Source organism: Pimephales promelas, chromosome 16, assembly GCF_988280905.1.
Source record: "Pimephales promelas chromosome 16, fPimPro1.hap1.1, whole genome shotgun sequence".
Classification (NCBI taxonomy): Eukaryota; Metazoa; Chordata; class Actinopteri; order Cypriniformes; family Leuciscidae; genus Pimephales; species Pimephales promelas.
The window spans coordinates 24,477,537-24,583,482 of NC_142784.1; the positions used below are offsets into that span (position 1 = coordinate 24,477,537).

Below are 105,946 nucleotides of genomic sequence, written 5' to 3' on the forward strand. Positions count from 1 at the left end.
GTCCTGTTGTTTTGTTCAGTCACGTCTTCCGCTTGTCTCACGTGTGTTAGTTAATTATCATCATCTGTGTCACCTGTCTTCAGTTCATCATTCTCTGTAAGTTCCCTTCAGTTCAGTCAGTCCTTGTCGGTTGTTGATTATGTTTAGAGAGTGTTATCCTGTATGTACCAGTGAGTAAAAGAAAATCGTTTGAATTGGGGCCTTTGGACTTTGAATCTTCTTCAATCCACACCGAGACAATAACTAAAATAACAGAGAGGTGTATTGCAGTCTATCGTATTGCAAGTGTCGTGAAATAACGAAAATGCAGAAGTATTGACAACACTGACGTCAACATGACTTCGGCTACTCGCGGGTTTTTTATTGATTCTATCAATTATGATTAATAATCATGTCTTTGGTGCTTATCTTTAATTTTAGGGTGTATTATGTCTATGATCTATGTTGCGATATCTATGCATTTTGACTTGCATTATGGCTAAATCCACAATCAAAATGATCATATCAATAAAAAAACTTGATTGATCTGCTTTTTCGTTCTGTTCATAATACCCAAGTGATAATACATTTAAAAATCCTACATTTTATGTTGTGTTGAGTTTACCAAATACATTATTTAAATAATAAAAATTGCAATGTTTAATGTAACTGTTATTGAACCACATGGTGTTGTCGCAATAACAGAAAATAATCACGATTCAGACAAGCACTTCTAAGCATTCCTATCATGCAAAAACTCTTTTCCAATGAAGTTAAGCGAAAATAAACACAGTTAATATAGTAGAACTCAGTGTGAATGTAAAATACCTCTTGATGAGCAAGCTGTGCGACTTGGGAAAATACCCATTAATGTTGATATAAATATTAGTGTTAAATCAGTGATTTGACCTAATAAATGTTTTTGTTTCACATTTTCAGCCTATATTTGCATATGTTTAGAGAAGCAAATACCCATTTGCAATGTCCAATAATACAACATTAACAGTAAGGAAATGATACAGCCATGTCTCTCTGTGGATAAATAAGCCTGAGATAAACTGATAGTGAAATTGGGTTCGTCTCTGTGTTTTATTCTATGAACACAATAGCATCTTAAAATGTGACTGATGTGTGACTAAAGAGACATGCCAGGAAATATGTTTCTCTATGTTTCTGCCCACCCACACAGAAAGGACTTGGAAAGGATACATAATTCCATATAATTTTATAAAGGCTTATCCATAACACACAGTCGATATGAATAAAATATAGAATGCGAGCATTTGGAAATATACATTAACTGTAACCGCAGTCTGGCACAATAACTGATTGTAAGGCTCAGGGAAGGAAAAGGCAGGAACTGGAGAACATTCAACAAAATTTTAAGAATAACATAAACCTAAATGACAACTACAAAAAAAGCAGTAGCCCCTCACACATTTGTGCCGCATAAACTAAAGCCAAAAACAACAACATCCAGGTCTGGTCCTCTCTCATCTTCCACCGTCATCAATCTTCCCTTTATCCTAACAGAGCTCCTCCGTGAGACTCGAGACCAGTGTGGCTAACATTTCCGTTATCCATTTTTTATCAAATATTACTTACAAATGTCTCTGAAGTGAGATTGCATTTCTGGTATCAAATTCAGTGCCCTCCATGTTGATATTGGAAGCATATTACTATATGGCGTTAGTGCTATCATTTCAAATAATTGCAGGTCTGCCCTTTCGAGAAAACGAATGGGAAAATTGCTTGGGAAGATTCTTGGAGATCTGAGTAAGATAAACGTCTGTATAGTAGGCCTATATGTGATAAAAAAGGGGTCAGTTGAGGTCAGACCAGAATGCTACTACTTCTTAGTGACGTTAGGACAAAATGAAACCAAAAGCACAAGTGCTGCACACCTTTTCCTGCTACGTGTTTTGACTAATAAGAATAGCAGGTGATGTTTATTTAGTTAAGCTGAAAGCAAAACTGCAATACACTTAATCATTGAACGTAATTCAATCATCACTGGGTGTCAATTAACTGGAAATTTTGGCTGACTATTGAACTTAACCCAGAATATCATCCTTTCCTCTCTATGCAGGATTTTCAAACATGCAGCATCTGTCAAATCCTTATGCGTTGACTCATCACTCCCGAAGAAGTGACATCACTCAAACCATTCAGAGAATCCCCCTCAATTCTTTTGAAATGTTCTATTATTATGTGTAATCTTGATATCTTGAGATTTAATGCGGAGAAAAATCCTTAGGAAAATAAACAGGAAGTAAAGTAATTTTGAAGGCTTGTTTTGGCATTACTTCACTAAAATAATTTGGCTTATTAGAGCTCTTTTGCATCTGATAGTGCAGGAATAACAGAAACCAGCATAAAGATACTGGAAATTCCCCCTCAAACCTACAGTGGATTTTCGTTAATGTTTTTTTTTCACATAAACAAAACAATACACTAGGGATGCCTAGAAAACCGCGAGCTTCAAGTTGTTTCAAACGTTTCCCCTGCCCTGCATGACAAAAGAAAAGAAACCCTGGAATTTTAATGAAAGGAAACAAGTGACTGGTTTGAGCCAGTAAGCACACAAAGCAGGCACTTGCCATAAAGTTTCATGATTTTGAACATATTAAAACAAAGAAACTAAGGCAATATTAATAAAAAAACATTTTCGCTATTTCGCTATTGCATAAGTTACTATACAAAAGTAATGAATTACTAATTACTCTCTGTAAAAAGTATTGCATTATTTATTACTAATTACTTTCTGAATCCCATATAAACTCCCACTGGAACTTGTCTGAAGTATAAAATCATTGGTTACCCGTAAGGCAATCACATAAAGCAATCACGTCTCTCTCCAACTTAAACATCACCTCCATTCAAAATTTTGAACAAGAATGTTTTTTTGTTTTTTTTTTGTTCTGGCTTCAGTTTGCAAATGCCGGGAATATTCTCCACAACAGACCGAATTGCATTCTGTATCTCCATATCCGTGGTCGTTTACCTAAAATACAATCTTAAACTAGGCGCTTAGCGTTTACGTCACGGCTCTTAGCCCGCCCTCTTTTTGTTGATTGCCCGGCTGTTTTCAGGCCGGAGGAAAACTGAGAGATAGGTCACTATCTCAGAATGAGTACAGAAGCGAACTGAAATTGAGCGGAAGGACGAAATCTGACGTTCAAGCTGGCCGTTATTAAGCCTCTCATTAAGAAACCACAACTAGATCCTAATGAACTGTCAAATTACAGACCCATTTCAAATCTTCGATTTATGACAGGATTCAGGCCCCCCTCATAGCTCAGAAACTGCATGTTAAAATTACAAACGACTTACTTCTAGCTTCTGATCAATGCAGCATCTATAGTTTATTGCTAGTGCTGTATTAAACACGCATTAATTCTCTTCTATAAGACTGATTACTAATTCGTCCAAAAACCTGTACAGAATCTCTTAGAACACAATTTGCATCTAGGAGGATCTACTGCTATCATATCTCATGTTACAAAAACAGCTTTTTCCTCAGAAAAATTGCTATGCAACAGAACATGTTTTTTTCTGATGCAGAAAAGCTAGTTCATGGATTCATGATCTCTAACCAAGTGAGAAAGTGAAACACAGCGGTGGTCTACTATACATCATATTAAACAGCATTTAAGTGATGAAAGTTAAAATGTTATTCTATGTGTTCGTTTGTTGGCTATATGAGCAGTAAGCTAGATCAACATTAGAATAACATACAGACATCGCCACAGTAACCCTCATTTAAGCAACATTTAAGAAAAAAAAATATGTGAAAAAAATTCCACACTAATTCTGTGTTGTGTTTTTGCTGGTAATAAAATGAAACCATAAAACACAAATTTTATCATTTATCATAAACTTTCGGTACAATAACGTGCTGCACAATGAGCTTTACTGTTAAAATTAGAACATGGATTATTCCTTAAATTCAGTTTTGTTTAAAAAAAACATAATTTATTTACGTTAGATTAGTGCTAGTGTATTATTACATTAGGACATATCTAAATTCTACTGTACAACGGTAATATATTTCTGTCAAGTTAAACCGAACTTTTATTTTGACGGGTTGCCGCGAAGACCTGCTTTTGAGTTTCTGTCTGTGTGTTTGTCACATAGACTGTAAAAAAAGTTTGTCATGATATAGTTTCTCAAATGAAGCGGTTAAATGATCACAAAAAGTGACTTTCAGAGTGGATCTTGGGCCTGGACAAGAAAGTTCATGCATGTCTGTCTTTATATATAGCGCAAAACAGCGCACGCGCCAGTGTCTACAGTGTGTGTGTGTGTGTGATTAATGAAACTGCGTCGGCTGCACCATTCATTAATATGGAACAAGTCAAGCAAGATTGTTTAAATAGTCTTTGTGGTTTAATATTTACACACACTAGTCTACATCGATTTGATTTCAAGTGTACTGAACCGTTTTCTATTCCTCGAAAATATAGACAGTAAATTCCTTTTTTATGACTGGAGGCTGACGAAATGTCAGCCTCCCTCAAAATTGTAACGTTAGTGAAAACACTGGGGTATGAAACAAAATGTGTTTTATGCCCTCTTAAACATGTAATATGTCATTGTGTACCTAGAAAGGCGTCCGCTAAATAAAATATTATTATTACAGATCATATTGTACCATTTCATCATGTTGAGCTCTTAAGCTATAATACATTGATTCGTTTTATGTAGCAGCTAGGCCTACATTTACTCACCTGTCAATTCGTGAAGCTCAAGTCTGTCACGGACGTGGCCAGCTCTCGGCATCTTCAAATTTTCATGATCCTCGTTTTATTTCTCATTTTGGCCCAAAGTCTTCTTGCCGTGGTCCATAATGTTTGAACGAAACAACAACAGCGTGCCGCTTGGCATTAGCTACGCACTACGCAGTTGTCCACGTCTGTCGCCATGGTTACTGTGGCAGTACAAGCGGAAATCAGGGATAACGCGGATATTACGAAATTGACAGAATTTACAAATTCTTGGAAACATTGGGATAATGTAAGTACACAATTGGCTTTATGCACAGCTGAACTTAGGCCAGCTCCTTGTTTCCTGTCTGCCAATATTGGACAAATTGATTAATCCAGGTGTGCCTGACGTCAGTAGTCACGGCAACGATAATCAGACACACCTGAATTAATCAAGTTCGGCCAATAATGGCAGACAGGATGGAAATAAGGAGCTGGCTGAACTTCAGGAAGTAGTGCAGCTGTGCATAAAGCCAATTGAAAGAAATACATAACACTGTGCAAATGGTTTTTGGATATTTTGATACAAACTTCTTATATTGTACATTTAATGAGCTTATTGCTTCTGCCTAAATTAATACATGATGTTATATCTGCATGATTTGTATTATCTTAGAACTGTACATTTATGACATATGGACGTTATTTTGACAGATTACTCACAATTGTTATGTAGAAATATTTATTTGTTTTGAAACAAAATGTATTGTGAAAAGCGTTAATTAAAAACGCTTTCATTTAAAAACGCTTTTTAAAGTGTAAAAGCACAAATAAATGTGAATTGAATTTAACTTTATTGAAATCAACCTGGACCAATTGAACAATATTAGGATAGACATGGAACTGCTCTTTTAAATCTTTCAAATAATATACAATTTAAGAGATTATTCTTGAACCAACCAAAGTATTTAAATGGAGAAGGTTACATTAAAAGAGATTACATTTTGATGTTAAACACACTATTTTTTTTTAGTAAATACATATAAAATACATTATTATTATTACTTTTTTTTTTTTTTGCTCTATAGTATATATACAGTATTTAATGCAATTCAACCAGAAGTTACTAATTAAATGACAGGGGGAAAAAATTCCAAGGAAAAAGTAATTCAACTCTTTACAGATTACATATTTCCTTTCTTCCACTGAAGCTCAACATCCACTTTGGATCATTTATAAATCCTGCAGGAGAACATGAACCAAAATGTCAACATGTAAACAGAAATAAAGTGAAGGCACAGAGGTCTAGTTGTCATATTGCTCAGAAGTTACTGCCCTGGGAAAGAAACAGTTTTTATGTCAGGATTTTCATGTTTTGACAGCTCTGAAAAACAAGGCGGAGATTGATCTGATTAATACATTGAGATATGATTAATATTAGATAACTAAATATAAAAAAAATATATCAATCAATCAATCCTACATTGTAAAAAATGATCGAAGTTGTAACAGTAAATAAAACAAAGATTTGTCATGATCTCAGCCTGTGTTCCCCTGTCTTGTGTGAGTATACTTTTGTGCTATTACTTCCTGTCTTATGCCATATGTTGAAGATCTTCAGTGTTTCTCCCAGGTGTGGCTTGTTAGTTCCCTTGGTTATCCTTGTGCGTTCCCATGAATATTAGCCATTCTGTTATCAATGTTTACATTGTTATCTTGTTAACCTTATTCACTTTGTTATCTTGTTAACCTTATTCACAGTGTTTCTCTTTAGCGTTGCCAATATATGGTTGTATCGTGTGCGTTTGTTGTAGCTTCTTGTTCATGTCCCTGGATTTATCTTGTTCCTTATTTGGTATCATTTCGGTTGTCCTGTTTCAATAAATGTTTACTGTACTTGGATCCAACGCCTCTTGTCTGCATAAGATTATTGGAGAACATCTTACAAGTCTTTCTACCACAGAATTTCATGTTGAATTAAATGTGCTACTTTGTGTTTCTTTGTGAAATTTACTTGCAATTTCTTGAGGGAATTTTTTTTCCACACCAAATTATTTTCCGCACAGTAAAACAAAGCATGTAAATCCCCTCCCCTATTCATGCTTTTGAGAGAAGGGAAATAAGATAAGCCATTTTCCCAAATGTTTAATCATTGGAAGCTGTTTTGCTCCCTGCCAATGATTTTCGTGATTACACGAGTCAGAGGGAAAAGGCATTTGCACGCTAACTTTATCACAACAAAAGTTGAAATCATAATGTAAAATTCTAAGATGGCCAGTTGTTTATATCATAATTATAGATGTAAATATTCTTCTTCTTATTATGTGTCACAATAAAGTTCACATTTGGTCCCTTTCTTGACAGAGTCACTTTTTTCTTGAGTCACATGAACAGGACACACACACAGGCCTTCAGTAATTTCAGCAATTAGAGCCCTGTCCCGTCAACCTGTTCTGCACTAATGAGACGCTGGTTGTTTTCCAGTTTTTCCGGGCACATTCTCCACACCGCAATCTGTTGAAAATATACTACAGCATTTTTTTTTTCACGGTGCCTCTTTTTTCTATTTTCTAATTGGATTGGAGAACAATTTGAACATTTGTGCTTTTTAACATCTCCATTCTCCACACACCTCTGCCTTATTTAGTTTCAGTTTTGCATTTGCCGATGCCTAATATTTGTCACCTGTCTGGTTTCACTAAGGTCATTAGATGAGGAAATTGTGAAATTATTGTTAAGGTAAACATCACATGCAGTTGAACCTGTCGAGCAACAGATGAGTGCCTTTTTCATTCACTGATTACATCCTATTCCTCTTTTATTAGGGATGAGAGGGGCCTTTTTACCTTTAATGGACAGAATAATGGAGGAGAGAGGGGATCAAGACCAGGAAAATATTTTTATTGTTGGTTTAACTTATAAAATGAAGTAACCTGGCTAAGTAACCGTAAAATTTTAAGTTCATTGAAATGGAAAAATTGAGTTGATACAATGAAGGAGATTGATTTTTATCATCAGAAACTCAAAATATTATGTTATCTGAACCACGTAAATAATTTAAGTTGATTTGACAAAATAAAAAAATGTGATTACAAATCATATTTTTTTTTACAGTTTGTGTCTTTTATATCTCCATAGATTTTAACCTTATTTTGCAATGCAAGTGCAATATTTTCTTTGAATGCACAAGACTTCTGATTCATTATTTGCTATACGTAAATAGCTAAAACAAAGTGCAGTAAACTGTAAAGCTATTTGTGATACAAACCAGTGTGTTTATTATTATTATTACGGTATAAATGAATACAATAATTATCAGTTTACAATGGAAGACAGCATAAAGGACTGGATTTGTACAGGTAAAATAACTGGAAGTGAAATGATAAGGTGAGTAATTAACTGGAAGGAAAATGACACCGGAAGCCTTTTCACACTTCACCCACTCTTTTACGTTAAAAATAAGATGGATTTATTCTCAGAACATTGGCAAAATACCCAGGTAGACCAAAATGAGTTTGTCATTGTGACTCGACAGGTTCACCTTCAACACCTCACAAAATCCCCTTGAGTGTGGGATCGGTTAGATCAAATGTTAAAACTTAGGGGTTTGACAATGGCATTGTGTTTTGTTTGAGCTTGGAATATCCCAAGAAAACAAAAACATTTGCACAAAAGACCTTTGACATAATTTCTGCATTCCAACATAGTTGTTAATGTCCGGAAGACAGGAAATATGTCCTTTCCCTTTGGCCTGGTGCTTATACCTATATAACACGCTTTCACTTTCACAATTTTAACGATTTTATTTAAAGCACATTCTTTTTGTGTTAATAATTCGCTAAAATGGGAATTGTAGAATGTAGGTTGGTGTTTTCTTAGTCTCCTTTCTCTGTATTTACCGCCTACCATGTATTGTTTTATGATGACCTTTGTGGTGTGAACTCCAAAAGATGTCATGTTTAGCACATATCAATCATCCAAACCACTTTCATTTCCAAGCGTAGGTGAAAACAGAAAGAGGTATGGGTTACAGGAATTAAACTGGATGGAAAGAACAGAAGAGTTTTCAACAGGTAAACTGTTGGTGGCTTTCCTAGTTCCAAACAATGGCTGATTCTTTGTGCCATTAGATTAAAGTTTCATTTCATGTTTTGCGGGCTGAACCAGTAGGTCTATGTTCAACAAGGCCATTGTAGTAGTTTCATTGAATTACTGAGTTGCTGTAAGGATACTCTCCATGAGGCAAATCCCTGTGTCATGAGTGAATTATTTACTGTGGGTTGTATGCATGACTCACATCTGGCTGAAAAGAGAATAATGTGATGTCAAGTTTAACAGTTTAAGGAAATGAGGATTGAGAGATCTAGAAAACAGGTTGTTAAATAATACTTTTGTAAAATATGGCTCCAGTAATACACAATAAGCATTTTTTAATCACACATAATAAGTGTGATTTTTCTATTGGTTTTCTATTAACCGCAAAATAGTATTTTGTGGTTTATTTAATAATACTAATTAAATGTTAGTATTAAATGTGATATTATAAACACATTTAAAACAAGCAAATAAAGAAAAATAAATATAGGCTAACAAAATAATCACGTCATTTTCCTTTTCATGCATAATCAGGGGAGTAACCTATGCTTAAATATAATAAAATAGTTCAATATAACATAATAAAATATAAAATACATTGTCCAGATGTTGCATTTAAAAACATTGTCAGGTTTTTGACAGAGACTTGAGTCACTGATAGCATAATGCAGTTATTAATGCAGTTAGTGAAAGATTGAAAGAGAGAGAAATTAAGAATTACCAGTAAACTTATCTGCTTTAAGAATAGTGCAGTTTTTACATTGCTAGTGAGAAATTTAATGTGGCTTTTAAGTTGCTTAACTATTTTCCTGATAAAATTTTAATAAAATGTAATTTTGTGGCAAAAAACATGGACATTTTTTGTCTTTTTATCCTTTTATTTACTATATATGTATGTATATATATATATATATATATATATATATATATATATATAATTGTTATAAATATATTAAATATATATTATAATAAATATAGTATATATATATATATATATATATATATATAAAATGATTTTTTACAATGAAATAATTTTGTGGCAAAAAACATGGAAATAATTTGTCTTTTTATCCTTTTATTTACTATATTTATTATAATATATATTTACTATTATAAAAATAATATATATATATATATATATATATATATATATATATATGCAATGATTTATATCTTAGTTTTCTCCTATATTATGGGACATTCCTGATGGTCATACTAATGACTCTTTGTCTGATTGTCTGACGCACCAAAAAAAAAACAGCCGCTTGACAAACTATTTCACATTCAAAACAGTTAGTTCGAGAATACGTCAGGATTAATGTAAACAAAGGATGTGATTTTAAGAGCATTGCTTTTCTTTCAGATAAATATCTGGAACAAGCAGTCTCTGAGCAATGCATCCTGGAAGCACTGTGTGGGTTTTGCCAGCATTTTCGATTATTTATATCCATGTTGTAAGAAAGACAGTTTTGTGTATATATGGCACAAGAGTTGAGTAGAATTTCAAGCCAAGGAAAATGGAGATTAATTGCTCATTTATGCCAATATAAGCAGTGTTTCAACCCTCATGCCATTCCAATCCAGACTTTCATTCATCTTTGGAACTCAAATTAAGATATTTTTTCATGAAATCTGTGAGATTTCTGGTCCTCCATTTACACTACCACTTTGATGGTTCTACAAAAGGTTCATAAAGAGATCATAAAACAAATCCATATGAATTGAGCAGTTTGGTCCAAATTTTCTGAAGAGACATCACTTTATATGATGAACAGATTGAATTTAGGCTTTTATTTGCACATTCACAGAATGACATAATTTTCACACAAACTATCCCTTTAAAATAAGGTTGTTAATGGGCATTAATTAATGGTACCATGAAGAACCTTGAATATACGTGTAACCAACAAGGTTCTGTTTGTTGCAACAAAAATGGTTCTTCAATGGCATCACTTCGAAAACCTCCTTTTGGAACCTTGATTTTTTTTTTTTTTTTATAAATGTAGCCTGTCTCAAGCCCCATGTGGATTGAGATTGCACATTTAAAGATGACAGGCAGAAATATACACTGAGTCAGATGAGGTTTTAATGGAGTTTCCAAAGCTAAACTCTTCTTTTGTTTGTGCTTTGAGAATAAACCATGTGAGGAAATTGCTCTACCCCAATGGTGAAATGTTTTTTTTTCTTTTTTTAAAGGAGTGCACAAACATTTATAGTATGCTCTTCTAATATGTCAATACAATTATGTTGACTTGGAAAAAGGGGCGCATTTTTGAGCCCCCCATGAGGGTATGATTTTTTTTTATAATAAAAAAAAGTGCTCACTAAAATGCTCAATATTAACCAGTTGCATTGCCATGCAAAGGCAAGGTTTTATAATGTGCTTAACCTGCATCACAAGGTCGGTGACATCATAGATGTTTCCCTCTGCAACCAGTGTATTTACAAATATTCCATTTGGCACCAAACCATCCTTGAATTAAACACATTTAATGAATGTTTGGAAAGAAGGATTTTCAATAAAATTAACCAAATCCTGTTTTAAAATCACCTAGGAACTGTTTTGTAATTTTAACTCTGTTATATAATGCAACATAATGATGAACAAATGGCATCTATGACTTGTGTCCTCATCATGAAAATATGCAAAAACATCATGAAAGTCCCTGCATCCCCATGCGGCGTAATATCCCAAGCACAAACTGGTCAGTTGACATTTTTTGACATGATGAAATTTTTCAGCAAGTGAATTGTTAACGTAAGATCCCCCAACACTTTTACTTTAGTAATATGTTCTAGAAGCAAGCAACTATAATGCAACATGAAATGTCATTGTTTGGAATTAAAATCTAAGTTTGCAAATTCCCTTTGCAAAACGTTCCAGGTGACAGTTACTTTAGTGTTTGTACAAGGGAATTATATAAGGCCTCTATTCATTGGTGATAATGATGGCTTCCAATGGGAATGTATTCATAATTAAGTCCACAGGGAATGAATAAGTTCAGTTCACAGAGAACTTTTCAGCTGCCAACTTCACAACTGTAAAACTGCATTTTACCTGAGGAAAGACAATTATGAATTTTTTATTAGAGCATATGGCTTTCACAAATGTAATAAAATGAATAGCTTTTAAATGATTAAGCTCCACAGCAGAATCCAGATCGAATATGAAAATAGCAAATGTATTCCTTTTAAGACATCACATCTAGCCTTGGTTTGCTTAAACCAACACCACATGTCAAAACTCATTATTAGAGCAAAAAAACATTCCTTATAAGCGCATGCAGTGAAAAGTGTGCCAAGAGGTAAAGTGTCTCTCTCATTCAGAAATTGCTATATGACAACTTTCCATAAGACAAAGCTTCTTCTGGCCTTTATTGTGTTTGTGTTCGAGGTCATCATTTTGTCCATTACTAGAAATTCTAGAAGGGCTTGTGTTTGAGCCTTTTTTTTAATTTGGTAAAAATGTTTCTCTCTCTCTCTCTCTCTCTCTCTCTCTCTCTCTCTCTCTCTCTCTCTCTCTCTCTCTCTCTCTCTCTCTCTCTCTCTCTCTCTCTCTCTCTCTCTCTCTCTCTCTCTCTCTCTCTCTCTCTCTCTCTCTCTCTCTCTCTCTCTCCTTTTGAGATATTTAACATGTTTTGATATTCAACATGTTACCATCTGGCAGTGATTGTGTTTTTATGTTCCAGTTTTGATTACATTTTGATACAATTTTGGATTTTTTAAAAAAAAAAAACAACATAAGCCTAGAATTAGCTGTTGTTTCATTCAATATTCCCACATGACGATGATCTTGTGCTGAACAAGTATCCTTTCGTCATCTGCAGCCTAGAGTTTCCCCAGTAATTTGCCTGTAAAGCAACTGGCCAGACCAAGCTCGCAGATCAGTCACACATTGTCAAGACATTCTTAATTTTGATAACTAACGCAAAGATGCAGAAGTACAAAGGCTCTGGCGCCATCCAGTGTATCAAAAAAGACTCTGTCGACATTCTGTAAAAGTGCCAGAGCCTTTTTGCCTTCAAATTGTTTATTATTAATTTGTGCTGAGACTGTGGGGAAATTTGTAAAAGCTGAACTTGGATTTTTTTGTTCATGTATGATATTTACAATTTTCTTATTGGAATACTTTAGGATTTTTGACAAGGGGGCTCCCTATTAAAAAGCTTAAATATTGCTGATTATTTACAAAGCATTAAATGGTTTAGCTCCCCAATAGCCTACTTCATCGAGCTCTTAACACATTATAGTCTATTGCAATCTCAAAGTTCCGGCTGCTGGCATCATATGAGACACACAATTAGATAAATTAATCTCAAAACTGATTTGACTAACAATTTTTCACAAATGTTGATATTCAGATGTAATGACAACATTAAAAAGTTGTATAGGTCCAAAAAAAAAGAAAAGAAAAAAAAGAAAGGTCGCGGCTTATATGACCACTGAAAATGTGGGCCCCATGGCCAAACCAGTTGAGAACCACTGTTCTACAAATTCGGGTCATGTCAGTTCCTGAACGCAATGAATTACGGGATACGCTTTAGCCTCTAATACCCCTCCGAAATGGTGCATTGTGTTGCGTGAGTAATAGCATATGGGTAGTAGTCATTCTATACCGTCTATGGTAGTAGTGTGTGTTGTACTCGCTTGAACTGCACTTCGCTTTACCATTTTAGACCTGGGACAATCTTGCACTAATTTCCTGTTGCGTGCACGCGTTTGTCAGTGACCAAGACCACATGTCGACGTGTGGGTATTTGGACAGGCCCACTGCTGTTTTTACGGTTTTAGTTTTATTTTCAAGAACATTTATTGTCACTTCCTGCATCTGAATTCACTTGTAAAAATCATGTATCTCTTAAACAAAAGCTAAAAATAATTGTTTTGTCAAGAAAAGTTTTTGCACGTTTAAATGTTGATAAAATATGAATACAGCCGAGCTGTACAATATGTACAACGAGCACACTCAGGCCTTAAAGAGAACAACCAGAAAAATGGAGCATAGCTGGAAGAAAACTAAACTAGAGGTATTTCAGATTTCGTGGAAGGAGAGCTCGATCGCATACAGAGAGGCCTTAAAATTGCTAGATACAACTAAATTCTGTAAAAACAGAGATTCTAGTTATTGGACAAAAAACTTCCACACGTAATAAAGAATACCGTGTAACAATTGATGGCTTCATCATCGGTTGGAACCTGGGTGTTCTCTTAATCTCGCATTTGAAAATTATGTCTATTATCTGTAAAACCGCATTTTTCCATATTGAAAATGTATCTAAATTACGCCATATGCTCTCATTGACAAATGCGGAAATATTACTGTAGTTCAAGGCTAAATTATTGTAATGCTCTACTAGGTGGACCCTCTATGGTGGACCTTCGCCTGGACCCATCCCAACTCATCCTTAAGTGTCAGCCTCATCAACACGTTAGCCATCGGCACTGATCCTCAACAACTCGTCTCCATACCGGCGTGAATACTTGGTCTTCCAAACAGATGGAAATAGATAAATACTCTAAATGTTCTGATCTAATCTGACTTGTAATGCTGCCCGAATCATACACTGTTCCTTTGTTGGCCAGAGGAGAACTGGCACCCTACTGATGGTTTCTCCCAAGGTTTTTTCTCCATTCTGTCACCTGATGGAGTTTTGGTTCCTTGCCACTGCCACTGTTGCTTTGGCTTTTGGCTTGCTTAGTTGGGTACATTTAATATTCATTATTGTTCTGCCTTAAGGTGGACATTGACGCAGTTTTCTTCTAGAAATAAACTTGTTTTATTATTTTCATGATATCACTGTGAAGCTGATTTGACAATCTGTATTGTAAAAAGCGCTATAAATAAAGGTGACTTGACTTGACAGTCAGGCCGTAAAAAATATTTTAATTACTTTTTATTAATAACATTTTTGGCATTTTGTTATTATATACAAGTCGAACACAAACGGTTCTCGGTTCAATCACTGTACTGATTCAGTCCAATTCATAAATGAATCATTCAACCGCTCAGACGTGGATTCATTGAAAAGATTCGACTCAAAAGAATCGAATTTCGTTTAGTGGGCGTTGTAATCTGTGTACAGAGGACAGAGCATGAATTATTCTGAGCGAGCAAGCACAAGAGACACCAGCGGCGCGTGCAAACATCCCGTTAACATTTAGCAACTTTTAAAATCAAATTTTTCATTTTTCATGTCGTGACTTCTTAGTTTTCATCCGTTTTTGCTCTCATTTATCTGGATATGGGATAAATATTTAAATGCTGTAGACATAACGAAATAAAATGGGTTCGTCGAGCTCCACCCTTTTAAAAATCCCGAACGTCGAGGAGTTGGTGCAAGAAACGGGCTGTGAGTTAACGTTACAGTTGTGTTTTAGCTATTACTTGCGTTTGGTTATTGTCGCGCTTGAACGATTAAGTTAAACAACGATATCAAATAAAAATTGTATCCCGCACATTTGTTGCCATTTGTACTAACATTCGGTTACATCTGTTCGATAAAAGTATCTCAAAGTTTGGGTAAACATTCGGGTGCATGTGCAAAGACTGTCCTAGATTGACCGTGACAGCTGTTTAGCTCATGAGATTTACTCACAGTTGCAAACCACCGATAAACAAATACACACTGGGTATTGCACAAATAGTGTGTATCGAGCAATCTAGAAATAAAAATGCACCAGTGAATGTCATGAAGTTTGTTTTAGAGGGGAATTGATTAAATGGTCAATTCAATTTGTATATGGTCCATTGGAATTGATTCACTTGTTTGTTATTTGTTGAGTCATGATGCTACAGGGCTTCAGTGAAACATAATTCATGATATGTGATTTCACTTTTTCAGTCTCGCCTACCCACATTATTCGTCTGTATGATCGCTTCAAAGTTCTGGATAAAGAAGGACGAGGTCATCTCTGGTGAGCCTGATGTTTAGACCGATGTCTTATCCAGGATGACACTACCTCAGTTAAGATTTCACTTATAACTAAAAAATATTTGCCCATTCCTCCTGTCTCGTTCTCACATAGCCCTCAGGATTTTGAAGCCATAAAGGAGCTGGCAATGAACCCCATAAGAGACAGAATAATTAGTGCCTTCTTCTCCCCAGGGTGAGTGAATCTTGGCATAAGGTACAAAGTAATATTTTAGAGGATATCAAATAATTGATGTGAACATCGAAGTCTTGAATGTTGGAATCTAACATTAAGCACTCTTAACTGTCTAACACAAGGCCCGAACTGTCTATTTAAGTATTTCTTTCATGCTGACCTATTACTGTGCTAGGCTATTATTTCAGATATCACCACCCTTAAACAACTTTTTAGTCAATTTGCCTTTTGTTTAGACTGTTAAATCTAGTTTGTTATCTGGAAATCAGTTCCGAAAGACGGCACGTATGCGTAAATACATTTCTAAAAAGCTCTTTTTCAGTTCATAAACAGTGACTGTATCTTGTTGATATAATAATTTTGTCATTCTCAGAGAGGAAACCGTGGACTTTAACACGTTTGTGAAGATCCTGGCGCATTTCCGGCCTGTTGACAAGGACCGACCCAAAGACCCCAATTCTCCTGAACCGATTAATAGCAGGATCAACAAACTCAGATGTATGCTTGCTTTCCCATTTTCCTGGTAGATTAACCACATCCTTTCAGGAATGGATCGGATGATGTTACTATAGAGATAATGTGCTCAGATGGTCAATAACAGAGAGATATATTGGAATGGTTTATTTTATGATAATGACCATCTGACAGTGCAATATCCTGCTAATTACATTGATGTTTACCAAATTAATTAATAAAAAAAAAAAATCGACGTGAAATATTGATTTGAGTTGAAATGACTTCTCATTGAAATGATTCATCTCACCTGGTTCTTCATTCCTGTAGTTGCGTTTCAGTTGTATGACCAGGACAAGGATGGCAAGATTTCCAGAGATGAGCTTTTAAAGGTCAGTGGTTTCTTCATTCTGCTGTCTTCTCACAAACTGGATATGACTGACAGCAGACTGATTGACAGGTTCTCCGGGACATGCTAGGGATGCAGGTGACAGAAGAGCAGCTGGAGAGCATAGCAGACCGCACTATTCAGGAGGCAGATCTAGACCGTGATGACGCAATATCTTTTGAGGAGTTTCGTAAGGTATCGGCTAAAATTCTGCATTGGTGGCTTTTGAAAGCGCCAGTGTAATGTGATTGCTAATAGTTGTGTTTCGACCTGTTTTTTATATTGTATCAGTCTTTGGAGAAGGTCAACATTGATCACAAGATGAGCATCCGCTTCTTGCGCTAGACTAGAGCATCATGGGAAAGCTTCTATACCAACTATGCATGCCTCTACATCCATGTCTCAGAAAATGGAAGGAATATGGGAAGACACTGGACAGCATGACGGGATAAGCCTTCGTATGTCTTACAGGACTTTAATGCACTGGTAATGTCTAAAAACTTCACATTGACAAATGATTTACACTACCTTTCAAAAGTTTGGATCAGTAATGTTATATGCTTTGCTAGGGACTGTAGGTGGCGCCAAGTGCTTATTGTTGTTTGTTCATGTCAGTGACGCGCCACTGTTCAAAAGTTTGGACTTTGAAAGAAATGTATACTTTTATTTAGCAGGGACACCTTAAATTGATCAGAAGTGACAGTTAAGATGTTACAAAAGATTTCTATTTGAAATAATGTAATTCTTTTTTTAATTTCTATTCACCAGAAAATCCAGAAAAAAATATTTGAATAGCAAATCAGATCATGTGACACTGAAGACTGGAGAAATGATCACAGGAATAAATGACGTTATCTATTTTAAAATATATTAAAATCGAAATCGTTACTTTAAATGCCAATAATATTTCACACTATTATTGTTCTACTGTATTTTTTAATTATATAAATGCAGCCGGCTTAGTGAGCATAAGAGACTTATTTAAAAAAAAAATTCAACAACTTAGTGACCACAGACTTTTGAATGGTAGTGTATATGTGCATTCTGAATTTTAAAAAATATTTACTGAATTGATTAGTTCATTTTGTTGTGTAATTATAACTTGCAGGCTTTCGTGCTGGTGAAAGAGTTCATAATAACTTTCATAATGCCCAGTGTTAAATTGTCAAACATTACAATTTGTGGAAAACAGTTGTGAGAGAGACGTATCCCTAAGATTTCACAAGTTTTGGATTATTAGAAGGGTTTGGATTTTATGAAGGATTAATAGACGCAAATGTTTTTATCTCAGAGATTTTTAGATTCCTTGTGGGATGATGATTTTATGCATTTTAAAAGTTCTGTCACTTTATCCTGAATCCTGATAAAAACTGGATTTGATTTTCTGATATTGAAATTTAAAAATATGTCTTAATTCTTCCAATGCTGCATGGATACCTCACCTTACTGCACTTATGCATGCTGTGCCAAAACCAGCAAAAAAGGGCTTTTTTCATCTCTGTATTAAATGTAACTAACTTTCTAAGAATGTTATTAAAGCAATTTGCATAATACCCAAAGTATTGTTTGATATTTTTGGACAGAAGCTTTAAAAAAATGGTGAGCTTTTCTTGTGGCACATACACAATTTGTTTGTTGAACATTTTTTTCATATAGAAATGTGTTAAGTTATGGCATAACATTTTTAAAATATATCTGAACAACACTAACCTTATATAAAAGTCAAGTTAAAAGTTCAGCCATATTTTGCTAGGGACTGTAGGTGGCGCCAAGTGCTTATTGTTGATTCGTGTCAGTGATGCACCACTGTTCAAATGTTTGGATTTTGAAAGATATTACTTTTACTCAGCAAGGACACATTCAGTTGATCAAAACTGACAGTAAAAACATTTAAAGAATCCTGAAAAAACGTATCGCAACTTTCACAAAAAATATTGGTCACACTTTATAAATACCAAAATAGTTTTCAACATCGATAATAATAATGTTTCTTGACCAGTAAATCAGCCTATTAGAATGATTTCTGAAGGATCATGACTCTGAAGACTGGAGAAAATGGATTTTAACAGAAAATAGATTTTTAATTGTAATAATATTTGGCAATATTTCTGTTTTTACTGTATTTTTTGATCAAATGAATGCAGTCTTGGTGAGCATAAAGGACCCCTTAAAAAGACAATTACTTATTTAAAAAAAATTACAAAATCTTACAAAACACACACCTCAAACTTTTGACCGGTAGTGCATACTGTAGTGACCAAACACTATACCCAATGATAGAGACCCATTTGTAGGATTTAACACATACATCTTTCATATATGTGCTTTAATGTTCAAGGTATTTGAAATGAAATGGATTTGTACAGCGTCATGTAGCTTTAAAGTTATTATGCTTTACTCTTGGGGAAAGAGGCAAACAGCAACCAGTAAAAGGAAAAGCCAGTGCCTAAACAGAATCACAAAGAAAAAGGAGACTTATCTTAATACTGGTATGCACTTTATATGAACCTTTATATGAAGTTTTCATGATTGACCATCTACTGTGTATGGTTTTGTACCTGCTACTGTGATGGCCATCGTCAAACGGTACAGAAGGACGTCAGTGGTGCCTCCTTTAATGTGGATAGGCAGACCGTTATCCTCCTGTAAATATAATAAATATGTATCATTTGAAAAGAAGTAATCTTTGCAGACAGAAAAGTGTTTCTTCCAATCAGATATACTACTAAAATATTTTTAATTATTCGTAATGTATTTATTTTACCTTAACTTACTACATATTTCTTTTAGTCACTATTTGTGTAGTTATTACATAATGTTTACTAAAGATTAATAAATGTCTTAGCACTTTCCTAAGATGTTGTATAACTATATGTAGATGCTTCATGTTTTTGATGCTGACAGTATGAAAAACACTTGCAATATGGTTTATGCATACAGAGTAACCTTCAAAATTATACAGGACAGAGGCGTTTTTTTTTTTATTGCTGAGTTTATTGGATTCATGTCCATCTCTGTGCAAATTCACACTCCATCTGAACTGATTAATAGTTTATGTATAGGAGTGTATTTTGGACTAAACTTGTCTTACCAGAAAAACCTTCTGACTTTCCGGCACCTTGTTTTTCATTTGCCGGACTGTTGTGCTAAACGCCCGGGAGGCTAGACGTGGAAGAGTCTGAAAGAGTGAAGGAGAAATATACTTAAAAGGACCAACATTTGTATTTCAGCACGGACTTGCACAATTTAAGGATGTGAGGAACTGAATCATATTTAATGATCTTCCGTCAATCTGAGATGGACAGTTTTATGTTTAACATCTCAAAATCCTAGATAATGTACAGTGAAAGAATTTGGTTTCGAAACAAATTTCACTCAGAAATTTCTGGAAAAAAAAAAAAAACATTGAAGGAGAAAAACTGAAAAATCAATTTCTTGTAAAATTAGTTACAACTTTTATTTATTTTATTTTTTTTACAGTGTAAATGGTCCCACTTGATATTAAGTGTCTTTAACTATGTACCAACATTTCAATTAATCATTTTATACAATGCACTTATTGTGTACATACTGTATATGTTTGATATTTATATTCAAAAAGCTTCTAATCTAACCAAAATCTGTCCCACCACACCTCTATCTCCTCAATAGCAGCACAAGTGTTTTATAATACACCATGAGTGTAGATAATAGTGAGACCAAAATAATAATAGTAATTTACTTCAGAAATAGCAATAGGCCTATTTTAAAAGTTCCCTTCATTTTCCATTCAAGTAATGCAATTTTTTTCTTTCCCTGCCATTGTCAGAATTGTCCAGCAATCCATACTTTCATTGTTATAGGAGCCATTATTAGGCATTTTCTGAAAGAGTACACAATCTCTGTTATCACAGAATTATTAAAAATAAGCGAATAAGAAGCAGAAACGAGTTATTGATCGAAGCATTGCTAACGCACATGTAAACTAACGTCATCAATCATTAAACCAAATCATATAAATCAAATTGAATATTTTGCTTCAAATTTGTGAAAAGCATATACTTGTCTCATATGTTTGACATATTTCATGCGTTAAAGGGATGGTTCTCCCCAAAAAAATAAAATTCTGTCATCATTTACTGAATTTCTTTCTTCTGCTGAACATAAAAGAAGATATCTATAACTATAACTATAACAATAGTCGTAACCATAGTTGAACTAATTTGAAAGTCAATGGCTACCGTAAACTATTTGGTTACCCATATTCTTCAAAATCTTCTTTTGTGTTCAGCAGAAGACAGAAACTCATACAGGGTTGGATCAAATTGACAGTGAATAAATGACAGAACATTTTTGACTGAACTATCCTTTTAAGGACGAAACATGTGGAAGGAATGTAACATTTTATGGTTCTGAAGGTCGAGCTCAGTTCACGTGGGGCAGTTGTGTGTTGTGGTTTTAGCCAATTGCTGCTCACCACCAGCACCTGGAACAAACCAATCAAAGCGTAATACACACTGAGGGAGGGCTGAGAATGTCCCTCCTTCTGTACTTCTCTCTCCACCAGTGTGTGTGTTTGGCTGCATGTAGGCATGCTAAATGTGGAGAGACTAATGGTGACACAACCTCCTGACTATCCATAAAGATAAAAAATAAACAGTTGTGTTCATTTCAAATGAGTACACGTTTAAAGCAGAAACTGAAGACGACGAGTTTACAAGCAAACCTCTGACTGCTTTAATGCCATGTAGAGTATTCGTTTTTTTTTTTATAAAAAGATAAAGATTAGTTTAAAAAAAAAAAAAAAGATACAATCAACTTTGAAATAAAAGTAGTATCAGGCAATCGTTGATCGAGTCTTTACTTTAGAGGTCGTTTACGGCTATCAGTTATTCAACAGCCACCAAAAAATGCCAGAGTTACAATCTTCAACAACAAATTACAAAATGTGTTCGTATAAAAAATTAGACTACCTCCGAACAAGGCCTGCCGTACAATGGTCAGAGTATCAATCTGTGGCATAGTTCCTGTTTCACAAGTATTTTCGGAGTAGATTCTTCCTGATCACACATCTACAGCTGTCGGGGTTGTTAACCGTGGAGGAATTAAGAAGAACAGCAGTGTATTTACCAGTAAATGCCTCATGTCCGACGCTGCTCTCTGTTAAGCTTGTTGATTCTTGTGTAGTCTGGGCCCTTACAAGGACACACACATATTGCAGAGTTTTTGAACTGGAGCCAGGTGCGATCTCACTCGGTCAGGTGGAAAGACAACCCTGAACAGTCAAGAAACCAGCCGATTCAATACATACAGTACAACACTAAACTGATTTGTGCAAAATCAAAAATGTACAAAATCACAATTAGCCAAAAATGTATTCATTTCAACAATGCAATACTTAAAATATTTATGGATTTTGGTTGGACTTAACAATTTTGGCTATTCTACAACTATTTTGCAACTTCACCATATTAATTATTAGAATATATAATGTAATGTAATAAAAGAAAACAATTTGCATTTAATTTGTCACAACAATTTTGCAACTTCACTTACCTTAAAATAGAAAATAATAAAATAATAGCTATCAGAAAATAAGCACAGAATTTTTTTCTTTCCTATTACATTGTCATTATGGTTTACATCTATCAAAGGAAATTTTAAGTGAAATTTTTCTCTGTAAAATAATATCATGTATATTTTGTATTATGGTGGAATATGCACATTTAATAAAAGAATGTTTAATTTAAAGACATCATTTGGGACAGTCAACTATATCAAATTATTGTTTTATGTACTGTAAAAAAAATTGGCTGCCTTAAATTTTCAAGTACAATCAACTTGGATGTAACTTAAATTACTCAAATTACTAATGAAAAATTGGTTCATAAAATTAGTTAGTTAAATTACTTCTGAACTGAGTTTAAAATTATTTTAATTTTGAATAACGTTTTAAGTTAATTAAATTAGTTAGTTAAATTAGTTAATTAAATTAGTTAGTTAAATTACTTTTGAACTGAGTTTAAAAATTATTTTAATTTTGTATAATGTTTTATTTATTATTTTTTTTGTGTATTTTGGATTCATTTTGTGTATTTTGACTTATATTGATTAATTAAAAGGCAATGTAAAACCATATGTTGTCATAACTTATTGATAGGATAACTTTTTCATGTGAGAAACAGACGAGAGATATTTACTTTCTCAAATTCTCCCCAGTCTCTTACTTGTAATGTGTCGCAGTATTGGTTCCTTTTCTCAGGCATGCAAACAGAGCATCCTCTAGTCAAGATTGTGGTGTGTATCGCTTCTGCATTATCAGGGAAAGGAAACTGAAGCTGGCACTCTGTCACAGGCTTTCAAAACGGCTGGACCAACATGAGCTATGGTAAGCATTTTCTGTTGTTTACAAGAGCTATATTTAACCTTAGACTCTATTGTTTTGAATTCTATACTTAAACTGTATTGTTTCAGATAAACACATCCTCTGGGCCTGCACCACTGCTCTGTTCACTTGTTTGGTACTGGCGTATGATAACGGGCATTGCTCTGGGATTGTCACGAAGCAGTAAGACACAATTATTCAAACATTTATCTGTCAGGAAAGCAGACTGGTTAAAGAGTCATATGGCACTGCTTTGTCATTTTCAGCTTATGCAACTGGACTTGTATGCAACTCACTCTTCAATGGCCTGGGAGTTTCTGTATAGTATGTCTTTATATTATATATATATCACAACAGTGCTAGCAAAACTTTACACAACACTACATTGCAATCCACCTGAAATCATGTGAATCTTTTAACTCACATTGATATTGAAAACTAACTGTCTGCCGTTCATGTTGCACATGCTATCACTTCTACTTAACACGATAATTCATATTTTTCCATCTTCCCACAGGATCTTAACAACAAAACCATTTGCAAAATACCTGAGACTGTTCGCAACTGGACCATCCATGGCCTATGGTGAGAAATTCAGTGGATGTTCCCACTTCTGCTGTATTTTTTATTGTTTCTCTAACATTATTCATTTCTTTATTTTGAAATCTGAGATTTATTCTGATGACAAAAAAAAAACAACAACAAAAAAAAAAAAAAAACATTGGACATCCACTGGAATTAAAAACATTATTACAAGCTTACCGTTTTGAATCGAGCTATGGCAAGCAGATAGTTTTGAACACTTGCTGGTTATGTATTTTCTCAAATATGTATTTTGAATCATTTTTAACCCTAAAAAAGCTATAGACTTCAGCTTTAACTGTTTTTCCAATGACTCTTAGGCCTATGCGTACAGGTCACTGCTGTGACTGCTGGCCGGTATTTCATTCCCATCTTCAAGTAAACATGTCTCAATCCTCTGTTTGTTTTTTTATTATTTTAAAAAGTAAAATATACAATTTGATCGATCATGTTTATGTTCAGGAAATCGAGCCTGAACTCACTCAGCTCTGGCCATCATTAATCAAAGGAAAACACTTCTTCTTCTTCTGGTAAACAAGTCTTATCATCTTTTCATGTTTTATTATATGTGCTTTGTTAAATATGGGGTTGTTCTAGACTACTTAGATTAGTTAAATCAGTATTCATTTTGTGGAATACTGAATCTGTTTTTGTGCAGGTGAGATGAGTAGACGTGTTTACAGGCGTCAGGGCGGGACAACCCGTCACTCACATGAGATTCACCAATAGCAAACCACAACCATCTAATCAATTCCCCATGGAGAAAATAAGCCCCGCTCTACACTCTTTTTCTTGTTCGATAAGCCGTTTCATGCCTATAGGCTATCACAATAGGAAAGAAAAGACTCAACTTTTTTTTTCATTCTGACTTTAAAGTTATGTTGATTTAAGTTTACAAGGGTACAGGAATTTAAAAAATATATATAGTATATTTGCACGGGCAAATCCTTTCTCCTTTACAATGAACAGAGCATCTAAAACGTTGTGTCTGATAGCAGCTCAGCTGTATTGAGAAGTGATAGTGATTGATTTAATTGGCAGGAAGGAGGAATGGATTAAACACGGGACGTGTGCAGGCTGCGATGAGACCATGGGTTCACCACTTCTATATTTCCAAGCTGCAGTCAAGCTTCGGAAACTCTTTGACATTGATAGGTGGGTGTTATTAGTACATATAGCATGATATCTTATCATGAGCTCATCTATTTGTCCCTTCTATTTTTTGTAGTGTCTTGGAAAGCTCTGGAATCAAAACCTCATGTAATGTGTCATATAAGGTAGGTTTCTGGATTCGCCATGAATCACGATGTATCATATTTAATACAATTATGAAACAACGCTTCATTAATCTTTCCATTATGTGATCTGCAGCATGACGACATTCGTGGCGCCCTGACCCCGCTGTTTGGAAACAACTTTGATTTGCAATGTGTGACAGACAGCGATGTGAGATGAAATGTTAAATTGAATTAATATGAGTCAGTAAACAAATACATTGAGTTGGGTTAAAGGGATAGTTCACTTTGAAATTAATTTTTGATATGTTTTAGCTTACCTCAAGGGCATCCAAAGTGTCTTTGTTTCCACAGCATTTTCAATTTTTACATTTTTCGGTCAAAACGGCGTTGTCTGTTAGTTTTAGGGGGTCCACCTCAAAGAGCATGCACAGAGAAGTCAAAATTAAACATGATTTAATGACTCGTGAATGTAAGTACACACTGGCGTTCTCAGTCAATCGTTCTCTGAGTTTTGTTTTCATGATAATCTAATGTATAGAGTTTTATCTCTAAAAACTGTTTAGCGTATATAATGCTAGTAATGGGGGCATTGACTAAGTAAAAAGAAATCGCTAGTTTTACACCACTAACAAGGCTCAAAATAGCCCCAGACTAACACAGTAACATAATGAGGCTCCACACATGCAAAACGAAGCATTGAGAACTTTGTAAGTGTACAGACCATTTAATAAGAAGATACTTTATGAAGACAGTTCACTTCGCGTATACAGACAGGAGCCATCTTAAAAAATAGTCTCGATAAGTCAATCCCCGAACGCCGTTCATTCAGTTCAGAAGTTCGCTGAACTTCATACAGTTCAGATGACTCAGCACGACGTTCGTGGTTTGACTTATCGAGACTATTTTTTAAGATGGCTCCTGTCTGTATACACGAAGTGAACTGTCTTCATAAAGTATCTTCTTATTAAACGGTCTGTACACTTACAAAGTTCTCAATGCTTCGTTTTGCATGTATGGAGCCTCATGAGCCTTGTTAGTGGTATAAACTAGCGATTTCTTTTTACTTAGTCAATGCCCCCATTACTAGCATTATACGCTAAACAGTTTTTAGAGATAAAACACTTTACATTCGATTATCATGAAAACAAATCTCAAAGAACGATTGACTATGTACCGATGTTTTATTAGACCGGTTCATTGTTCGCCGGAGTCCTCCTTTAAGATACGAAACGAGCGGTTTGTGTGAGAAAACGAACAGTATTTATATAGTTTTTACCTCTTGTTAACAGCCGTCGAATTGATCTGAATCAGATGTTCAACTGAACCGAACCGTCTCCAAAGTTTTACGCCGGAAGTGATCTCCCAGACAGCAAACTGACATTGAATCAATGTGGAAACGACGTCTCTCATGACATTGAAACAACGTTGATTTGCTCATCGAATTAACGTTGAACCAACGTCAGACGCGGCATTCTTCAAAGCTAAATGAAATCGAAAATTAGTTTGCTTTCATAACGTTGAAACAACGCGTTGATTTCAAGTTGATTTTCCGTTAGTTTTGAAAGAATGACGCATCTGACGTTGGTTCAACGTTAATTCGATGAGCAAAACAATGTCAGATCAACGTTGTTTCGATGTCATATTTCCACGTCGATTCAATGTCAGTTTGCTATCTGGGTCTTTCGCGGGTCTACATCACGCATTAACACGGAAATTTCGGAAGTTTTACCTTTCACTAAACAAATTTAGATATACGGGAAATCGCAAGACGATTTCGACATATCTAAATATGTTTAGTGAAAGGTAAAACTTCCGACATCTCCGTGTAAACAATGCATGACCTAGACGCGCGAGAGATAACTTCCGGCGTAACTTTGGAGATGGTTCAGTTGAACATCTGATTCTAATCAGTTCGACGGCTGTTAACAAGAGGTAAAAACTATATACTGTTCGTTTTCTCACACAAACCGCACGTTTTATGTCTTAGGCCATCAGTGTGTACTTACATTTACGAGTCATTAAATCATATTTAATTTGGACTTCTCTGTGCATGCTCTTTTAGGAGATCCACGTAGACCTGCATTAAATGACCGACAGACAACAATGGTTTGACCAAAAAATGTCAAAATTGAAAATGCTGTGGAAACAAAGACACCTACATCTTGGATACCCTTGAAGTAAGCTAAAACATATCAAAAATTAATTTCAAAGTGAACTATCCCTTTAACAAATCAGCCAAAATCATGAATGAATAATAAAAAAAGTTACAATCAGTACTAATCCCAAAAGCATAATAGTCATTTCCATATTTTCAGGGCCGTGAAGCATGGATTCAGCTGAAGATCCATCTCTTCAGGAACCAAACCCTTGGATGCTCCAAACAAGAACAAGAGGAAGTGTTCAATACATTAGCGTCGTTTAACAGCCCAGGACATCCCTGTCCGAAGAACACCACCATTTTTTATGTTCCAATTAACTATGAGAAGCCTCATAAGCCCTGTAACTAATAGAAATTGTAGCTATAGACTTTCACTGTTCTCACGTTTGACTGTCCTCTTTCAGTCCTCAGACCTGATTCACTTAAAGAAAAATGCTACAGTGCATAATTCCTAAAGTATTCAAACTTGGGGTATTTTTCCCTCTCAATAAATATGCAAGTTACAAGGGTTAAAGTGTTTTTAAAGACCTTTAATGTACTCAGAATATACACCAATTGTCAATGACATTAAAGGTTCAGAATGTAATGGAATATGATGTTGAATTAAGTTTGGTGGTGGAAGGACACAGTGGTTGAACTACTGGAGCTCAAATCACTCATAAGTGAAAACAAAATTTGATTTCCTTTTTATGGTTGATGTTCCGAATATTGGCAGGCAGTAAAATGGTTTAAAACGAACAGCCAAAAGCAATTAAATATTTCATGCGAACACTCAGGATGGATGGATTTAGGAACTCGGTTCACATTTTATTTGACATGGAATCAATTTGCCAAAAAGTACGATTCTACATCACAGATGAAACAAAAAACAGACTAATCACTAAAATCTTCGACCAATAAAAAAACAAAAAAAAAAAAACAGCTCACTGAAACCGACTAATCTGCAGCATCTGCAAAAAGTATTCAATACTTAAATGTGTGGGTTTCTTCACACTTCCAATTTGCCAAGGAAGCGGAGATTGAGAATCTTCAGTTGCTCATCCAGTTCCATTCTAACAATGCCGTCTTCGCCATCAATACTGAGCAGGACTCCTGTGGCCTCCCTGTCCTCTCCCAGAATCACTTTCACCTGAAGAAGAGCACACGTTTTCATTTCAGAGAAACTTTTTTTCAAATGTCAACGATTATGACACATACACACAATCACAAGGGTCTTAAGTTGAGTGAGTCTGCATTTCCGGTTAATTTAGCGTGCGCGGTTCAGCAGGAGGAGCGACGTGCTTAAATTTAAGCGATATTCTGTGTGGTTGCTTCATTTCTTAAACTCCTCACGCCTTATCTGCCAATATAGCTGCAACGATGAGGAAAACACAACGGAGACAAGCAAAAATTGGGCTGGTTGAGTCTCTTTACCTCAGTGTCTGTGGCATGGATTTAATTCATGAGTGATTTCAGACTGCATAAAAGGTGAATATATGCTTCATTGCTTCTTGCAGCTATTACTTTCATGGTTATGGTTTTGCAGTTCTTTAAATAAAAATAATAAAAAATACTAAAAAAATAAATAATATAATAAAATGAATTATAAACATTTAAATGGTCGCTCTCGTAAAAACTTATATTTATTTAAACATGCATTAAATATTACAGAACATATAATATAATGAATATGTATTGGTGCATATATTTAGCAAAATGCTCCTCTCAAGAGTTAATTTTTCAAGCGGACTAATGAGTTTATGGTCACTGGATATGAGTTTTCTGAGGTAAATGTGACGTTACATGACGCCCCAGCTATCAATATGCGGGAGACTTGGGATTGTAAACTGTGGCTTTTTTGAAGAGTGAACGGTGTCAACTCGCTGGAAATCCGAAAAACGTCCACACCTGCGACTTAAATGATCAGTTGCCATGCTATATTCTAGAGGAGATTGACCATAGACTCACAGCACTTTTTTTTTTCGCTTGGCACGCCGACCGGACAGGGCAGCATTGACCATTCCATTTTTTAATACGAAGTTCGAGATTGTGACTTAATTTCGGTGAATTTCGATTTGACACCCTTAGTAAGTAATCAACTGAGGAAGTTTCATGGTGATATCTAATATTTTAAAAGTTTACCCTATTCACCTGTAGTGTCTCACCTTAAAGGGTTAGTTCACCCAAAAATGAAAATTCTGTCAGTATTTACTCACCCTCATGTTGTTCCAAACCTATCAAATATCTTCCTTCGTGTTCAGCAGAACAAATAAACACATAGAGGTTTGGAACAACATGAGGGTGAGTAAATACTGACAGAATTTTCATTTTTGGGTGAACTAACCCTGTAAGGGAAAAGAAACGTTTAAAAAAGCATTTTTTTAATAAGGTTAAGTGCTCATGGCTCATTTTGTTCATTTGTAAGTACAAAATATATACTGGATCATAATTTTCTTGCCATGATATTTAGTAGATTGGGAAATGGTTCCATAAGTTCAGCAGTACCTTGTTGTTTTTGGTTGGTGTTACAGGTTCCAGGTGTTCACTTGAAATACTAACAACCTTCTCTATGTCTTGCAGGAAAACCGAGCACATCCCCCCCTTTGTGAAAGAGAGAAAAAAAAAAGGCTTCCATGAACTTTTTTCCCCACAAACAAAACATGATATTTCAAATCGTTATCTCTCAACAAACAATCATGTTATGAATGATAAAATTTAATGGGGAATAACATATCACAACATGGACAAACATAATTATCAAAATCAGCTCCGGGCATCTCAACCCAACAGAGAGAATGTAAATCCCCAACCCACATGCTTCTGCTTGTAGAATCTTTCTGACAGTCTCAGCACATTTACTTTTCAAAAAAAAAAAAAAAACTCGACTCACAGTCACGCTTCGGATGATACCGGTCTGATTGATGACGCCTCCATCCAGGAATGTGTCTTTCACACGCACCATGATATCTGTGGTGACCCAGTCATTGGAGGCTTGGTCGATGTTAGATCCAGGGGTGTGAGGGTTGTATCCTCCCGGAGATGGAGCTCCAGGAGTCATGGGACTGTACCCTACCGGACTGGGACTCGGACTGGCCTGAGGAGCACAATTTAATACCGATTCATTCAAATAAAGACTCCCTTATTGCTCTAAGCTCGAGATGCACTGTAATTGCGGCTGATTTTCGGCTGAGACAACAAAAAATAGTTTCCAGTCTATTTAATTTGCTTTTCTCTAGTTTTGACTGAATCAGTGTCAATCTGACTATCGCCTAGTCGATAATACGTGAAAGATTAGATACATTTCTATTGAATGTGCAGGTAGGCAGACAGCAATTATGTGTGTGACCATGAACTCACACAAATGCGACATCATCAAATTTTAGCTCTTACTTTTTCTCAGATATTTTTAACTTACTTTTTTAGCTGCCAAAATGTTACCTGGTAGGCCATTGGTGATGGGGTGGGGTGGTAGCTGGCGGGCGAGTGCGTGTTTTGGTACCCCACTGGGCTTGGGGCCACTTGGTGGTAACTCTGAGGGCTGGGGCTGGGCTGGTAAGATCCCTGTGGAGAGGGCGCTGCATACGGGGAGAACTGGTCGGTGTTGTACCTACGGTGCAAAAATGAACTCAGTTGAAGATGATCGAGCCAGGTAACAAGCATCTGAGCATCTGAATAAACACTCACATGGCAGGAGTCCCAGGAGTCTGAGGGTTATACTGAGGGTTGACCTGTGGAGAGGGTACTTCTGGGTAGCCAGGAGTCTGAGGGTTGGGTGTACCACCATAGCCTTGAGGAGATGGAGAGGGCTCGTCATCATAAGCAAACTCATATTCTTCATCGGGCCTGAAAACAGAGGGAAAATAAGTTGAAGTTGGTGTGTATGCGAGATTGTTTGTTTGCACTGATCATCTCACTTGGCTTCTTACCGTGATGGTGTGTTTGGATTGTTGGGGTCCCATGCACCGCTCTGACCTGGCGTCCTGCTGCCATCATGCAGAGGAGTCTGAGAGCCATAGTGAGGAGTTCGGCTTCCTGTGAGCAATGAAAGACTTAATAAAAAAAACTAAATGTGTTACATAACATCAAGATCTATAAAAATATATTGTTTCTTACCATCATGGAGGGGTGTCTGGCTACCATACATGGGAGTACGTGAGGCAGTTCCATAAATGGGCGTCTGGGAACCATACATTGGGGTTCGTAAATGGGTGGAAGACTTTCCTTGCCTTTCTTTACCACCCCTGGTTCAAAGAGAGCAAAAAGGTTGAAAGAAGATATTCAGGGAAACAAAGTTCACAGAAGAAACTTGTTTTACAAGACAGTCAAGTAATAAAACCTACACAACAATTCAAAAGTTTAGAGACAGTAAGAATTTTTTTCCCCCAAAAGATTCACCAAAAAAAGATATTCAGCAAATTGCTAATTAATTGACCAAAATTGATAGCTTTGCCATGAAAGGACAAAAATACATTTTAAAATGTATTAAAATGTATTATAGTACTTTTGATCAAGTTAATGCAGCCTTGGTGAAAATGAAACCTTTCAAAAAAATTTTTTTACATGTTTAAATGGTAGTGTCACACAGATATCAGATGTCAACACACTAAAAGTAACTATCTACTCAGGAATCTCTGAGGTATGCTATTTGCAAAGCTTGTTCCAGCATTATCGATCCCTTTGCTGTCAGAGAACTCCTACAGTTGGACATGAACTATCAGTGATATGAGGCAGAAGTGTCAAACAACAGTTGTGGATCTCTGCTGCTTATATATTTATATTTTCTGTGTGGGAAACAGGGGTGGACCAAGAGAATTATTTAAAGGGTGACATCAGGACTGTGAGGGGTGGCAACACCAAAGCAAATAAGCCTTCAATTATCTATACTACATAATGCTATAATTACATACAAAATACAGCTTCAAGCGGCAATCATCAGTGTCCATGCAACGCTTACATTTTTATTTTATACTGGGAAAAATCTGGGGTGGCAATTTTTTTCTTAGTTTGTCAGATGCCATCCCATGCCACGCAGGTAGATCCGCCCCGGTGGCAAAACGTGATGTAAATGTGTTAAAGCAGAGCTGAGAGTAATGCACTTTCAATGGTAGCTTGAAGTTGTGTCATAAATATGGAATAAAAAAAAAAATGTAGAACAGGAAGGAGTTTTTCCTAAAAACTGCAGACAGATGACTGATAACATACACAGTTGTAAGACGCTGGCGGTCCACAGAAATGGTCTGGCAAGTTGAGTGGAGCTCTACCCTAGCGGTTGATTCTGTGGCATCCTTCACAACTCCGATGTAGCCTGTGGAATTGAATAAAGGTGATGAAAAACTTGTGGCTTTGGCACTTAAGTCACACTTACCATGTATACATTTCATGGCATTCTATATCAAAATACCAAACCAAAGCAAATAGAGTTGGTTAGAAATAACAAAAAGTTGGTTTCAAATAATTTAACCTTTGTAAGGTCCCTGGGATATACGGACAGTCTGTCCAATTAGATCATTGTCTCGTCGACCGCGCCCCCGACCCATGCCGCCACCACCACCTCCTCCACCTCTCTGCTGCTGACCTGGAGGGAAGACCACAACAGATAATGCCCAGTTAAAAACAGAGGCTTCTATTAATACGATTCAAATGCTCAAAAGGCAACCAGAAGTTGCCATTTGCAAGTGTTTAAATGCATAATAAAATCTTGTAGTATTTGAGCAAGCAAACTTTTTATTTAAAACCCCCCAATCCTTCAACTACTGTGACACAACCCTTTCAGTTAAATAAACACGCTTACCACCTCCACCAGGGTGCATTGGACTGCTGATGCGTGGACTCATAGGAGCAAAGCCCCCCACTGTAAAATTGGTCACATCTCTGGGCTTTGGGAACAAAGGACAAGGACTGTTTAGGATAGGGAAGTTGGGAAAAACATAAGATTTGTCCACAGGTGTAGAACAGACCTACCTTTGAGCCACCCGCCAGAACGAGGTGACGTGCCTTACAGACAAACATGCCTCCATTTTCAACCAGCTTCTTGCAGTGAAGAAAAGCAAAGCCTCTGAAGATGTGGCGAATTTCACCTTCCCGGCCCTGACAAATTATATAAAAGAATATTAACTTCCTTTCGGTTACACAGTAAATGTCAAAAATCTTTGGCCCAGGTCTCTGGTAGGTACCGAATGAGGTCCATCGATGACTTTTACAATATCCTTCACATGGATGTTGTTTTGCTCAGAGTCGAGAGCGACAGCAAAGCGGTTGTCCTTCCGTCTGTTCACTGCCTGGTGTCGTACGGTTAAAACTTTCCCGTGCATGTTCAGAACCTAGAAACAAATCATTGTGAAAGAAAATTTGATCAAATAAATGCAGACTTGTTGAGGATAAGGGACTTTTTGCCAAAAACATTTTAAAAAATCTTATCAAACATTTGAACAGTAGTGTGCCATAGTTACTCTTTTACTTTTTCACATAACTCTTTACTGGATAGAGTAAATGAGGTTGTGGATGACGCATGATTTTCTTAAAGCAGGCATACAAAAAAGCAGTGTGGAAACATTGGAATTACTTCCAGTGCAAACACAAACATGATCAAAGCTTTTCACAGATCCCTAATATCACTGTTATCAGATGTAAATTCTGTCTTGACATGTTAATGCATTACAAGCTTAGGGGCAATACTTAAACTACAATGCTTGTGATGTTTAGAAACATTGCCAAGATGGTGACAGAGTGAACTGACTTAACCCCCAGAGGTTTAAGGTGTTTTGGGGTCCTTGAGAGGTTTTGACTTGCCCAGACATTTGTGCTTTGTTCAGTTGCTCATAAACAAAGGTGTCATTCCACTCTATTTAGCACAAACAGGGCTACCATAATATGTGAGCAACCTGTATGTACATGTTTGTATTTTGGAGAGAATAATGTTTATGCATGGTTATTGAAAAAAAAAATGAAGTAAAAATAAAGTTTCTGAAATAAGGCCACAAAACACAATGTGTCAACAAGACTTTTGACTAATGGATGTTGTCGACTAGTTTTTGCTTCAAAATGATCTGAAAATCATCTTGCCTAATCATTCACATAAAACAATACTTTGATATAAATTTTGTAAGGCACTTTTAGAAGGGCAATATGATCACAAATAATAAGTGGTTGACACCTGAGAAGACAATGACCTGAGCATTTCAGTCAGGTGAGTCACAGAGGGAACCACAAGAAAGAATGCAAGGACAAAAGAAATATATACATATTTATTAGTGCTGCACGATTAATATCGGAATCACGATGTCAAGCCTATGTGATTATATGATCGCTCATTTTTAAAAGCAAAGTTTTATAAGCTCTTTTTTTAAGTTTTATGAGCATTTGAGCTTATAAAACTTAAACTTAGTTATTTTCTTTTAAAAATGAGCGATCGTTTCACTTGATGAGACCCTTATTCAGTGTCTGGAATCGTTTAAAGCCCTTTGAACAGTTTGCAATTTGTACTGAAAGGGTCTTTTGGACCTTGAACCATTTGGTTACCAGTAAAGTGCGTTATATGGAGAAAAATGCTGGAATGTTTTCATCAAAAACCTTAATTTATTTTTATTTTGACTGAAGAAAGAATGACATGGACATCTTGGATGACATGGGGTAAGTAAATTATCAACAAAAGTTTTTTGAAAAGTGAACTACTCCTTTAAGCCATTTTTAATTTTTAAAGATGTATCTGTGAAGAAAGGCTAGTTAATGCATTGTGAACGATATGAAGACAAAATATTTTATTAACTAACATTAACAAAGGCTATTGCTTTCTGTTAATTAATGCATTAACAAATGAGACACTTATTGTAAAGTGTTACCAAAAAATATATTGCCTAACAAAAAATTTAACCTAACCTAAAATACCCAAATATGATATGACAGTACCAATCATAGCTTTTAATGTTTTGCATTGCTGTTTGAGCGCATGTGCTGAAGCTGAAGACGCGCTCGTTATGCTGAAACACTGGCGAAAATGAATTCACAACATTCTTTTACAGTCGTGTTGTTGTTATAATGTTATCAAGCCTATGTGACCGATTTGTGCTGCACATGTTGCACTGTATCTTCCTTTTGCACAGGCACGTTTGCCAACCCCAAAGGGTTACAGGAACTATGGTGAAAAGTGTGCTGCTGCTGTGAAGAAACACAACCAGCAAGGATTTTGCTCACATCACACTTGAATTCCTCTGTTACTCCTGGAATTTACCTGGAAGGTCTCTCTCTCCAGCCTGACAATGACACCTACAGTTTGGGGGTCTAACTGTACCAGCTCTCCCCACTCATGCTGGCCTCCTGCATCCACACCTGATGCAGTCTCAGAGCACAGCTGCAAGTCCCGGGGCAAGACCTTCAACTGGAGCAAAAAGAGACATCACTTTAAACGAAGAACACACAACATTGACAACTGTATAGTCTGTGTTTTTCTGAATGGGGAATTCCATAGCTTACTAGTGAAACCTACCTCATGCATGGTGAGATCCGAGAACAGAATGACAAAGTTCTCCTCCACACGGACTATGAGGCCCGTGTCACCTTCAAAACGCCCTGCGATAACCTTCACGTGGTCACCCATACGGAAGTACTTCCTCAACTCATGAGCTGGAAACTCAAGAGGGTCCTAAATAAAACAAGGACAAGACAGTGAAGCAATAATCATAGTGCAAAAAAGGGACACAGATACTTTATTAATCCTTACCTGCGGTCATTCAGAACATTTAAACTATTTCTTTCTCTTTTTATTGGCTATTGTTCACGAGGGGAGTATTTGTGCTAAATCGGTGCAGATTTGGCTTCATTGTCTACCAAAGAAAAGTGAGTAATCATAGTAACACTCGCATTTGAAAGGTTGGTCAGGTGTTCATTTCAAACCCTGCCTATAATATATTAACTAAAAAAACATGCTATATCCTATAATAATAATATAAAACAAATAAACAAACTAAATTAAAGGCACAACATGCAGGAATCTTTCGCCACCAGGGGTCGCTAAACTCTTATAATAACAAAGGCGTATAATGAAGTATATTCCGCATTAAGCACAAGTATGGATCTTGTCGTCAAGCTGACGGATCTTTTATGGATGAGTGAATACAGTGATGTTTTTAACATGACTAAATACCTGGGGATGATAATAGACCATAAACTCACATTCGAAAGTAACTGTGAAGTGGTGTGTAAAAAAGGGCATCAGCGCCTGTCTTGTTTGAGGAAATTGAGCAAATTCCAGGTTGACAAATCTATCATGACCTTATTTTATCATGCGTTTATTGAGTCAGTTCTATCATTTGCACTCGCAGCCTGGTTTGGAAATCTCACTTTGAAAAATAAAAACTCACTCAACCAAGTAGTAAAGTGGTCTAGTAGGCTGATTGGTGAGCAACAGCCTAACGTGGAGACCTTATACACAAAACAGGTACAGCGCATAACTAGATCAATTTTATGACAGTTCTCATGCACTGCACACAGAGTTCCAGCTTTTACCCTCTGGGCGTAGGTTTATGATCCCCAGGTGTAAAACAAAAAGGTATAAAAATAGTTTTGTTCCTGCAGCAATTACTCTGACGAACAAGATATAACTATATTTTGCACAATTGTTCATTCTCCTCCAGTTTTTATACCCGTCTATTTTTCAAACGAATTGTACTTCTGTATTTAAAACCTTTTTACCTGTATCTTACATAAAATGTTTTTTACATATGTTCATGTATTTTATTTTTGTTTTTGACCATGTGTGGTAATGTGATGATGTGTGAAATGTGATGTGTGACTCTACTGCAAACAAAATCTACCTTCAGGTATAAATAAAGTAAAGTAAAGTAACTTTTGTGTGAAGCAGGGCACGATTGCTAGACGTATACCAGCGCCACACGCAATGTGAGTCCCGTGGATATCAAGAAATAGGGACATTTCATTCTACCAAACTACAAGTGCTGAATTACTACTTGCACAGGTCAGTTTATTAGAGGAATGAAACTTAAGGTAACAGCGCTGCTTCACTTGCTCTAACAATTACACTATCACACTAAACGGCATTTGAGTGTGTTGAATGTTGTCATTTAGGTTGTTTGTTGGCTGTGTGAAACTAGATCAACATTAGAATAACATAGATCAAAATCTAAAATTGCATCATGTTGACCTAAATAACATTGATTAGTTTTATGTACATTTGCTCACCTGTCTAATAAAGTACACTCAACACTCGGTCAAGTCGAAGTTAGTCGCGGACGTAGAGCTCTCGGCATCTCGAAAGATTTTGATCTTCGTTTTAGTCCTCTTTTTGTCTCAAAGTCTGCTTGTCATGGTCCATAATGTTTAAACAAAACAACAACAGCGTGAGCATCTTGCTATGCATAACGGCAATAACCCGGTCTGTCGCCATGATTCCTATTGCACTGCAAACCTAGTGGAAACCGGGGCTAACAAGGATATGACGCCATTGACTGGCGACTCCTCACCCCTGCTCACATGCCCCGTTTCCTTGGTTAAAATCGCAATTCTCACGATTTACAAATAGTTGGAAACATTTGGGATATTGTAAGTAATCAACTAAACAAAATATATAACATTGGCCTGGTGGTTTTTGGATATTTTACTGCAAAAATCCTGCATATTGTACCTTTAACTAAAGCATACATCCCCTATTTTAATACTAAGAACATAGATAAAATGATGTCATGGTGGAATCACCCAGCCACTAAACGTGCTCAGCCGAAACACCTCTAGACACTGCAGAATCGGATTTATGACATTTGAACTCTCGCAATGCAAAGCTTTCGCAACTCCATTTGTGTTGATTTGTTCACCTTGAGGTCTTCATGTTTGGGCATGATGGTGATCTTGTTGCCATCCACACTCAGGATTTTGCCCTGAAGGTTGATCAACTCTCCCTCACACACCTCCACATTGTCTCCAGCCTGAAGGTTGTGCTCTCGCTCCTTACCTATTAATAGTATAAATAATAAATATTCTAATATAAATAATACCTATATTATAGGGGTGGCACGGTACATGAAAAAACACCCGAACCGTTCGGTTCGCTTGTCTCGGTTCGGAGCGTGTGTGCGTCTCACGGTTCGATGCATGCGCAATGTAACCCGTTTTCTTTTCGCGCGACATAAGCTTGTTCGACTGCACAGAGCGACCGGTGAATAACATCAAACTAGTGCGAGAGCGATGGCTCCGTATGCTTTTCAATCAGCCGGTTCAAGTTAGTAAACAAGCCAATAAAAGTGGAGTATGGAGCGCTGCAGGTCACGGCACGTGGAGAAATGGCAAGTGGGAGAGATGAGGGAGTTGGAGCATGCGCCAGCGTCGTATAAGTCTATGGTATAAGTCCAGTGTGCGGGAACATTTTGGATTTCATGTTATGATATTTTAATATAACGCTACAGTGGCACTTTATGTTTAGATAAGAGCTTCATTCAAATGTTTCCAAATGCTGCACTTTAATTTCAAGTGAAAAAAAAGTACCCTCACTCTCTGGGAATAGAAGCATTGTTGATACTGTCTTTTGTGTTGAGGTTGAACTTATGTTTCACTTTATGTTTATGGCCTTTGCTATTGCTATAGCTAATTATAGGCAATGAGGTTTCATGTATATTGACTTATTCATAAAAGAGCTACAAAAGTTGGCAGTTGATAAATGCAAGTTAATTTCTTTGTGTAAATAAGATTTGTGTGATAAAAATGCACAAGTTCTTGTAGACATAGTGATACACATTCTCCTTTTTTTGGCAAATAAACAAAAAGCATGTCAATGTCTTCTCTCTTGCTGTGTCAAAATCTCACCTAGCTTTCCTCTGAGATAGTCCCAAAATGTGCTTAAAGTCAAAGAGTCAAATTCAGTTTGTGCATGATTGCATGAATATAATATATATATTTTTAATACTGTATCCTAAAGTGTGGATAATTAAGCTATATATCACATGCTGAAGTACATTTCTGGAGTGTTAAAGATTAAAAGAAAAAAATAACAAGAGCCGTACAGAACCGAAAACCGTGACCCTAAAACCTTGATACAAACCGACACCGTCGGTTTCGTGAACCGTGCCACCCCTACTATATTAATATATATACATAAATACAGACAGTTTATGCACATTTTACATGCTATCATTTTTTTCTGGTTTTGATAGACTGTTGCAGAGATCTGCAGTTGTCTGGTTGTCTACCTGTTGTCTCTGTGACTACTTCAAGGTCAATACCCTCTGGCTGGTCCTCAAACTTCTCCAGCTCTGACAGAGTGGGTTTGACCCCATCTGTGATCTGTGCAAAAAGAGACATGGGATGACCCAGTGAACCAATAATGAGCGATTAGAACTAGAATGAGGGTGAAGGCTCTTACCACAGCTGACATGGCAAAGCTTTTAAACAGGAAGCCTTTGCGGCTGTAGCGATTGGCTTCAAATATCATGAAGTCACCGTCATGGCTGACCTCACCACCAAGAGACCTGTGGATCAGAGAACATGTGTCAGTGGGGCCGACATGTTTCAGTGGGTTGTGATTATGACAGACTCAAAATCAAAAAAAGTGCTTTTACCTGATCTTTTCAGCATCAAATAGCCTCTGAGGTGGCCTCTTAAACTTCTTTCTCTTCGCAAACCAATCTTTCTGTGAAATGAACAATAATGTCGGGATCAGGTCACTAAAATGTCACAGTGGATATACACTACCTTTAAAAAGTTTTTGAATGTCTCTTAAAGGGTTAGTTCACCCAAAAATGAAAATTCTGTCGGTTTTTACTCACCCTCGTGTAGTTTTAAACCTCTACCATGTAGTCAATGGGGAATGAGATCTGTTTGATTAAAACATTCTTCCAAATATCTTCCTTTGTGTTCAGCAGAACAAATAAACACATAGAGATTTGGAACAACATGAGGGTGAGTAAATACTGACAGAATTTTCATTTTTGGGTGAACTAACCCTTTAAGCTCACCAAAGCTGCATTTACTTGATTAAAGTATAGTAAAAACAGCAATATTATAATTCTATTACAATATATTTTAAAATGTAATTTATTCCCATAATGGCAAAGGTGAATTATCAGCAGCCATTACTCCAGTGTCAAATGATAATTCAGAAATCATTCTAATATGCCGATTTGGTGCACAAGAGACTTTTATTTTAATCAATGTTGAAAACATGAATATATATTGACATAACCCACCATACTCATCCTCGCTTTGATGCGATCCAAATCAATACGAGGAATCATTTTCAGTGAGATCGTATTCTGGCTCGGTTCAACGTAGTCCACCTGACAAAGGCAAATTTTCAGATTAAAAAAAAAACACTGTAGTTTATTTATGACCATATAGCCAAGTATTATGGTGTACCCACCTGAGCAATGTCATCTTTATAAAGGCCTCTCTTAAGACGAACCCAGGATTTAGGTTTAAGGTTAGTCACTTCCTTAACCACTTTCAGCACATCAGTCATCTCTTTAATGGGCACCATCTGCTGATTCCAAAAGCCCATGCGCAGGTTTCCAACACCCTCAATGGCAGCCTTGACGTGGGTCTGCTTGTACGCCTCAACATAGATATAACCTTTTACATGCTCAGGGGCCACCACTGATTTGATTTGAAGTGGCTGTGCAGAGAAACAAAGCACAACATTTTAGAACAACACACCTTCAAGCAAACATTGTTACACTAAATGTACTGTCTGCACTGCAGTTTTCTTCTCTCTTGGCCTACAATTTGAAAAACAAACAAAGAAAATTGACAGAGAAATCTATTTCAAGAAAAACATCAAGGTGGACGGAAAGGTTTTACACAATGCATCTAAGTTTATGTTCATAAAGTTCTGCGCCTATGGCAAACTTACCGTGTCGGTGCACTGGTAAGCAATGAATTTTCGCATCAAGGCGATGGCAGTAGCTCTCTCCTCTCCAATCTACAGAGAAACAAAAAAATTAAACGGTGCTCATATTGCAGCCTCATCACCCGTAAACCACATGTTAGATATGTCCAGAACTAACCTTACACTTAACGGTCCACAAGTTAGGATCCCTGCAAGAGAACAATCTCTTAACACAAGCTCAGTGGTCTCATATGTATATATATTTAATTCAGCTCATCTAATGAGCAATAAATTGATTTTTTTTTTTTCATACTTGACCCCAGGAAGCAACTGCTGCTGGGTGATGTCATCAGAAAGATCTTCAGAGCCGCCATAGAAACTGAAGTAAACAACAACAGAACAATAACGTTTAGCTAAAATCAAAAAGGTTAAACATTCTTTTAATTGCAAAACTGGCAAGTGCTGAAGTCAGTCATGCATTTCATTAAAGTACCATACACAGATGAACTCTAGTTGACTTACTGCTCGCCCCCTGAGGACTTGGCATATTTCCTCATGTAATACTCCCCCAGAGCTTCCTCACGTGAATCCCTGTAGAGAAACAGGCATTTAAAATGATCTCCATTCTTCAGAATCAGCCAAGTATAAGTGTTTAGTGCAGTTGTCAAACCTCCAGAGATTCTGCAACCTCCTTGAACCGGAGTGATCCTCATCTAAAACTGTTTGGTCAATGTTGGACACTAATGGATGAAAACAGAATAACTAAATGTCAATAAGAAAAAAATATATTACGGCTAGAAAAAAAAAAAGAGAAATTCAAAAACTGCTAGTAGCTATGTTTATATGAAGTGTAATAATCCATTAATAATTCAACCACTAGTGCCTCAAGCTGAATATACCGATTAATCTCGATCCAAGTAAAATTTCTAAAGAATTGAAAGAGGTGGTGGAGAACTTAAAGGGATAGTACACCCAAAAATGACTACGGTACTTCAGTACTACTACTTGTGTCATCATTTACTCACTCTCAAGTTGTTCCAAACCTGTATGAATTTCTTTCTTCTGCTGAACACAAAGGAAGATATTTTGAAGAATATGGGTAACCAAATAGTCGATGAGCCCCATTGACTTCCATAGTAATTTTTTTCTGTATACTTTGGAAGTCAATGGGGCTCATACAGGTTTGGAACAACTTGATGGTGAGTAATTTATGAAAATTTTCATTTTTGGGGCGAACTAGCCCATTCATAGATTTTTTTTAAAACATTGTTTGCAAGACAACATCATGTCAGAAAAAAGTACACTACCATTCAAAGATTTGGGGTCAGTAAGGTTATTTAATGTTTTTAAAAGAAGTCCATTATGCTCACCAAGGTTACGTTTAGTTGAGCATATGTAAATATGTAAAAAAAAAAAAAAAACAGTAATTTGTTGAAATATGATTACAATTTAAAATCTAATTTTTTATTTGAATATATTTCAAAATGTTATTTCTGTGATGCTGAAATTTCAGAATCATTAGTCCAGTCTTCAGTCACATGATCCTTCAGAAATCATTCTAATATGCGGCTCAAGAAACATTTCTTTTTATCTCACTAAATATTTGTGCTGCTTATTATGGAAACTCTGATGCCTATTTTAAGAATTCTTTGATAAATAGGAAGTTCAGACAGAATTTATTTGCAATATAAACCTTTGCAATATTATAAATACATTTACTGTCACTAATCATTGCTAAAAATCTTACTGGCCTGAATGGTAGTGTACATTCAGAATCTGCAATGGGCTGAACTTATTCAGATTTACCTAAAGCAGTGCAATTGAACACATGGTTGATGCATAATAAAAGAGAATATCCATGCACACCAGATGATTTATGCACATACCTTCAGCCTCTTCTGATCAAATCCAGAGTTGAGGGAGGAAGAGAGGAACATGAGCCATAATACAAAGTCATGTGTACACAGCAATTTCAGGCAAGGCCATAAACAGGATCAGGTAAATGGACAAAAAAAAAAAAGAATGGAAATTACCACTGATGAGCAGGCATAGACACGTGATATATATTTAAAGATGGAAACTACGTGATAATGATGTCATGTCACTGTTAGATTATGCAATACAATAAGCACAATTGAATACTATCAAAATAAGGAATTGGGTTTTCTTTTTTGTTCAAAGGAGCATTTTCAGGCAAATGACCATATATGGTTCCCTTTCAGAACTCAGTCAGTCCCCACTACACAGACCCCTGTTAAACAAATGGTGTATTTTATAATGATCCCCTTCATTAACTTTACCCTTACTGAATATGTTGATGACAAAAAATGTATTTGCCATCCATGCTCCTTGTTTAGAAATATTAACAAATTAAACATTTGCCAAACAGCTTTAAAACATCACAAACAGATGTTAGAGGGGTGCAGATTATGGGAATGGATTTTACCGAATGTGAAAATGATTTGAAATTAATCATTCAATTAGACAGAAAAAAAAAAAAAAACAGAGAAATCTGGAGTTGGTTTACCGTTAACTGAAGGAGGCATGCACAAGAAATAAAGAATCAATGAGAGCAAGAAATACATTCAAATTAGCGGCATCAGTTTAAACAACATTTAATTTACAGTCTGTTGTTATTTCCCCTTAAAATGCCTCCATTTCTTCTTTTTTTTAAGCTATGGATATAATATAAAGCATACAGCACATACTGGCAACACAAATATCAACAGAGATTTTAACTCCACCTGCAAGTTTATATTAGGCATATAGTGTGTGTGTGTGTGTGTGTGTGTGTGTATATATATATATATATATAAAATTACTATAAAATAAACTTAATTGTATATAAGTAATTAAGTCATTTCAGCAAAACATTCAGAAATAATTAAAAGAAATGTCACACCTTTTTCTAAAATGTCTTCAGCACCATCCTCCCATGGATCTTCGTCATCATACTCATCATCAACATCTAGTCAAACAGAGATGCATCTTTATACATATACTTTTCAGTTATGCAGAAAAGGCCAAATGTTATAAATTAGTTTAATATAAGAACTATATGTTGGTGAGGGTTTTTTCAAACCTGCTTCATCCAAGATGAAACCACCATGCCGAGGTTTTTTCCTGGGCCTGTCCTCATCCTCTTCCTCCTCTTCATCATATTCCTCCTCATCCTCCAAATCTTCTCCCTCCTCCTCAGCAGCCTTGTCACTGCCAGTTATACTGCCCTGATTGTGAAGGAGATTGTGATGTAAGGGATGTGCTTTTGACCATAGGCAAATCTTTATCAGTGCTCACAGTTATTGGATAAAATAAGCCTTAAAGTCCCCGTGAACCGGAAGTTGCAAACGAATTTTCTCCAGTGTTGTGACGCATTTCTGAGAGAAACGGAATACCAAATGAGGGAAAATAGTGGGCGTGGCTTTCTCTTCCAACTAGCACCTGATTGGATCTAGAAAAATGGGTGCTTCATTCTGAAATGGAGGATGACGCAAGTTTACACACGCTGTCAATCAATGCTCGCTCGGCGCTCGCAAACACACAGCAGCTGTCAGTTGGAGGGGCGTGGTTATGGATGTTAAGGAGACACCCAAACCGCAAAGCCTACGTCATCGGGCAAGGTCCTCCAATGCAGAGGGGAGGGGCATTTTCAAAATTTGATTAAAGATTATGAAGCCAAATTATTTTTTTGTGTGGATTGACTTGCATGTATGAATTGTTCACCACAAAACTTTCAAATTAGGCAAAAAAAAGTAAGTATGGTCAATTTTGATTTCATGGGGACTTGAATGGAAGAGACATGCAATGCCATCTGGCTAAGACTTTATCACCAATAAAATTATAAGTGTTGGAAAAAAAATAAGCAAATAGACTTAGGCTACGTTCACACTGCAGGCTGAAACGACCTAATTCCGATTTTTTTGCCCCTATGCGACCTGTATCTGATTTTTTCATGACAGTCTGAACGACACAGATCCGATCTTTTCAAATGCGACCCAGGCCACTTGGATATGTGGTCTAAATCCGATATGAATCTGATCTTTTGAAATGCGACTTCAATCTGAACGGCCAGGTCACATTTATCCGACCTGCACGTCATTGCACGCACCTGTAGCTAGCCAATACACGCTAACTCCAACGCGTTTCTGCACTGTTACGCGTCTCTTCCTCAGTGTTGAGCCTGAACGCGTTCATATACTGTATTACTGCCTGATGAACATTACTGTGAACACATTCATTCTGGTGTCTGTGAACGTGCGCTCTCTGTCAGTTTAACCTCGTACAGTAGGGTGCCAGATTGATTTCTATAGAGCCTTCCAGGCGAAAACCTGGCTAAAACACATGTAAACATGCCTTAAAATGCCTTAAAATGTAGCGAAAAAACACACAATCTGGCAACACCAGCCACCAGTGTCGCACCGCGGCCGCCGAGGACGCGCACTATCAATTAAACGGGTTTTATGACGAGGTCGGTGAGGATCAGAAAAATCTTACATTTATGGGCAAACTTTGCCCGTCGATAAAATAATTGTTGTCTGTGTTATGGGCTGTGGCAATAATAATAATAAAACAAAAGCTCGCAACAATATGGAAAAAAAGAACTATTCCGCAAACAACAAGTGACGTCGTTGACCGTTGATTACTCTTCTGCACATGCGGGTCACTTCTGGGTCATTTCACGTTCACACAGGAAATCACAAAAGGTCGCATTTAATTGGAAATGTGAACGGCCTTGCAAAAAAATCGAATTTTTTCAAAAAAATCGGAATTGAGCATTAAGCCCTGCAGTGTGAACGTAGCCTTAAATTAGTAATGAATACAAACTTTATATGTTACAAAAGACTACAAATACACACATACATAGCAAGGGTGTCAGTTGGGTATGGCGGCTAACATTCCTTCACTGGCTGGTCAGGTCAATGCAAGTAATATATTTTTATTGCAGGATTAACAGAGTTAAATTACTATGTATGTCTAAAATAATTTGTATTGCTATATAAAACAGAAAAGTAAGTAAATTTAAGCGATCAGGTTGTTATATTCATATCATGCGAGTTTAAGGCCACTGCCAAAGTGTACATTTACAACATGATTGTGCAGCATTACGTATGGTAGCATAAAAGCATAAAAAAAAATGTATGCTACCAAACACACTGCTGAAGTTTCATGAAGATCAGTTAATGTATACAGAAGTTATAACACACTTCCTGTTTCACATTTCTCGCCATTATTTCGTTTCCTCGCCACGGCCAAACAGCTCGAGATATCAAATCCCCAAAAGCAATTTTTCATCCTCAATGTCTTGACTTCACGCTGACCGAATTTCGTGGCATTTTAATTAATACTCTAGAAGTACTTTAAATTGTTTTTAATACTCTAGGAGAAGTACTTTTAAAAAAAATTATTAATTAGTCGTTTGGATTAGTCGACTAATCGAAAAACTAGTCGAAAGATTAGGCGTTAGAAAATTAGTCATTAGTGGCAGCACTATAATTGAAATTTTTGAAGATCAATGGTAAAGCACTCTTCTGGCAACCATACAAATATCCATATAGACTTCCAGCTGTTTTATGATAAACACATTGAAGGAGGAGCTGTTTGTCTCACCTCATTCTCTTCCACCTCCTCAGCTTCCTCGGCCTCGCTGCTGCCAGCACTCTGATTATCGGAAAAATCACTGTCTTCGCTGTCGGACATCTCTTTGTTTTCTTCTTTCCGTGTTATCCAGACGGGAATACCACTGGATAAACAACACAAATTACACGTAAAATGCAATTAATACATAACAAGGACAAATAAATGGAAGATTCGATCATGGACATCTCACATTATACATGCTAGGAGAATGTGCACAAAGCGAATGATGCGAGTCAAGACGTTTAGGCTGCGATATGATTAAACACAGTATGTTAGCTCTTTCCTAGCGTATATGCATAACTCGACTTGGATGTTTAAAACCACAGATAAACATTAATAGTCTTTCTTGGATTTTATTTGTTTACGATGATGTGATGAGCTCTAGCTAATGCTGCTAAATCCAGCCGATAAGGTATTAGCACATGAGCTGGATAACCTACACCTTATTTTACGAATAAAACTCCGTCGTTTAATTGCGACAGTCATGTCTTAATCCATCACAAAACCCATATACCGCTAAACATATTATTAAGGACGAGTAAAAGGTCTTCTTACACATAAACGGCTGTCTGGTTTTGCTTCTATCAGGTTCAGGTAGCGAAGGCCAATGTTGTTTTCTTTCCTTAAACTTCCGTAAGCAACACGCAGAGCGAGAGCTGCACTGCGCCCTCTCGTGGTTGGGAGGAAACCCATGGTGTCGCACACAAAGATTGTGGTGCAAGAACTTTATCTTGTATTTAGTTGCTGATTAACAATCAGTACCTGTTTAAACGTTTTTCTTCTGATAACGTCTTTTATAGCCAACAAAGATTGGTACAAAACAAACAAACAAACAAAAAAACTCTACACTAACATGCACTCAATGTAGGCTGCTGGAAATATGAAAGATTTTTACTACTTCACACAATTCCTTGTTGTTAAAAAGTTAAATATATACTAAAAATGTAGAAAATTACACAAACCTGTTACCACATGATTTTTCCTAATTTCTGCAAAAATAAATAAATAAAAAACATCTGCTTTAAATCCCTTTTGTTTTGAATTGTAAAAAAAATAAAATAAAAAAAATAAGGCCAAGAAATAACATGTTACCATACTTAATAATGCAAACATTATGCATGTGTGCTTTTTATATGCAAACATCTTCAGTATAGCACCAGTACACATTGCATAGCATTGCAGTTCACAAGATCCAGAGGGCAGAGATCCAGATCTAAGGGGTGGAGATGGGTAGGATTAGGGGTGGGGTTAAGGATCAGGGGTGGAGATGGGTAGGATTAGGGTGGGGTTAGGGATCAGGGGGTGAAGATGGGTAGGATTAGGGGTGGGGTTAGGGATCAGGGATGGAGATGGGTAGGATTAGGGGTGGGGTTAGGGATCAGGGGGTGGAGATGGGTAGGATTAGGGATCAAAGGTGGAGATGGGTAGGATTAGGGGTGGGGTTTGGGATCAGGGGGTGGAGATGGGTAGGATTATGGATCAAAGGTGGAGATGGGTAGGATTAAGGGTGGAGTTAGGGATCAGGGGGTGGAGATGGGTAGGTTTAGGTATATGTAAGGTGGGAGGAGTTCACCTTATCTGGAACAGGCCCTTTTGAGGCCTTTTAAATCCATCCATCCATCCATCCATCCACACACACACACACACACACACACACACACGAACATGGGGAACCACCCATAATAGGCAATAACGCAAAGCCATCAATTAGCCAATACTTTGAAATATTGTATTACTTAGTGGCTATTTATTGACAACATGGCATGTAACAAAAGGTCAACATTTGTTCAATAAACTCGTTGTATCATATTTTATGGCCCATACTCATGCTTTTCCAAAATAAATCTTCTATTAAGATGTATTAAACTTATTATAGTTAAGGCAACAGTCATTATTTTGGACAGAAGAATACTGATGTGAATTCTCAAACCAACCAATTGCATTAGCTTCCCAGCAATCATCTATAGTCAAATAAATAAATAACAAAAAAGTTCTGGATTCATGGATTTAGAGTTATTTTGTTGTCAAAGCAGACACTGTAGCAAATATTCCATAAAAGTAATTTATTTCAGAAAATAAATATTTTTGCATGTTTTAGATACAGATGGATATGTACTGTAGGTAGTAGCTTAGTATAATGGTGTCGGTTTCGCCACTCAGAAACTTCTCCAGAACCGCTTCAGGGATCCACAAAGCTGCTCCTTAAGGTCATGTTCTTCATGTTTTTTTTGTTTTTTTTTTACATCAAGTTCTCAAAATGTCTCTTAACCATCCTCGGAGCGCAACTTTTTTCAGCATTCATCATTTGTAAAAAGTTTTGTAATTCTTCCAAAAAAGTATCTGCTCTTTGTTCTTGATAGAGCTCACAGTCTGGGCATGACTTAATTTTGTCCTGTAACTTAATAGAGCAATATGTAATGAGGTTAGAGCACAGCAGAGGAAGTGTCTTAGCAGATAACTTAACATTTCCATAGACAATGTAATTCTAATTCACAAAATCATAAATGAATTTGTGTGAATCTCATGAAAACATTTCCAGATTGTTTTACACAATTTTTAATTACAATTAAGAAACCAGCCAGAACATCTGCATAGCAACACCCTAGCAACCAAACAGTAGAGCATTGACTTTACTTATACTGACAGAAAAGTGTAAGTATATTTGGCCTATACTCAATCTTTTGATCGAGATATACTTACAAGTATACATGGCTTGAGGTTGTGTTTACTCTTTTGTTTAAGTAACCTATTAAATACTTATTTCACATAGTCTTAAATCAAAATATTGATTTATAAAGAAACAGATATGTTCATAATCATAAGTATCTGGATTTTTGTGTAGGCTGGTCCAATGTATAGGACTTTACTTCAAATCTACTTTACTCTTTCCCCGCCATTAACTGAATTTTCTTGCTATCCATGTTTTCACTGTTATACGGAAGGGGGCGCTATTACAAATCTTCTGAAAGAGTACAGAATCTCCGGATCAAAACACAGGTGAAGAAGCAGGAACAAGTGATAGAAGATTGCTTACTCAAATGTAAAATAACATGATCATCAAAGATTGAACAGCATAAGTTCAAAACTGCCTAACGTTACCAAACGAAATGCCGAAAGGTTAACAACTGTGGGCCTAATTTTTTTCTGCCAGAAAACTCTGCTGAGCAAGACATCTAACCCTCAATCGCTCCCCGGATGCCTCATCAAATGGCTCCCCACTGCTCCTGTGTGCGTGTGTGTGTTCACTACTTACTGCTCCTCACTGTGTGTATGCCCTAACTTGGATGGGTTAAATGTAGAGGACAAATTCTGAGTATCGATTACCATATTTGGCATTCACGTCATCTCAAAGTCACGTAACTGTAGTTTACAACCGCTGCAAAGCATGCAAGCAGGGCAGGATTTTAGTAATTTTTTTGCCTATTCAGCAGTGGCGGTGTAATGCGCCACACATTATTATGTCTGCAGTACGAATAGTAGTACAACAGATAATTTTGCTTGATATTTCTATATCTATTTTATTTTTCACGGGTTCACACAAATAAGCCAGATAGAATGAATGGTATGGGTTTTTGGTGTGCTGTCAAAAGAGAGGGCTCCGAGCACGGTATAGAGTGCCGAAGTTACGACGTCACTCTGTAGGCCAAAACGCGGAAGTGAGTTAGCATTTTAGCACTACCGGTTACTTGCTCTAAAGTCTATGGGAATTTTGAATGAGTTTTTGCTAAATCGCCTGAAATAAGGTTTACAAAGCCTCTAAATATTTTCACGTTTTGATCTATGACACAGAACACACAGTTATAACCTGCTTGTGGTTTTTTAAACTTTATTGTGTCTGATTGTGTTTTTTTAAAAAAAACTTTATATAGGCTTCAAAATGTATACATTTTTAATTAACTTGTAAAGATTATCTTGATAGACAAAACATGTAAGGGTCACAACTCTTTGTTAAACACAGATCTTATTTTTTGCGATTTTCCAAAAGTCTATGGGGAAAATGCATTGCTTTTCGATCGAGGGAACCCAAGCCCCGCTAGCTTCTGAATTGTCCTACAAAGTGACGTCATAACTTCGGCACACTATTTGGCCCAAACCCAGAGTACTCCCCTGTATTCCTGGCTGTGGTAGGAACAAGTGGAGACGGAAGAGTCAGAGGAATGGCACTGGAAAAAGAAGGGTTGTGATCAAGTAAGAGCTTTCAGGCCAGGTTAGGCCTGCGGATTTACTTCAATCATATCTTTCTATCTCTTACAGTACTCATATATGTGGGCAAATTTTGCCCTCTCACTAATTTCTGCTATATGTATGCAGTAACTGGCTTTTTTTTTTTAATTTACAATTATTACTGCAAATACCATATTACCTTTTATGATACTGAAGGTTATCTTTAATGAACTAATATCTTGATTACAAAGCCACTAACAATTACATGAGCCACACAATCATACAGCCACTTCTCTAATAATAATGAGGTTCAAATTATTGGATTATCCTAAATGACTTGCAGATTTTGAACTCACCTTATATTTTAGATTATTGAGAACCCTTAGTAGTTTCTGAGACAACTTGGCCACACTCTGGATTTCAACAAACAAAACATTCAGTTCCAATGCAAAACACGCAAGCGTGGACCTGGAGCAGTTCTGCTAAAGGAGATGACAACAATTAATACCCTGTAGTAACGGTGATGCTTAAAGACTGCATGTTCAGACTGCAAAAACCTCAAAAGGGTCTATGAGAGCAGCATGGGCATAATTTAGAAAAAGCATGAAATTATTTATTACTGTGGCTGCCTACAAGCCGGCTTTGCTATTGATTGGATGAGCTCTCTAATGGACAACTAATGGACAATATTTGAAACATGAGCTCTCTAATGGACAACTAATGGACAATATTTGAAACAAGTGTTAAATATTGAAACAGATACATCATTAACAGCAATCTAACAGCACTTAGTCCATTGTGATTTATAGACCATTTCACAAGATGTAAACAACACTGGTCCAGAAGCACTTCCTGTTTCAGTTTTTTAACACTACAAAAAAGCTGGGATAAAATACAACCAACAGAACATTTAAAACTGAATCAAAAAGTTAAACAAACATCTTTAAGATGTTTTCTTTACATGTGAAATAAAGAAAACAGTTACAAACTGAAACAGGAAGTGTTTCTGGACCAGTCTTGTTTACATCTTGTGAAATGGTCTATAAGGCATTAAAAACAGCTTTAGTAGCAACACTGCAGACACACACAGATTACATGAATTAACATAAGTGTTAAGAGTGATATCTGTGTGTCCTTACTGTGAAATGCACTGAGTGACCTGTTTGTATTTTTTACAAACATATTACACAACCTCTTCAAACAAATTCTGAAATAAGCGACTGTTTACAAGACAAGTTTTCTACTGCAAATCTTGAGTAAACTAAGGTCCACAAAAGAATAAACAAAGGACAAAAATGTCCCAGCTTTCCCTCACAAAAATCTATGAGTCATGAAATTCAACATTGTTGCTTACATCAGTATGCAATATACATTTAGCCAATGCATATTTAAAAAAAATGGTAACACTTTATTTTGATGTTCCCTTTTGAACATTCTGTTGACTATAACTAACTCTCATTAGAGTATAATAGACTGTCAGCTTAATATCTGATCTCTTCATTGTGATGATCCTCCGACAAACATTCTGCTGACTATAAGTAACTTTGAACTACATGTCAACTTATTCTTACTCTAACCCAATCAGTCTACTAATAATCTACTAAAAGAGTCAGTAGACATGTAGGTGCAATGTTACTTACACACAATGTGTTAATGGGACCATCAAAATAAAGTGAAACCATTTTTGTATCATTCATGTGTCAAAAACACTATATCTTGACACCAATTCTAAAGCAATTAAATGATCAGTTATCTGATGAGTACTTATATCACAGGACAAAGATTCAAATGTCCCTTCAGTCAAATGCACAACAACCTAAGACCTAGAAAATATATTTTTGGCAGCATATTCAAAGTATACAGACAACTAATGATAGTGTGTAAAATCACATACCTCATAATCTGCTACAGATACAGTTGGTGTGTACAGCATGCAATCATTGTCCTGTCATAAGAGAAACCACACATTTAACAGAAGCAGAGTATGAACAGACTAGACAGGAAATTCTTCCATTAATAAAAAAATGATTAACTATGTACCACTTTGCTCAGCTCCACTGCAATCTTTTCCACCATCTCCACACTCTCTCTGCTGCATATTGATACACACTTGATCTGTCTTGTCAACATGATCAGCAGATACAGAAATAATGACGTGAAACACATGGAAAAGTGGAGTAAATCTGTCCTCATATCAAATATCCAGCTGCCCCTTAACACCGGATTTGTCATCAGGCCTAGAAAGAGATGGGCACTCTGAGTAGCTACCTACATTTCAACCTCCCTGGGGTTTGGCTTATTAGGTACACAATGACGCACATGGTTGAAGACACATGCTGCCTCTATTCTAGAGAAACAATAGAGAGAAAAACAAATACAGATTAATAGAATTAACATTATTTCTTTAAAAAATAATTATTAATTAAAAATGTAATTAAATTAATTATTTCTTAAAAAAAAGATGCAAAAAATATTTGTCACTTATTCATTACAACTGTCACTTATTAATTATTTTCTCCTATTTATTATTTTGTAGAATACATGCATGTTCCATTTCAACAAACTGCATTAGACTAATAAAATTGACAAAAAAAAATACTAAAATAAAAGCATGGTTACTTTTCGTAAACCTTTTTGAATTAGATAACCTGTACAAGCGACCTACCTCATCAAACATTTACTGAGTCAAAAGACGTCCATAGACAGAATTGCACAATCACGTATAATCATCATGTAGAATGGATAAGCTTGTTTTCATCTGCCACAACTCCAAGAAAAGTAAAACATTAGTCAAATGTTGAGATCCGTGTATACGGCTACTTGCTGCCGATATGACGTAGCATAACTTTATCCCTCTTCATGACTACAACAGCGTAGTATAATCTCGACTGAAGTGCAGTGAATTCGGTGCAGTGGAGTTTATATAGCGCCTCGTGATCGGGCTGGACTGTGAGATGCCGTCATTCAACGCTATGCATTCGGATGCACCATATGAAACTGAAAGGACTTTAGTAATCACGTGATTTGCCTTTCGTGGGTCATGCATGCCAAGATAGACAGGAGTGAAAATTAAATGTTCTTACAACAGCGCAACCTCAGTAGCCCAATTCTCGAACAAGTGGATTTCCATTTGTTCGTGAATAACTACTTAAGGCAAGGGTCCTTTAAGAAATCGAATCCCCTCCTGATATTATATGTCTGACTCTGTGCCCGGATTGTTTGACGAGCGGATTCTTTGACAACCCGGTTTCTTTCTTTTTTTCTTAGCCCGCTACACTTTTAAATGAAGAGGCTGCACTGCAGTCCTGGAGCCGGTAGATGTATGGCCCATAGATATATAAAGGCTAGATGTGTCACGGCGGAGTATTTATCGTCATCACCGGCGGCCATCTTGTCACAGACAGGCTTTCTGGCGGGCTCTGTGGTATCTGAAGTAAGAAGTAGACGAGTTACGAGTAGAGCTCGTTACTGGGGCGTTTTTTCACGTAAGCTATCATATTATTATACTTATTACAATATACATATTATATACTTATTAATACTTATTATATACTTATTACATACTTTTGGAGTTTTCGGTTAGAGTGTTCATCGCACGTCCATACATGAGAATGCAGATTATCACTATGTTTTATGAATGTCAAATGATTAAAACAATGAACAATGATCTCTGTATTAGTTATCTTGAGCCTGCTATAATGTTCCTATAAATATATTTTCTTTCAAACTGTTCCAATCTGAATGATAATAAATCTAGGTTAAATATTGTAATAACAGGTAGATCAAATAAACGTAGGTCTAACCGGAGCTTACGCTAATAACACTATACTGAGTTGAATCCTAACATGATATCAGAACACTCCTGTCCCAGCAAAATACCATTTGTTTTTATAAAAGTTGTGGTATCACAATGGCACAATCACTATGAAGGTTTTATTTAGGAACAAATAACTGAGGGCACATTACAATCATGTGACAATCATGTTTTTTTGTTTTGTTTTTTAAGTACAGAGAGCAGATGGAACATTTGTTTTCTTTACATAATGTGGCAGGCATGATGTGAAGCATTAAGGCCATAGATAAACAAATCTGAGATATACTGTATGTTTAATTGGCTTAAGTATTAATTCATTGTGAAAATCTCATTTAGAAATCAACAACGTATTACATTAAAAAACAGAATGTCCAAGAGTCCACTTGATCAGCATTACCTTGTCGTAGTCCACACCAAAGTACAGTTCTTAAGCATGATGGAATGCTTTTTTAATTGTAGAGCAAACATTTTCATCAATGCAAAATATCTGATCAGATGTTTTGATGTTTGCATTAACATCAATCAAGCAGCATGGTCCCTTGTTTTCAAATGTCTTAAGCAAATTTGTATAAAACACAACATACATGAGAAAGGTTTGTCTGAAATGCACTATTTTCCAGACACGTCTGGACCACATTCGATAAAAATGTGCAAAACAAAGAAACAAGAGTTAAGTGCCAGAAAACAATTATTTCATAAATAAGTTTTTTTATATATCACAGCCAACTAAAAGCCTTAAATGACAGAGCCTTTAGTAAAATTACATATAATGAATTTGCATATTACAGTCTTAAAAGCAATAAAATAAACACTGCCAAAAATAGCAAAACAGTCATTTTATCTGTTTTACTGGCATCTTGGCCAGGATTGAGGGTTAAAAAATAAAATAAAATCACTGACCATAGGTCCATCAACTGTCCATCAACTGGCTGACACCCGTATTTTATTGTCCATTAAAGGAGAACTCCGGCGCAAAATGAACCTTTGGTCTAATTACACATTGTTACCTAGTCAACCGTTATCTGAGATTTGTTTTCATGATTGCCGAGTATAAATAGTTTTATCTCTAAAAACAGTTTAGCCTATAATGCTAGTATAACGCTAGTATATAGGGCATAGAGTAATGACAAATAAAAATCGCTTGTTAATCGCTTGTTGCGCTGGTGAGATGTGAATAAGGTGATAAGGTGAGTGTGAACAGTAGGCTACGTACATACTGAAGAGCAGAAAATGGTGTTTGTGTTTCTTCCGAAAACAACGGACCATATGAGATTCTGCACAGTTCAGCGCACTTGGATCGGCATTCGCAGGTCGACTGGTAGAGACTATTTTTCAAAGATGGCTTCTACCTGTTTTCGCGAAGTTGACTGTATGTATAAAATATCTTCTTATTAAACTGTATGGAATGTAGGGACCCTTATTATGCTACCATGTTAGTGTGGGGCTATTTTGAGCCTTGTTAGTGGTAATAAGAAGTGATTTTTATTTGTCATTACTCTATGCCCTATATACTAGCGTTATACTAGCCTTATAGGCTAAACTGTTTTTAGAGATAAAACTATTTACATTCGGCAATCATGAAAACAAATCTCAGATAATGGTTGACAAGGTAACAATGTGTAATTAGACCAAACCTTCATTTTGCGCTGGAGTTCCTCTTTAATTTTTCCCCTCTGAGTGAAGTGGACTTGGATCTCTAAGCAGACTCCTCTTCTACATGCTAAAGTGCCAGATAAAGTGTCTTTGAAGAATGAGGCACCATACCAGACCTCAGGAGCACACCACTCAAAGCCTTTTGCAGTTCTGCATTGAGAAGTTGCAGCTATTGATGCTGACCCTTCTCCTGCCCTGGCTATCTGCTACAGGGGACAGTGTTTGAGTCAGGCTGACTTGTGCATTGCTAAAGGATGCTATCCTCCCACTTCCGGCAATCTGCAAGTTGACGGTGGTGGCATAACTTGTTTTTAATGTTGTTTTGGACCCTTGATTAATAACACTATCTTCTGTTTTGCCCTCATCTGGGCAATGAATGGGAGTCTCTCTGTCATTGGGGCTGACTGGAGCAACATAGGGACAGATCAGGGTGCTCCGACATGTAGATTCTGCAACATCTATGTCATCTAGCTCTGCCTCGCTGTAGGACAATGTGTTGGTTTCAGTATTGGGCTCTGTGTTGTATTTAATCAACTGATCATGTACATCCGGCCAGGCAATGTTTGTTAAATGTTTTCCATTATGACTGGTCCTTTCGGCTGTTAGTCTGACAGGTGAAAGAGGGCCAGGGCTGATAGAAGATGGGCTACCACTGTATGAACCCCCACGAGGACTTACTAACCCCAATTCTGAACCCACTGACCATCGTCCACTTTCTGCCCAAGACCTGCGTTCCTGTCTTTTTGGACTTGGTGGTCTATCCCCAAGAGCAACAAAGGGCAAACTGTTTCCTCGTAGCCTCCTCTGGCTCTGAGAGATGGTTGCTGAACATGGAGACATCCCCATTGGGGTAGGAGAGATTATTCTGGTGCCTTTTGGTGGAGAGTTTGTTTCCGCTTTTGTTGGAGAATATGTATTTGTTAATGAGGGATTCCTTGGCTGTGGATTAGCAAAGCCCCATACACTTGTAGGAATGCCAATAGGGGGAGGAGAGGTGATTCTGGGGCTCCCACAGGGAGATAGTGAACAAGCTGATGTTGATCTAGAGATGTCCAAAGATAGAGGGGTAAAAAAGCCACCTTGTCTGGGGGCTCTGGGATTTGGTGGCTTTGTTACCAGATTACTTGAATGGTTCGGGGTAGGTGGAGGGGAGCAGATTCGAGTAATTGGAGAAGGGGAAATAGAGGGGGACTGTACACGAGAGCTGGGCTCGGAAGACGGGAAGGGCCGAGCCACCCTATTGTGCAAGGTTGTTCGTTGAGGATCGTGGAAATGAGGGAGTCCACCCACATTTGAGTGTGGTGCTTTTTTGTGGTTAGTGGCCCACCCATTATTACTCAAACTGTTGTTATTGTTGTTGTTGTTATTACTATTTAAACTGGTGTAAGGAGGCTGTTCAAGAGCAGCAGAGCTTGGGCTGTTAGCAGATGGAGTTGAATGGAGGCTAACTGGAGGTGCAGGGGATATTGACCGCTGACTTCGAAAAGGAGGAGGAGTCTGAACTGTTGCTGGACTAGATCGAAGACTGTTTGATCTACATGGGGATGAAGAAGACCTTGGGGGCTGACCTTGGGGATTTCCTACCCCAGTACTGGATGTGCTTCTACAACCTGACTCCACACTTAAGTCCAAGGTGATGGATTTAGGTGATGGTGACCTAAGTCTAACTGAAGATGTGGGCAGAGAAGATGAGCTTACAGTTGGAGAAGCAGTCTGAAGATGTGCACCTCTCTTGGCCATGTTTTGAGAAATTGTCTGACTGATACAAGAGGCAGCAAGAGACTTTGCAAGAGCTGAGGCCGTTGAGGACGGTCTGGAGTTCTGGGCACCTCTAATTGGAGAGGGTGATCGCATTCGCAAGTTTGGACTAAAGGCAGAGGGTGGTTTTGCATCTAATGGACGTCCAAAACCAAAGGGAATGTTTAATGGCTTATCATTAACAGTATGGAATAAAGATTGTCTGTTATGAGAAAGGCCAAAATCAGAAGTACCCTGAATCTGCTCCTCAGTCCGCAATGAAGAATGTGGCACTCTGAAAAGCAAGATAAGACACAGATTAAAATTAAATGAAATACTTTAGTGATGTTATATAAACTACAACAGCATAACCTAAATTTCAACTGGATACACCCAATAACTACAGCTTAGTTTGTGATTTGCTCAGCAGACTACCTTTGATCGACGGAAGATGAATTCCAATTGGCAAAGGTACTCCTCTTTCCAGCAGTGGAGGGTAGATTAGAAGGTCTTTGGCTAGTAAACCTTGGAAGCTCATCAAACGAAGGTCCACCTAAAGGGGGTGTAGCTGGTGGGCTATAAGACTTTGAATTATTGCTCAGGTCTTCTTTGGATTTAACATCCAGAGGACTACACTTGCTGCATGTACTAAGTGTAGGGATAGTTGTATCCTCCTGCAACTGGGCCAAAGGGCATGACTGCTCTGACCTCTCGGAGATGATCAAAGTGTTTGAAACACAGTTTTTCAAGAAGTCTGCTTGCTGTAATGGGGGACATGCACCTACTTTGTTAACAGAGGTCGCTACAGGTGTCATTTTTTCTAAGCTAGTGGTTTCAGTATCATCTTGGACCTGCTTGGATTTCAAATGTCCTGTATGCATTTCATCTTGTTGACCATCTATGGTCAATATTCTTTCACAGTACTGTACAATTGAGGCACTTTTCTCATCCACACTGTGAGTCTCTTCTTCTAAATTTTTAATGACTAATGGGTCAGTAAAATGTTGACTTCTTGGACCAGAATTGCTCACAAAAGCAGGGTTTTCCTCTTGCAATATCTGACCTTCTTCAATCCCATTTATTGCAATGAATTTGTCCCCAACATTTGAATAGTTCTCCTGAATGGACTGAGATATGTTGTAAGCATGCTCATTTAAAGGAAATTCAGAGAGGTTGGATGGCATTTCTTGGACATGAGGTCCAGAAGTTGAAAGTAACAAGGATTGGGCTCCTTCGTGTTGTTTAGACTCAGATCTTTCTAAGGAGCTTTCTTTATGGTCTGATATCACAGAGACCTGTGATTCCATAATTGTTAATATTTCAACTGAAGTAGCAGAGGATTCAGCAGAAGAAAAAGACAATGAATCAGATCCAATTGTTGAGATCTCATCTGGAGGCCCAATGAGATTACAATCATTTTCTTGGTGATACATTGTTGACAGCTTCTCCCTTAAAATAATGTGACCAAAAGCCTCAGTAGATGTGGATACTGAAGATTCTTCTGCAACAAAACAATAGGCAACATTTTATTAAACATATTTAAAATAACATTTTTTTCAATCACACAAGATAATAATTAAACTATATTAAGAGCTCACCTGCGGGCTGACTTAGTATTCTCATATCCCCCCGATGAAGCTGCACTTTCTGTGACTTGGGTGAAGTGCTCCCTTTTCCTTCCACTAACCATGCTCCCCTACTCACTCGTGTTTTCTTCTGATGTAGTGGTACCTTCATGCTGCTTGCCTTGGCAGTGTACATGCGTGCAAGCATTTGTACTTTATTAAGAATCTTTTCTGAGTTCTCTACCAAGCATTGGTTGACTGGTCCACCCTCAAAAAAACCTAAATCTGGTACCTCTGCCATTCCTTCATAAAGGGTATGACTACATGTTACCACCTTGCCATGACGTGACCACCGGCCAACTTTAATCTGACTGGGAAGGCTGTCCAGGCTTCCATTAGAAGACATTCTAGATCTGGTTCTTCCTCCATATTGAAGAGATGTATCCGCTGTCTCTGTTATCTGCAGATTAGATGGTTCTGAAGTGTCTGATTGGCTTTGTGAACGTTCATTTTGCTTATGCTGTAGTAGGGGTGTTGAGCAATTAATAGACATCTTATTTTTTTCAGGAGCATCTGTGTGTTCAACACAGCTGTTCCCTCTTGAGAGAGGGACTTTCAAATTGTTTTGAGACTCTTGATCAATTCTTTCTTTCTCCTTCCACAGTTTCATACAGGGACTAAACTCTACAGAAGGATTTTCTGTAGAATGTAGAATTTCTACATCCTTTTGTTCTGCAGTTTTGCCGTCCAATTCTTCTTTTTGTTCTTGGATAATATCTGAATGTGAGAGAGCAGATTCTTGATGTTTGAAAGTCTGGTCAGACTCAATCGTCTGACCACACTGGTCAGCCTGGTCTGATATTGGAAGTAATGAAGATGCTGAGTCAGTTTCAACACAGTCTGAGTGGCCACTCTCAGACTCAACTAGACTGTCTTGGTGAACAAAAACATTGAATCGGGACACAGAATCCTTCACTAATCCTGTAGGAATATTTGAGAAGCTGTTCCTTCTTGCCATCTGACCCTCCTCGACACCTGCCTCTGCTGCCTCATAATAGCTGCGTATCTTCTCAATAATCTGCTTGTCACTTTTGGTCAGTTTTTGCTCAGGTTCTACTTTGGGGACAAGAGAGATGTCAGTTGTTGTCAATGTAGAGGCAATGTGAGCACAAGCTGAACTGGCCTCACATGCCGTGTCATCAGTTTTGTCCAAATTATCAGATAGATGAGGCTCTTCACTTTTACTAACAGAGTCCTCAGTATATTTTTCCCCCTTTTCACTTATGGTCTTCTCCATCTCTGGTTTGGATGATTCACTATGACTAGGCTCTGGTAATGTCAACTCTTCTGATTGATTCACTTCTTTGGAGATGTGCAATGGTGATGATGCTCTCTCAAGCTCCTCTAGTGAAGCAACATTTGCTTCGAAGGATGGATAGCTGTTCTCATCTTTGTCTGACCCATCCACCAGTTTATTGTCTGCCTCTGAAATGTTATTATCCATCTGATGTTTATTATCATCCACCTCAGATAGTAGTGGTTTAGATTCATCTGACTGTTGTGCCTCCAGTGGTTTGACTTCCAGGGATTCTGGAGTCAACTGGCACTATGGAAGACAAAAAAGTAAAATGCAGTTTTCTTGTAAATAGAAGCTTACAATAACAAATGAACAGCATTACTGCTACAAAATCAGTGATTTCAATATAAATACCAGTAGTAGAGAAACATTGTGGTGAGTTAATACAGCTATTACTTTTTCTGAATATTGTTTGAGGTGTCAAAATGTTTTTGTGCTATATGTACCACTTCAGAAGTTAACTCTGCCATGCCTTGTCGAGCACGGCTCTGGTTAATGAACTGCATGATTTCCTCAGTAATGGACAGTGTTGGTGGTGGAGAAAGTGGGGTCATGTCATCCTCATCCTGACATAAAACCAGATCATCACGGCCAGATTCAACTTCAATGACAGACGATGCCAGAGTACTGGTACTGCCTGAAGAGCCCATGCTATCAGCCTGTGGGCACAACTCCCCTTCACTGCCAGCCTGGGAACCCATTAATAGACAAAAGCGTAGATATATATACTGTTAGATATATATAACATTTTATCATGGCTGAGTAAACAAACCCTGCTGCTACAAGGTTGCGTTTTGTCATAAAATTGATATAATTAAGGCTGTGTATACAATATACAATGTTAAATAGAAGAAAATGATATTCACACCTTTAAAGACCCTGGATTCCATAAGCAGTGAAGCCATGGCAGATCAGAAAAAAAGAAAATTGGAAACGGAAAAATGGAAAAATTATTTTGCTTTCTTTTAAAAAAACAAAAACATTTCCATTCTTAAAATCTTTCCAATTATTTTAACCTTTTTTACAATCATTTTGAAAGACTCATCACTGACCAAATAAAAACAAGATAACACAACAAAATGAAATAACTTAAGTTTGAACTCACCACTTTGCTGGAATGCAGCTTCTATATCTTTGGCAGGGGCTTGATGCAAATAAAGATTAGATTTTAGACTTAGTTCAAAAGTACAAAAGAACAAGAACTGGTGACAGTATCAATATAACATGTCAAAAATACAATAAAAAAGATGAATTATTATGCAACTCTATTTATAAATAAAATTATTTTGAGAACAAAATCATTTTAGGCCTCTTTCAGCATATGAGATTAGATTCTATTCACCAGACTGCCTTCTCCCACGCTTGTATGGCAGGTTTCCCTCTAGGAGGAGTGGAAGGCATTTCCTGGCTTTCTCAGGGGTGTAGATGAACTCTGGTGGTTCTGTCAGAAGTTATGAACGTAATTTTTATGAGTATATGAGTCAGTGGCATTTTAAGCTAGTCTAATAAACACTATCTGCCAGACCTGATTGCCTTCTTCCTCTGTGGTAGTTATGAACATCATCCAGTCGTGGAGAGGGCATCGGCTTTCTTATTGGCTCCTGATCAAACTGTGGGGCTAAACAAAATACAAAACGTGAATAATCTACAGCATGTAAAACACTCAGTGTCACAAGCAATAGCTCAAGAATGACAAGCAGAGAACACTTACACTGACAGAAGTTGTCACCAAGAACCTGTCTTGCCTGGAAAACATATTAAGATATTTAACACTATAGTGTCCTTCTGTGAACTGTATATAACTGAACCAGACAGATCACATTATCCCTTACATAGTGATGGATAGGTTGACATATAAACAACTCTATTACTTTTTGGGGCAAGGATGCAGGGTGGTTCTCCACTATCATCCTCTTGAGGTAATGTAGCCACAGCCGCTTCTCCTCCTGATTTTTAGCCTACAGATAAAGTAAAGATATTATTTTAAGGTAAGGTTTTCAATGTACATTATAGAAAATGTCCTTTTATATATTTTTATTTGTATATATTATACCTGAACAATGTGTTGCTGTTTGGGGATTGTTTGGTCAGAAACCTTAAAACAGAGGGGATCCTTCATATTTTCCACTAAGAGCAGATTACAGCACTTGAAAGATGAGAGGGAGAAACAGAACAATATGAGGCCTGCATATCCCAAATTCTGTAAATACAATACTATACTCCTAGATTTAGGGTAGATTTGGAAAGAAAACTTAAATATGATGACAAATTATGATGACTTACAAATATGTGAGTACTGTATATGAAATGATCCAGCCTCTTCTTGGCAATGAGAAGCATTTTGTCAAAAAGAAAGAATGCTCTTTCCTTTTTCACACGCTGAACACGGAAGGAACCTTCAAGAACCAGTTCCCCAAAACCGCTGAGATCAGGACCAGTCCAGTTCAGCAACAAGCTCTCAATCTCCTACAATTTTTAGCATTTCACATTTGAAGTTGCAATAGAATTCAAAACACTGAAATCTCACACTTACAGAATATTTGATTTTTAAAAAGTCATAGGGAGCATTCAATGTCTGGGATCACCTGAAGTCTGACTGCATGTTCCTGTTTCCTCTTCATGTCATTGATGTACCATGCGACTGCTGTCATGGTTATAATGGCTTCTTCTACCACCTCATACCCTGGATCACTTTTATCAAAGTGTTTGGATAGTTCCTACCACAAGGGGGTGACAACATATCAGCTGTACAGTCTGGCAGGAGTTATACATTTCTTATACATTTCAAAGGGCCAGGGTTTGGTTGGCTTGCATGGCTCCATTTGTCCTGCAGGTAGATGCCAGGATCAGAGCTAAAATCGGCACTACTGTCACTGCATTGAACTCCACTGACCTGCAGTAGAAGGTGGTATTTAAGAATCCTTTGCACCGGTTTCAGCAGGTAGGTCTCCAGAGGCAACGAGTGGCACAGGGTGGCCTGCCTTTCCTGGAAGAAGCGCACCAGGCTCTCATTCTTCATGCAGTCCCGCAGGACGGTTACTGAGCTGGACGGAAACAGGGAGGAAGATATTTAAGCAGGGTGGTCTACTGGGAGACTCATCAGTTTGGCAGCTTTGCCTGACAGCACTTCATCTTATAAGGCCTGCAGTAATGCATTCAGTTGATGGGCCTGTAAACCTACAAATGTACTTATAAAACACTCAGACTCTTCGCATACAGTCTCTAAATGCTAAATTCAACTAATTCTTTAAAGGTGGATCAGAATCAGCTCTAATGGAACATATGTTGCTGTTGTACCAGAGGCTCATGGGAATAATAAGAGAGGGGCTGAAAAGTATTCCAAGTAGTCATCACCCAAGCATGTCTGCCTCTGATATGTCTAATTTTTCCACTAGACATATAGTTAACATTGACTAATTAAACCCACACGACATTCATCAAAAATTTCTTACATGATTATACATCATTGTGGTTGACATCTACATCACATGAATCGAATTATTTTTACTGAAAAAATGCCAGATACTTGTACAATTATGTAACAGCATTGATGAGTTTTCAGCGTATAAAGGTTTTAAACAGTTTAATCCATTTAAAATACTATATAATTAAATGTATATATACGTAATATACATTTATATATACATAAATATATATTTAAAGTAAATTTAAACTAAACTTGCACACTTGCAGTGTGCAATCATCTGCATATACTGTTAAAATATTTAGAGTAAGTTTTTTTCAATGTTTTTGACAGACTATTCATATATATTTTAAAATATATTATAAAATATCATTTATTCCTGTGATAGCAAAGCTGAATTTTCAGCATCATTACTCCAGTCTTCAGTGTCACACGATTCTTCAGAAATAATTTTTGCACAGGAAAATATTTCATATTATTATAAATGTTGAAACCATGATAAAAAGATTTGTCAGTCAAAAGACTAGCATTTATTTGCAATATAAATCTTTTGCAACATTGTACATGTCTTTACTGTCTTTTTATTTTATTTATAAAAATCTTGCTCCAAACTTTTGAACGGTACTGTAATGTACATAATATCAGAGAAATAGAAATATTCTTCACTTACTTGGGGTAATTCATGCAGTATATGGTGTAAATGTCAAAAGCTTCACTCTATAGAAAAAAAAATATTAATAATAATAATTAATTGATTTCAAAGACTTATTGACCTTTATTCTACCAACAAAAATACACTTAAAATTCTGGACATCACTTGCTGTTTAAAATAAAAAGAGTGTGGTGTTATGAAACCAAACAAAAATATAACAGACAGAAGAAAAAATGGCCAAATCTAGACTGGCATTCACTTGGCAGTATGGGAGATTTTTCCACTAAATGTTTGTGTTCCAAAAACAGAAGCAGTACCAGAACAACCCAATCAAGTGAACCCCGTCATCTGCTTTGGCAACGGCCACTATACCCAGATCTGACCAGATATGGGCAGCTCAGCTTCAGTTACAGTCACTGAACTACATCTTTACAAGCATGTAAACATCAAATATTTGCTCCATTCTGTTCTATGGGGCCTGCTATCTAGTCTAGAGGCATTGCTTTGATTTTGATTTGGAAGTTTGGGCTTTTTTGATGCTACTGAGACTCTGCTGCATTAGAGAAGGTTAAATTGAGCTAAATTGAGCTAAACCTCAAAATAACCCACCGGTAATGGGTTAATCAAATGTACTCTTTGCTTCCTAGGCCAGTGCTAATTGATCCGAACAGTAGCCTCTTCAGCAGGAGGTAAACATTGAGTCTTGGTGCTTGAGACACTGCCTCTGGCAACTGAAAGGTAAAGAACAATTTCCTTTTCTAAACCAAGAAACAAATCTTTGCAGAAATAAGAATGAGCACATTCAACCCCTCTACCACTCCAAACAATGATGTCCTTGTCTGGTTCCCATCCCAGTCTGGTCTGCTCATTGTTGTGTCATTGTGGTGTGGAGACAAGAGCACCAAAATTGTCTGCATATGCACTTAGCTGACGTGTGCATGTGTTAAAAGTTCAACACAGTTGCTGGTATGTTTAGGTTTCACAGAGTCCATCTGTTTTTCTGGCCCAGACATTTATTTGTGCTTCTCCCATAGTGCCAAGCGAAGGCCCCAACATAACACATTAACAAAACTGGATTTCCCCTAGACAACGGTCCTAGAATGACGTGCAATAAAGGGGTCATATAATGCCATTTTCATACAAGTTTGATACATTTGATTCTTTAGGGTCTAAATGAAAAGTTTATAATATACTTTAATTTAAAATTCTTAATGATGGTTACATGATTGTTGAGTACAGCCACTGCCAACACACATTTCGGTACAATCAACTTGAAAAAGTGCATGTACCATTATATGACCCCTTTAAAACAAACTCCTTGTCTTAAGATATATGTATTGTATGCCTTCTAATAAGGTGTCAAACAGGAAGAAATGTATTTTTTATTTGTTATGTGCTTACCCTCTCCACAAAGCATTCTGCTATGGCTGCGGCATGGGGGCTTCGTTCCAGATCTTCCAAAAGCTCACTACAAAAAAAAAAAAAAGATTCAATTCAGTTTTTCTTGCATGACAAAAGTATTTCTGCTCACATTTAAAGTATTTGCAAGCTGAAAAATCTATTGAGTGGCATTTAAAACTAGTTTTCTGACATGAGTCTATTTGTTTGTTTAAATATTGCTATTCCTTTTCTGAGGAAACATCTGGTACTGGACAGTCTTGACTGGAACAGTCTCAAACTCTGGCCTGCATTTCTAAACAGCATTTCTTTTTTATCATTTAGTAAACTCTTGTCTAAATGCACACAGATGGGAAGCTTTTTATTTTGGCTGGATTTCCTCCAAACATATCCCAATATCCACACAGTCACACTTGAAAACCTTTTTACACTATTAAAAATAAGGGTTCCAAAAAGGGGGTTTCACAGCAATGCCATTTCAGGTTCCCCAGAGAACCTTTCGGTCAAAAGTTCTAAAAAGAATGTTTTTTTCTCAGTGCAAAGAATGTTTAAATCTGAAGAAACATTTTTTCAATGGAAAGGTTCCATGGATGTTAAAGGTTCTTCATGGAACCATAGATGGCAAAAAAAAGCCTTTATTTTGAGAGTGTACACATATTTTCTACATTCTGCTGGTGGGGAAAAGCTAATTTGAGGTAAATTACTTACATTTTTTCAGTGAAAAAATAATAATTTTGCATTATATAGGCTGGTAACAGTGTCTGGAAAGCAATAAAGGAAGCTTAGTTTAGTAAACCAATCTCTATTGTGACTCAAACAGATGGAAACAAATGGATTTTCCCTCAGTTTTATGGAGTTGATATGAACTCTTGTGGTCAGTGGGACTTTTTCGACTGAGGATGAGTGGTTGTACATTCTCTGACTATGTTCTGAAGGGTTGAACGAAAGCTGTGTGAAGGCTTGCACGTTGTATTTCATTCAGTCCATTAGCAAAACTCTAATATTCATTCCCACAAGGCCCCCAAACCACCGTGCCGGTCAGTCTCGAGGGAACCCTCCTTGCATGTCGTGAAAGAAAACAACGTGACACTCTCTAAACACTATGGATTTTCCTTCATGTGGTTGAGGGGAAAAGTTTGGAAAGAAACCACAGAACTCCAGCCTTCACGATCCTTTCTTCCCCTCTGAAGACGAAACTCATTTAGTGGCTGACCTTTGTGGTGGGGGGACTTCATTGTGGTTATAAAGGAAATTGAATGAGTTTATGCATGCTTTCTTAGATTGTCCAAAGAGCTTGAAGTTGTAAGTGCCTGTAGGGATGGGATGTCCTTGACCGATGACTTGAATGTCTTGAAAAGGTGTGTCATGATAACAACAAATAGTTCTGTCATTTGTAATTGTAAAACAATAAAGATATTACTGTCGATTCAAAGCCACAAGTATCTGCTTTCTGGTCTGAACTGTAGTAGATAAGTTGGATTCAATTAGATCTTGGCAAATCTTGTGAGGTTTTGGCCCTTTCACTCAAATCCCAGGAAAGTGTTGGCGGACCAAAGGTTTGAGACTTGAAATATGTGTGTTACATTCATACTTAATACTTTCCCAGGTTCTTCTTTGCCAGACACAGTACATACAAAGAGATATTTGAGTGTTTAGGATCCCATTTGAGGTAAAATAAGAAATTTAATACATTTAGACACTTCTTTGAACGTGTCAGGATTGGCTAACAAACCTTGACTACAATGAAGAACAGCAAAAAAAGAAAATGTCTCACTTAGTTATGACCAAAGATAGGGAGTTAACTGAAAGAGGGCCTGAATTTAAAAAAAACTTAATTCCCTTTGTCCCATTCAGTCTTCACATCACCCTTTCCCTTTTTTATGATCTCTTCTCAACCCATAAGTTGTTGTCTTCTCTAGATTCATTCTCTCCTCATAGTCTTATCCCTTTCTTTTGTCTTACTCCCAGTCCCACCATTCATTCATTAACATGGTGTGTATAACTCAAACAGAAGTTCGCTGCATTACAGTTTCTTTTATCTAGCTCGTATTTCCCACAGCAGTCAAGCCTTTATTTTAGCTGGAGACGCAGCATCCTATGGAGGGGGAAATTCACACAGTCATTCTTCTTTTTTATGCATTATACAAATCCTCAGGACATATCTACACCCGTTATTTCTCCCGAATGTGATCAAAGCAGACGGTGAGACTGTGAGGAGACAAGAGAGCAGTGAAATGAATGCTTTGGGAAAAAAAAGATTTGTCTTTATTAAGGAAAGAACACTCCTTATTCTCAATGTTAAGGTTGAATCCAAAATGAAGTCAAAGCATGGTACACCGACAGACCGTGACCTCATGCAACCACACACAGGAGGTAAGGGTTGCTATCTCGCTTAACGGAGGGATGTGTCTAGGCAGTTAAGTGTCTCTCAATGGATCTGTCCCAAATTATACTTGATGTGTACGTTTTTAAGGAAGTCCCAGTAGTTTTAGTAAACAGAAAGAAATATGGTCATGTGAAAATCACATAGAATAATCATTAATTTTTCCATTATAAATATTATTTATATTAATAAAATATTATGAAAATTATTTGTGTAATTTTTCAAAAATTATGACTATCCTACAAATGTGATGTAATTTCCCCTTAAGTTAATTTTCCTTGATGCAAAAAGTGAAAGTCAGTAAGATTTTATTTATGTTTCTGAAAGAAATCTCTTATATTCACCCAGACTGCATTTATTTGATCAAACATTCCACAAACTAGTGATGTTTTAAAGTATTATAAGAATGTAAAATACTTGTTTTCAGTTCTTTCTTTCGATCAATCTAATGTGCTGAGTTGGTGATCAAAATATTTATTATATTAATGTTAAAAACAGTTGTATTGCTTAATGTTTTTATTTAAATTGTGACACTTTTTTCATGAATCTTTGATGAATAGTAAGTAACTCATTATAAATCTTTGGTCACATTATAAATGCATCCTTGCTAAATAAAAGTATCAGAAAAATAGTCTTACTGAGCCCAAAATTTCGAATGGTAGTATATTTGACCCTGATGTTTTTTTTAACACCCATTTAAGGGCACCAGAATGAGTAGCCAACAGAATGAACTAGAAAGATGTGATTGCACGTGCTAAAATAACCCAAGAACAATATGAACTGATGAGACGGTTTTAAAAGAACTATTGCAAAACACAGAAATGAGTCAGCAGTGGAATGTTTTCATCACTGCAAAATACAGAGGAGATTCCCAAGCCAGCAAAAACAGCCTGTTCTGTTGCAGTCGCTGCACAAGACAAATGCAGCATTCCAGTGCAAAGGCACAATTTACAATGCTTCACTATAACTGGACAGATGTCTGTGGGAACAAAATAAGTCCTGTCTGCTGTCCCAGTATGCACTGCTCGCTTGGCTGCACCCTCACTTTCAGACAGGTCATGTGTGGCTCGTTCACCACAGGGGCTGGATCTCTACCTTGGAGCCTGGCTGCTTTGGCTAAGAGGAAAAGGACATCTGTATGTGTCCTAAAGTTCTGACCGGTGCCAAAAAAGTAGACTCAACAGAATCAAGTCTGAATACAGGGGCTACATTCCACAGCGATGAGCAGAGGGCTTTTAAGAGTAAGAAAAGACAAAGAGAGAGCCTTTGTGTGTTTAAACTAAGACAGGGGGGGGAAAACAAGGTCAGTCAGTCCTTTTATTTAGCCTTAACATCTACAGAGGAATGCATGAGAGCTGATTTAAACGGATTGTTCACTTAAAAATTTAAGTTCTGTCATTTACGCACAGTCGTTGTCGTTCCAAACCCACATAATGTTATTCTTTCTCTGAACACAATCAGAGAAATATTGAATAATTTCCAACTCCCTGTTTTCCATAAACATAAAGCTTTAAGGGATGAACAGACCAAATTTCAGCCATTATTTACTTAAATTAATGTCTTGATTTGTGAGTGACCTAAATTTCAGTCTATCGTGTATCGTGTAATATGCAGCATATGGTTTCAGCCTAATTGGGATGTACTCCATACACTACTGTTCAAAGTTTGGTATGACTATTATTCAGATTTTTTTTTTGTTTTGCAAAGAAATTAAAGGAGTAGTTTAGTTTAAAATGAAAATTGCCCCATGATTTAATCACCCTCAAGCCATCCTAAATGTGTTTATGACTTCTTTCAGTCTTTATCAACCCACCAGAGCCGTTTGGAGTTCGTTTATGATGGATGGATGCACTTTTTTGAGCTTCAATCTGTTGGTTTCAATTCACTGCCACTATAAAGGAAGAGCCAGGACATTTATTAATATAACTCTGGTTGTATTTGTCTGAAAGAAGAATGTCAGATACACCTAGGATAGCTTGAGGGTGAGTGGGTTAATTTTCATTTTAAAGTGAACTACTTTTATTAAGCAAGGATCCATTAAATTGATTAAAAAAATGACAGTAAATATATTTATATGAAAACAATTAAAAGTATCACTGTTTCCATAAACATATTAAGAACCACAACAGTTTTCACATTGATAATAATAAATGATTCTTGAGATCCAAATCTGCATATTACATTAATTTCTGATGGATCATGTGACACAATTACATTGCATTTTAAAATGTGTAATAATATTTCATGTTACTTTAAAAAAAAGAAAAGAAAATTGGGCTCAAATCAATGTAACCTTGGTGGACATAAGACTTTAAAAAACATTTTTTTTAAATCTTACTGACCAAAAATTACAGACGTTTTATTTATGGGTAAACTTTCCCCTTAAGAATGGTTTTCTTAAAAAAACGAATTCATTCTGCTCCTTACATGCCAATATAATCTCAAGCAGAGGCCAAAAGCAGCTGTAATGGGAACAAATACTCTGCCATTTTATAACAGGAAATTTTATTAAATGAGGTTGTGAGGACACCCAAGAGTTTTTAAGATTTTCTGTTTTCAACAGCCAAGCTGATTTCCCACCAGAACTGGCAGTAAGGAGGTGGGCGCCATGTTCAATTTCAACACTGCCTAATGTCATTAGGGGCGATGTGGAGTGGAATGGACCAAGAAAGAAAATTATGTAAAAACAGGGTGTTTGAGTGGCAAGTAGCAGCGACCCACCAATTAAAAACCTCTGGGCTCAACCATGCGTACGAGTCTGAAATAAACACAGAGTGTCATTTGCAATAAACAGTGTGAAGCAGACACATAACAAGACTGCCTAAATTGTTCGGTGGACCATGCATGAACTCGCAATGTAATAAACCATATGCTGCACATCTTTTAAAAAGAGCTTAAGTTATGATGACGGCTGAGAAAACGTCTCATGAAGCGCATTCCAGAACAACTTCAGCAGTCCAGGGACAGTCTGCTGGAGTGTATCAGAAACGGACATCTGCACATAGTCCCTCACGGTGGGCCAGTCATTGTGTCGGAATACAATTCAGCAGACACCGCTATCGCCCAGACAGACATCTTGACCACCAGAGCTTTAAAAGGAAGAAGAAACCAACCTGTTAAACTCATAGATGTCCTCGATGTTACAGAAGAGGGTGCTGACCTCCTCTGGTTTGAGAGGCAAGTCTCCACAGTCAATAATGCAGCCTAGATAGTCCTGAAAGAAAGAAACCGAGAAATATTGAGTTTGATGACCTCATAGAAAGTATTTCCACACTTCAATTTGCTTTGCTTTTTTTTGCGATTCACAAAATTCCTGAGTCCTGTGAAATTAGTAAAATACCTCTATTTCATCACCTTTTCCACAGTAAACACTGAGTTGATTCATAATTCATAGACTACAAAGAGACTATAAATGGGTCCTTCACAGCAGGACATGACTCTCACCCCTGAATGATCACTCGACACCAAAAATCACTGTAACGTAATTACCGTGGATGCCACACTTGAGCCTCTCAATGATCTTCAGTGTAAACATACAAAGCGGTACTGAAAAGCAAAGCATGCAACTAATACAGTGGCCATAAGGAGCCCCTCTAACAATATTTATGTTTTCTCACTCTTTCAACTTTGACCTTAAAAAAGTCATAAGCTGGTCTCATGAGAAAACTGTCTCATCCGCATGCCATGTAAAACACCTCGCCTGCTGAGGAAAAGAGAAGCAGGGGGTCACCAAACGTTCTCGGTTTGGAGTGGTTGGTTTACACTGCTTTATAGTCAGGCAGTTTCACTGGATTAAACGCTAAGGAAGTCACAGTGAAGGACTTTCAACTCAAAGCTCAAATAATAAACATTTTAGAATTAATCTGAGTCCTTTTATAAAACTATGTTTTGTAATTCCGCTAAATCCTTCAAAAGGTGCTTCATCATGAAAAAAAAATGTATAAGAAAACAAGAGATTTGTTTTATTAACCCAGAATGATAACCCACAGCTTAATAATTAACTATCACTTCTACTAAACCAACAACCTTGTGGCAGTGAGGTTTCTGGCTTGAAGTGGTTTTCCAACACTATAATCATCATAATGGGGCTGTTATGAAGATACAGTGCATTCCTGCTTTAATGAGGAAAATGCATTTTGTATTAAATTAGAAAGTTAATCATATTTTACAACCTATTTTGTGTCCAACAGAGACCAAAAACCAAAACAGATCTGATGCCAATGGTCTCAGGAGTGGTTGGCTGTTACAGTAAGCTGGCAGAGTTAAACAGCGGTCTCTATCAACATTATATCAGTTATCAGTTTATAAGTGCTTGGCCTCATTAACCCTTAATTAGGAAGCCTTGGGAGCAAAACCAACAAACCATCATAGACAAACAAATTCCACCAGACTGCAACGGACTATAGTGCGGGAAAGTGCCAAGAGTGGCCCCTACAATCTCCCGAGAGAAACTACAGACTCTGGAGCCAAGAAAAGAAGGCCACCAGGCAAAACAAACTAAAAAAAGATTTTAACTGAAAGTTACAGCAAATAGCTACAAATAAACACACATTATGAGTATAGTGAGACAGTAGACTGACTTTACAAGGGGCTCTCTTTGTCACCCTCCCGTTTTCCTTGTGCCTCTGCATTCCTGGACTGTAAAACATGGGGTCTTTTTTTCCTTTTCTGTTTGTTTCCAGAGCCACAAGGTGTCTGGGAAAGCAAACATGCTGAAGTGGGGGCAACATAAACCAGAAAATAAGGGATTGGTGCATTCAGCACCTTTACAAGCCAAGGGGAACATGGACACTGTAATTACCCTGATTTACACACAGCAAAAGGCTGGAGTGAATTCCCCTGAACGAATGGAGCTCATGAGCGTGTCACTTGGCAAAACTGGAGCGCTAGATGAAGAGATGAGTGATGACACAGCTACTCGGGGAAGAGTGAAAATCCAGGAGGTGAGGGGAAATCTGAGGATTACATTGTGAGTTATGAAAGGAGAGTGTGTGAGACAAGCGGGACCGGCCACAGACAAAGGGACCATAAGTTATGAGCACATTTTCTTGGCAGATGCCGTCTTACTGAAATGACTTACTAGAGCGTACGTGAAGTGTGTTATGACAGTTAGTCTGGCAGAAAGAAAAACATAAATGTTCACATATGAGATATGGACCAGAAGGAGAGAAAACATGAAGAGAAGAGAAGAGAAGAGAAGAGAAGAGAAGAGAAGAGATGAGAAGATGGATGGATGGATGGATGGATGGATGGATGGATGGATGGATGGATGGATGGATGGATGGATGGATGGATGGATGGATGGATGGATGGATGGATGGATGGATGGATGGATGGATGGATGGATGGATGGATGGATGGATGGATGGATGGATGGATGGATGGATGGATGGATGGATGGATGGATGGATGGATGGATGGATGGATGGATGGATGGATGGATGGATGGATGGATGGATGGATGGATGGATGGATGGATGGATGGATGGATGGATGGATGGATGGATGGATGGATGGATGGATGGATGGATGGATGGATGGATGGATGGATGGATGGATGGATGGATGGATGGATGGATGGATGGATGGATGGATGGATGGATGGATGGATGGATGGATGGATGGATGGATGGATGGATGGATGGATGGATGGATGGATGGATGGATGGATGGATGGATGGATGGATGGATGGATGGATGGATGGATGGATGGATGGATAGATAGATAGATAGATAGATAGATAGATAGATAGATAGATAGATAGATAGATAGATAGATAGATAGATAGATAGATAGATAGATAGATAGATAGATAGATAGATAGATAGATAGATAGATAGATAGATAGATAGATAGATAGATAGATAGATAGGAGTAAAAATGGACAGACAGAGATGGAAATAAAAGAAAAGAAAAAGACAGACAGACAAACACAAAAGAAAAGCAAAGAAAGAAAGAAAGAAAGAAAGAAAGAAAGAAAGAAAGAAAGAAAGAAAGAAAGAAAGAAAGAAAGAAAGAAAGAAGTTATCTCAGAAAGGAAGTTTGGAAAGGTGGCAAACAATAGAGAGAGAGAGAGAGAGAGAGAGAGAGAGAGAGAGAGAGAGAGAGAGAGAGAGAGAGAGAGAGAGAGAGATTGTAACAGAAGTTAAACACACTCTCAGAGTCTTTGTCTGAGAAACTAGGTCAGTTTGGAGTTTGGAACAGGAGTTGGTCTCTCTCTCTCGTGAGCAGCCCCTCTCCATCTCTGCTTGTGCCCCAGAATGGGGGCTACAGCCAAACCCCCCTCGTCCCCCAATTTCCTGTCCTATTTGGCTGAAATTCAGCTAAAACAAAAAGGGAGAATCTCTCAGTCTTGCTCCCCTAAACGCTCCCCACATCAGCACACACAGAGCTGAACCCACTGCACCTGAATGTCACCAAGCGACACTTCACAAACGAATAATATAACCGACACAAACAACAGGCAAAACACTAAGACACAGCATAGTCGTGCACTTTGAGCTCGTTTCCAGCTAGCTTGACATCATTCTTTGTTACACTTTCTATCAAAACCAGACGGCTCTTACTAATAGAAGCAGAGCCTGGCTAAGTATGTCTCCAATCAGACATCATACACGCATATCCCAGAGTCAGCACTATGTCCTCGAAACCATCCACCACTCAGCCTCCATTTTGAGACCACAGATTGATAAAACAGCAGCATTCCTCGGCATGATCTGCGTCTTTCAGCAACCAATTTCTGGCTATTTGATCTGAAGGCATCTTTTCATAAAGCAGCATAAGCTTGCATGCCTTCTCTTTTTATTGGCTTATGAAAAGCTCCACTTCAAATAAACCATCAGCAAAAGGGAAAAGGAGATACATTTCAGGCATTCCCCAACCTCCAGCCTATGTACCCATGATCCTCTGCAATCAATCAGTCACAGATACAAAGGATAACAGACACATATTATACAGAATATACGCGCCCACCTGTTGATGGCCAGCACTGGAAAGATTCCCATGAGTTCAAAGGCTGTGTAGAGTTAGGGTAGACCACAAACACAATGACCCGTGACTCATGACAGACCAATTTCAACACTCTCTAGGCTCAAAGAAACATCAGCACAAATTAAACTAAACTCACTCACCCCCAGTTTTACAAACAAGGCTTAAGCCTAGTGCCAGATTAAAGAGCATGTTTGAGCTGTTTTAACTGAAAGCAACTTGCACTGACATATCTTTAAAGACTCACACCATTTTTTTTTTTCTGAGGCACTAAAAGCTACTAAAATACCCTAATTGAACTAATCTAAGGCAGCCCTGTCTGTAAAACTGGGCATTAGTGTGTTACTTTTTCCACTTACTTTTTACTTTTTGGTTTAAGTTGACAGTGTATCAATATTTTATTAAGTATTATTGGTAGAATCTGTGATTAATCTCAACATTTCTCAAATTCCAGAAAGCAAAATACTCTGTCCGGCCAAAAAAAATTGTTGTTTGGATTTAAATTGGCAAATACTTTAATTAGATCATTATTGCAGTGATTATTATGTTTCTAGCATGTTATATGTTTGGCAACAGTTCTTCTAAGCCTAATTGATGGAGTGTGTATATTTTCATTTCCTAAACAAACATGTAGGAAGACACATCGCGGCCATATTCCAGCATGACAATGCCAAGATTCATCAGACTCAAACTGTGAAAGAATGATTGGGAGGAAGTATGAAGAATAATTATTTTATCAAAAGGGGCATCAATGTTTGGTCAAGATCTTGTACTGACAATGCAAGAGTCAAGTCGACTCCAGCACATCCCAAATACTTTCAAAGAATTTAGAAAATATTCACTTTCAAGTCAAGTGGTGTGTTATCTATAAGCATTTTGAGCTATCCGCGTGTATGTCTACACCCTTAAATGTCCGAGTGATTCCGCGTGTATGTACACACTGTTAGATGTCAGAGCAAAACGAAGCAAAAGCAATATATTTTTTTTTTTCCTAGGATGGTAGGGGAAGACTCATAAATGCTATTAACCCCAGTGACGGGTAGGTTTAGCGACGGGGTTGGGGTAGGTCATATATTTATATATACAGTAATGTAACATGAAGTCAATGGCGTTCATAAACACACTGAAAAGCGATTATGCGTGTTGATAGCACGCCAAAAATGGAAATACGAATTGGCGTGTCATACATACGCCATTTCATGAGATCAGTCTGCAATGGGAGAGGTTAAATCTCTGCCAGAGTAAACGGGGCATAACATATTGGTGCTTATCAGTGACCCCTGCTGAAGGTCACAGTGGAGGCCTGTTCTTCCAGCAACCTGTGCATGGAAATATGATGAATGTGTTGAGAAGCGCCCACAAAGAGTCTCTTATATTTACAGCATACTCTGATTTGTGCGTGCATGCATTTGAAATGCTGAGCAACAGCCTTCTTATTGTCCCGGATCAGGGCTATGCATGCGGAAAGCAGCGCAGAGATGCGTTTGAACTGACAGTATGAATTTATTGTTGCTTTCATCCAGTGCCATGACCTCCTTTGCTCCACCTGAATGCGTGATGAATGGCACAACAGAATCTCACAATGATCACATTTTAAATCGCCATTGGCACAGAGAAAGGGCTCGGCTTTCTCTGCTGTCTGTTATATGAGTCCTGGATTACATACAGGGTGGGCGGCGGGTGAAGAGATGGTTGAAATGCTGATCTGGATGAGCTTCCATGACTGAGCAATGCCTAGCTCAAAAGAATGTACCACCACCTGGGTGGGTTCGGACCAGCAAAAGTAATACTATTCAGTGGGTCTTTTTCAAAGTCACCCTATATGTGTTTAACATTTAGATTTTATAATAACATTTGGGCATTTAAAATAATGGTTCTTGCCCATGTAAACCATCACCATGCTAGGGGCAACGTGGTTCTGGGTGGTTTCTAGACCATTGCTAGTTGCTCGCAGGAAGTGTTTTGGATGGTTCTAGACCGTTGCTACATACTCGTAAATTGTTCTGTGTGGTTTAGGGTGTTGCTAGATACTCTCTAGGGTGTTGGCTGGTTTCTAAGATGCTCGCTAGGTTGTTCTAGGTGGTTTCTAGGCCGTTAATAGATATTATAGTTTGTTCTGGGTGGTAATGGGTGTCTAGAAGCTTGCTATTGTTCTGTGTGGTTTCTAGGCCATTGATAGATGCTCACTAGGTTGTTCTAGGGTGGTTTGGGTGTTGCTAGATAGGTTGTTCTGTGTAGTTTCTAGGGTGTAGATGCTCACTGGTCCAGGGTGGTTTCTAGGCCATTGCAAGCTGTTTGCAGGGGGTGTTTTGGATGGTTTCTAGACCATTTGATAGATATTTACTAGGTTGTTCTGGATGGTTTCTAGGGTGTTGCTAGATGCTCGCTAGGTTGTTCTGGGTGGTTTCTAGGCTGTTGCTAAGTGTAGTGTTATTAGTGGGTTGCTATACAGTTTCTAGTTATCTCAGTGGTGACTTAATAGGCCATGTCAAAAGAGCACACCTCACCAAAAATGTAAATGGGTTGAAAACAGCATTGGACTTTCATTGTATGGACTCGTTTTTTTTCAAGAGTGTCTTCCAAATATATTCAGGTTTAGAACAGGATAATGATTAAATAATGACAAGCATGTAGGGGTATACTAGCCTTTTAAAAGGTTATAAAAAACATTATTTCAAATTTGTTTTAACATTAGCTTAAAGTTTATTTGGTTGCAAATTCCATTTTATACATATTTTCTTATAATATGAAACATGGTACATAGAGTGTCTGATCCTTACCTCCACAATGCTCTTGAGGTCCCTCACATAGGCCTGTTCAGTCTCCACTATCTCCAGCGCCACCCTCTCCAGGCGAGTGAGTTTGTGCAGTGGTGTTGAGGAGGCGGGGAGGGGACTGGCTCCCGTCAGCAGGGAGAGAGGGGTGAGGTCCAGGCTGATGTCTGAACCGTTTCGTTGTGGCCCAGGGTAAACCGGCATGGCTCCGTAGGGGAGTGATGAGGAGGAAGAAGATGAGTGTCCATCTTGCAGCGAGGCAGATGAGGCAGAGGAGCTGAGACTGGCACCGCGGTCACTGTCGGAGCACACCGTGTTAACAGAGGTGCAGCTCCCACGGGACGCACCGCCTGAGGAGGCCATGCGGCTCACAATCCCACTCAGCGAGGACACAGAGGAGGGGCGCTTGGCAGCTGCAGCAGAGAGAGACAGAAACCAGTTGCTGTGAGAATACTAGTGATCACTGCATAATACAGCATTTTTGGTGATTAAAAGTAAAAAAATGTACATTTTAAAACAGCAATGTAGAGCAAATGGAGACTTTGGCTATTCTAGAGTTTCAGAAGAGATCTCAAAACTCAAAATTGCCATGATACCAAAGTCTGTCCGTGAATCAGAGATTTTAATATAAACTCATTATCATTTTTCATCTACCAGTTCCCATTCCAATTATATTTACTTTTTTATGGTCTCATTTTTTTTATGGTCTCAAGTTTATATTTCTTATTTAAATGTCATTAATATAATATAATATAATTCTTCTCTGATCACTGCGATTGCCTCTATAATCCTGTACAGTAAAATAAATAAGGACGGAATTTGAGACTGAGCGTGATATGCGCGTTCACGCTCCTGGCTATGTCTGGCAGGTTTGTGTTTTCACCACCATTCTCCGTATAAGACAACTCGAGCAATAAAACTTGAGTTAACTTTCGACAAAAGTAGAAGATGGATTCAAAGAGACCGGCTTGTAGTTCATTCCAAACCCCAACGCAAACTCCACGTAAGACAAAGAAAATAAAACGTTTGTCTAGTGCCAGGCGTCGGAATAAGACGAGAGTCAACATCGGGAAGCTTTCAACAAATGGAGAGATCTCCGGTCTGCTCTAGGGCTCAAACGGGATCCTATTCACAGTGATAACTTATATTGTTCATGAACGTGTTTCCATAATAATATAATGATAAGTGGATACAGTAAGCACATAAAACAGTTCAACATGAAGATTTGGAGAACACAAAGTTTTCTTTATTTTTTGGCCCTGTGTTCCCCTTACCAGTGTTGTAGTACTCAAGACTCGGACTCGGTCTCGAGACCATATTTTAATGGTCTTGGTCTTGTCATGGACTCGTGTCCATTTGGACTCGGAATTGACTCGTACTCGAACATTTTTTTTTTAGGACTCGGAATTATTCCCGAGTCCACTCGAGTTCAATTAAAAATATTTTTCATGATTATTAATGTATGTTATATAATGTATATTTCTTTAAATTGATTGACACGCCCAGTGATTGGTGATTTTCTAGTGCGCAACTGCGCATGACAAATTGTAATAAAATTACTTTTAACACCACCTACTATGTGGCCTTTTTACCTTAAACTGATCATATTTTTTAAACTCTAAGTAAATTCAGTAAAAAAAAAAGTAAATTAGGTAATCAACCCTCACTGGTCTCTGTCTCGACTCGGACTCGACCGTCTCTGGTCTCGGACTCGACTCGGACTCGTCTCTCTATGGACTCGGTCTTGACTCGGACTCGTCTCTCTCTGGTCTCGGTGTCGACTCGGACTCGAGTGAGGTGGTCTCGACTACAACACTGCCCCTTACACATAATTTACTGAAATGCCTTTCCTTTCATATATTTAAAATGACTTGCAGATTTATAACTTCATTACCTCTGAAGACATTATGACTGTAACAAAAGATTTGTGCGGCTGATGCTCCTTTGGTTATGAACAGCTCTTGCATGCTTGCGTGTGCGTGTGGTCCATGAGCGTGCACATCTCTGGTTGCAGTTTCGCTTGTCGCCAGAGGGGGCATAGTTCGGCAAAAACTCAGAGACTTGCGCTATGCACCTTTAATATAATATAATAAAGTTTGATCATTTTATTTAAGAAAAATGAACAAAATGAACAGAAAATAAGTTGTATTTACATCTAAAATATAAATATATGTATTTCAAAAATATATGTATTTTTAAATTAAGTTCTATACAAACCAAGAGTAAAGCACAAGGACAAATTATAAGTGCCTACAATGGGCCTCAAAGGTGTGACTGTGCAAAACCACATCACAATGGTTTGCAGCAAACCCGCAGAGGCTGTCAATCTAACGGTGCTGTGCACGCCCTGTATAGGCAGGAAACAAAAATCACAACTTCCTGACTGCAATTTGCTGGACGATTAAACCTGCGAACACAGAAGTCATTCAATCAGCCGTGCCCTAAAACGACCAGATCATCTAAATCAAAACAGTGACGTTCTGCCTGAAGAGCCATATCAAAAACTGGACACAACAGTCTGGTCGTCAAGGCAAGAGAACACAGCCCGGTACAGAGAGCTGTAAGGATTGGCATTGTTTAAAGGCTGAATGCTGGGCTGTACACATCACAATAGTGGCCCAGTTACAGAGCACAAGCCGGCAGAGACGAACAATCCTCCATTTCCTCTGACCTAGCAGGCAGGGGCGACGCAGTCAACTGTTACTCTCTGCACTCCCTTCCTCGCCAAGTCTGCCTATCATCCATCAACTATTCCATCTGACCATTAGCCGGAACCGCTTGCAGCCTTTTCTCCCGTTCTTTGTGTTCATAGAAGGTTTGAAAGCACTTCTGTAATATTGCTTGCCTAAATTTGATTTAGACGCACTCATAAAGTACACGAAGGCATGTGTTTATCTTTTGCTGGCCCCAATCCAAGATCAGCACCACTATGGCGGCAGTCGCACATGAAAAAATGTGAAAATGGGGAAAAAATGTGGAGGGACTGATTGTAAAATCCTCTACAGCCAGACATACATCACCGCTACGGCCATCTTTTGCTTTTCGTTTGATGCCTATCTCAATATCAGCTGTACTGGATACACAAGCATTCAGGAGCACGTTCAAAGCACGGCATAAATTCAGCCAGACAGATGCATGAAGTGTGACAACGTAAACCCAGTGCATCCTCTGGAACAAAAGCAAACAGACAGGGTACTCCATCACTACTTGGGCATGAAGTTAGAAACTTTCATGTGGCATGGAAGAACCAAAAGCAGGGGACTGTTTCACCAGAAACATTATCCCTATGGATTTTGTTATCCCCAACAATAAGTTCAAAAAGCCTCTAAGCGCACAGCACGAATTAAGAGTGGATAAATCGGTTGAGATTTCCAATAAAACCTGACCATCTCCAGATAAGACTGATGAACATGTGCGTGAGCCAACACACATATACTGTTCTTCATAATTATATGATTCCTAATGGAAAATGAAATGACTCTATTAATTGTGCAGATGTTTTGGAAATCTGAAATAATACATTAGAGCTCATTTCCTCATAATATTTTCATAATGAAATAGATCTACTTGGAAATAACGTAAAAAACACCTTAATTTGGTCTTTTTATGCCCATAATTGTGATAAATTATTAGTTAGTGATACGTACTTATTATGAGTTCCAGTAATTGTGGTATTTTCATCATAAATTTCATGCACACTGTTTTTTTTTAGTCACTCAAAGTTCAATAAAGAGACTAACAAGAATCATCTAATTCCTATCAGAGAATCAGGCCTGTTATGTAGATCATGGAAGTCTGTGAAGGTCATTTGGCAAAATGAGTGAAAGCCAAGAGCAAGAAATCACATACCTGATCCGCAAGGCACGGCAACATCAGCTGGAATGACCACCAGTGCGGTTAGCTGTGAATTATGTCTTCTCACTGTAGTTTAGTTAGTCCTCATAACTAATTCAAAGCAACTGGCTAGCACTGTCCAAATGACATCCGGTATCCAAATGAATTCTGAAACTGAATCTTATTCCAGCAGAGACTAAATGGACCTCACCCTTCATAACGCAGACAGGAACCATGCAATGTATCTAACGTGCATGAAATGTGTGTGTTCACATGTGCACACTTCTCTCTCATAGAGAGATTTCCTGTCTAGGTGTTTTAGCGTGCAGGGCGCAAAACCACGTTATTTTGAGAGTTGTCAAACTCTTCAGTCCTTGCTTGGAAAATACACTTATGCGTTAAAGAAACAAGACAACAACATATGAGGAACCTCTGAATTAGGTTTGATTTTTTGGGGTGAGATTTGGGTGAATCTCACATATCCAGGCAACATTTCACCCCAAAATAAAGCAAAAATAATAATAATAATAATAATAATAATTGTGATTCATTGTCACAATGCAAGGCTTCAATTTTATTTATTTTTTTATTTATTTTTCTATTTATATTTTTATTTATTTATTTATCAATCTATTTATTTGTTGTTGTTTTTTTTTTGTTTTTTCATTTGTTTTTTGTTTTTTCAGTACTGAAAAAAACCACCACCCATATCGCTTTTCTCTTCCAAAGGACAGCTCACGATTGATGACATCACAAGTGATGTATAAACATATACAGTATAAATTTGGGGTCATTTTTGTCAAAGAAATTAACACTTTTTTCAGCAAGAATGCAAAAAAGTCATTAAAAACATTTATAATGTTACAAAATATTTTTTGATCAAAATGTTTTACTTTAGAAATTCTATTCATCAAAGATTCCTGAAAAAATGTATCTGTTAAATGAACTGTTTTCAATAAATAATAAGAAGAATAATAATCGTTGTTATAATTATAATAATAAGAATGGTTTCTTGAGCAGCAAAGCAGCATATTAAAAATGATTTCTGAAGAACCATGTCACTGAAGCCTGGAGTGATGCTTTCCATTCCTGACCAACACAAGTTAGTTCTCTAATAACATCTTCCTCCTCCAGATAATGACATCATTTTTTTTATGGGAACAGAGCAGAAAACAGTATCAAAACTTGCCTGAGCTTGACCACAGCATTTACTGAAAGTCCGCTCTGCCTATTTATAGGAATACATCCTTAAATTACAACACAGACATTTAAAAGAACGTCTCAAAAAATATATAGATAACTCAGATAGGGGCTGAGCTCAAGCAGTGATTGTTCATCTGTATAAACATATCTGGGCTCATCCGTCTGTTGAGATACTTCCTGTGTGCCGTTCAAGTCTGTACCTTTCGGCCCCATTAGAGGAAGTGGTGAAACCAAATATAAGCAGTTCCCTGCAAAGGTGCTCACAGCTCAACATCACCTCATCACATGCCAGCTGAAGTCACGACGATATGATTTGGGTCAAATGTCAAAGACGTTTGTATTCATGATCTTTGTATTATTTTGAGGTTGATTAGTGATTTTAAATCCATATATTTTGGGCGTATATTAAAAGTGATATATTGCTCTTTTGGGATGTCATGTATACTGACAGCAACTTGACATAGTCCAGATTCTATCTGACACAAAAAAATTCTTTCCAAACATAAACGTGCCCCTTGGTCTCTATTGCATGATCAGAACTATTTCAATCACGAATTGTTTAGAGAGCCCAATCCAAAGAGAGGTGACCAACCCTAAACAATTGTGATTGTCAGCACATTTCCAACCAACTTGTTCAGTTTGTTTGAATTGATAATGTAAGCAACCATTCTTTGTAAAGTAGGAGAGTCTGAGGTCCAAAAATATCAAGAGGGAGACCACCCTGTCCAATTCTGAACCGGATGACCCTTAGCATTTCATTCCAAACAGACACTCTTATCTATGGCATGCTTGATGCCTTATATCGATTGAAAATTGTGCAATATCTCGGAAAATGTATCTTTCATCATTATCAGACTCTCGTTTGTGGTTTTGAACTCAACCACAACGTAGAAGTTGACAAAAGCAACGTCAAATTCAGACCGTGAATGAGCAGTTCCTGTCAGTAGCTTTTGATTAGAATATTACATAACCATGTTCAGATTTTCAAACACTGATACTATTTGATTGGCATCTAACCTTGGTTGTTGTTTTTTTTCTGGCTGTCGCGGCCCGCCCCCTCAGGCATGGTGTGATTCTATCACAGGAAGTAGAAATCTGCAAAACAAATGCAAACTGTTAAAAACAAAAGACTTTCGGTTGATCTTTAAGCAATGTTATGTGACAAATGTAGTGAAAAATATGTGCAGAAAATAATTACAGTAAATGTATATATTTCACATGTATTAGAATAACAGAATCAGCATTATAGCATGAACAGAACAAAAACACAATAAAACACATAATAAAATAAAATAAAATGTTAACCCCAACTAAAATAGCTGTGGGACTAACACATTACAGTAAGAAGGTTTGTTTGGAAAATAAATAAATAAAACAAAATAAAATAATAAAAATCTCTACTACACAGCCAGCTCCGACATAAGTCAGAATTATTACCATCCAACAAAGTACTAATACTCCCTTTAGTTTAAACTGAGAAAAACTATTGCAAACTGACTCTCTTTATCAGTTCTAAAGTGCCTTCCGCGTCTTTCATGAGAAGAGGAAGACAATGAAAAAAAAAATATATAGAGGAAAAAAATAGCAAAGGTCTGAGCCAAAGCAATTAAAGAGCTGAAACGCGATAGATGCTGTTTGAGTAGGTGGGGGGCTTCTCTCCTTCTCTCTCTCTCTCTTAAAAAAGAAGAGAAAATTAAACATATGTAATGGTTGGCACAGACACAAAAATCTGCAGCTCTCTTTCCCAAATGTTGAGCATGTGTCCTGTCAGCGCAATTGGTGCTGGAACTTCAGGAAAGGGAAACAATAGGGATAGACAGGGCTCCTCTGTGATGTGTTAATGTTTATCATATCCCGACAAGCCGTCTCCCGTGTCACCTGCCCCGGCCTTCACTCCACAGGCTCCCTGCTGCCCGTCACTCAGAGGACAACACCAGCGGGAGAGCTGAACATCTGAGGGATAAGCTTTTAGCTATTCAGACACCCTTCATAACTCAGAAAAAGACAGAAATAGTTCACAGCATGGTAGAATCTCTACTTTCTCAATTTGCTCTGATGTCTTGCAATAAAATGGACACAGGTCTTTTCCTTCAACTTGATTTATGATTTTCAATAAGGAGTTTTCTCAAATTAAATAAATACATATTACCCAAATATATTCTAAAATATCCTAAAAATAAAACAGAAAAAGAATATTATAAAGACAATCTCTCTCTTTTTTTTCATAGTTTTAAATAGTTTTAAATAGTTTTACTAAATAGTAATATATTTATATCCTTTTTATATAGACAATCCTTTTTATAAAGCCCAAGTTTCTACACACCAAGCCAACGATTGGCTGTAAGGCAATTCCGGAGTGTGCTTCGGTGTGCCGATTCAGCATGTAGAATCAGCGTCGGGCTGTTGGTGAGACAGAGGACACTGATTGGTTGTTCAGCTTTGTGAGTCTGAGTCTTTGAGTCTTCCATGGCTTTTAATATTAACATGAGCGGCGTGGAATAAAGAAAGTGATCATCAGGATTGATATTCAAAATGCTATAGGCTAAGCATGCACTGCTTTTTTTACAGTTTGTGTATCTGCAAGCTTTTTGACTTATAAATATAAACCGAAAACGCCATTTTCGGCCACCAAAATTTGGTGCATCCCTATTCGGCATCCAACCCCCTCCGGTCAGAACAGACATGCAACCTATTTTTTGGTCACAATCAAACAATTGACAAACTCTGATGTGAAGATTTGGATCAAATACCCATTGAGCGACAGAGTCAGCTTGGGTGTGATAAAGGCTCGCTTCTGTTATTTAGGCAGCTCTGTTTGTCCCCATACTTCTGCTGCATTGAAACACTCTCAAAGCCAAGCGTAATGATCTGTTTTGGATGTCTACTAACCAGACTACATTAAAAATTACCCTGGCACTTTTCCATGCACTGTCCTTCAGAGTGTTTCTCACCGCAGTCCCCTGGGTCCTTTAGGGCCCATTTCCAGCTCTGCCTCATTAAAGCCATCTCACTTCCTGTAACTGCAAGCATGAAGGTTGTAGAACACTACAAGCCTTTGCGGTTAAAACCCCATGTATTTTTTTGGCTCCAGAGCTTGTTTGCTGCGAAATTCCCAAATTCCAGAAATGGAATTGTGGTAAAAATTAACTCGCTTTACGACAACAGTTTCTAATAGCGAATAAATGTTACCACCGGGGGGAGGTGGGCGGCAGGGACAGCAAGTATTTTTGAGGCCGAGTGGATGCGAGCCAACATCTGGTTAGCCAGCGCAGAGGTTAGAATGAGGTTAGCGAGACTCCACTCTCCCTAATGCAGAGCAGCCAGTCTCCATTCGTCTTCCAAACACCCTGACGTCCTCCTCATGCAAAATTGCAACTTTGTCATAATGAAAAATGTAGAGCGAGAGGCTTTTTTCCACCCTGTAATTTTCATTACAGTCGCATCTCTCATGGCATCATTCCAGGTGCATCCGAACGCTCCACACTTTGACAGCAATAGAGACAAAACTACCCCGCTGACAGAGTCCTATTACACTGGACAGCTGTGTGCGTGTTCTTGCCTGCACATGTGTGTGAGTGTTTTGGGGAGTTTTCTTTTGCATCTCTAAAAGGTAGTAGAGCTGGATGATAATTATATGTTACTCTGGGAGTGAGTTCACTGTTTTTTGTATTGTAATATAAAAGAGTCAGTCACTGACACATAGGTGAGCCCAAAAATGAAAATTATGTCATTAATTACTCACCCTCATTGCCATTCCAAACCCATAAGACTTTCGTTCATTTACAAATGAAGACAGTTTTGATCAAATCTGAGAGGTTTCTGTTTTTTCCATTGACAGCTACTCAACTACCACTTTGGCTCTTCAAAAAGTTCATAAAGAGATTGTAAAACTAATCCATGATTTGAGCAGTTTAGTCCAAATTCGATCGCTTTATTTGATAAATAAATTGAATTTAGGCTTTCTTAAATCTCTCACATACTTATTAATTTTCTTCATAGATATTTTGCAACGAAAAAAAAAAAGCAAAGCTTCTGGTTTCAACCTAAAACTATTGCTTTGACACGGAACTGTAAATAATTATCAACAGATGAATTCATATTGCTAACAGAGCTCACTATTGTAAACACGCTTACACCGAATGCAACATCATTCTATCTAAGTATCTGACACACAAGAAGTGCATGTTTGTGTGGAGAGTGGAGAAGATGTGTTTTGATGTTCAAAAGCTGATCTTTTCACAAAGTGAGGTCAATGCTGATGCACACAAACACATAAATAAACAGGAGCGTGACTATTGTAGCCCATGTGACGGGGGTCAGTTCTGGCCCTGAAGCTCTATTGTCTTAAACTGAGAGTTTTGGAGGTTATTGTTTGTTTTCCAGCTGACCTTCACATTTCCCCGTGGAGCCGGACCACAGCTCTGCCATCCACCTCTCCACTCCCCCTCCGACATGGCTGCCCAACACCAGCACCATATTTTTTTTAGTCTTTTCCTTTTTCAGTTAGACAACAAAGGCTTCCCAAACACAATGGATAATGCTCAGTAGGGGCAGTCACCCATAGTTACACAAATGCTGGTGAGGAAATGCAGTGGGCATGAAAGCAATGTCGCAGTGAGGAGGGAGGAACAGTAATGCAGGTCAAACTGTATGTGGTCCTCAATTACGTGAGGTTGAGAGGAGTTTGAGGAGTCTTTTGTTTCAAGTCTTTGTTCAATGTTGTACCTTCTTGAACAATAATAAGTGGGAGTTGTAAAACATGGTAATGACAAAATGGTTTCTAAGAACAAATAATTGGCTTAAGGTGGACTAACAATTAGAACTGAAGTAGAACAAACCCAAACGTTGGGTTAAAAATGTAATTAAAAAATTGTAACCCAATGGCTGGATTTGTCCATATTTGACCCAAAGTTGGGTTAAAACTACTCATTCATTTTGACGATCTCACATGGACACATGCAGTCCATGTGAGATTGTCAAAATCTGGCCATTATCAACTCCAACTGGCCAGTAAAACCAGAGTATTTCCTGACATTCACACTATGAAACAAGGCCGGTGACCTCACAATGACCAATGGAAAGCAGTTTATACAGTTCAAAAGTCCATTTTCATGGTTCATATTCATGGTTCTTCAGAAATGTGTCATGATTGCACAGAGAGGCAATCATTCCCCAGAGAAAATACAGTGAGGGGAAAGAGTTTTGGCCGAGAGGGCTGAAACATCCAAGTTCCTGAGGCTCAATAAAAGTGTCATCGGGTGTAGTGAAGAGTGGGGCTATTAAAAAAAGCCTTGAGCTCTTGCCTGCTCCACCAGGGAAATCCCCTTTGTCTCAGTACATGCAACTAATTATAGAAGGAAAGCTGCTCTACAAATGGTGTCTATAAAATAATAAGTGTCTGCCCATAAAGCTCAAGGTAACAAACTAGCATGCAGCCCAATCAATTTATCAGCGATGGGAAAGGGGGGCTAATGGACCTTTTACTAGCAAGGAAAAGGAAACGCTCTGTCATGCATAGTGTACCGAGTTTGGGAAGTTAAAAAGTTATATATTACAAGCAGGAATGTCTCTAATGATCAAAGATAAGAGATAAAGACAACTGGATAAATGATCCAGACAAGGCTAAGTTGAAATGTTGTGAACTTTGCCCTGGATGAAAGAACTCGGCAGGGGTGCAGATAGAAACCTGGGGTGATCAAGAGTCACAGAGAAGTGCAGGAGGGTGGGACGGGTTACTCATGAAAGACGCTGTGTCAAGTCAGGCAGAGAGACACTGCAGATTTGAGTCACCAGACAGAGGACTGCATTCACAGCTGTGAATTTTTACACACCTGCACTTTGAAACCCTCACAAACGCACCCGTGCCATCACCACTGCAAACACAAGACTCCTTGAGAGGAACAGAGTCAGACAACTCCACCGTCAACAACCTTGTCCCCTCCCAAACCCATCTCTTTTCTCCTCCACCAGTGTAAGAAATGCCTCATGTTTGAAAATGAAATATCAAAATTGAATGCATTTTCTAATAGAATATCTACCTAATGCAAATTATACAATACTTAAAAGGGTCAGTTCACCCAAAAATGTAAATTTCTGTCATCATTTATTTACTCACCCTCACCATGTCGTTGCAAACCTGTAAGACTTTCGTTCATCTATGGAACACAAATGAAGAACGAGTGAAGACAATTGATTTTTGATGAAATCTGAAAGGTTTCTGTACTCTCCATTGAAAGCTATGGAACTACCACTTTGACACTTCAAAAGTTCATAAAAAAAGATTGTAGAACTAATCCTTATGAATTGAGTGGTTTAGTCCAAATTTTCTGAAGAGACAAGATCGCTTTATATGATGAATAGATTGAATTTAAGCTTCTATTGACATACAAATTCATCAACTCACACATCAGATGTGGTAAACGGAAGCGACAAGCTTCGCTTGACTTGCAAGAACCAATGAGGTTAATTCTTGTGTGTTACGCAACAGTTTGAGCTTCCGCATGAACCAATGAAGTTCATTCTCGTGTAGAAAAAAATGTTATATTAAGAAAATTTGGTCTAAATCGTTAAATTAAAAAAAATTCAAATGGACTTTTAAGCAATTGTAGTTGTGTATAGCTGTCAATGTAGATTACAGAAAGCTCTCTGATTTCATCAAAAATATCTTCATTTGTCGCTCCGAAGATTAAATAAAGTCTTACGGGTTTGGAACACCATAAGGGGGAGTACAATTGCATCATCTTTGCCTATTGTCTTCACTGCTCTCTTAAATTTATGAGCGATAAAAATGTAGTTATACTCATTTAAACTTAGTTGCGGTATCTTGTTTACATGAGCATCCATGGTTGTTGTAGTCTTGAGTAGTTTGTTGGCCTTGTTCCGATTCCTACATTTCTTTTCCGACTGTGAAACAATGGAGCAGGTCATTTAATTGCACTAATTAGTGCAAAAATATTTCATGTGCATGTGCATGCTGAGTGTAAAAAGTATGTACATTAAAAAAAATTGGGGCATTAAAGCACAGCCATTGTAACAAAAATGATACACAGAATTTGAGCTGCGCTTTGCACCTCAGACATGTATTGTACCGCATCACTCCCATGTGGGACATGGAGCATGAAGCTGGGAAGCTCATCAGCCCAAATTCTTGTAGCTGGGGAGCACTGGGAGGAAATGGGGATTTGGTGTATTTCTTCCGAGCTCTTAGGAGGAGACTTTGTCTCCTAAATTCATGGTAAACTGAGCAGCAGGCCGGCATTAGCAAGGACAGTTTTCCAAGTGAATAAGTGGATGGTGAAAAGGGGATGTTGGCTTTCAAAGCAAACAGAGCTTTGCATGTTAACCTTCACATTCAAAGGTCCAAACATCCAGAGGGAGGGTTTGGCTGACTTCCTGTCAATCAGTTCAGATTCCATGACCAATCCCAAAGCCTATTCTTCTCTTTGATATGATGAAAATGACAAAACAATACCCCTTCTTCCCCAAAGACCCAAATGGGCGATATTTAAGATTTTTTTTTTTTTTGCCCTGAGATGTGCTCCAATTTTCAAAATAACATAATAAGCTGGAAAACCTTGAAGTGTCATTTGCGGAGAGTTAAGAGTTTTCAGAGCTCAAGGAGTTCTGTTTTTACCAAGTAGGCCTATACATGTCTCTTGTGTGTTTGAAAGGAAAATAAACGTGATCCCACGGCTCTACTGAAAGACAACTGTGTGGTGTGTGTGTTTAGACCATAAAGCACAACAGCATGAACTTGCAAAACAGCAGCATATAATGTAATTCAGAATAGCTGGGATGCATTAATGTTTTTTTTTTTTTTTGTGCCATCAATCAGATGATTTCACTGATCCAAGATGAAGTTGAGTTTCGTTTTTAATAGCAAATGACATATTTGGGGCTTAACTCAGGCAATATTTGCACATACAGATTCCCACTTGTAAAGACTGACATCTTTTCAATGAGTTGTATTCCCGGGTGAACTAACGAGTAAATTGAGACCAGACGGGATTCGTTGGGAAGTTTTATTTGTCCACCCCGAATAGTCAGCATTCCAGCTGCTAAAGAAAATAGTGTTTGTTGAGCAAGAGTGGGGGGCTGTAAGAGTGGTTGAGAAAGTTTGGACTTTATAAATGTCTGACAAAAGATCTGATACTGAAAGCAATCCCATGTTGAAGGGTTTTCCAGTGCTGCCTGTGAGCTAAGGGTGAGGTAATTCAATGTTACAGAATGAGTTTATACCCTGCTGGTAAAACCCCCCATCTTAAAGCAGCCTAAGGTTTTTAGCTGGTCTGTTGTGATGGTTTCAAAGAGGTTTTGTGAACACACTAGGCTGGAAATCCAGCTTAAAACAGCAACAAGGTGTAAAGAACCCTGCTGAAAATAAACACCCTAATCCAGGATAAACTGGCTCGCTTAAACTGGTCCAATCTGACTTGGTCTCACAATCAGGTGTTTTAATTTGGTTTCACTTATCTTCCATTCGGACCAGCTAAATGTTCATTCAATCCATCTAAAAAGCAGATAACAGACCAGCTTAGTTTTTTCCCCATGCAGGGTGCAGTTTGATGAAATCATAATGGTACAAAATAAACAGATATAGATACAAATGAATGATACATATTAATTAGGGCTACTCTAAAAATATACATATGTTTATGTTAACATGTACTGTTTTAGAGGTCCAAGGCATGATGATGATAGACCTCCACACACTTTTTGACTTGCACTCATATTGTGTGATGTTAGAGGCTTAAAAAAATTATTATTTTATATAAAAAAATACTTATATCCTAAGCACTATAGGTTACTGTAAAGTCTAAATGCTGTACAACTTATCAGTACTGGTTTTCGACGTGGTACATAGACATAACTTATATTTTCCTTATCTTTGATCGTGAGAAAACTGACAAGTCTTAAGGTGACAAGCTGTAACATACCTTTACAGGTGTGCTGTTCGGAGACATCAAAAGTAACGCAGCCAATACTCCGTTTCCAATTCTAATATCCCACTTTGAAGAAAAGAGTCAACAGTTTCCCCAGCTCGTGAGCATTAGTGAGTATTCCTGCTTGCTTTGACTAAACAATGCGTCTCGAAGCTTGGCTTCCTGTTGTGAAATGCCCTAAGCAACGTTGGATGCTCCAATGTTCAGTTTCCAACTTTCTTGAGAGTCTCTGCGCTGAGTATGAGCTGTCATCATTCTCACTGGATACTGTTCGCGTGAACACCGTCCCATATATGAGTTCAGTCACGCGTCACTCGATTTGACGTTACGCGCGTGCGAAAGCTGAAAGAAACGCTACCGTTCAAAACGTAAAATTAAGTATTAAAACTTAAAAGCAACATCTTCATTTTGGGTTCTTTGTCTTCGTCGATCACTCACACTACAGACTGCGTAACGAATGCATTAATTACTAAAAAGTGGTCAAATTGTTTGTGGAGAACTGAGAAAGACTGAAGTGAGTTTGGAGGCTGCATGTGCCTTTGAGAGTAAGTGAGCGCGAGTGTGAGAGAGGAGTAGTGTGGACACGGACTCCTTGAACGTCCTGTCAGCGTTAACTCCTTTACTGCTGCTGTCCTCATACATCATTTGCTTCAGGGAATATAATCATTCATAACAAAAGAGTGGGCTACAGTTATGACGGATGAGTGCAAAGTTCAACAATGCCCCGTTATGTTAGGAGGGCGTCTATGAGCTGCGGCAGTTTTTCAAATTTGTAGAGCTATTAAAAACGCGTTAAATTAGCCGGAGAGGTAATGATCTGTTTTTAAGTCACAGTACCAACATCCTGAGGTCAAATAACCTAATAACATTAAATTTACGTTATGTTCATGTTTTCATAGACTTCAGTTAGCCTACAGTAGGGGAGACAGGGCTAGTTGTTTACTCCAATATTTGTGTATTGTAGGCACTTGGAAAACTGTGTGTGTGCGTGTGTGTGTGTGTGTGTGTGTGTGTGTGTGTGTGACAACTTGCCCCAGTAAAAATATCACTCATTTGAAAATTGTTCAACCTTTCAGTTAAAATTTGAGTGTTTAAGTATGAACCTAACACTTATGAACTCAAAAATGTTTTTTGGGGTTTCTCAGACCCAAATAAAGCATGAAGATTGACCTGATTGACTTTTATAGCAAAATATCCCCAAACCAACTTCCAGCAAACTAAAATGACTCTATAACGTCATGCGTTCAGCTTGAATAATAAAGATATGTTACATTTACAGTATAGCGTGAGGAATAGTCAGACATGTCAGTGCAAGTAATGTCTTCATCATAACGGTTTGTCATGCGCCTCTGAGATCACCTACCCTTTAATCAAGGAAATGTTTTGAAAGAAACTAGAGTGAAAATAAAAAAAATGTTTGAGAAAAAGATTGGGCTTCTCGTAAAGACGGTTTAAAACTGTTCATCCAAAATATCCAAAGCATGTTATTTTTTTAAGAAATCTCTTTTTAAACAATCTAACATTAACTATATGGAATGCTCATGTTCTACGATTATCACATTAGACGATGAAAAAGTCCATGCATCTCATTAAGAATTCAATTTCATGAAGTTAAATTGATAAGATAACCACAAAGACACATACTGACTCATTGAATTCGTAAGCAAGGTAAACTGCACAAATTATTTACGAGAGTAAAGTACAGAGGAGTAGATAGAGATCCAAGACATTCCAAGATCACATTTTACTTAGACAAACAAACATCTGGAGCATTTTGAGGTGAATGACCTTCCACACGGGAATCTGTTTATTTTGCACATAAGGAGAAATGCATTGTTCGTAAACAGGCTGAGCAATAACAGAAGAATGTCATTGTTGAGAAGGGAGTGAAATCCCTGCCAGTCACACCATTACTGTTCCATCCAACCATCCAGTCCACTACTACTTCATCTCAAAACAGGACATTGTGTATTCCATTCATATGCAAATATGAATGGAATAAATTAACATTTTTACTTAAGCTAATAAAATTATACATCGTGGTCTGTATTACATTCAGAAGGGCTCTTGAATCCAAAAGTTCAATTGCATAAAATATTGTTATTCATTCAACCTCATCTGGAGTTTTTTAATTCACCATGTCCAGTTTTGCCGTTTAGCTGAAAGGCCATTAAATATGCTATAATACAGATATGTTGGGAAATATGACTGAATCTTCTTATTCTAGAAAAAAATTGTGGAAATGTTCAATACAGTTTCTGTATTGTAACTTTTAACATCCATGGAATGGTTCTATGCACAACAGATTATTTACAGTGGAAAATGTACTTTAGATTATTAAAATGTTATACACACACACCAAGAAAAAATATTTGGGGAAACATAAACTTCTATGGCGTTGCTCCATTTTTTCACTACTTACCCTCATGATTTTTTCAAACCTGTATGACTTTCTTTTGTGGAACACAAATAAGATATTTTGAACAATGTCTACAATCAAATAGATTTGGTGACAATGAACACTGAGACATTTCTCTGCATATCTTATATAAAGTCATGCAGGTTAAGAACAACATGAGTGTGTGTAAATGAAGACAAAAAATGTATTGTTTTGAGGTGAACTATTAGTGTCTCCCATATTTTACATTATTTCTTAAAGGTTAGTGGTTCCAATAAGGTCCACTGACAAATGTCGCCTCATTATGGAACTTTATTCCAAAACAGTAAACTGAAAACCAAAGGTGTCTTTGAGAGAAACATGAAAATCCTTTGGCAAATAATCAGCAAACATAAGGAATTCTGCCTTTCAACTGTAGCCACTGGCTGAATGCCAAATAGTAGTTTTATAATGCAGCCTAGCCCTCCCCAAACCCCACTCTAAAGATGGCCTAAACAGTGATGCTCTACTTGGGGTTGTTAGATATATTTCACAGGCCTCCAACAATGATGATATTAAATGCCAGGAAGCTTTCCAAAGGTGTTCCCATTTGTGTCTTCTGCATTATTGGATGGAAAAAACACAGACTTACACTAAAGAGACAGTCACCATCAACAGAAAAAAACCATCAAGTAGGATGATGAAAGCACAGGGAGTTGCTATCTAATGATCCAGCATGTTTAGTGTTCAAGATCCAGGCGTAAAGGGGAGAAAAAGCTCACCACAGCTGAAAGCATTTTACTAAGCACATAGATTAGGCTGCGCTCCCATCCAAAGCCACACACATCCCAATGACCTAGATATAAAAAACAGATATTGGGCCTAGTTCTTTTACCCGCAGTACCACTGGCATGAGAGGAGCTGGAGTGGGGGAGTGTGAGGAGAAAACACAGGCTCATGTTTCTCTAATTTCAGGAGCCTGGTCACTGGCTCTGACCTGGAGCTGTTGATCAGCCTGAGACGCCATTAAACCACAATGACATGGCAACAGTCAGTTAGCGCCTTCGGGAGGTTACCATCACACCACACCTCAGCATGCGAATTTAATGATCAAATGTTGACTAATCACGGTCTTGCACGTGTTCATGGAAAACATCTGGAAAGTCACCACGCAGCCAGTGACGGCAAAGTTATAAGGGATCACAGTCACCTTTAAGCATGAGTCAATTGGAGACCGGTGGGGTCGCCACAGAAAAAGCCGCAGGCTTGCACAAATGATCCATGATTCATATATGCACAGTGGGAGGGTGAACGGGAGTGTATGTGCTTTCAGAGCTGCAGAGAGGCCTGTCTCTGTCGGTGAAGGCCAATTACAGGCCTCTCTAGGTTGAAACAGGAGGTTTAAAGCATTAGGAAATGTATGTAATTTGTTTCACTCATGTTTGTCATTTCCAGAACAGCGGAGCGACTACACAGCTGTAACGGAACATGTTTTTATCAGGGGCATTATGGAAGGTATGTTGTGTGGATCTGAAGACATCTTCACGAATCGCTTTCTGATCACATGGAAGTCATTTGCCTAAGGGTAAAATTTAGTTTCTAAATTCAACTTTTTTGTGAAATATAAAAGTCACAATTGTGAGAGATTATGTTGCAAATTTGGGATATATAGTTAAGTCACAACTAAAAAATAGATAGTTTCAAGGAATAACTGTGAGATAGGAAGATGAAATTGTGAGATAAAAAGTAGAAAATGAGATATCAAGTAGCAAATTATGAAATATTAAGTAATAATTGTGATAAATAATGTAACAATTGTAAGACAAAGTCGCAATTGTGAGATATGGAGCCACAACTAAAAAAATACTCACAACTATTGTGAGATATAATATCACAATAGTGAGAAATAGTTGCAATTTTAAGATGTGCAGTAGTTATGAATAATGAAATATAAAGCAGTTGTGAGCAACAAAGCCACAATTTAAATCTTTAATAAATGCAATTGCAATTATGAAATATAAACTCAGAATTGTGACATATTAAGAGCCCTATTGTAACGATGAGGAGGCAAGGAGGAATCCAAATGCAGAAAACAGTTTTAATAATAAACAAACAAAAAGGGAAATCCACGGAAGACAAAGAAACTTCGAAACAGGAACTCAGAACACAACTCAGAAACAAGAACTCAAAACAACGCTACAGTGAAACATCGACCGACACCCAACAACTGAAACACAGGGGTTTAAATACACAGACAAACAAGCTAAACGAGGGAACAAGGGGGCGTGGTAAATCAGAAACACCTGGGAAAACTTATTAAACAAGAAAGACTACAAAGGACTACAAAACATGGCACAGAAACAGGAAATAACTTAAGTCCACACAAGACAAGGAAAACACAAGACAGGAATCGTGACACCTATCTCTATGATCATTGCTGTTAATTCTTGTTTCATTTCGTAAATAACACGTCACTCAGCCAGCAAATTCTTTACCTATTTTCTGATATTTGCATGCTGAAATCAACTTGAATCAAAGAGTCAAATTAGAAATCTGAGTTAAAGATAACCAGACCAGTCATAGCTTTAAGAAAGACTACTGTCAAATGTGATCAGATGTGAGTTCAAATTCAAATCCATTTGATTGTGATACAAAATACATTTGACTGCTAAAAAATGACTTTGTTTAATGAAATACATTAGCAAACTGAGATCATGTCATTTGATTGTCTAGGCGGAGATAGAAGGGAAATAAAAACCAAAGACTTATTTTTGTACATGTATGATTGTCCATATACCCCCTCCAAAAGAAAGCCAATGTGAAGCATAAAACAGCACTCCTCATTCATTTCACTTGTATAACTATCACCTTCAAAACAAGATATAATTTGCTTTGTGGTGTCCGCCAAGAAAAAACACATCATTTTATTGTTTCTGAGGGGACAGGTCAACAGAAACGGCATGACGGTCAGCTGAACTGCAAACCATTGAACCCAAGACTATTGCTTTCAGTCACCAAATGACCCACAGGAAATGGCTGGAGCCTTTTGTGAAAGTAAACAGAGGGCCTACATCCTGTCTCTGTCCATCTCTAAACTGGACGTGACGGCTCAGCGTGAGAGTAATGTACTGTCTGTGGCTCCGGTTTTGATCGCTATACCACAAGTCTCTGTGAAATGCAGGCGAAGGCTTCACACCTGTTACTGAGGCAAATGGGAACAGGGAGGTGCTGCATGGCTTGCGATCTGTTCCCGCAGCTGGTGGCAGTAACATTGTTTGAGTCTCTTCATGTTCCTTCCTTGTAAATAAATGCCTCAAATGTTTCAACATTTAAACGCAAAACACATCACTCTTACTATGCCTGAACGTTATTGAAACAATTTCCGCTAGTTCACCCAAAAATAAAAATTCTGTCATCATTGTTCCAAACCTGTATGAGTTACATAATTCTGCAGAACATAAATTAAGGTATTTTGAAGAATGCCATAGCCAAACAGTTGACTGGCCCATTGATTTCCAAAGTATTTTTTCCCTATGGAAGTCAGTGGTTTGCACATCAACCCATATTCTTCAAAATATAATTTTTTGTGTTCAGCAGAAGAAAGAAATTCATACAGGTTTGGATCAACTTGAGTAAATGAGGACAGAATTTTTAATTTTAGGTGAACTTTCCCCTTAAGCTCAATTACCAACTGATCTCATGACAGATTGTCCCATTTTGCTCATGGTGACTTTAAGAGACACACATCTAGTTTAAAGGAATACCAAGACATATTATTGCTTGTAACTTCTGGAGTGAAATAGCATAAACACTGGACAAGGATGAAACGTTCAAGTGCAAAAACTCATTTCTGGAAAAAAAAAAGCCATTTTTACATTTACAATTTTCACACTAAAATCATGTTAACAAACACAAATTGATAACTTATTTTGGCAATAGTATTGAAACATTTTACAGAAGGTTTGCTGTAAAAAAAAATTCAAAAAAAACAAAAAAATGTAGTCCAATGTTCAAAAGGATACAACAGGCATCTTTGGTGGGCTCTTATTTTTCACATCTCTCCTATTTGTCCACCCATAATCCTGAAAGCTCTCTTTTGTGAAGGCAGCTGTGGGGAAGTCTAACCGTCAGTGACCACCCAGAGATCAACGAGACCTGCGCCAATTATCTTCTGCGCTGTTCAATGCAGATGTCCACCCTCAAAAAGTTCATCCATGAGACATTTATTCAGCCCACTCCTTGACAAGCTATTTTTGTTGTCTCCGAGGCTGCCCACCAAAAAGCCCTTTCCTTCATAAATTAGGTGACTCTGTATCCAAAATATTTTAAGAGACTGAATTCTCAGTGAATGATGTCATATCCTCTCACAAGTAATGAAACTGTACAGGAAGACTGTGAGAATATCAGGCTGTTTTGATTGTTTGGCTGGTTTTGTTTATTAGGTCACCATATACCGGAATGCAATGTGAAAGAAAGTTTCTTACCAGTACATCATCTTTTTGGACTTCTTTTGGTACAAGATCTTGAATGCAAATACAATCAGATGCCACATTATAAATTCACTCTCACTTTAGTTTCTCTATCCCAACTTCAGTTGAAAGTGAAAAAAAGTTTAGTTTAGCACAAAATACCCCGCAGATATTTTTATATGTTAAAGTTCTTTTGAGGATTTACAAAAACGCATCGTTTTGTGCCTGGCCCTTTAAATGCAAATGAGCTGCTGCACAGGGCGGGGTTTCAAGAGCTGTAAATTAACAGCTCCGATTTCCTCACGCAGACATACTAATGACAGAAACTGTTCTGCCTTTAACATTAAAACGGAGTCAGACCAAGATTTAGAGACTAAGAAGAAGTGACCACATGTAGAATGCAACAGGACGTATCTGAATGGTTAGTTGATGAATTTATGTTGCGAATATGAATTTAACTATCTACAATTAGGATGTGTCATGTATCTATAAATCGCTTGTATAGGAACTGTTGTAAGATGCACACAGAGTGACTTTCTATTGCATGTGAAAAGATGGATGCAAAAGTGACTCACAACTGTACTCTAAACAACCACTCTTACTCCTCTCAACATGGACTGTGTTCCCGGGGATGGGGGTTTATATACATTTTAGGGTTGGTGATGTCACTAACCTGGGAGAAATGTCGTGTAGTTCCTACCAGCCGTTTCTTGTAGTCCTTTTCTTTAAAAGCAAATATCTTCCTTTGCTTTGAACTTTGAGCGTAATAACTTTGATAATGTTTATGCTCAAACTGCAACATTTAACACTAACTAAAGTTAGAAAAGTGAAATCATACTTTAATAAATTAATGGTCATACTAAGTACACACAAATATCATTCATTTGAAACATGCAATTGGGAACTATATTGAAATATAATCTAAACTAAGGTAAAGCAGGATAATCTGGTAAATGTATGCTACATAAACTAAACGAGAAATGCTTGATTTCACAACCTATGTCATTTTAAAAACATTAATGGTTATTATAACACATTTTAAACGATATAAATAGAGTGCAGCAGAGCAGCATCAACAAGATGATATTTGGTCTATTAAAATGTTTGCCTAAATATGCTAAATAAATAATGTTGCCTTGGCAAGTGAATTAAATAAATAAGTTGAAGTATGGCTACTAAAATGACTAAAACTGAAATAAGAATAAATTCAAGCTTTATAGAATTTTTGTTGGTTTTTTTTACTAAAAAAATGACAAAAGCGCATAACAAACTACAATTAAAGTGTAAACTGAAAGTAGAAAAATATATCTAATATAAAATCTTAACATTAAATACCATAATATATAAATGATGACCATGCAACGAACATGGACCTAAAGTGAATGGATACATTCTGAACACTGATTGAGGGCCGATTGCCTCAGTCACCAAACACGGGAATGATTGCTGATTGGATGTAATTCCAACGACCGGTTGAGAGGTTGAGATGATAAATGCATTCAAGAGACATTGACCTTCCATGTATCAAAGCACTTCATCATGCTCCTATTGTGATGTTACAGACCCAGACAGCATCTCCGAGGGCTTAAGTCCAAAAAGCTGTGGACACAGCCTGACTAATAAAACAGAACAACCCAGCCAGCACAAAGGTGAGCAAGCACATACTGCGGGAATTGAAATTGCACCACAACTTGCAATTAGTCCTGTTAAAAAACAATTCACTCCCTGTGAAGCTGTCAAGATATTTCACACATAACGAGGTTTGTACAGCTTATCAGGCTAAAGCATATTCTTACACAACAAATCAATGTGCTAGACACACAAAGCATGTCTCCGCTGTTTCTCCAAGTCAACATATAACACATCTTTGTAAATTAAAATGCTATTTACATTTTTGAATCAGCCCCAAACATTCCTTCCTCTTGATTTTATCATGCAAAAACACAATGGTGCTTATGTAGAGAGGGAAAGAGAGAGAAAGTGAGGTTTCGGTCTCAAACCGATGACCTTAAACAACTTTCCTCATGTCTGACATCGAATCGAAGCCTCACCCTTTTGTATAAGATCACTCATTTCTCTATGGCACAAGCCTGTAATTCTTACTGAACCATAAATACGAATTATTGCTTATAAAGCCTGCCACACACATACTTGGCTGTAAAGACTGCCACACACATTTTACCTAGCTGGTATTCTGGACTGAGATCGTAACAATAGATACAACTGAGGAAAAACATTACAGCTGCGGTCTGGAAGCATTTAACCAGCAGTTAGTTTTATGTTGGCAATGTGTCATCCAAGACAATGCAGAGGCTCCCATCAGTTTTGTGTGCGGTTGTGTTTACTTGGGCAACATATACATTCAGCAATTTGCTGTACTGCCAGAAGATTACAGAAATTACACTTTGAATGCCATTTTTTTTTTCAACTATACCACAACATCATCATTTTCCAAAAGGAGACTCTTCTTCAGGCATCAAATGATATGCCTGTGTTTTCCAAATAAATCCCAGTCTCTTGCATGGGTCAGGTGTGCTTTAGACCAGACTGCCTATGTTAATAAAAAACATAATTTGATTGGAAGATTTGAGCTCGCCAGCACTTTGCTGAAACAACAATATTCATGGCAAGTCGGTGGATGGATTAGGAAACTCAAATGACTTTAGGCCTCTTGGCTCTATTTTCTCTAAGACAGACCTTACTTACTATGAACCTTAGCACTGAAATATCACTGAAATATAAACTTTCAGATCACAGACGGGTCAAAGACATGCAAGAGATTCCACAATAAACTAAAGGACAAATCTTTCATCTAGTTCAGTATAGTTTAAAAAAACTTTAGAACACAGTGAAAAGTCATACATTTTCACCTTACACCTAACAAAACCATTTCAAAACCATTTTTTAAAATATATTTTTGAAAGTAAAAAGTGTCTTTTTTAGGATTTTTTAGGGCCGTGCAACTATTGATCACATCCAAAATAAAAGTTTGCGTTTACATGATATACAGTATGTGTACCGTGTATAATTATTTTGTATATTCACACACATGTATGTATATATTTGAGAAATATTTGCATTTATAGTAGGGCTGTCAAATGATTAATCGCGATTAATCGCATCCAAAATAAAAGTTTGTGTTTACATAATATATGTGGGTGCACTCTGTATAATTATTTTATGTTTATAAATACACACACATGCTTGTATATATTTAAGAAATATTTTCATGTATATAGATTTATGTATAATTTATATTAAATATAAATATTTTATATATAAATAATATTTTTTTCTTAAACATATTTGCATGTGTGTGTATTTATATATACAAAATAACTATACACAGTGCACCCACATTTATTATGTAAACATGCGATTAATCGTGATTAATCGTTTGACAGCCCTAATTTATAGTGTATATAAATATTTTATATACAAATAACACATTTATTTCTTAAATATATACATGCATCTGTGTGTATTTATGTATAAAAAATAATTCTACACAGTACACTCTGGGTTGACAGGGGTTTTTTTCCCACAAATATCACAAATTATTAACACATAAATAGCAATATGAATCACACTACATGATGTTTTCTATCCTGAACAAACCTTGGCTTGTCATAAAAGGTCAAATGATCTAAAATTTTAAGGGATCTTAAGAGATATTTTCCTGTGTGTTGGTTGCACCGGTCATTTTCCCCAGATGCTGCAGAACAGACGTTTGTCTTGCTAATAAAGATAAAGACGATGATAAAATGATAAGTAGAGAGAAAAATGAGGCGGGTGCGGTCTAGCCACTCGACAGTCTCCTAAATTATCTGCCTCCAACTATTTTCCATTTCAGAGGCATTTTAGATTTCTTTTAATAATCATGGATGCTGCGAGTCCTCCTCATTGCCTTTTTCAGTGATGGCCTTTCCTCGAAACTGCCACCAGACTTCCCATTTATAGGCACGGAGACTAGTGATTTTAGGAAGGAAAGAAAGAAAGAATGGACATCGGGACAGAGTGAGGAGGGAGGTCGGACTGTGTCGTGGGAACCGTGAGCCGAGTCTGGATTGCTAAACTTTACCCCCGAGAGAATTCACAACTGCTTTCAATTTGAGATGGGGGTCACTCAAATTACAGTCCCCCTTCCGCCAAGACCTAATCCACGCCCCCCCCGGCGCTGCGCTGAAGCCCGGCCCTCTCCACGCTCTAGAGAGCCAAAGCCATGACATCATCACCAGTGGCTTTCTCTGAGGCTGCCTCTCACCCCAGTGCACTCTCTCTTTTTCTCCTATGTCATTTATCATAACCCAATCTTTCCAGATTTTGACATGTTTTTTCACTCTCTATCTCTCAGTCGGATGTGGTTTGTGTTGATCTTCTGCTGTTTTTCATTGTAGTCTGTTGTCAGGCACTAAAGATGTGGTGACAGGCCTGAGAGGTGTAGAGGGCTGCAGTGGTGGATGAACTGATGCAGGGGTGAAAGGGCTTGTGAGTTTTATCAATTTAAACAACACACTCACAGGTGAGAAAACCATAAAGCTTTTTTACACCTTAACTTAAAAAATAGAGATATTAAGTATTAAAAAGCACACATGGCTATTCTTACTAATTAAAATATATTTTGCATAAAGTGGCTAAAATCATTTAATTTACATTTGTATAGGTATATTCATATAGTGTGGCACCAAAAGTATTATAATCAAGCTAACACTTCAGAATTGTATGTATGAGGCACAAAAAAAATGTTGTTCTTGTCAATTGTGCTCTCTCTTTAATCTCATGGAAAGTCGTCACTATTTCATGTTTTGTCTAATTTGCATGAATTTGTATGTTCTGCTCACAGTATTGGCATTACCCTTCAAATTGCGCAAATTGAAATTGCGAGTTGAAAATACGCTCAATGGAAACACGTCCATTTCACAAAAAAAGTTTTTACGCTCGCATGAGAAGGTTTTTCAGGCAATTTGAAAAAGAAATATTTCGCAAAACTGCAATGGAAACCGGTATAGTGACAGTTATGTTAAGGGGTTTGGTTGGTGGATTGGACCTTATAAATTGTATTTTTAATTTTTTTTGTAAAATAAATTGTATTTTTAATTAATTGATTGCATATAATTCAAACATTTTACAAATTCATATGGAATTGCCACCTCGCAAAATAATTGTTTTCCTGCAAGACCACAATTTTGTCGGTAAACTGGTCTGAATATTATGGTGGGAGATACTTGCTCAAACAACATGTATTTTGGATTATCTTTTGGTTTCTTCTTCTTTTTTTTTTATTAGATTAAGTTTATTTATCCTCACGGAAAATTGTTCTGCACCTACAGTACGTCTGATACATATATACAAAGACAATTTTACATGACAGAATACAACATTCTTGCTGCCAATGTAGACTAATATATAAACTCAGATGGTGATCACATGCCACCACTACAAACAATCAGATTCATCCATGCAGATGAGAACTGATGTATATAAAAAAAGAAAAATTCAGCACATTTCATTATGCAATTTCATGTTTCAGCCACTGATGGCGATAGAGAGGCCAGAGTTCCACGGTGATACCTTTGAGAAAATAAATAACATGCAAATGCGAGGGCCCAGAAACACAAACTCATGCAATTTTCGCTGCATTCCAAAGTTCATGTTTTGTGTGCGTTGACCTGCGAAGTCGTATCCCTTGTGACCAATAGAAGAAAAAAACATCACGGTGTAAAGAACGCTAAACATGAAGGAGCTGTGCTGGTTTGAAACATAACAGGAAACCGTTGAGCATGATATCATATCACAAATTTTGCATCCTCAAAGTCTGGTACGGTTTTGGTTCATGTCTAGTTGACAAAATGAAGATGCATGTATGCATTTATAAATGAGTCTTTCTCTTCCAGGATATTGGAACAAAAATATTGGTGACTCATCCTGCCCTTGTGAGGGTACCTAATTTTTTGGTCCAATCACCTAGAATGAGCACGTTCAAAGTAATACAAAAGTAAAATAGCAGAAAATATATGTTTTTAACAGTTTTTTTTTTTTTTTTTGCATACAAAAGTAAGTGGCTTTGCAGTCTGTTTGGAAATGTCTGTCTTTAAAACTCTCAATAAACTTCAAGTCAAGAAGATTGTGTGTTTGGGTCCATTAGGAGGCTTGGCGCTCTCACATTCATGGAATGCCGAGTATCCATGCAGTTAGTTGGGCAGCTGGCGTGATTGGTGAGGAGGGAGGAGAAAGGAGGGGTGTCACACTAAATAAGCACAATTACACTTACGCGGGATGGAAACCAGATGACCACGGGCACTGACAACATGCAAGGGTTACATAGGCCAAGGCTCAGATACACACTTAAACACAAAAGGCCCTTACAACATCCTGGAGCCCTGCAGTACACGAATGGGGAGGCTTGCAGGCACTCTGTAAACACAGTGCGTTTCCCACACTGCACTTTCGTGATCTAGCGTGAGCCATGACCCCCCTCATTCCTCCAACTTTCTCAGGTTTTCCAAAACACCTCCATCTTCATTTACATTTAACCCAGTTTAGTTGGGTTGTTCTTACTGTAGTAAACTTGTAGTGCTCGACACAAAGGCTTTGTAGTAAGTTTGCCATGTTAAGCCGACTTTTTGTCATGTTCTCCTGCCTTCCTTTTTTTCCCTGTTCTGTGTGAGCAGAGGGGGTGATTTTACATGACTGGGAAATGA

General features: G+C 37.4%; 7 protein-coding genes across 10 annotated transcripts; 2 read left to right on the top strand and 5 right to left on the bottom strand.

Annotated features, from left to right (window-relative positions):
• The first annotated feature begins 14,855 nt into the window (after window positions 1–14,855).
• On the top strand, window positions 14,856–18,281 carry chp2 (calcineurin like EF-hand protein 2). Its single transcript, XM_039671291.2, has 7 exons — window positions 14,856–15,130; window positions 15,623–15,695; window positions 15,807–15,887; window positions 16,261–16,385; window positions 16,671–16,732; window positions 16,801–16,923; window positions 17,020–18,281. Exons 1-7 carry the CDS (start codon window positions 15,064–15,066, stop codon window positions 17,071–17,073), a joined length of 585 nt encoding a protein of 194 aa, XP_039527225.2. The 5' UTR covers window positions 14,856–15,063; the 3' UTR covers window positions 17,074–18,281.
• Window positions 18,282–19,015: 734 nt separating this feature from the next.
• On the bottom strand, window positions 19,016–21,982 carry cox7a1 (cytochrome c oxidase subunit 7A1). Its single transcript, XM_039671290.2, has 4 exons — window positions 21,838–21,982; window positions 19,820–19,906; window positions 19,287–19,371; window positions 19,016–19,174 (listed from the first exon to the last, which is right to left on the bottom strand). The coding sequence occupies exons 1-4, from the start codon at window positions 21,850–21,852 to the stop codon at window positions 19,116–19,118; spliced, it is 246 nt and encodes an 81-aa protein (XP_039527224.2). The 5' UTR covers window positions 21,853–21,982; the 3' UTR covers window positions 19,016–19,115.
• Window positions 21,983–22,983: 1,001 nt separating this feature from the next.
• rnaset2l (ribonuclease T2, like) lies at window positions 22,984–27,989 on the top strand. The gene is made up of 10 exons (XM_039671289.2): window positions 22,984–23,095; window positions 23,182–23,275; window positions 23,359–23,416; window positions 23,610–23,677; window positions 23,995–24,052; window positions 24,137–24,204; window positions 24,716–24,829; window positions 24,903–24,951; window positions 25,046–25,120; window positions 27,228–27,989. Exons 1-10 carry the CDS (start codon window positions 23,086–23,088, stop codon window positions 27,417–27,419), a joined length of 786 nt encoding a protein of 261 aa, XP_039527223.2. The 5' UTR covers window positions 22,984–23,085; the 3' UTR covers window positions 27,420–27,989.
• Window positions 27,853–47,200, bottom strand: supt5h (SPT5 homolog, DSIF elongation factor subunit). The gene is made up of 30 exons (XM_039671287.2): window positions 47,067–47,200; window positions 46,482–46,614; window positions 43,957–44,101; window positions 43,777–43,842; window positions 42,761–42,772; window positions 41,545–41,614; window positions 41,397–41,465; window positions 41,188–41,253; window positions 41,053–41,083; window positions 40,899–40,967; window positions 40,410–40,661; window positions 40,237–40,326; window positions 39,610–39,680; window positions 39,414–39,519; window positions 39,241–39,334; window positions 37,873–38,009; window positions 35,532–35,687; window positions 35,277–35,423; window positions 33,223–33,369; window positions 33,011–33,136; window positions 32,841–32,925; window positions 32,511–32,624; window positions 32,252–32,354; window positions 31,163–31,290; window positions 30,976–31,081; window positions 30,734–30,892; window positions 30,488–30,656; window positions 29,940–30,143; window positions 29,555–29,650; window positions 27,853–28,199 (listed from the first exon to the last, which is right to left on the bottom strand). The coding sequence occupies exons 2-30, from the start codon at window positions 46,569–46,571 to the stop codon at window positions 28,059–28,061; spliced, it is 3,249 nt and encodes a 1,082-aa protein (XP_039527221.1). The 5' UTR covers window positions 46,572–46,614; window positions 47,067–47,200; the 3' UTR covers window positions 27,853–28,058.
• A 1,359-nt stretch (window positions 47,201–48,559) lies between these two features.
• Window positions 48,560–54,022, bottom strand: il15l (interleukin 15, like). Of its 4 annotated transcripts, XM_039671080.2 has the most exons (6): window positions 53,341–54,022; window positions 52,948–53,022; window positions 52,716–52,794; window positions 52,570–52,620; window positions 51,032–51,157; window positions 48,560–48,909 (listed from the first exon to the last, which is right to left on the bottom strand). In XM_039671080.2, exons 1-6 carry the CDS (start codon window positions 53,343–53,345, stop codon window positions 48,751–48,753), a joined length of 495 nt encoding a protein of 164 aa, XP_039527014.2. In that variant the 5' UTR covers window positions 53,346–54,022; the 3' UTR covers window positions 48,560–48,750. The 4 variants fall into 4 exon arrangements, with proteins under 4 accessions (XP_039527014.2, XP_039527015.2, XP_039527011.2 ...); XM_039671081.2 differs by having other exon boundaries at window positions 48,560–50,674; window positions 52,716–53,022; window positions 53,341–54,012; XM_039671077.2 differs by having other exon boundaries at window positions 52,716–53,022; window positions 53,341–54,009.
• Window positions 54,023–56,120: 2,098 nt separating this feature from the next.
• Window positions 56,121–61,680, bottom strand: LOC148973361 (uncharacterized). The gene is made up of 5 exons (XM_089121285.1): window positions 61,670–61,680; window positions 61,248–61,490; window positions 59,478–61,050; window positions 58,315–59,380; window positions 56,121–58,174 (listed from the first exon to the last, which is right to left on the bottom strand). The coding sequence occupies exons 2-5, from the start codon at window positions 61,449–61,451 to the stop codon at window positions 56,275–56,277; spliced, it is 4,743 nt and encodes a 1,580-aa protein (XP_088977411.1). The 5' UTR covers window positions 61,452–61,490; window positions 61,670–61,680; the 3' UTR covers window positions 56,121–56,274.
• On the bottom strand, window positions 61,455–92,970 carry plekhg2 (pleckstrin homology domain containing, family G (with RhoGef domain) member 2; the record flags this gene model as incomplete). Its single annotated transcript, XM_039670834.2, has 17 exons — window positions 92,394–92,970; window positions 84,475–84,552; window positions 78,427–78,833; window positions 71,772–71,872; window positions 66,279–66,345; window positions 64,896–64,942; window positions 63,695–63,845; window positions 63,387–63,518; window positions 63,085–63,267; window positions 62,855–62,947; window positions 62,673–62,759; window positions 62,513–62,546; window positions 62,327–62,419; window positions 62,144–62,242; window positions 61,907–61,945; window positions 61,670–61,680; window positions 61,455–61,490 (listed from the first exon to the last, which is right to left on the bottom strand). Coding segments are annotated over exons 2-17 (1,629 nt in total), but the record flags the coding sequence as incomplete, so codon positions are not given.
• Between the last annotated feature and the right edge of the window lie 12,976 nt (window positions 92,971–105,946).

Coding starts and splice junctions, on each gene's coding strand:
- chp2 (XM_039671291.2), top strand. CDS start 15,064: ATGGGTTCGTCGAGCTCCACCCTTTTAAAAATCCCGAACGTCGAGGAG. Junction 15,131..15,622: donor GTTGGTGCAAGAAACGGGCT/GTGAGTTAACGT, acceptor TCACTTTTTCAG/TCTCGCCTACCCACATTATT. Junction 15,696..15,806: donor GAAGGACGAGGTCATCTCTG/GTGAGCCTGATG, acceptor GTTCTCACATAG/CCCTCAGGATTTTGAAGCCA.
- cox7a1 (XM_039671290.2), bottom strand. Junction 19,372..19,819: donor AAAGTCAGAAGGTTTTTCTG/GTAAGACAAGTT, acceptor TTATATTTACAG/GAGGATAACGGTCTGCCTAT. Junction 19,175..19,286: donor GATGGCCATCACAGTAGCAG/GTACAAAACCAT, acceptor GATTCTGTTTAG/GCACTGGCTTTTCCTTTTAC.
- rnaset2l (XM_039671289.2), top strand. Junction 23,276..23,358: donor TCTGGGATTGTCACGAAGCA/GTAAGACACAAT, acceptor TGTCATTTTCAG/CTTATGCAACTGGACTTGTA. Junction 24,952..25,045: donor CATGTAATGTGTCATATAAG/GTAGGTTTCTGG, acceptor TGTGATCTGCAG/CATGACGACATTCGTGGCGC.
- supt5h (XM_039671287.2), bottom strand. CDS start 46,571: ATGTCCGACAGCGAAGACAGTGATTTTTCCGATAATCAGAGTGCTGGC. Junction 31,291..32,251: donor CGCCAGCGTCTTACAACTGT/GTATGTTATCAG, acceptor TCTTTGAACCAG/GGGTGGTAAAGAAAGGCAAG. Junction 31,082..31,162: donor CCAGACACCCCTCCATGATG/GTAAGAAACAAT, acceptor CATTGCTCACAG/GAAGCCGAACTCCTCACTAT.
- il15l (XM_039671077.2), bottom strand. CDS start 52,907: ATGACAAATCCGGTGTTAAGGGGCAGCTGGATATTTGATATGAGGACA. Junction 51,158..52,569: donor TATCTGTAGCAGATTATGAG/GTATGTGATTTT, acceptor CATCTCCTTTAG/CAGAACTGCTCCAGGTCCAC. Junction 48,910..51,031: donor TCAATAATCTAAAATATAAG/GTGAGTTCAAAA, acceptor TGCTCTATTAAG/TTACAGGACAAAATTAAGTC.
- LOC148973361 (XM_089121285.1), bottom strand. CDS start 61,451: ATGGGCTCTTCAGGCAGTACCAGTACTCTGGCATCGTCTGTCATTGAA. Junction 61,051..61,247: donor CAGAGTTAACTTCTGAAGTG/GTACATATAGCA, acceptor TGTCTTCCATAG/TGCCAGTTGACTCCAGAATC. Junction 59,381..59,477: donor AATACTAAGTCAGCCCGCAG/GTGAGCTCTTAA, acceptor GTTTTGTTGCAG/AAGAATCTTCAGTATCCACA.